Source organism: Wolffia australiana, chromosome 1 (genome assembly GCF_029677425.1).
Source record: "Wolffia australiana isolate 7733 chromosome 1, ASM2967742v1".
Taxonomy (NCBI): domain Eukaryota; kingdom Viridiplantae; phylum Streptophyta; class Magnoliopsida; order Alismatales; family Araceae; genus Wolffia; species Wolffia australiana.
The window spans coordinates 2,343,135-2,486,787 of NC_135835.1; the positions used below are offsets into that span (position 1 = coordinate 2,343,135).

At 41.9% G+C, this 143,653-nt stretch overlaps 8 protein-coding genes and 1 long non-coding RNA gene across 14 annotated transcripts in view; 5 read left to right on the forward strand and 4 right to left on the reverse strand.

Moving 5' to 3' along the window:
- Positions 1–1,899, reverse strand: part of LOC144701230 (ubiquitin-ribosomal protein eS31 fusion protein-like) — a 3,475-nt gene extending 1,576 nt beyond the window's left edge. The window contains exon 1 of the mRNA XM_078572978.1: positions 1–1,899. This exon is cut by the window's left edge and continues 670 nt beyond it. Within this exon, the coding sequence (XP_078429104.1) occupies positions 1–38 (38 nt within the window). The 5' untranslated portion in view covers positions 39–1,899.
- A 1,366-nt stretch (positions 1,900–3,265) lies between these two features.
- On the reverse strand, positions 3,266–6,820 carry LOC144701241 (uncharacterized). The gene is made up of 2 exons (XR_013580959.1): positions 6,425–6,820; positions 3,266–4,099 (listed from the first exon to the last, which is right to left on the reverse strand). It is a non-coding gene; the product is annotated as an uncharacterized LOC144701241 (long non-coding RNA).
- A 3,384-nt stretch (positions 6,821–10,204) lies between these two features.
- LOC144701249 (uncharacterized) lies at positions 10,205–18,411 on the forward strand. The gene is made up of 18 exons (XM_078573006.1): positions 10,205–10,794; positions 11,416–11,495; positions 11,791–11,841; positions 11,936–12,436; positions 12,517–12,717; positions 13,061–13,126; positions 13,479–13,658; positions 14,032–14,083; positions 14,184–14,465; positions 14,709–14,819; positions 15,279–15,446; positions 15,580–15,855; positions 16,093–16,707; positions 16,861–17,303; positions 17,380–17,440; positions 17,509–17,577; positions 17,648–18,045; positions 18,123–18,411. The coding sequence occupies exons 1-17, from the start codon at positions 10,555–10,557 to the stop codon at positions 17,732–17,734; spliced, it is 3,483 nt and encodes a 1,160-aa protein (XP_078429132.1). The 5' UTR covers positions 10,205–10,554; the 3' UTR covers positions 17,735–18,045; positions 18,123–18,411.
- A 10,875-nt stretch (positions 18,412–29,286) lies between these two features.
- On the forward strand, positions 29,287–32,838 carry LOC144701286 (K-stimulated pyrophosphate-energized sodium pump protein). Of its 2 annotated transcripts, none has more exons than XM_078573067.1 (11): positions 29,287–29,557; positions 30,096–30,180; positions 30,500–30,678; positions 30,761–30,843; positions 30,959–31,004; positions 31,075–31,131; positions 31,213–31,267; positions 31,348–31,448; positions 31,523–31,586; positions 32,231–32,376; positions 32,491–32,838. In XM_078573067.1, exons 1-11 carry the CDS (start codon positions 29,480–29,482, stop codon positions 32,668–32,670), a joined length of 1,074 nt encoding a protein of 357 aa, XP_078429193.1. In that variant the 5' UTR covers positions 29,287–29,479; the 3' UTR covers positions 32,671–32,838. The 2 variants fall into 2 exon arrangements, with proteins under 2 accessions (XP_078429193.1, XP_078429201.1); XM_078573075.1 differs by having other exon boundaries at positions 29,291–29,557; positions 32,243–32,376.
- A 754-nt stretch (positions 32,839–33,592) lies between these two features.
- LOC144701301 (RNA-binding (RRM/RBD/RNP motifs) family protein) lies at positions 33,593–35,472 on the reverse strand. Its single transcript, XM_078573089.1, has 5 exons — positions 35,184–35,472; positions 34,921–35,079; positions 34,547–34,615; positions 34,269–34,456; positions 33,593–33,935 (listed from the first exon to the last, which is right to left on the reverse strand). The coding sequence occupies exons 1-5, from the start codon at positions 35,349–35,351 to the stop codon at positions 33,770–33,772; spliced, it is 750 nt and encodes a 249-aa protein (XP_078429215.1). The 5' UTR covers positions 35,352–35,472; the 3' UTR covers positions 33,593–33,769.
- Positions 35,473–35,718: 246 nt separating this feature from the next.
- On the forward strand, positions 35,719–58,884 carry LOC144701254 (zinc finger C3H1 domain protein). 5 transcript variants are annotated; one of them, XM_078573023.1, is made up of 10 exons: positions 35,719–35,964; positions 36,752–36,851; positions 37,771–38,567; positions 45,737–46,087; positions 46,255–46,555; positions 47,533–47,958; positions 48,050–48,336; positions 48,991–49,089; positions 50,020–50,145; positions 57,003–58,884. In XM_078573023.1, exons 1-10 carry the CDS (start codon positions 35,884–35,886, stop codon positions 58,722–58,724), a joined length of 4,290 nt encoding a protein of 1,429 aa, XP_078429149.1. In that variant the 5' UTR covers positions 35,719–35,883; the 3' UTR covers positions 58,725–58,884. The 5 variants fall into 5 exon arrangements, with proteins under 5 accessions (XP_078429149.1, XP_078429163.1, XP_078429144.1 ...); XM_078573018.1 differs by having other exon boundaries at positions 35,720–35,964; positions 47,527–47,958; XM_078573030.1 differs by having other exon boundaries at positions 35,720–35,964; positions 47,527–47,958; positions 57,018–58,884.
- Positions 58,885–58,920: 36 nt separating this feature from the next.
- On the reverse strand, positions 58,921–61,527 carry LOC144701278 (putative ADP-ribosylation factor GTPase-activating protein AGD6). Its single transcript, XM_078573055.1, has 3 exons — positions 60,043–61,527; positions 59,643–59,732; positions 58,921–59,476 (listed from the first exon to the last, which is right to left on the reverse strand). The coding sequence occupies exons 1-3, from the start codon at positions 60,754–60,756 to the stop codon at positions 59,060–59,062; spliced, it is 1,221 nt and encodes a 406-aa protein (XP_078429181.1). The 5' UTR covers positions 60,757–61,527; the 3' UTR covers positions 58,921–59,059.
- Positions 61,528–66,291: 4,764 nt separating this feature from the next.
- ABO1 (IKI3 family protein) lies at positions 66,292–71,746 on the forward strand. Its single transcript, XM_078573100.1, has 5 exons — positions 66,292–66,578; positions 67,528–67,854; positions 67,925–70,836; positions 70,995–71,093; positions 71,211–71,746. Exons 1-5 carry the CDS (start codon positions 66,420–66,422, stop codon positions 71,527–71,529), a joined length of 3,816 nt encoding a protein of 1,271 aa, XP_078429226.1. The 5' UTR covers positions 66,292–66,419; the 3' UTR covers positions 71,530–71,746.
- Positions 71,747–71,986: 240 nt separating this feature from the next.
- LOC144701315 (short-chain dehydrogenase TIC 32 B, chloroplastic-like) lies at positions 71,987–75,336 on the forward strand. Its single transcript, XM_078573110.1, has 8 exons — positions 71,987–72,355; positions 73,485–73,716; positions 73,828–73,907; positions 74,138–74,297; positions 74,563–74,641; positions 74,708–74,792; positions 74,868–74,914; positions 74,984–75,336. The coding sequence occupies exons 1-8, from the start codon at positions 72,229–72,231 to the stop codon at positions 75,149–75,151; spliced, it is 978 nt and encodes a 325-aa protein (XP_078429236.1). The 5' UTR covers positions 71,987–72,228; the 3' UTR covers positions 75,152–75,336.
- Positions 75,337–143,653: the final 68,317 nt, after the last annotated feature.

Here is a 143,653-nt window from a genome sequence, read left to right on the forward strand (position 1 = left end):
AGATACTCCAGCCTGGACGAGACAAGATCGGGAGCCATCGGATAAGGATCCTTCGGCTCTGATACCGATTTGATGCAGGGTGGCTCACAAACGTGGCTCGGAGAGAGAGATTTAAAAGGGAGAGAAAGAGAGGGGGATTCAAAGGGAGAGAAGTAGTGCAACTGTGAGAGGAAGAAAGAAGGTGTTTATGAGAGAGGGAGAAATAACGGGAAAGAGAGAGAGAGAGAGGGAGAGAGAGAGCTGGTTATAATGATCGTGGCTGAGAGAGATAACGGGAGAAAGAGAATGGGAACGAGAGAAAATAAAGTGAGGAGGAAATAGAGAATGAGAGAGCGTGAATGATAGAGCGTGTGAATGAGAGAAGGATTAGGCGACGGAAGGAAAGGGAGCAGGCAGCAGAGAGAGAGAGAGACAGGGTGCGCGATAGAGAGATAATGTCAGAGAGGGAGCACGAGAGAGACAGAGAGAGAGAGAGAGATCTAAAGAGAACTAGAAAGAGAGTTGATTGAGAGAAAGAACTGGAGAGAGATACGATTAAGAGAGAGGGTCCGATAGAGAGAAAGAATGATGGATAGAGGGAGAGAGACAGCGCGATACAGCAACTGTGAGAGGAAGAAAGAAGGTGTTTATGAGAGAGGGAGAAATAACGGGAAAGAGAGAGAGAGAGAGAGAGAGAGAGAGAGAGCTGGTTATAATGATCGTGGCTGAGAGAGATAACGGGAGAAAGAGAATGGGAACGAGAGAAAATAAAGTGAGGAGGAAATAGAGAATGAGAGAGCGTGAATGATAGAGCGTGTGAATGAGAGAAGGATTAGGCGACGGAAGGAAAGGGAGCAGGCAGCAGAGAGAGAGAGAGACAGGGTGCGCGATAGAGAGATAATGTCAGAGAGGGAGCACGAGAGAGACAGAGAGAGAGAGAGAGATCTAAAGAGAACTAGAAAGAGAGTTGATTGAGAGAAAGAACTGGAGAGAGATACGATTAAGAGAGAGGGTCCGATAGAGAGAAAGAATGATGGATAGAGGGAGAGAGACAGCGCGATACAGAAAGAAGAGAGAATCCAAGTGCGATTGAGAGAGTAGTACGGGCGAGAGGGAGAGAGAGCGTTAGAAAGAAAGAGATAGAGAGAAACAGAGATAGGGCGGGGGAGAACGCAGAAGAAATAGAGAGAGATACAGTGAGAGTGAGCGCAGCAGGGAGAAAGAGAGATAGACGAGTTACTTAGAGACAGAAAGCATGAGAGAAACAGCGATAGAAAAGAGGGAGAACGCCAAACAGAGTGTGACGGAGAGAGGGGTAGTACGAGAGAAAGAGAGAGAGAGATTTGAGATAAAGAACGTTAAAGAGAGATGATTGAGAGAGAAGGGGAAGAGCGAGGGTGAATGAGAGGAAGATCTAAAAAGGGAGACGATTGAGAGAGATAACGAGGAAAGAGAGAGCGATTGAGAAATAGCGAGAAGGAGACATGTTTGAGAGAGAGAACAGGAAGAGAGAGGGCGAATGAGAGGGAGATCTAGAAAGAGAGACGATTGAGAGAGAGAGCGGTCCGTCGAAAGATAAAGAACGGCCCGATAAAGAGAAGGAACGATGGAGACGGCAGCAGGAGGGCCCCCCCTCAGCGGCGGCTGCGGCGGCAACTTCCGGCGATGGCGGCGGCTGAGGAAAACCTAATGGGCAAAATCTTCTCGAAGGAAATCTTTCTTCAAATCAAATTCACCATCTAAACAATGAAAGTTTTGGGATCTTATAGATCCATAGAGGGGAAGAAGAAAGTGGGAAGCCTGGAGAGAAAGAGGATGGCGGCAATTGCTACTCCAATGGCATCGATCATCCACGAACGTGGGATCGTTCGTCGTGCAGTCTTCACCACATACATATTTTTGGGCGTTGAGAACTGTGTCGAGTCGTTTAGATGTGTGTATGCCATATTTTTGGAGAATATTTTCAATAAAGCTCTTGTGTAAAATATGTAAGATAAAATTGAGAACTATAAAAATGACTGAATGCCTAATACATTAGAGGCTTCAAAGAGATAAACTCAATTTTACTTAAAAATAAATTACTGGTGTTTAAAGTAGGATTATAATATTGGTGGCAAGTGGTATGCTATCCACATACGACGCAATACACATGCTTTTTATCTCATTTGACTTATCATATATTCATAATGAAATTCACCACAAATGAAATGCGGTTAAGTTTTAATGAAATTTGTGATATCATTAATGAGAAGCTTGTTTGAACCCACAAGGAAATTTAATTTGGATACCATTCATGTGTGTCCCGAGTCATAAAGTTTTCTAGTTGCACATTATAAATGGTCTTGTCAATGACTTCATTTATAAATGCGGTGTGCACCTATATCTCAAATTCCAAATGTGATATTATTAAGATTATACCTTGTAGGAGTATTTCCATTAAACTAAAAATAAAGTGATATAACTGATATATTCTCATTGAGTAAATCCATTTGTGAAAAATAACATTTTTATATCTTTACATATTACCCTTTGAATCCTTTCTTTTTTATCATGTATATATGACCGTCAGGCTTCACACCTTCAGCTAATATCACGAGAATCAATAAGTTATTTTATGTCATGGATTCAATCTCTTTCTTCATGTCAATTATCCACTTTAGAGAATTGGAACTCCAAATTGGTTGTTTTAAGTTTTGAAGGTCATATGTTTGAGTCAAAATCATCCTAAGAGAATGAAATACAATCCTCTAGAATTCCATTTCCATTTCTCCAATGGATATTCTTAGTGGAACTTAAATCTGAGGTTGTTGAATTTATCTACAAGTAGTAGGGCTTACAAGAGCATTATCTTGACTTGGATTTTCTTTTGGATGAAAATATCTGAATATTAAAGTGTATTTCACCTTATCTCCCCCAGTAGTGTCAACATTTTTCAAAATGAGCCAGTAAATAGAGGTTACCATCAATTATAAACAATATAATCAGTTATTAATGTTCAATCATCTCCCCTAGTATATAGAGGTTACAATAAATTCTAAAAAATATAACTCTAAGAAACTGTGCCAAATTAGTTGGAAAAAAATATATTATTTTTAAAAAAATGTTGTACAATTCCATGTCTTCTTCAATATTCATATTTAGTGTTAACTACGATAACTTATGTCCCAAATATGAAGCCCTCTTAGTAGGCTGGACCAACAAGAAGAACAATGTTCCCCATCTATTTCATAAGAATAATAGGATGCATCATGTTGGGGAAATTCTATGACAAAAGGACAAGCAATAGTTACTTTAACTATGGTTTAAAAGATAACTATAAAGGAAAAACAATAGAACATGAATGTGATATCACAAGGAAAGTAAAAACATTCACTTATTTCACTTCCTTGAGAGGATTGTTAGTTTAAGTGGCCAAAGAATAACCTAAGTAGGGGGGGGGGGCTGACCTGCACGCCATCATCCTGCTGCTCGTCGGCAGATCTTGGATCAGAGTGTCACCCTTTCAAGAAACTAATTCTTGAGGAAAAAACCGCCCAAGAACACCCATTTCTTGGACACTATCTCCATCGCAGCCCAACACGTCCTGGCGCCACCGCCCGAGCAGCGCGCCATCCGACCGATCCCCCCCCCCCCGTCAGCCAACGCCCCCGTCACGCACGTCCACACCGACCCGCCTGCCTGCCACGCGTGCTCGAGCGCAGCCGCTCCTGCCCGTGTGCGCCAGAGTGTGCTTGCACCATCCGCATATCCGAACACATCACCCACCTGGATCCTTGCGTGCACCCGCGCGCCCGCGTGCGCCGTGCGCGGTTGCGTGCTAATGCCCGCGTGCGTCGCCTGCTCACGAACCTGCGGTGCACAGTCAGCGCACCAATTCGCTAGACGCTGGCGACCTGTTTCTTGAGCAACTCAACCCTGCTGAATGAGACGTGCTCGCCAATTCATCTGCATCTCGGACTTCGCTGCCACCGATCTGAAGAAGTCAACTCCGAGACTACGCTTTAAGACCATTTCCCCATTGCCATGGATGACGGACCTTGCCCATACAGATTCTATCGTTCCGCTTCGTTCGCAGCTAAACATTACTTCTTTCAGTGATGTTGAAGTGTGTTCCCATTGCCTTAAAATGTATCGCATCATGATAGGATTAGCCCTCAAATATTGAAAGACAGGTTATCTCCTTGCAATACTGCTCGACCTTGTCGATTGGGGTTTGGACACTACAGGGTATTCATAATACCTAGAGATGGACGTGCGGTGCGGTGCGAAAATTCACACCCAGTGTGCGAATTTTGGCACGCACAAAACGGCCTGTGCGGTGTGCGGTGCGCTTTTGTGCGGAAAAGCGCACCGCACAACGCACTAAATTCACACATTTTTAAGGATTTTTTAAAAAAATTAAATACGATTTGGAAAATAAAATAACTATATTTAATTCTTAATATAAGTGGTATAATTACTATGTTTAATTATTAATATAATTAAAAATTAAAAATTAAAATTAATATGATGCGGCGGCAGCGTCAGACGATGGGCCAGGGCGGCGCCGCCGTGTCGCCCAGATGGCGTCGCCGGAGAAGACGGTGCCGGCAAACACGGCGGTGGTTGGACGGGAGGCCGCGGGCGGAGGAGGGTGGAGAGAAGGCGGGGGGGGATGGCGGGGAGGGCCGGAAGGGGGGCGGGGACGACGGGGGCAGTGGGGGGGGGGGAGGGGGGGCGGCGAGGCGGGGAGGAGGCGGAGCGGCGGGGCAGGGGAGGGAGGCGGAACGGCGGGGCAGGGGGGCGGGACGGCCAGAGCTGGGCTAGAGGGGGAACCCGGAGGGGGAGGCAGGGGGCCGCCCGGAGGGGGCGGGGGCTAGAGGGGGCCAAGCGGCGGGGACAACCAGTAGATAGGGAACGGCACGTCCGGGACGTGACGCCCCAGACGTGACGGGACGGTGACGGGTTGTGACGAACGGTGACGTGATGAAATGTTCGTCACGTCACCGTCATGTCACTCGTCCGAGGATTTTCAAAAAATCCATCACCGTCACGTCACTCGTCCTCCCCTTCTCGTTTCGTCACGTCACCGTCACGGTGACGGCATCACCGTCACTAGTGACGGAAAATTCCCGTAATAGAGATAGAGAGAGGGGATTGCAAGAGAGGGACTGAGAGAGAGAGATCAGGAGAGAGAGAGAGAGAGAGCGAGAGAGAGAGATCAGGAGAGAGAGAGAGAGAGAGCGAGAGAGAGAGAGATCGGGAGAGAGAGAGATCGGGAGAGAGAGAGAGAGAGATCGGGAAAGAAAGAGAGAGCGAGAGAGAGAGAGAGAGAGAACGAAAGAGAGAGAGAGAGAGAGAGAGAGACAACGAAAGAGAGAGTGAGAGAGAAAGAGAGAGCGAGAGATGGAGAGAATGAAAGAGAGAGAGAGAGAGAACAAAAGAGAGAACGAAAGAGAGAGAGCGAGAGAGAAAGAGAGAACGAGAGAGGGAGAGAACGAAAGAGAGAGAGAAAGAGAGAGAGAGAGAGAGAGACTTATTAAAACTCCGTCACAGACGTCATCCATGACGGGTTATTCATTGATAAGCTCAAAAATTATGTTTATATGTCGTTATTTAGGGAGTTTTTTTTTAACTTAATCACTAAATTTATATATCCCTTAATACTTGAGTAAGGGGTCGATCCTAGGGAGGCGATGGTGAATTCAGTTTTTCTCTACTTAGGGATTTTTTTTTTCTCTAATAAGTTTTAATAGCTATGATTTTCTAACCTGTTTTAATAAATTTTATCATTAGCTAGTGCTCCTTCATAAGAATTACTAACTAATCTTCTACGAAGTTGTTTAAGTATCCTCAGCTTAGCAAAAATCTAGATCGATTCTCTTAATGAAAGTTTTACTTGTTTACTTTACTTTAATAGTTTTTTTATTTATTTATATTCCTCCTTTTTTATTTTGTATTTCACTCAGTAATTATTTAGAGACGAGAGTTTATCCAAATCATTATCACCAACATTTTTATAAGGGCTGATCTTATTTTCTTATGACTAGAGACCCTAAGGTAATTTTTTCTAACGTTTTAGATTTTCTTTTATTATTTCACGGATTTAAGACTGTAAAACGTATTTTTATTATATTTTTATTTTATCCAAATTCGTTTGAAATTGCAAAAATATCCCAAATTAGCAAATCGTGAATACGATTCCCGATTTGCTAATTCAAGATTTTAGAGATGAAATTGGATGATTTATTGAATGAATATGGTAAGAAATTGTTAAATCCCACTCCAGGAAGACTAAATGAAATAAAAACTAGCTATGATTTACGAACGACGCTGATTAGATTGAAAATGAAAGAACAACGGCGAGCAAAAATGAAAAGACGAATTTGGGAAAATCATGAACAAAATACGGTGTAAAAATCAAACAGAAATAACCTAGATGATCCAAGAAGAATTTTGACTCAACTGGAACAAATCCCGCGCGACGAACGACGAATTTCCCGTGATTTTGTGCTTCGCTTTGAGGGATGAATACGGCGACGGATCTGCGAAATTTCAGTCCAAATCGAGCTCCAATTCACTCCAGGTGATTCTTGAGTCTTCAAGGAGGCTAGGGCTTCCTTCCTTGAGCTTAACAAATCAAGAACGAGCTCTAATCTTCCGATTTTCTTCCTTTTTATCGCCGCGGGATCGGAAGAAAGTGTTCTTCGCATTCAGTTATTTTTCTAGTGTTCACTGCTTTGTATGCAGGGTGCACGAAAGCTTTGGATTCGGCCACGTGGCGACGTGAAGCTCCGTTCGTCATGTGCACAGCGGGTCGTGCGTTTGAAACGCACAGAAGAGAGAAGACACTCCGTTTAGATCTCTCTCTTCCGATCGGTCCACGACGCCCCGCACTGAAACATGTTAAGTGGACGGCGCGTGCAGTGCGCTTCGTACCGGACGTGATGAGCGACACGCGTGATGCACATGCGTGCGTGTCACGCATCGAAAGCTGAATGCAGCTTTCTGATTGGTTCGGGCTCTCCTCGGTGTGTGTCCCTGCGCACTAAACATCCGATTAACGATTAAACTGGCCCAATAAGGGCCAGTTTTTATTAAAGAAAGTTTTTTAACCTAAAAACGGTTCAAATAAATTCTAAAAATTGTTTATTAATGCCTAAAATGATTTTATTAATTTCTAAAATTCGTTTTATTTATTTATTTTCTTTTTATTTATAGAAATAGGTCAATTAAATCATTTCAATTGTTCTAATCATCATTTTAAATCATTTAAATGTGTAAATTGACCTAAATATTGATTCAAGGTATTATTTAACTTGAAATTCAAGAAATTTATTATTCTAACCTAAAATCATGATAACATGCGCTAAACATAAATGTTTTATGCATTAAAAGCCCACAAATGTGATGAAATTAGCTCTTTATCAGCTTCTATTTGCATGTTATCATTCGTCACGGCACTCGTCCGGACCACCCCGTCACCGTCACGTCACCGTCATGGGCGATCCGTCACCGTCACCGTCATGGGCCCTATGATTCATAACCATCACGTCATCCGTCACGCGACCGTCATGGTGACGCGTGACGTGACGGATGACGATTGCCAATCCCTACCGGCAAAGGGGGGGGGGAGGTGGAGGACGGACTTCGCACAACTACGAATTTTTGCACTGCACCGACCCCTGTGCAGTGTGCGAAAATCCTGTGCGATTTACCGCACAATCGCACCGCACATGCGCGCAACCGCACGAGCGGGATTCGCTCGCACGGTTTGGACCATGTCTAATAATACCCCGCTCTGCTTGAGTGTCTAGTTGGTCCAAAGATACATTGAAGAGTCTGATTTCAAGTAATTGAACTCCGCTACCTTAATTCAATGTATGAATCTATCAGCACTGTTGCATTTTAGTTCATTGATTTTACATGTTCGTTTAATTGTCATTTTTGCATATTTGATCACTTCACGCCCCCCCCCCCTTTGTGTTGTAACACGTGTCGATCGATCTAGCTGTAACGTGTTACATCATGATGCTTAAAACTCAAATATCTTTTTCAATCCTGCACCAAATGCAATGATTCCACCAGGAATGATTTTTAACACAATTTCACACAAAATTTATCTCACACAAAGTTCTCAAAAACAAATCGGATAAATATCTAGAGATCAATCTTTCCACGTCCTTAGTTTACCGCCTGATCCCTCTATGTATGACTTTAAACCCCTGTAACTCTTTCCAAACTCAACCAAATGATGCACTTCTAAGTTTTTTGGTTTTGTATGGGTATTAGAAACAATTTATATGTTGAACAAAAGCTCAAAATTAGTAAGAAAGTTATTCTAAATATTGTAAACTTATCACAAGGTAGAGGATGTGCAAGGTTTCCTTTGAATCTTGAAATATCCTGCACCAAAAAACATGATTCCTAGTTCTCTGGACTTGGATTGATTTTATAAACAAATGATATCTTCAAAGATTACTCAAATACTGCTTGAAAATTGCTCCATAAATTGAGATCTCTCTCTAGCTTTTGGACTGCAATTTTCAAAAGGCAAGGAGAAGGGGTTCTTGAAGTTAGGGCTCAAAACTGTATATATAGACTGTATATATATATATTTTTGAACTTAGAAATTCGAAGGGGCACAAAGGTAATCTGTTAAAAGTCCAACATTCACATGCATTGATTATGATTAAGCAATATAAAACAATAATCATTTTAACTTTGATTTTTTTATGAAAAATTTTTCCATCAGGTCAAAATACCGTTCAAGAGATAAGAGCAAAAATAGCCATTATGCCAGTGATTTGAACTTTAAAATAATCTTAAACTTTTAGGTATGTTCACCACATCATTTAAATAAAGATATCACCATTGGACAATAATATCTTCTTGTAATCCATTTTCATTACATCATTAGTAAATTCAGCCATAAATACCTGAGAGTAGTAAATAAGATTTTGAATAAGCCATTCAACCAATCAAATAAAGACAAATTCACACAAATACCTGAAAAGTGTTAAAAACTGTGTTTATCTTCATGTCATAAAAAATACAAGTCCTAACTACATGATTTGACTTGTTCAGTGCATTGTCAAACTAAGTAGCCTTTTAATATATCTAAGGCTCATACTTTATCTTTGCATACAATCAGTCGACTACTTAACTGAGGGCCTATTGTGCTTTGATCACAACCCTTATTAAGACATGTATCACTTTGAACATTCATCAAAACACACATTAAAGCGTTGTGCTAAAAATGCCCTTAAATCTTAATCTTCAAGGATACCAGATTTATCAAAAAGATATGTTGCATTTGAGTAACCAAAGGATAACATATCATTTTTTTCTATTGATGTGAAGGACATGCACAAGTTCTTCTAAATCCCCTTCAGTTTATAAATGTTCCTTTGATGTCATCACTTTAGCTGATATCACCATAGAAATGATATCAGTTGGGCTAAAACACACATTGACATCCCTGAAAATGAATCTACCCTTCGATGATAAAAAGATATAAATTTGTAACAGTTTACATCTCGATCGAAACTTCACTTACACTTGCATACAGATACAATACTTGAAGGTAGTAAGTGATATACACCATAGGGGAGGCTCAATCAAAAATTCAGAGAACATTAGGTAACATACTTCCGTAGTGTTAGTATTTTAACATTCAACATATAAATTAAAGTTTAAGAAGAATATAAAACTTCTGATGAGGGAGGGAAACCTAATGTATCACTAATGATATTAAAACTTAGCTTTTAAACATAAGAACCACAAGGGAGATACATGGTTGTGTTTTTGGACTTGACAATAGTTGTTGTGAGCTAGTCTAAGTATTATTGACACCTCAAATACACATATCTTAGTTCACTAAAGTACGCGGCATGAGGCTTTGCTTGGATAATTAAATTGGACTATCTTTTGTCAACTGAAAAGGAAGAGTATCTCATTCAAAAATACATTTCTAAGCCCTCATAATTAAAATACACTAGAGGAAATACTCCTTAACGCAACTCAATAAAAAGCCATCCAACAGGAACATCCCCAAATGTTACAGTAAGCTGTTCAGGCTGGTATATATTTTTGAAACATTCTGGTCGCTTAGAAAAGCCGAACGGAAAAAATCTACAGAACTACCATTCCAGCCTTCATGAGAGGATGGTTGTCTATTAGTTTCTAATCAGACTGTCATAAATAGTTCAGCTGCAAGCGAATATTAAACCAGAAAAGTAGGTTCCTTTGTCTCCTCCACTACCTGATTTGCTTCTTTCGATTTTTCCATTGGAAGCTATCCCCTGTGAAGATCTGCCTGCAATGACCGCCGGCTGGGTCTGATTGGGAAAGCTCAAGAGAGCATGCCAGCTGTCAATGCGCATCTCTCCACAAGAACACTGAAAACAAGAACAGCGGGAAGCTCCAACGGAGTTCTGCCACTAACCCTTGTTACTGGATCCTCTATTCGCTCGCTGGGAGAGATGGGTTTCATTCTTCTTGCTGGTTTGTTCGTGGGTTGTTGCGCAAATTGGGTTCTTTGAAATGTAGGGCACGAAGAGTTCTTCCAAGGGAGGTAAGAGGCGAGAAGGGTTAATGTCGAGGGAGGAGCAGCTGCAGGGATCGAAGAGTGGTTTAGCGGGCAGCCCAGTAAGATCGAGGCTATACGGATTTGTGGGTTCTTCTCCAAGGCAGGAGCTTCATGGATCTGGGCAGTACGCCAAGAAACCTCCCGAGCCATTGCGACGAGCTGTGGCTGAGTGCTTATCTTCTTCGGCTACCAACGTTCATGGAAGCGCGTCTTCCTTCAACTCGGAGGCCACTCGAACTCTCCGGGTCAGTGCGCTTTTCTTGTGATTTCTTCTTTTTTTGTCGTCCTCTTGGAGATGATTCTGGTCTTCTTGAAATATGGTGTGTTGTTGCGAGATCCTATCGCAATGGGTTTCCCAAGATTTTATCAAGTTGGCCGATTAAGAAACTCATGAACTATATGAGGATTAGCGTTTATGAGGATTAGCGAATTAAAACCCATATACTCTACCCCGGGTTCTTGCAATCATTCATGAGCCAATTAAACAGTCGAACTGGTGACGCGTCTTGTGAATTGTTGGAAGTGAATTCTGCGGTTTAATATTGCTTTTTGCTTACACGAATTCTACACAACGATGATGAGAGACTCGTTTATTATATTTTGATGTGCCAGTTTGTGTTCAGGAACTGTACACCCCTCCTTTCTTACATTTTTCTGACCGATTTGTCGATTCTTGGATGGACGTTCATCGGTATAGATATATTTTCAGGTTTCTTGTTCGTGGTATGTTCTTCGTATAAGCAAAAGTTGTTGGCAATTATCTGGAGATCATGTTCTTACTTTCTTTCCGTCCATGAAATATTTTAGTTGCTCTTGGCTGTATTCTCTTTATATCAAGCATATGACTAACTAAACTTGGTTTGCAGGATTACATGTCATCCCCTTCAACCACTGATCTAGCGTATTATGTACTGTTAGAGCACGCCGTTTCTGAGAAGGAACGGAGGTGAGATTTGTGATTATATGTTACGTTTAAAACATTACTTGTTTAATAGTCTCAGAACTTTTTCCCTGTTCCCGAAAAATGATCTGTTCTTACATGGTGAAATTATGTCTTCGCTTGACAAACTATAGATGTTTTAAGTTTCTCTGACTTTGTCAAATTCTCTTTGTGACTTAAAGTTTTCTGGACTCTCACGTTAATTTATCAGAGCGCAGAAGACTCATCAAAATGTTTTCTTTTAGGAATAGTTTTGGGAGATTTGCTTGATAGTGACATCGTTTTTTGTAATTTTTCTCAGCCCGGCAGTAATATCTCGATGTATCGTCATATTAAAACGTTACCTCCTCCGGTATATTCTGAGTCTCCGTTCTTTTAATCTAAAAATGTATTTTTTTCTGTATATTTTTTCTTTTTGCATTCCTCACATGTTTCCTCAATGATAGGTACGTGCCCAAAGTAGAGACCTTAAGGAAAATCGATACATTTTGTTCAAATTTAATAGCAGAGTGTGATTCTTCATCAAGAAGTCAAAATACGGTGGCAAAGCTATCAAACCCCCAAACTTTGTTCCTGTCTTCAGCTCAGAATTTTGTTTCACCCGCGCTTCTAAAATCATTACACTATGTCCAGTCCCTTGTTGCTCGTCATATCCCTCGGCTATCGTTCCCACAAGTAACTCCCTCTCAGTTGTCAAATGCCGGGACTCAATCCCTTCAAACATTATCCTCTCTTCTAAGTAGGTCGTTTAATACCAATTTAAGCCCTGAGACTGTTCTCCACCATGAAATCCCTGAAATCGAGGAGATTCCACTGCTACCTACACAAGATCACTCCAGTCAGCAGGCTAAACACCATATAAGTGACCAGTACATTTTCTGTGATCTTCTAAAATGGAGATGGAGCCTGGCTCGGGAACAGCAATCAGGGGCAGTAGTGACACAAAGGTCGTTGTCTAGTTTCTTTTTTTTCATAAATATACGTTCGATTGAAAACTAGTAGATTTAACTTGAGATTTATTTTGCAGTGAAAATATGCTGAGACCTCAAGGCTCTCAGATTCACTTGTTTCTGGAAGCTGGTGCGGCTGCCCTTCTTGGGATTCCAGATGTTGAAGAGCTGTTTCAGCCGTCGGATGTGACCATTGCTGAGGAAGTCACCCCCTCTAATCAACATTTAAGGGCGATAACAGCCTCTAAACGACTGAGGCCAAGTCCACAGCAGTTCTGGCATGTACCTTATTCCTCATTCTCGATATACATATATGTGTGTGTTTTTGTCTTTTTTTAACCTTTGATATTAGTGCCAATTTTAAGCTCTTCGAAGGTGGCCATCTGCCTCAGTTGACTTCCATAATGATTTTTTCATTAAGTTTATCCGCATGGTTTAAAATTTCCAATCTACCTGAAGAGTCATGCAGTTTCAAAAGGGAAAATTAACTGGAATCCGTGATTACACTCTGCTTGATGAACATTCGATTCACCCATAGATATCTTACTTCATTTTCTTGCCTGAATTGATTACCTGTTAATACTCATTTTAGCTGAGACGCATGCCATTTTTTCTGTCCAGGGTGAATGTTCCTGTCAGCACTTTTAGTCCCCGAGCTCGTGCACTCTTTCAGTACCGGCATTACAGGTATAGTTGCATATTTATTGGTTGCACTTTGAGCTGTGACTTTCATCTGGTGTCCTCAGTTCGGTGAAATTTCCATCCGTCTCTATTGAGTTCCTACTTATTTATGTCCTTTTGTTTATTCTGCTAACAAGGGCGGTCTCCTTCATTCCTGAATGGAGAACTTCATTTGAGTGTGCTATTGTAAAGTTTGGGAAGTGTCTTTGTCCCATTCGTTGGTTTTTTTACTGGTTTACCCACAGAGACTTCTCTACCTTAACGTTATTTTGGTCTCTGATAGGATTTACGACCTTTTATCAGTTTAGTTGTGGCGTCCTATAATCGCTGATTATTTGTTTTTGGAAATTTACACCAGTGAACAACAGCCTTTGAGACTGGATCCAACTGAAATTTCTGATGTTATGGCGGCTGTTTGCTTGGACACTTCATCGCCAAGTACCAATCTCATGACGACAACGCCGCGATTAAATACACACTGTGAAAGGCCATATACCGATGTTGCAGTTAGCGTTCTGGTTAAGCTTGTAATGGACATGTATGTATGCTAATCATTTAAATGTTCTGCCAGAGCCTAAAACTTTTTCGTGTTTGGGTTATGATCCACTTTTTTTTGCTTATGTATCATGATTTCCTAGTTTTTCTCCCTGCTACTATTATTTGCTGATAAGCTCGTTTAAGGGTTGAATTAAGGTTTGAGGCAGATATCAATTTCTCTGTGTAAATAAAAAAAAAAGACTGATGAAACCTAGTTAATAATATGCTAGTGGTCTCTTTATACTTACCATAATACTTTAATTGGCAATGAACTCGCTTAGGAATCTTCGTCCATAGTATTTCTAGGTCTTTTATTTTATAATGTTTGATCAATTTAATTTTAACGGCCATGGTAAACTCTATCCTCTTTGTAGGTACTTGATGGATTTTGGGATTGCGACTCCTCTGACGCTTACGATGCTGGAGGTTATTTATTTTATATCAAGTTGAAACTTCTTATAGCGTAAAATTAGTATATTATCGATTCAAGGGAGAATTCCCTGATTGAGTTATTATCTTTTTCCAGGATATGCTCATCTCTCGAAGAGTTTTACCTAGGGTTCGGGCATTCGATATTATTCTGAATCTTGGCATTCATGCCCATTTGCTGGAACCTGTGTTCGTCGAAAATCCGTCCTTTGTCGGAGAAAGTGAAACTTCCATAGGATTTCAGCTCAGCAAAGAAAAGCCACTGACATTTAAAATGACGGAGCAAGGATGTGAGATAGATCAAGGCTCATCAGCCATCAATGACTTTGAATCTTGGCTCTTGATCATCTTATTTGAGAATCTTCTTCTTCTTGTTCAGGTACTTCATGTTTTCAATTTAGGTTTTAATAACCACTGACATTTAATTATTATTCCCCCAGACCCACAGTGCCCGTTACTTAGTAAGTTACATGTTGGCTGAGTATTGTTAATAGGTTGTACGTAATAGCATTTTGAAGAACTTCTATTTCGCTTCATTTCCATTTGTCTCAGCAAACGTTTCTGGAATATTTCTGAAGTTTTCATCCGAGCTATTATATCAGACTCACAAAAGCATTTGCAGATGGAAGAGAAGGAAGAGATCGTTTGGGCATCTGCTCTAAGTTGTTTATTTTATTTTGTCTGCGATGGGGGCAAGATTCGAAGGAACAGACTTGAGGGTCTTGACATAAGGGTAAACTAAATCTTTTCCCGTTCCAAGTTTCTTTTCAATTTATTGAGGTTATGTGTACACCGTTTACTATATGATATGTTCTCTGATTAACATAGGGTTCATGGCTGACTTAACTGATATGGATTAGTTTGAAAGCGTTCTTTTGATCAACTTTTAGAATTTTCAGCATACTTTTTGCCACCTTTCTGTTCAATGAAATGGTGCTGATAACAGATGGTAGATCTGTAAGAAGCTAAAAATAAGTAGAAGATCAACAGATATCATTATAATGCTGTAGAATCTTGTAACCAATTACACTCAGACTGGTCGAGGATATTAAGAGAGGGTTTTCTAGAATATACCTCAGGTGTGTGTTGCACTTCCCGGGGCTTCATTTTCTCCTCATTTAATGTAGGATTTTTAGTTGTTTAGAATGTTTAAATACTTCTGTATGAACCTCATGTGATTAACATTTGGCAGGTTGTCAAAAATCTTTTGGAGATCGGCAGAATGCACTCCTGGACTCAGATAATCCGTTCTGAGCTCATCTGCATGTTCGCAAATATGTTTTACTGCTTCTCTGACAGTCCAAAGTTCCTCATAGAGCAAGTAGATCTGATCGGGGGAATTGATTTCATCTGTCTCGAGGTTTGTGTTTTTGCCAGAAGACGTCAAAGTTTTTGATGTAATGTTTATTTTCCCTTGGATAATAATATTTGAATTTTAATTATAACAGTTTTTTCGATGAAACATTTATTTTTCTTATGACTTTCCTTTGCAGTATTCGCATGCAACCTCGCGTGAAGAGAGGCGGGATCTTTTTTCTCTATTATTTGATTACGTTTTGTGCGAAATAAATGACAGTTGTTTGGCAACTGGATCTCCTTCCTACAATTTTGAAGATGTTCAGTACCTCGCAACTATGCTTTCGGCTGCCGAAGCTCCTGAGGCTTTCTATATATCGATTAAGCATGGCCTAGGAGGGATTGGTGGAATTTTGAAAGGATCAATCGCCTCTGCTTTGACCAGATCTCCAAATTTCGTGCATCTGAACCTGGTGAGTTCTGAGATAAAGGATCAGATTTATCAGATTTCGTGCTTCATCAGATTTAATAATTGTCGCTTTTCTTGTAGTTCAGATATATATATATATATATTGAAAAAGATAATTTTTCTATTTCCTTTCTTTCCGTTGGTATTTTTTTGCGGTGGTCCAGTTCCATTTCGAGCTTAATGATGATGATTATTAATTGTCTTTTTCCTATTCTTTGGTTTTTACCTTTCTGGACGGCAGCTCTTGGAGAAGATCGCTTCCAAACTTGGTGGGATCATCAGTTCGTTCACCCATCTAGATCCTGAGTTCTCTTGTATAGATCCCGAATTCTCTTGTATGATAAGAGTGACCAGATCTTGCAAGTTCATGGACAGTTTTGACCTTGGAGATATTCAGTCTGACGTCAGCATGCAGGCTAAACTGTCCTGGGCTAACTTGCACGCGCTTATTCATTCAGAAAGGCCATCTTGTCGGCAAAAAGGTTATGTCTGGCTGGTTGACCTCCTTTTTTCAGAAATTAGTGAAGGCAAAGCGAGCATCTTGTCAAATATAAAAAGAATTCGGAGTCAGATTGGTTATTGCAGCGGTCAAGAATCATCTCTTTCATCTGTCCCTCTGTGTATTTGCATTTTTTGCGGGTTGCTGAACTCCAAAGTCAACGAGATAAGATGGGGCTTTCTTTTTGTGTTGGAGAAATTTCTCATGCGCTGCAAGCTATTGTTGGACGAGGAAGCTTCTGATCATGAGAAGTCTGTCACCCACTTGGAGAAGGCAAGTGCTGTCATAGACCTCATGAGCTCTGCGTTGACTCTGGTTTTCCAGAAAAATGAGACTGACCGGATTAATATCCTGAAGGTTTGGCATCTGTCTGCCCAAATCTCGACTTTTTTTGTAGTTTCCTAATGATAATTGTGTTCTGCTCTAACCAGCCTCTTCATCTGGTCTTGAAATGTGTACAGTACTCCCCATAATCCCAACATTTTCTGAAAATATTTTTTTTAAATGCAGATGTGCGAGATCCTATTTTCGCAATTATGCCTGCAGGTTCTTCCTGCTGATTGGCATTCTTTCGGTGATCTGAAAGGCAGCACAGGTGGTAAAATCGTTTATGATGGTCAATTTTCAGAGGCTGAATCAACCATTGGACTTGAACAAGGCCAATGGCAGTGTGACACGTCATCCATCGCTGCTCTGCTGCTACAAGGATTGGCAGCTGTTCCAATTCAGTTGATTGCAAGGGTGCCTACGTCATTATTCTACTGGCCTTTGATACAACTTGCAGGAGCAGCAGGGGATGATATTGCTTTAGGTCTTGCCGTTGGCAGCAAAGGTAGAGGGAATTTTACAGGATCTGCATCTGACATCAGAGCGGCTCTTCTTCTTCTTCTAATCGGAAAATGCTCCGGAGATCCCGCCGCATTCTTGGAAGTTGGAGGTGAAGAGTTCTTCAGGTCTGTCTCGATTTTGGGTTTTCTCTATATTATTGCTTGGTTGAAGGTCCGATGATGTTTTCTCTGACAACTGCAGGGAGCTTCTTGATGATACAGACTCGAGGGTTGCTTATTATGCGGCAGCGTTTCTTCTTAAGGTATGTTACATAAGCATGAACTATATTTTTTATCTTGTGTGGTCATGATTTGGGATCTTTTTCTGCAGAGGATGATGATGAAAGAGCCTGATAAATATCAGAGGATGCTTCAGAATCTTATAATCAAAGCCCAGCAGGTTTGGTTTGACACAGAGATCTCTGGAAATGCCTACTCATTAATTGACTCCATTTTTTCTTTTTGAGCAGTGCAATAATGAAAAGCTGCTGGAAAATCCTTATCTTCAACTGTGTGGAATTCTCCAGCTGTCGAATGACCTCGGAAATTTGAATTGATTGTGGTTGGGAAATATTAGATCTCCTGAAATTGATACCAAAGAGGATGACTCTTTGTTGGGAACTAACTGCAATGATGGAGTTCACGAGAATATATTTCTGCTAATATTTTTGCTGAGATGATTGGATCATGTCGAAGCTATATTCCATAAACAGTTTCTCATTGATTCATGATCCATCAAAGCAACAATGCTGCAGTTAAAGCTTAGTCTGTACAGGAAGCTTGTGAGTATTTCTAGTTTCGCAGCTGATTGGATTTCTTTCCCGCAACAACCCTGATTGAGCAAATTTTTTGCTGTTCAATCTTGCAGGTAACAATGATGAGATCCATTTCATTTGAATTCTTAGAAAGGGATCTATAAGGCTAATTTTTCTGCATGTTTCGCAGGGTGCCGTCTACCATTGGAGTGATAGATTGGGTTAAGAGATTCACATGATGCGTTCTCAAGATTTTTGTAATCTTGATTTTCTCTTTGACCGAGGTCATGCAGAAATTTTGTGAGGCGTCCTCGGAAAAGAAATAAACCTCCTTTTTCATCTCGTTTGATTTCTTGTGGTACTAGTTGATTAGATCCCAAACAAAACGCCTGGATTGTCCAGGTCGATTGTACATGTTATCATCAATCCAGTAACAATTGATTCAATGTCGTTTCTTCTGATGAGTTCAATTCTTTCTAGTTGGCCTCTTTCTGTTTTTAGAGAGGAAGATTGGCATAGATATTACCAGTGATATAAGTGGTGTAAAATATAAAACCAAATTTTTGTGATATCAGTGGAGCCAACGCTTTTGCAAAGAAGGATACGAGTACTTGATGGGGAATATCAAAGTCTCAAAGAATTGGTTGTAACTGTAAAATATTAGCAGTGGCATTTGTAATGGTTTTATACTTGGAGAGTGTCATATTGGCACGTTTGAGAATGGTAGTGTTATATTTTGATTGTGAAAGACTCATCCCATGAGGAATGTTTGTGGTTTCAAGGCCTATGTAGTATTTAACATTTTTTAGGTCTCAGACTACAAATTTGGTTTTCAGTGACTGAATAAGGAGAAACAAATAAATTTGATGGGTGTTTTAAAAAATAAACGGTGGCATCAGTGTGAGAACCATAAAAACCATGGTTGGTAATAAACTATGTGAGTTTTCTTTAACAAGATATGGAGAGCTTTTTATATCATGTGTAGTCATTTTTTGAATAACGCACGCGAGATTGAGATAAGTTGCTGAATGATTCAGTTATGGGATACAGAGAAAGAATAACAATGGTCTTAATTTTGTTAGACTAAATTGGTCATGAAAGTGAATAATTGTTTATTGACTGAATCCTTGGGAATAAAATTGAATTTGGGAGACTAAATGTCACATCACCCTGATATTTTATTACCACATCTCCAAAAAGTCACATCACCCTGATATTTTATTACCACATCTCCAAAAAGTCACATCACCTGATATTTATTATTCAATCCCCATTTGGATCCAATCATAAAATGGCTAGTGCGTATTTGTCATCCATGGCATGTCTCTAATCAGGATGATGCAATACTCATGAAGGTTTACCAAATGAAGATGAGCAGTAGATGTAACATGATGTCAGGGTAGAAAATTTTGATGATGATAATCATGATGAGTAATTAAGGTAGAGGAATGAGGGGGTACATGGCTGTACGGAGAGTTGGAGGGACATTTTGGATGTGAGAAACAAGATGAGTGTGGAGGGTGTAGTTAGAGGATAAGCTAAGATAGAAGTATACTTTACTTGAATGGGTGAATATGGGATAGAGGGATTGTTTGTAGAAGGTGGTATATGCAAATGTGACCATGATAGGAAAGCAAGGTTCATGTCATGAAATTATATTGAATGAATGAACATAGTGGTGCTACTTGAATTCTGGGGTCTCATGGTATTTTTAGTGTTGGATAGGGAAGCATGATTCTTCAATAGCCACTTCTTGATAAAGGTCAACGTGTCTAGTATTTAGAGAGACATTATTATCCTAAATGGACTGGTCTGTAACCTATAAAAATGCATCTTTCAGAACATAGCAAGATTTTTTTTACATAGTGATGTATGTTTGGAAATTATAAGCACCCAAAGGCCTTAATAAAATAATTATTTTTTACTTTTGAATAGAAAATTTCATTAGGATATTAATATGTGATGCTGACGATAGCATCAATTTTGGACTTTAAACTATATAACCGGGTAATTTTTACCAGAGTCATAAAATTACGTAGAAAGTAAAGCCAAGATGTAATTTAACAGGGATAGGTCCCCATAATCTGAGGGTACCAGCTCAAGGGGACGTTCAGTTATTTCAAAAGTAAAAAAATATTAAAAAATCAGGCTTTTGAAAGTAACAAAATATGCACAAAAACTTATCTTGCCATCTGAGTTTTTGCTAAACAAAAATAATATTTTCTTGTTTTTAAAAATGTAAAAAGATGGGCACCTAATTTGTGATTCTAGGTGGTTGCTGAAGCTTATTCTCCTTTATAGGCATGCAACTACTAATATTTATGACGTACAACCCTCTTGATCATTCCCCAAGTAGCGGTTGTTCGATCACTTGTTCTTTAATAAAAAAGGATAAAATTCAATAGGGGAGAAATTATCAATGGTTAGTTTATGCACTAATCATAAGCTCTTTAGAATGTGAGGAATATGTCAAAGATAATTGATATTTGAAGTAAGATGATGATTAAGAAGATGCGATGTGCCTTAAGATTCTTCTCTGTATCGTTCCAATTTTATTGGATGTCCCCGAAAGGACAGATTATTGACATCTACCATCGTGTGGTGTGCGCTCCCACTATCGAGTACCATGTATGTTTACGTATCATAGGCTTGCGAAGAAGTGTGTCTATGGCTTATATGCAAAATACATATCATTGGTGTTTTGTGTTATGCATTATAGACTTGTGAAGAAGTATGTGTATGGTTTTCTTGAGGTCGAGATGATAATCCTTCATTCTCTGAACTTTTTGGGTTGGTCCATTTTTTAGATCCATTATATTTATGCTCACCATGTCCCACTTTGAGGCAGAGTTTATAGTGAGGCAGAAAACTGAGTGTACCCTCCACTTTTCATGCATCCAAACCACCCCTAAGTCATCAATATATATGCTCCACTTTGAGGCATAGTTGACAGTGGGACATAAATCGATGCATCCAAACCACCCCCAAATTCCTGAATGGCCCACCAAAATTTTGGCATTGGCATAGCTTGATTGGTTGTTTGGACTTTATAGATCTAGGTGAAAATATGTGGAGGTTATCATCATTAACATAGCTATCCACTTCTTCTATAGAGTGCAATTGAGAAGCTGTCTTTTGACAGGAGAGATCTTCAGAGTGTGTGTAATTCCAATATACACATTTTAAAGGTGAAATACATTTAAAATAAATTGGTTCATGAATTATGTTGATGTAATAAGCTCTATAATTATAAGTACAAGAATTTGAATTATCATCTAGAGGCATTGGCCCTTTGTTCTAATTTTGAAGTTTTGAGGGAAGCTCCATGATTCATGACTCACATGAAAATCAGATTTCATCCATCATATATCTAACTTATTTCTCCATAGCACATTCAACTAAAAAATCTATAAATATTCAGATAACGATAAAAAGTTGCTATTAAAACATGTTGAGCTTTTTTCCTCTGTGGGGGTTCTTCATTGTCTTTTACAATCTTATCATACAGTAAAAGTTGGGAGATACATCATGATAGTCTTTGTTCATTGATGATGGGAATCAGATGTGTTCTCTAGAAAATATAGTTATATTGACTTACATTGATAAACATTGTGATTGTTTCATACATTGTAGGGGAATATGTGTCCTACAAGCCAACTGCAAATTTACTCATATATTTTGATATAAAAATAAAAGTTTATTATAATGCACATGTGATGCTTGTAATTGAAGTCCAAGAATACATGCCATGACTTTGTGAATTATGATGATAGGATAATATGGTGGTCATTAGTATTTAAACATCATTTTTAAATACTCTTATTAAAATGATACTAGAGAAGGGTATTGAGATATCTAGACAGAATAACATTATGTAGTCCCAGTCATATTATAAGAAGGGAGGATCATATAGCCATAGGCTAGAGATATTATGGACCGATATTGTGTGCTCTTTCGGGAAAGAGTTCAAAAAACTGATCCGTATGAATCCCTGAATGGTATTCTACCTAGCATTAATCAGATATTCATACCCTCATTGTGTAAGTGGTCCTTAGATCTGAGGTACCAAAGACACCTTGTGAATGGACGGTTGTTGTGTTTTGACTATGAACCATGAGCCTCTAATCAAAGGATTCAAAATAATCTTATCTCTGATGCAGAAAAAAGTCAACGAAAGTAATTGTGTGATCAAGATGGGATCATCCATACATGATATTTAAGGATATTGACTCAAGGAAAATGATGTAGTTAAATCCCTCGTTAGGGTAGTGGAAATATTAGATAAGGTGTTCTCCAATCATTCTCCATGCTTCAGTAATAGCTAGAATGACCGATTACAGTTTGACAGTTAACCATTGCCTAAGACATTGAAGAGTCCTGCATGGATGAGGATTATTCACACATTGTGACAGATGATGGTTAAGGTTCCATTAGAGAGTTGAAATACTCCTTTGTATCTTCTAGGGCATGAGGTGTAGCTTGGCACCCTATGGGCTGCCAACTTAACCAATTGGTTAGTTTAAGTTGATTATTAATTAATCTATTTCTGATGTAGTTAATTAATAAGGTTGACCTTATAAAGGTTACTAGGGCATTAATATTGTTCACTAGACAGATACATGGCTCTAGAGGATGGCATGCTTAATGTTTTTGGATGTTGGTGGATATACTCTCAGTTTGAGGACTTTTATTAAATATTCTGAAAGATGGGGACTTATATGAAAATTTTGTAAAGACAGGACCCTTCTGAAAATTTCTCAGGATTTTTATGAAAATTTCTTTTTATAGTACTAATAAAAGGGGGAATTCTGTTTTGATACCCATGCGAGACAGTTTGAGTCCCCCCCCTCTTTCTTCTCTTGGTCATACCCATGTGTTGCTTCTAATTAAAACTGAATGGAGAAGAAACCAGATTCATCTTTCCTAGTTTTCAGAAATAAGAGTGAATCTGGTGCTATAAAGATCATGTAAATGCATCTAGAAACCAAACTTCTGATCAACTTGAAGATGCTCACTTGAGGAACCAATAGATGATGGATTTTATGTTTTTAGTTTTCAGATACATCGTCGATTTGATATTGTTCTGTGCGATTGAGTTTGGATTGTTGATGGAGGCCCAAATTTTCAACATACATACTCTTGATTATTTGTGATATGGTGGGATGACTTAATGTTATGAACAAAATTATATTTGGATTTATCTTAGATAGCTGACTGGTAACAGAGTTAATGGGCAAGGCCTACATACCAAGTTAGAAGGTGAGAGAGAGAGAGAGAGTAGAGAGAGACAAGGTGAATGTATGATTTAGAAAGGAGTGATATTTTTTGTGCATTTAAACCGTGGATTGATTTCAGACATATAAAATTAATTAAAATTAATTGATGACTCTTTTTGTTCCATGATTTAGAAGATTTCATGGTATCTGGAATTGAAACATGGAACGATGGGCCATTCACTATAGTATCAACATCTGATTAGTCGACACTTTCTCCCATATTCTTTGTCATTATTATGACTGTTATTGTCATTATCAACATCGTCATTGTTGCGTACTGGCTGATCCGACCTCCCAATCAAGGTTATTACTCCAATCTCTACAGCTCTGTAAAAACCATGAAAAAGAAAAGGGAATGATAATATACAAATAATAAGTTTTGGAAATGCATATTTGGAGATAATAACCATCATGTTCTCCCATCAATTGATAGAATGAGTGGGGGAGTGATGAACTCATACCCAAACAGCTCTACATTGTTGCCTAAGAGAGAGAGAGAGAAGAAATAAGTAGGGCATTTATGTTGCATAAGGCCACAGATTCATCAAATCCAAATTTCAAAGTAATAAAAAATTATAATTGAAGTATAGGGATGAAAAAGATGAACACTCCATCACATTAATGGATTATGATGATGAATTTTGGACAAAAATTCATTCTTCAAAAAAATTGATGAATCAAGTACTCCTCCAAAATAGCTGGTAATACAACTTAAGGGTGGATAGACTGTCCACCCAATTCTGATATCCACTTCTACCAAGGCCAGGCTTAATAGGAATAAGACACTTGGTGGCTACAACCAGAATTATATATTATTAATTGTGGAAATGCCATGTCACATGCACCTATGAGAATCGGAACAGACCAATTACCAAATCCACCTATCATTGCTGGCATAACCATAAAAAAAGGATCATTAAAAAGCATGAGTCCTTATTGAGACATCATAAATTTGATGATTCCCACCAATAAATTTTTTACCAGGTTGTGGTAAATCCATACAAATCTTTACTAATACACATATGCCCATCACTCTAGCAACGACACCGAAGATGAAATATAGAGTACCTATATCATTGTGGTTAGTGGAGAACAACCATCAGAACAGAGTTGTCATTGAAGTTTTATTTCAGAACTTTATCTTAAAGTATTCACCTATCTTAGATCTGAAAAACAGAAAATGATGAAGGGAGGGGGAGTCAAACCCAGCCACAAACGAACCAATGACAACTGTTTCAAAAAACTTGCATAGGTGCGTACGATAATTGACTGAACAAAATGAAGTCGATATGGCTACTGCTTAAGTGACCCCCAATGTAGTTGGAATGTGAGGTTACCTTCGAAACACTCGCCATTGGGAAACTCCAGGCACAAAGGTTCTTCAAAAAAGTAGTACATGTGATCACTTTGAGCTGCCTTTCATGCAATAGAGGTTGTAAGTTTCATACTCCAACCTCAGGTACTCCATTTCTGTCCAACCTCACCTTACACATCAAAATTCTGAGTTATGCCTTCTTTGTTGATTCACTTAAACCAATGATGTGTGCACATCTATGATTGAAAAACTAAAAATTAGTGTAAAATTTTATGTCATGGTGAAATTGAGTTTAATTAATAATATTTGTAAACCTATATTTTTACAATAATTTAGTTAACTAGTGATGAGTAAGGATTCTCTCCACAGTGAACAGATATAACGGAAGAAACTCTCTTGATCAGGTGAACTTGAGGAGATGAGAAGAGTTACATGTAGTTTACGAGCTAATGAATGGGTAAAGATAGTGATTATGATACACATAAGAGGAAATTAAGAAGATGGACAAGGATCTTGTTAGTACTAGTAGTGGATGGTAGAGTAGGACAAGATGGGGAATGGTGACGTGAGACAAGACCAGAACGAATGAATGATTGGGGGGGGATAATTAGGGTTTCATAACCTAGGGATTATAATATTTGAGGATGGAGAGATGAGAGGGAACGAGGAAGAAGGTGTAAGGTGTAGTGATATGGACAATGAGAATGAGATAGAATGATGAATAAAATGGGAGAGACTGAGGTGTATGTCTTTCTAAATAAAAGGGGAGAGATAGGCGACGAGATCATAACAGTGTAGGGGGGAATGTGAAGTGGACGATAGGAGATGCTAGATAGGGATGATAATGGATGGTCATGGAGGTTGATGAGTGAGGGTGACAGATAGAGGTGATGAATGATGACAAATGAACTACCTAAGTGTGTTCAAGAAGAGTCAATGTAAGGCAAGGTGCTAACCTTGGACCCTGAATCAAGGCATCTTCCTGAAACAGATATCCCTTTCCACATATCTATTGAACCTCTCTGAGCACTAGAGATACTAAGACACCCTTGATGGACCTTCAAAACTTCACTTTCTTTCAATCAGCCTTTATAGGAGGAATTGAGCTTAAAGATATTTTTTACAAGTATCAGGAGCTTAATTTATAGATCCAACCGTAAGGATGGATAGAGGACATAAAGATGAAGCTACCCTTTAAATTTCAGCTCAATCCAAATTACAGATTGTCAAATATCAAGCCTGGAATTTGGACGAGTCCTGACCGTTGATTTGATCCAAAGATTTCTTTCTCCTCATCCTGGTTAGTGTCGTCCTGTTATCCGGTTAAGGTTTTGTGTTTTCCTAGCATTTAATGTGATAACTGTTGAGATTATTCTTCGTCATCCGCAGCAAATGCTCTCGCTGCGTCAATTGTCACATTATACTGAATAAATATCTTATTAACTAATTGTTGTCACAGCTGACGTGTGGCACGTCAGCGCTTGCCACGTTAGCATTTTTCCCTTTAAATCCAAGAAAGATCTCACGCATGCTCACCATGTGTACATGTGTGCACCATGTGTAGACTAATCACGATGCCATAACGGTTTAGTTGAATGATTAGTTGTTGCCACTCATTATCCTTAATTGTAGTTAATCGACATTCAAACGAATTGAACGAGGACACGTGGCGTTGCAGAATAAAAGGGTTAAAAGTATTCTAAAATTTATATTTATTTATAATAAATGCCCAAAAATTATAAATATATATGTTTTTAAACTTTGAAAAATAAGATCTTTATGAATTTAATGTCTAAAAACTCCACAAAAATTATTTCTGACTCAAAAATTATATTATTTTAGAATTTGATGCCAGAAAAATCCCAAAAAATACTTAAAATGCAGAAAATTCAGAATATCATTTAACCATTTTAAGCGTGATATTATGCATATATAAATAACTTAATGCAGATAAACATGTAAATATGGTCAGATTGTGCTAGTAAAAATGCATGTTATCAATGGTCAACAAATTTAAAAAGTGTACACATAAATGGTTTTTACATCATGTATACTTAACCTTGACAGAAACCTTGACTTATAACGTTGATTTATATTCATATGTGAAGTTCCAAAACGATAAAACAAAGTGCTTCTCATTTCAGCCATTAGTCTTCTACATTTATCAACCAATATGTTGTAAAATATCCGCATTAAAAATATCTGAGATATGGAATGGTATGACATCAAGTAGGGAAAGAAGATCTTGTGCTCGTGTAGATAAAAAAACTAATACCTATGTGTATACCACTAGAAGATGGATGAGTGACTGTTTCATCCTGACCCACCATCCTTCGCGCTGGAAGGTGGATGATTACATAAATCATTTCTGTCATTTGACATCAGTTATATGTCTGAGATGATGGATGCCACTGACAGAAAATGATGGAAAGAGGAGTAAGATGAAGGATGATGGAAGAAGAACATAATATTGGAGAATAGAGCAAGGTCGTTGGAGAGTGAGAGGCTGAGTGAGAGAGAGAGATGAAGAACGGGAAAGATTAGGATAATTTGTTTTAGAAACGGGAGAATGTCTCTAGGAGTGAGAGAGAATTTGAAAAGGGGACAATCATAAGAAAATAGAGGAGAGATAGAGGGGGGGAAGCTAGAGAGAGAATGTATAGAGGGAGAGAGTGACAGTAAGAGTGAAAGGGATATTGGTGTGCAAAGGGAAGAAGTGATAGAGAGAAAATTGGGAGAGGGAGAAGCTGAGAGGGAAATAAAGATAAGTGGTTGAGGGACGGAGTGAGAAGGAGAGAGGGAGACAGAAAGATTACAGAAATATATGAGACAAGCCATTCAGATAGTCCACATCTCATTCAAAATTAACTGATATAATGAAATCCATGAATACATGTGATGACTAAGTGGATTATACTGCAAACATACTATGGAAATCATTAGTATTTAAACATGTGTTTTAAATATCACATTTCAAATGATATTATAGAAGGATATCGAATATCATTTGAAATAAGAAAATATTTTATTGAACTAATCAGTATGAATCCCCAGATATTATTACATATATAAGTCTCAATTAGGTTGATTGATGCCATATTTGTGTAAATGGTCCTTAGACATAAGAAAACAAAGATATCATGTGGATGGACAGTTATGTTTTATTATTAGCTGAGTTTCTATTCATACAATTCCAAACTGTCTTTGCTCCAATGCAGTAAGAAGTTGATGAAGGTTATTGAGTGTTCAAGATGGCCTTGTTTGTCTGCTGATATTTCACTGCCTCAGACATATACATACTGATTATGGTTTCCATTTTATGGTTTAATAGTTGATCAGACCCTAAGTAATCCCGTGGGCTTGGCACCCCATGGCTTGGCACACAACCAATCAATTAACTAAGTAACAAGGTTGGCCAATAAAGGTTAATGGGCCATTAGATTCATTAATTATATTGATACATAGTCCTGGAGGGCCACAAGTAAGTAATTTATTGAATATAAAAATATATACATAAATTTCAGAGACTTAAATGGAAAAATAAAGTTGAGAACTCCCTGCATAAAATTCACCTAGGTCAGAGTTCTTTAGGCAACCACCCTTCTTCTCCCTAAGTTCCCTTCCCGCCCCATGCAGTAAGAACAATGAAATAATGATAGGATATCAATAACGAGGCTCATTGAGGTGAAGGAAGATATTAGATGGATTGAGTATCAAGTGAATATATAAGAAGAAAGAACAAGTGTGAGAGAGAGTGAGCGAGAGACAGAGATTTATCAAGATCAACTCGTTGGATTTTGTCTCATGGTATGGACAATATAAATAACAATAAAAAATAAAAAAAACAAGGGATCCTTGAGGGAAAGACTGTGAAATTGTGTGAGACAGACTATTCAAAAAGTGAAAGAAGGAATGAGGAAGGTGGACAAGTGGATACCTGAGGCAGTGAGGGAGCGGCGACCTCACCGCAGTGACAGCGGCAACAGCCAATAAGTCCCTGGATAGAGGGGGGAGAGTTTAAGAGAGAAAGAGTGTGAACAAGTTTGAGAGAGGGAGTAAAAGTGAGTGGAAGGGTGATCAAGTGGATACCTGAGGCGAAGGTGGGCTGGCGGCGTAATGGCACAGGTGGCATTGAGGGCAATTGTGGATGGCAAGTGGCGGCAACGAGTGAAGTAAGTTAATTTCCATCATCCAGATTCGGTTCTGTTCCAATCTTCCTCAAATATGGACAACCAAGCCGGACTGATGACATAATGTGGTTGGATGACTCAACAGACAGCAATTCCGTCCCGTCCTGTCCCTTCGTGTGTAACCATCATTCGTCATCGTCCTCCATGCTTAATTTGCTGATGGTTAGAGAAAGTGAACTCTTCTGACAAAGTCAACTCTTGGTAGTCAATCCTGTGGTAAAAATATTTGCACTGCTATCTACAATGAGTTTTATGCTATTTAGTTTTACCATGCTAGTTTGGAGATGATCATAGACCAAGTTATTAAAATTGGCTGAGGGAACAAATATTTTTAAGAAAACCTTTCCTTTGATGTGTTTGAAAAAACAGTTCCCAAAGGCTCATTTATTATACACAATGATATTTGTGGGCTTGTTTGAATATTATTTATATATAAGCTGAATCCCAACTTAGGATGATGGATAGAGGGATGAAGAAATCTCTGCACGTGTCGCCTACGATTCATGATCGTATGACAAGTGGAGATAAAGATTGATTAAGAAAGGATTTTTAACCTAATTATGAGAACAATCAGTTGGTATTTCCGCGAGGAATTTCAACAGCGGGGCGATAAATCGGTCTTGGCATCTAGGTAAAATTCCAATCCTTCACCCTTTTTCAGCGGCAATTAGGGGGGACCCATCTGGTCGGTACTTCTGCCGCCGTTGCCGGAAGATTGAACAAGGAATCGTCTTCTTTCAATGCGATTCTCGCCGATTTCAGAAAGATGCATACTGATTCGTCATCTCCGAGAGCCGATTATCTCGCCGCTCTCTCTCTGGAGATCGAGAAGAAGCTCCAACGGGTTAGTTGCCCTCTAAAACTCTTGATTTTGTGTTCTTCATCTTCCATTTTGCCCGAAATCGCGCAGCGGATTAGATAACAGAATCGGCGAAGGATTATGTGGTCTTTTGAATTCGATTCGTTTCTTTTGTTTGGTTGTCTCATGTCGAAATAATTGTCAATTTCTCGAGGTCAAATTCCCCTAATTTTTGGTTCCTTTTTGCCGTGGAAAATCAGAAAAAAAGAGATTTTGTGACTCATTCTCTGTCTCTAGTATATTCTATGTTAATGATCCATTATTTCTTTTGGAAGAAGTTACTGATCCGTTAGCGATCTATGCTTGTAATGTTCTCTCACCCCCAGTTGTATACATTAATCGTTTTCCCTATTTACAAGTCGAACTAGTCGAGAACCATCATCAACATCATCATTTTCTATAATTGCCAAAGTGGGCACTGAATTTGATCAAATTGTATTAGATCATATTAAACGAATCTGCGGATTTCTTACATCATTTTACTTCTCATTCATTCTTCTTAATTTGTATTGCTTTTGAACAGGCACTGAGCCATCCCTCACAGAGATCGGGCATTCTTCAGGAACTATTTGCCGATGCAGCCTTGGAAATTGATGCGCGAGCAAGAGGTGAAAATTTCTTTGTTCGTAATCTCACTTATTCTCTCAGCCTGCAATTTGAAACGGTTCTTCACTTTTTTATATAATGAGTCAAATGAAACCAAAAGGATAGAAGGGATTGGAAAAAAATTTATATTCTCAAGACGAGAAATTCATGAAACCAGATTTTATAGTTCAAAAAAAAAAATGAAACCAGATTTTCAAGCTTTGTGATTGACTAATATCTCCCTTTATCATATATGCTAAATGATAAAGTCTTTTCCCTATTCTTTTGTCAATTTGAAATAACTAGCATCAAGAAGCTTAATCTGAATGTCAATTTTTTCAGAGATGATTCAGAGTAGCAACGGATTGGCTCATGGAGATGCAGGGCAGTGTTTCTATGATGTTCTTGCAGATCATTACATCAGAGAGCCAGCAAATGGGAAGCGGATAGTTGACTTGATCGTCAAGCTGTGGAGTCAATCGTTTTCTTCTCATATTTTTGCTCTAATTTTCCACCGATGGGTAACACCCACGAGCTTTCTCCCTTCTTAATTCCTTAAAATTGATTTTTTATTCACTAATTACTTTTTTAATTATGCCCCAGTTGTTTGAGACTCCCCTTCATGATGCACAATCTCTACTGCGTTTTGCTTCTGCTCTTGTTCAGGGCGCTGGCAATGTCTTCTGGTAACATCATCGTCATCATCATCATCTTTATTTTTTATTATTATTCGTGAATGTAGTTATTTCCGATTATGTAAAATACAAGAAAAATATACTGATTGTTATCGTTCATGGGCAGGATTGACATACAGACAAACACCCGGCGGTTTTTTTCTCTATTCCGGGTACGTGTCCTTCGCCCACGCCGTCCGATCGATCTATAGACTTATCTTGTCCGTCTGTTCATCAAGACAGTATCTCCTCGAGGATGTGGCTCTGGTTCCCAGTAGGGTGGAGATCATTTCCCTGCAGGTAATTTCAGAGTCAAGAAAAAGCCAATTATAAAGTTCAAAACCCAAGTCAATGTTTTCATAAATTAAAATAAACTTCCAGGCCCGACGAGATCTCTTCCTCTTGCTTTCGAGATTTGTTCTATTTTACGACCTTGGTAAGCCTAGAAAATCTGAACTGGATTTGAATTTAGTATCTGAACTTAATACTTGCACTGAATTATCATCCCTGACACAGAGGACAAGCTAAAGCACTTCCTGGATAGTTTCCCAGAGTACCCAACCGCCATACTCGTTGGCGGGCCGGAGGACGTCTTCGTCATAGAGTTGACGGACCAGGTAATGATGTAATTCTTGAGGTGTAAGGGTAAGATGGGTATTCACAATTTCTCTTCTCCTCTCAAATTTCTCAGCTTCAGAAGCTGAAAGTGGAACCGGTGCTCCTGCACTATCTCTCGCAAGTCAAGGTCCTTCAAGGTCAGATCTATCTCTCTAAATAAGAAATATACCGTCGAATATCTGATCACCACTATAGTCCCTGTAATTGTGTGGTGTTCCATATCAAAGTTGAAGCACACCAATCCATGTATGTCACCTAGATTTCACTTCGTGGTGATATAGGGGCCTTACATATTTAGTTTGGGATAAAATGTATCCCTGTGCAAACGAAACCAAAAAAATTGTGTTAGGCAATGAATAGAAAGACTGATTGAAGAGATTGAATGCCCTTTGTATGATAAACATAAATTAGTCTGAAAAATACTTTAAATCTGCGTGCTTGAAAGTTGTTAAAAATTTATCATATAAGAATTTCATAATCTCACATATAAGCTTTGGAAAGCATGTGCTGTCATGGAGGTTTTGAATATAAATGGTTCTGGATTTAGAAACAAATACTTCAAGACATTCGGAGTCAGCATAGAATATCTATCAGTTTCGAAGCAACTTACAATACTTGTGATTTAGGGGGTGCGAGAACATGTGATTTTATGAGCATTATCTTTGTATAACTGAGAACATCCATTATTAAAAAAATTCAAACTTCACCTTCAATGAATGAAGATGCGTCCAGTACTATCTCTTTCTACAACATTTAACAAGCACCTGTTCATGACACAAAGCTCATGGCGCAGGGCTTGAGCTGAGGATGACGACGAGCACGAGACTGAAGGCGTGTCTCTACAGCTTCACGTCACCGGGCGGGCCGGCATACCCCACCAGAGCTGTCCGGCATGCAGCTTGGGATGCCTTGAATTTTCTCTACCCGGTGAGCTCTCTCCCATCACTAAAACAGAAATTTCAGATTTATGCTGTGTATTTTTTATGAAATAATAAAGCCTGACCAATGTTACGGTATTATGTTACCTTTGTTGATTGATAGGTTGGCAGATATCCGAGACATGTTATAAGCTTGCTTTTCCGGCTCCTCTATCCGTGGTACTGGCCGTTCTCCTTCTGGAACTTCGTCGTGTCCGTGGTCAGAGCTGTTTTTTATTCTGTATTTGGAACGTTTCTCACCGCTTGGGAAAAAGTCAGGAGGGGCCGACCAAGAGATCTCTAAGTTATCTTTCTCATCTTTTTTTCCCAAGCGGCGGTTCAAATTCACACGAATCCCCTTTTCCTTGTACATGTTATCCAGATAAGAACACTTCTGGATTCTGCTTTCCTCTTGTATGCGCGATCATATTGCACCAATGATGGCTCAAAGAAAACTAAAGTGGAAACAAAAGAGAGCAAGGATATATGCGTCTGCTTGTGAAACAAAAATACATTAGATGAGCATGCATTGAAGTCTCCGGACCCTGAAAAGTGGACTGACGCATTTACATCGCGCTCGTAATCAAATGGTCATAGGTGAAAATGAGGTCATCAATATGTCACTAATCGCTCCCAGAAATCACTAGGTAGAGAGCTTACACATGATTTTCAATAACGAAAATTCACAAAAATCGTAGATACATTGGGAGCAAGTTTTAAATATTCCACATGGTCCCTACAAATGTTTCCATTGAGAGCAAGCGCTATTCACTGAAGAGGATATCCAATGAAAACTCAGATGTACGAGGTTTAGTGTAAAGGGCAGAGCAGCAGCAGGTATATTATCTGGGAAGACGGCTCTGGAACACAAAAAGCTTGTACCTTTGGTGGAGAGAGTGATGTACTTTCTAGATGGTATACTATGACGATAACTCGATCAAGGCAACATTCAGTGGGGCAGCTGCCCAGGCACCAGATAGCAGACAGTGCATCAAGATGCTTTCGAGGAATGCCAAAAATGATGCAGGTTAGATACATTCGAAGGAAGACGTTTCCACCCACCTGAAATTCATCACCAAAATTAACTTAATCCAAGTACAGTAAACGTGAAAACAGTAAAAATATTTCAAAAAATCAATCCAGACTGAAATACCTTCATTCATGAAGATCCGAGGGCAAGATTCCGGTGAAGACCCCTCGACGATAATTGAAATCGACTAAACAACGACAAGGAAAGAGATTCCACAAACCCAAGGTCCAGAACCCAGCAAAATCCCAAACGTGACGTTCTCTCTTCCCTACAGCGGTAGCACGACCCGCAAAATACAATAAGTTAAAAGATAAAATCAAGAAAAGTCCTTCACTCTGTAGCACAATCATAGCTCCAAATAGGCGATCGGGTTTTAGTTGGTCTGCATTGCTTCTGTGTGGTATTTGTCCAATTCAGCATCAAGATCTGCAGCAGAGACTGGGGCACTCGAGCCCCTCCCCGGCCTGCGACCACCTCGCCCACGTCCGCGTCCACCACCACCTCTACTCCATCCAGGAGGTCCCACTCTTGGAGGTGCGCTGTCAATGGAATGTCAGCTCATAAGTGAATCTTTCTTTGAATTCAAGGAAATAAAATTGGACTGATTCCTTTTCTTTTGGCGCAAAAAGGAAATTTGAGGACATAAAGTAAAGAGAGTAATTCTTTAAATTTGAGGACATGAAGTTGGAATTACTGTGGCTCTTTTGGTTCAAAATGATAAATTACATACTTCTGAAGATAAATTTTACAACCCATATGTAGGATGCAAAAAAAGGGTTAACTGAATCCAAAACCCAGAAAAAAAATAGTGATATCAAATCAACAAATGATCCTACATAAAATTTAAATTCAGCGACAGAATATAAACTAACCTCCTAAGAATACCATTTGAATTTCCGTTGAAGGCGATTGGAATTTGTGGAATGGGTACAACGGGGGTCGCAAGATTGGTTCCGACTATATCAATCTTCATAGGCTTCCCATCGAGTTGCACATTGTTGTATCTTTTGATGGCCGTCAAGGCATCAGCTCTTCGTGTAAAAACTACTTCCGCTGTTCCCTGTACGAAATTTAAGATGACTAAATTGACTAAATAGGAGTGCTAAAGATGGGGAATTTTTTTTAAACCGAAGGATCAAGCCGACCATACCTTAGATCTTCCACTCCTATCATAGTGGATTGTGTACCGTTTCAAGTCGCCGACTTCTGAGAAAAGTTCCTGAAGATGGAAATAAATTATGAGCACCCACATATACATAAATGTCGGACCATCTGACAGAACTTCTGATAACCTAATTGAGTGATAAAACAGAACCAGTTACGCGTTAATCGCAGCATCAAACTAAAGCACCAACAATAAACAACGAGCCGATCAAGATAGAATATCATGACGAAAATACAAGAGATTTAGGTGAATTCTCTATTTCGCTAAAAGAGTATTTTATAACTAGAAGAAGCCCATTTTTCTAATCACAAGAATACACCGTACAATAACATTAGAGAAATTGAAAGCTTGCCATTCACCTTGATATCGTCGTTAGAAACGCCGAAATCCAAATTCGAAATATAAAGCTTCGTGCCCGTTTCCAAAGCTGTAACTCTTGCTGCTTCAGGAACAGGACGGGCAACCGTCGAATCAGAGAACACGTCGCGCTGCCACGCTGAGCTTGGAGCCTGAACTGGCTGTTGAGATGGGCACAAAGAATAAACTTTCAGCGAACAGAAATCCCAAAAAAAACTCAAACCAAAACTACGTAGTCGCTGCCGATGACTCCCCGATTACTCACATTTCCTACTGAATAAGGACTCCCCCGAACGGCAGTGCGATTAGGAATTCGTCGAGCAGGCCCAGGCCCAGACCCTCTGCCACCTCCTCTGCCCCGGAAGCTCCCATCGCCTGGTTTCTTGTTCTTCTTGATAATATCGTCCAAAGACATGTCCAGAGATCCCGCCATCTTCAAGAGACGATCCCGCAGACAAGGAATCAAGCTGACTGATGAGAAAGGGATGATCCGCGACAAAGAAATTACACTCTAGGGTTTGAGCCCGCGTCGATCGTCGAGAAGAAATAAGAAAAAAAGAGGGGTTTCGGTTTTTAAATCGGAAAACTGTTCCCTTCAATTTTACCCCTGAAACTCTAGATTATCTTTTCATACCCTCCAAAATAAACTTCCTACATTTTATGTATCTATTTAATAAATGATTAGAATGGGTGATATTCTCGAATTTAAAATTATACCTTAAACTATTGATTATGTTCTTCGATCCTTGAAAACTTAATTTTATACATCTTCTTTCCCTTTATAAGCGAGATATTGTCATAGACTTGGCTCTCGTTTGTTCAGATTCAAGTTTTCGAGGGAAGATCGTCTTTGGGTAGAAGCGGGCGGATGATTGAAATTGTGTTGAGTCGGGAATTGGATTTGAGTAGGGTTGAATTGGTTTCGATTTTGATTGTATGAGGGAACGGCGAATGCTATAACTTCCATGAACGATGATGGAGGTATATCGAAGCAGGAGGGAAACGTCGACAAGTCCGGAAGGGAAGGCGTGGTCTCCTCCGTTGAGGTTTTTCTTAGTTGTCTCTTGATTTCATCGTTTTTTTTTTTTTTTTTTTTTTTTTTTTAAATTTTGTTTCCTCGTTTTCATTCCGCTCTTATATGTTCATGTGCCTCATCGCTTAACCTTAGAATCTTCTCCGCATCGGTCCACTGTTCATTGTTGAAGTTCTCTCGAAGATGATCTTGTTGAATGTTGAATATGTAGTTTTGGATTTCTTTTTATTCACTCCTCATACATGGAAATTGGCTTGAAAGACAAATAGCCCGATAGCTTCTAGGAATCTCTTGGCTCTATTAGAGGTTTGGGGAACTAATTCGTCAGTTTTTTGGCGTGCCTAATCGGACTCGAGGGAAACTTGTCCTTGCCTGTGGGCTATGCACGATATTTTTTCCGAAGCCATTGGGTGGAACTAAGAGAATTCCCTGGCCATTGGCTTTAGTCTAAAGAAATAATCGAAGACCCGTATCCGTCGTCATAATCCATGAGGGAACGTCAAATTTGGTTTCCTTCATTTTTGTAGAAAAGTATTTTGAAAATCCATGATGTACAAGGTCAAAAGTTCCAGTACTAGTTTGAGTAAAGCCCAAGTTCTTAGTACATCTTCCCTTCTAAACCCCAAGTGTGGTGGTGTTAAGAATCTGATTGCTCTATATAAGTGCTTTTTGTTTCTTTTGCGACAATTTTTTGATATATATATGAGTGTTTTTTTGTTTCTATATAAGTGTTTTTTTGTTTTTGATTGGTATCATTCTGGTTTTTTATCATTTGACAAATGCTTTTCTTTCTCTGTCAGAACGTGCCGTGCAGCTTTGGTGCTTCCTCAACAATTAAGGCATTGGTAAAGGCTACATATCCCAGCTTTAAATACAATCAGAGGAAAAGGTTTCGGTCTGGTATGCATTTGTATCTTGTGGGCAACCCTCCTTCCCCTAACATACTGCATTATGTGATGGACTTGGGGACATTAGGTTATTTCGTGCAAGGCTAGGATAAAATAACTATCATCTACCTAATTAATTTCTCTGTATAATCGCTTGATTTGAGCTAAGGGTATTTTGTTAATTTATTTTGACCAATGGTCGGCAGTGGTTGATTAGAATTTATATGGGTTGAAAGTAGTTAACGTGAGGGAAAATGATGATGTATGTAATCATTACTACTTTCTTCCTATCTTAGTTGTTATGACTATGTGTCGTTCCATACCTTATCTTTGACGTATGACTTAGTGAATGACTATATGCTCTTGCACTGGGTTGTATATTTTAACACCCATACTCCCTTAACGCGTGAAAATAGTGCATTAAGGAACATCTAATCATTAATTTTAAGGCATTATATCGCTTCCAACTTGTTTAAAGCTGGTTCGAGCCCACAAATCTGTAACTTGTTCTAGATTATGATGCACCCTTTTGTTGGAAACTTTGGTTCTAGTCGACATCTGACAGTGCTGAGCCCTCGAATCCATAGAGTGCTTCTGGATTGTGATGTATCGTTTTGTGGAAAACTCTTTTTTTTCCTAGGCCCCACTTTTGTAAATTTTTATAGTGCAGCTAATAGCAACGTTACATTATGAAATATCTCGATTTGTCGTTTTTTCTTCAAGAGACCTGCCAATGATGCTAGTTCAATCTATCACTCATTTCTAATCATATGAGGACCTTGTTTTAATTATCCTAAAAGATATATTTCTTCAAAAAAAATCCGAAAAGATGTACATATGTTCGTTATTTTTTATTAACAACTCATTCGATGTTATTGCATTAGATTGATTAGTTTACTTTTCAAATTCTTCTAAACTTTGGATGTTTCTAGGTAATCATCTTCACTGGAATTCATCTCGGTCTCCCTTGGCTGGAAGTCGGATTGGAACAGCGTTGAGGAAGAACTGCGTTAAGAAGAGTCGGTTGCAAAACAAGACACCTAGTTCTTGGAACGGCCATTCAGGCTCCAACGACAACCTGATCATAAGTTTTTCTGATGGTGAAGATGTTGACTCTGAATTTGAAAATGCAAACTTACAAATAATGAGCTCAGTCAAAGTCAACGAAGGGGAAATTGATAAATCCAGACGACCAATGAATTCATCAAATTTAGAAAGTAAGATTCTGCAGCGTAAGATAAACCATCAGAAGATGGCAACAATAGGAAAGAAAACTATTGACCATCCATTAGAACCCTTACGCACTGGAACTCTTGGATCATCTGTTGGCACTGCATTTGAGAAGCCATGTCCAGTCCATCAGGAAAACCCTGCCGCCAAATCTATAAGAAACAAAGAAGGGAGGGTAGCTGATGTAAATGTTACAGAGGACAGTCTGAAAAGCTTACGAGAACAAATTGCAAAGCGTGAAAGTGTCATAAGGCTTCAGAGAAAGTCCTATGATGGGAAAAAAGATGAAATACCTTTACTTCAGGGATCATATGTGAGCAAAGAAAACCAATACTTAAAACCCACTGTCAATTCATCAGAAACAAGTTCACTTCTGAGGTCTGGAAATATGGTCGCACGACATTCATCTTCTAAACATGCTTCAGAGAGAAGTAACGCAGCTGACGAGCCATCTGCTGAAGCCTTTGGTCAATCACAAGTGAAAGAAAAAGAGGCTTTGGTAGTTCTCTAACATTAACCTGCCCTCATGATATGGATAGTCAACTACTGTGGGCTGGCTTTATTTTTTTATGTCTGTAGTTTTCTTAAAAATATCATCCCATTGTCACTTGCTTCTTAATGATGTGATTGATTTTTTGGCTGCTTGCTTCTAAAATACCTGGTTATCTTTGTAATTAGCATATGTGCTCTTTTCATGTAGAAATTGTATTTGATTCAGTCATTTTAAAACTTTTTTCTATTAGTTATTTGGCTACGTTTTGTTGGATGACACTGGTCGAATGCATTGAAGTTTTTTAATCATGAGGAATGTTCCGTTGAACCTATGAAATCCTTAGTTTGATTGTCTTTATTGTTGGCTTATGTCCAAACAGTAGACATTCATAACGTTTTTATTGAATCCCTATTAATAAGACTTTCTGCACGAAGTTGGTTTAATTTTTTACCTTAATTCTGTTCTCTGTTTCGTTTCCTCTATATCTGAATCTACTTGTTTAGTTTCAAAGTCTGTATCAAGTGTATGGCCATCCAAGTACGAGCCCTATAAGCTTCCTTATTGAAGATAACAACTTTTTCACGAGCCGTGACCCGTGTTAATTTTTGTTGTCTGCCGAAAGTAATAGACATTACGAATCTGCTTCATGACATGCCCAGCAAATATATCTATTTTCCAGCTTTTCTAGTCGATACAAATCTATTATCTATGGTAGAGATGGAACATATGGTACGATGCCTTTTTTTGGCCTGTTTGCCATCTGTCACATGTGTATTCTGTGTGCTTGTTGCAAGAAGACGTGGTCTGTCTTTTTCTCAAGCGTTCTGGCTTGTGTCTGCCAGGGTTTGAGTGCGACAAAAAAATGCTTCTATTAAGTTGCGGTCAGTTTAAATGCTGGCCCCACTACATGACTTATTTCCCATGCGGGGGTAAGTCACTTAACATTTGGATGACGTGAACACAGACTTGTGTGATTCAAACTCACCTGGGAATAAATCACATTAACTTCCTTTAAAGAAAAAAATAGTACGTGGCCCACTCACACAAATAGAAGGAAGGGAAAGTAAATATGTGGGCCACATAGTATGCAGCCCACTTACAGATTTGAGAGAAAGGAAGGGCAGAGAGAGTGTCTGACTAACAAAGACCGTGGTCTCTTTATTTAAATTTAAAAACGTAAGAATTCTTGTTCACCTATTTGTGGTTATCATTGAGTGTTCATTTTCTCTCCTTTTAATTTCTGTTGAGCTGAACAACATTTGAGGCTTAATCTAGCCCTATAATGTAAGGCTTTGTGCATTCTCAATGGATGAAGTATGTACCCTTCTGATGGATTAAATCTGTGTCCTTCAAAAGGATTAAATACATAAGGTGTTGATACAATCCTATGCCTCCCGGGGTGTCTCTAGCACTTTTGCCCATTAGATGCATTTTGATAATCTGTTGATAAAAACCTTGTTGTAGGTTTGTATCAAGGAAGGTGGATAGTGGAGAGGGGTTGACATTCCCTTGGTTGGAGATTAAACAGGAATGGTCAGAAGAGAGGTCAAACGGAGGAGGCGGGTATGAACCAGGGACGAGCTGCATGAAGAGATGACGAGGTAGAAACAAGCATGAGGGAAGGGTGTCAGCGAGGGGGAGAGGGGACCTATACATCTAGAAGAGAGACAATGGACTTCAACTTCACTGTCTACGCAGTAGCCAAATGACCAAAACGCCCTTGGTGGGCTAGTATGACGAAACTAACCTTAGATAGGATGAGGATCCTAACATTTGGTCGTCTGGTTAGTTTTTCCTTCAACTTTAACCAGATTTACCTTTCCCCTCAGGATAGTCGAGAAGTTGTTTGGAATAGTTGTAGCCCTTCCTACGGATAGTGGAGAGGGGTTGACATTCCCTTGGTTGGAGAATAAACAGGAATGGTCAGAAGAGAGGTCAAACGGAGGAGGCGGGTATGAACCAGGGACGAGCTGCATGAAGAGATGACGAGGTAGAAACAAGCATGAGGGAAGGGTGTCAGCGAGGGGGAGAGGGGACCTATACATCTAGAAGAGAGACAATGGACTTCAACTTCACTGTCTACGCAGTAGCCAAATGACCAAAACGCCCTTGGTGGGCTAGTATGACGAAACTAACCTTAGATAGGATGAGGATCCTAACATTTGGTCGTCTGGTTAGTTTTTCCTTCAACTTTAACCAGATTTACCTTTCCCCTCAGGATAGTCGAGAAGTTGTTTGGAATAGTTGTAGCCCTTCCTACGGATAGTGGAGAGGGGTTGACATTCCCTTGGTTGGAGAATAAACAGGAATGGTCAGAAGAGAGGTCAAACGGAGGAGGCGGGTATGAACCAGGGACGAGCTGCATGAAGAGATGACGAGGTAGAAACAAGCATGAGGGAAGGGTGTCAGCGAGGGGGAGAGGGGACCTATACATCTAGAAGAGAGACAATGGACTTCAACTTCACTGTCTACGCAGTAGCCAAATGACCAAAACGCCCTTGGTGGGCTAGTATGTGAAACTAACCTTAGATAGGATGAGGATCCTAACATTTGGTCGTCTGGTTAGTTTTCCTTCAACTTTAACCAGATTTTTTTCCCTCAGGATAGTCGAGAAGTTGTTTGAATAGTTGTAGCCCTTCCTACGGATAGTGGAGAGGTGACATTCCCTTGGTTGGAGAATAAACAGGAACGGTCAGAAGAGAGGTCAAACGGAGGAGGCGGGCGGTATGAACCAGGCACGAGAGATGAAGAGATGACAAGTGAAACAAGCATGAGGGGAAGGTGTCAAAGGGGAGAGGGGACCTATACATCTAGGCGATCTAGAAGAGAGACAATGGACTTCAACTTCACTGTCTACAATGAGCTTTCAATGAAAAAGCAGCCCTTGGTGGGCTGGTATGTGAAACTAACCTTAGATAGGATGAGGATCCTAACATTTGTCGTCTGGTTAGTTTTCCTTCAACTTAACCAGATTTACCTTTCCCAGAAGTTGTTTGGAATAGTTGTAGCCCTTCCTACGGATAGTGGAGGGGACATTCCCTTGGTTGGAGAAAACAGGAATGCATGAAGAGATGACGAGGTAGAAACAAGCATGAGGGGAGAGGGGAGGGTGAGGGAGATCTAGAAGAAGAGAGACAATGGACTTTGAACTTCAACTTCCACCCAGTAATATGACCAAAAACGCCCTTGGTGGAGTATGAACTAACTAACCTTAGGATGAGGATCCTAACATTTTATTTTCGTCTAGTTTAGTTTCCCCTTCCTTTAACAGTTTTTACCCCCCCAGGATGAGTGAGAGAAGTTGTTTGGAATAGATGAAGAGATGGGTGAGAAACAAGCATGAGGAAGGGTGTCAGCGAGGGGAGAGGGGACCTATACATCTAGAAGAGAGACAATGGACTTCAACTTCACTGTCTACGCAGTAGCCAAATGACCAAAACGCCCTTGGTGGGCTAGTATGACGAAACTAACCTTAGATAGGATGAGGATCCTAACATTTCTGGTTTTTTTCCTTCAACTTTAACCAGATTTACCTTTCCCCTCAGGATAGTAAGTTGTTTGGAATAGTTGTGGCCCTTCCTACGGATAGTGTAGAGGGGTTGACATTCCCTTGGCTGGAGATTAAACAGGAATGGTCAGAAGAGAGGTCAAGCGGAGGAGGCGGTATGAACCAGGGACGAGCTGCATGAAGAGATGACGAGGTAGAAACAAGCATGAGGAAGGGGGGAGGGGACCTATACATCTAGAAGAGAGACAATGGACTTCAACTTCACTAATGACCAAAAGCCCTTGGTGGGCTAGTATGTGAAAACTAACCTTAGATAGGATGAGGATCCTAACATTTGGTCGTCTGGTTTTTTTTCTTCAACTTTAACCAGATTTACCTTTCCCCTCAGGATAGTCGAGAAGTTGTTTGGAATTGTTGCCCTTCCTCACAGGATAGTGGAGAGGGGTTGACATTCCCTTGGTTGGAGAATAAACAGGAATGGTCAGAAGAGAGGTCAAGCGGAGGCGGGTATGAACCAGGGACGAGCATGAAGAGAGTAGAAGAGAGACAATGGACTTCAACTTCACTGTCGCAGTAAACCAAAACGCCCTTGGTGGGCTTAGTATGTAAACTAACCTTAGATAGGATGAGGATCCTAACATTTGCTGGTTAGTTTTCCTTCAACTTTAACCAGATTTACCTTTCCCCTCAGGATAGTCGAGAAGTTGTTTGGAATAGTTGTAGCCCTTCCTACGGATAGTGGAGAGGGGTTGACATTCCCTTGGTTGGAGAAGAACAGCCAGAAGAGAGCTTAAACCGGAGATAGTGGGTATGAACCAGGGACGAGCAATAAAAGAGATGAGGAGAACAGAAGTGAGGAAGGAAGTCAAACAGAGAGGTAAGAGAGACAATCTATAAGAGAGACACTGGACTTCAACTTCTCAACTGTTCACGAGTAGCCAAATGACGAAACGCCTTGAATAGCAATGATTGAACCAATCTTATAGATGATAGAGATCCAACATGTGGCTCCTAGTTTTAGCTCAACTTTTTACCAGATTTATATTTTCCTCAGGATCAGTTTATGTTTGTTTGGATAGTTTGTAGCCCTTCCACTGATAGTGAGAGGTTGACATTCCCTTGGCTGAGATTAAAATAGAAATGTCAGAAAGAGGAAGCGGAGGAGGGAGGCGGGTATGACCAGGGGCGAGCTGCATGAAGAGAGATGACGAGGGTAGAAACAAGCATGAGGAAGGAGTGTCAGGGAGGGGGAGGGGACCTATACAAGAAGAGAGAGACAATGGACTCAACACTTCACTGTCTGGGTAAATGACCAAAAAAACCCTTGGTGGGCTAGTATGACGAAACTAACCTTAGATAGGATGAGGAGCCTAACATTTGGTCTGGTTAGTTTTCCTTCAACTTTAACCAGATTTACCTTTCCCCTCAGGATAGTTGTTTGGAATAGTTAGCCCTTGAGAGGTTGACATTCCCTTGGTTGGAGAATAAACAGGAATGGTGAGAAGAGAGGGCAAGCGGTGGAGGCGGGTAGGAACCAGGGGCGTGCTGCATGAAGAGATGACGAGGGAGAAGCAAGCATGAGTGAAGGGTGTCAGCGAGGGAGAGAGTGGAGCTATACATCTAGAAGAGAGACAATGGACTTCAACTTCACTGTCTACGCAGTAGCCAAATGACCAAAACGCCCTTGGTGGGCTAGTATGTGAAACTAACCTTAGATAGGATGAGGATCCTAACAATTGGTTGTCTGGTTAGCTTTTCATTCAACTTTAACCAGATTTACCTTTCCTCTCAGGATAGTCGAGAAGTTGTTTGGAATAGTTGTAGCCCTTCCTACGGATAGTGGAGGGGGGTTGACATTCCCTTGGTTGGAGAATAAACAGGAATGGTCAGAAGAGAGGTCAAGCGGAGGCGGGTATGAACCAGGGACGAGCTGCATGAAGAGATGACGAGGTAGAAACAAGCATGAGGAAGGGTGTCAGCGGGAGAGGGGACCTATACATCTAGAAGAGAGACAATGGACTTCAACTTCACTGTCTACGCCAAATGACAAAACGCCCTTGGTGGGCTAGTATGTGAAACTAACCTTAGATAGGATGAGGATCCTAACATTTCTGGTTTCCTTTTTTACTTTAAGACTTTCCTCCCCCCTTTTAGAAGTCTAGGAGTGTTTGGAATGGTTTGTGGCCCTCCCTTACGGATAGTGGAGAGAGAGTGACATTCCCTTGGTTGGAGAATAAACAGGAATGGTCAGAAGAGAGGTCAAGCGGAGGAGGGAATGAACCAGGCAGGCTGCACAGGTGAAGAGAAGAGATGGTAGAAACAGCATGAGGGGAAGGGTGTCAGCGGGGGACCTATACATCTAGGGTAAAATGACCAAAAACGCCCTTGGTGGGCTAGTATGACGAAACTAACCTTAGATAGGATGAGGATCCTAACATTTGGTCGTCTGGTTAGTTTTTCCTTCAACTTTAACCAGATTTACCTTTCCCCTCAGGATAGTCGAGAAGTTGTTTGGAATAGTTGTAGCCCTTCCTACGGATAGTGGAGAGGGTTGACATTCCCTTGGTTGGAGAATAAACAGGAATGGTCAGAAGAGAGGTCAAGCGGAGGAGGCGTATGAACCAGGGACGAGCTGCATGAAGAGATGACGAGGTAGAAACAAGCATGAGGAAGGGTGTCAGCGAGGGGAGAGGGGACCTATACATCTAGAAGAGAGACAATGGACTTCAACTTCACTGTCTACGCAGTAGCCAACCAAACGCCCTTGGTGGGCTAGTATGACGAAACTAACCTTAGATAGGATGAGGATCCTAACATTTGGTCGTCTGGTTAGTTTTTCCTTCAACTTTAACCAGATTTACCTTTCCCCTCAGGATAGTCGAGAAGTTGTTTGGAATAGTTGTAGCCCTTCCTACTGATTGATTTTTATATCCCCCGTTGCTATTCCTCCATCTTCAATAATATTGAAAGCAGTCCTTTTTCCATGTTGAATCATGTTGTTGGTCCATTTTCTTGTTCAGTGATTGGTTGGTCCCATTTAAGATTTTACATTATATGGTAAAGTATCTTTCTAAGGTTTTTCTGAGGGCCATGCTACCTTTTAATTTCTTTTGTTTATTAGAGACATTACTGTGTGTTTTTAATTATTATTTGTATCTTCAGTCCTGTAAATGGGCCTCATGATATAAGTGACCAGTATCGTTATGTTTTAATTTTAAGTGTCCCATCTCACCATGTATCTTGTGACTTATTCCAGGAATAAGTCACGTGGGTAATTGGAGTCCACCAGCCACTTTTATTGGCTGGTATGTAAACCAGTGTCGAGGGAATAGGTTTTTTTTGGCTTATTCAAACTTAGCCATCAGAGTTTTTTCTGCTGTCAGAAGAGAGGGGCATGAACAAGAGAAGAAGAGATCCAGCTATTTTCTTACATCTTTAATTCTACCAAGTCATTAATTTGTTGCGTAATATACGCTTCTTTTGAATCTTCTCTGCTAAGTACATAAATAATGTCTGGGTATCTCTTTCAAATATTATTCTGGAAGCCATGTTTCTCATCAGTTTCTTAAATTTGGCCTTGTGATGCATCTTATTATTTTATCAAGGCATTCCTTTTTACACAGTACACATTTTTTTTCGAATATGATCTGCTATCTCATCTCTGCAGATTACGTACTTTGCTGATCCAAATGAACCAGAGCATCAACAGCAGTCTGGATTAGATAGGGATGATGTACTCCGTCTTGAAGAATTGTATGACAACGAACTTGAGGAGGCCCAGGAGTATCGACATAAATGTGAGCTTGAGGAGATGCGAGCCTTGAAGGCCTACCGAAAAGCACGAGAAGAACTTATTGCAGCAAATAATAGATGCTTTTACTTATACCGACAAAGAGAAGTTCTTTCTCTTATGGCCCCCAAATGGCCGAACGCTGCAGAAAATATTTTTAACAGTTCTAGTGGTCTTTTAGCTGAAGTTGATCGCTTGGTGGTCCCTGAACATCACGAATATGTTCAGGTGAGTGCAGAATCATCTTTTGTTCCTTTCAAAACCTCTCTAGTTGATACAAAATGATTTTCCTGTAAGATAATTAGATTTTGATGGAGTAATATAAAGAGTTGATGATGTACTGATGGCCTGATGGCTTTTACCTCTAACATATCTTTCGTTGTTTAACTGTGTAGGGAAGTGATGAGCTTTGTATTGATGTTGGAGCAGCAATTGATTCTGACTCCCAAAGAGGCTCTGTAGAATGTGGTCGTGACTTTGAGCTTGAGGCTTCTCTGAGAACAAAACTTGTATCGAAGTTAGGCACCAGGTCCTCTTTAAGGAGCCCTTCCAAAGGATACGATCAAGATAATACAACTGTGAACCCTATTGAAATTTCTGGTGAAGGTTATAAAACCTCCCCTCTTGAGCTCTTGTCGGTGACAAGACATCCCGCCCCGAGCTTGAGATTGCCAGAATCTCAGTATGCTAATGACGGTATGTTTGTTATTTTGAGTTATTGCTCATTCAATCTGAGTATGGCTTGTCTGTTTATTTAACTAAAGACATCGGGAAATCAATGGACCCCAATCATAGTATTGCCCATCTAACTAAACAACTGCACTGAGTAGCACAACAGGGTTGTATTTGTGATCATGCTGGGGAATGTGGAAGGTTTTGATTTAAATGATGAATATGGATTTTACTGGTTTGAGTTAGAACATCTGTTTAACAGGAAACAAAAAATGCATGAATCTCAATTTAGATGGATGCTTCTGATAGAAACGCATCTATTTTATCGGTATATAGGAAGTGAGATCAATTATCGACCTAGAGGGGCAAAGGAAGGAATCAATCAAGGTGAGTGCCAGCTGGTGATCCTGTGAAGGAGATAGAAATTGCAGGTTAGAGAGCAACCGCAAGGTCTGAGGCGACAATTTACCAGGAGATGCAAAGGCAGGAATCACGTTTGAACTTTGATATACTGGTTTTCTTCAAAAAAACTTTGCTATTCTGGTTTGGCCTCCTAAGGGGAGGGTGAACACAGACGTAGTGGGATAAATATATCAATGCAGTTACCGTTGATAATATTTTTTTGTTTTGTCGATTATTCCACAGAAAGCATTAAAAAAATGTCTTTTTTTTTCCAAAGACCAACACAAAGATGGTGTTTTAGAAAATCTTCATGAATCTCAATAGTCCCATTGGTACTATTGAAGTCTAGAAATCAGGGGGGAACAAAGAAGGTGAGGCAATAGTCTCATTGGGTTGTATGTCCACCATCTACAGGAAAAGAAATCCTGATTCAATTATAAGAAAAAAATTATTTAAATTTAGATAACTTGTTTCCCCATTTCTCCCACAAGCAATTTTTGTGGTATCTATGTGGTCAATGTAAAGGAGAATCTTTGTGAAGTTATATGATACCTGCTAGTGAAAATCTCGTCTTATTTCTTCAATAATTTTAGGTTCAGAAATTTCCAGGAGAAACCGCATTCATGTTGGAGACCAGTCAGCGCAAGCTTGTGCTGGTGATATCTGCATCGATGGTTCTCCCTCAATTATACAACCAGAAGCTGAGATTTCACACACTTACTGTGGTTCTGTTGTAGCTGCCCCTATTTCTGTACATTCTTTATTATGGATCGTAGGTTCTCACTTGAAACTTTTTCCTCCCAAGTTAAAAATCTGCCGCACAAACCTATTTGAAGTCGGATTGGAGGATAATAGGTTGATATCTCATTTGCCAGCGGGGGGCCCTGGGAATGTCGAGTTTTCACTTGATCCCTATTGGCCTCTTTGCATGTTTGAGCTTCGTGGCAAATGTAACGATGATGAGTGCCAGTGGCAACATTTCAAGACTCAGAAAAGACAGAAGACAAAGTTATCTGCATCTGATGGTTTGTCTTCAGGCTTTTTTATGTTTCCCGTTTACTTGAAGCAAGAGGCCCTAACTTGAGCTGAAGACTTTTACACTTTTGATTTATGCAGAAACTCATGTTGATCCTCATGCCAATGATATTAGGGTTTATGGATTTCAACATCAACTTCACCAATACACTGTCTCTGTGCCAATTTATAACGTCGGATTGCAAATAATGGAAGCTGATCCACTGCTAGATCAATCAGTACTCGCGTGCCTTGCGCAACAATACTGGGACGTTGCGTTTTGTGCATCCCAAGTTGTACCTTTATGCATCCGAAGGGAGGTTCCTTCATATGAGAATGATCAGTGGAATAGGCCGCCATTACATTTCGTTTGTGAAGCTGACAGAACGGTTTGTCTTTGTTACAAAATCTTTCTCCTAAAGAATATCAAACGATTAGACAGTTAATTATTAGTCTGAATGGATGTTGTGTTCGAAACTTGAATGTAGACACTTTGATGTTAATCAGTAAGATGAATGCTGGGCATCAGATAGATGTCACGAGCATTGTAGAACCCTGGTTCTTCTGTGATATTTACCTTGTTGTTCTCTAAGTTGTGAAGAGTTTTTTCCGTCATGTCTGCCGTTCAGATTATCTTGTTCAAATTTTATTTTCTTGGTAGTTAGTTGGACTCTTCAAACTTAGATTTTATTTATGGCATCATGTTTCTTTGTTTATATCCATGAAAAAGTATCTTGGTTACTAGCCAAGGAGTGGAAACATTCATGTTCTTTTTATTGAGTCACTCATTTATTTTCTGATTTTCTAAATTCTAATTTCATACTAGGATGAAATCCTACTGAAATTTTGCGCTGTAGACAATTAATTTACTTTAGTGCATCACACGAAAATCTTGCATTTCTGTTCGTCGATGAGGGAAATCAATTTCTTTAATGGTGGCTCGATTTTTAAAATAATAGATTCTCCTACTCAGATATATATTTCTGAGCATCTGTCATAATTTAATCTTGGATAATTCCTTCTTATGTAAAAAAATTCCCTAGAAAAACTTGAAAGATGGGTTGAACGAACCTGAGCAGACACTGGAGATAGCAATTGACCTTTTGAACGGGAAGATGAGTAACAAGGTTCTGAGAAAGGAGGTACCGGTTTTTCATCTCTTTTTCTCTCGTTTAAAGCCATGCGTTGTTTCAGATTTGATGACATTAACCAAACCAAAGTCTTGATTTGCATAGATTGTATAACAATCGGAGGGACAAAAGGAAACTAAGAAGTTTTTATTCGTATTTTTTAATTGTTAGCACGAGATTATTTCTTTTTTACATTCTAGTCCTTGTTTGCATCATTTTTATCAAACTATCATTTTCTGTCAGTCTATCGCAAGGATTCCAAAGAAAATGATTAATATATGATTTGAAGCTCTTTACAGTCAATATCAGAAGTGTGGATATTGCACCGGCCTTCTGTGACACCTAGAGTTGGTGATGACACAATCATTTGTCATCTTTGTCATCTACACATATTTTCGTTTTCATTGTCATCCGAGCTGCTCACAATTGACGAGTATGAGAGAGAGAACCATATCTAGGGGAAGAAATTATACTTGTGAATTGTCAGCTAGCTCCATGGCTGGTCGGCTGTTGACCTAGCCGCCAGTCAGAACGAGAGAAGAGAACAAAAACATTCATACTTCATTACTAGGGTATCTCTGGTTTAAAACCCAGAGGCTTACACGTAAATGGGCCGGGCCCATATAAATGCGCTAGCGGATTAGTGGGCCCACATTTACAGATAAATAGAAAAACAATAAACTAAACATAAATGTAGGGACAATAGGGCTTCTGCTGACATGAATTGTCCTTCATCGTCCATCTTCATTCATCAGTGGCTACGATGATGAATTATCTTTCGTAATTGTAATCCAATCAATGGATGGACAACAAGGATGATGTAGGCCCATCATCGTCATCTTTACCATGAACCCTCAATGCCTTGTCTTGGGTTTCATGTTTCTTTTGATTGATTTGGTCTGTCATTAAAAATATGTCTTAGTTGTTGCGTTCCTTTTACAGGTGTTACCTCTCTTATCCCATGCACTTGAGACTAATCCTGATTCAGTTACACTCTGGTTCGTGTATCTCCATATTTACTACCGGAGAGAAAAATCCATCGGCAAGGATGACATGTTTTCTTTTGCGGTATCTTTAGATTTTATTTTTTTACCTTGGCTTTTTGATAATCCCTTTTATTCGTTAATTAAAGTTTCCTTGAAAAGCATCGTTTGATGGCTTCAACAAATTTCTGATTACTCATGCTGTTCATATCTCGTACTTCTTTGAATAGGTTAATCTCCAATACCATTTTCGTCGCCGCATTATTGTTAATCTTCTCATATTTAAGAGTTGTCTTTATTTTTTTCGTAAAAAACAGTTGTCTATTCTTTCTTAAAAGCATTTTGACTAATTTTTTTTCACTATGGACTCCTTTTTTGTTGAAAATTGTTTGGGGAGGTGTTATAAAAAGAATTCTGGTATATTTTTTCCGCATGTAAAGATACAAATAAGTCACTTGTCCGATTAATAGTGCACAAACACTTGATGAAAAATTGTGCCTTTCAATATCATACAAAGTTATTCAATAATAAAATGTTTAAGGCGATTGACATTTTAAAAAGCCTACTTCATCCCAGCTGTTAATGTTGGCTTGATCTTATTTTTTATGGGATGAGAAAGGTGTTAGGTTGGATAATAGTTGGTAAGCAGTCAAGATTAACTAATCGATGGGAAAACGACGCCACCGAGAGAGCTCAGCTAGCTGTTAACTTGTTCTTTTTTGATAGATTTGGTGGTCCATCTTCTATGTTACTGAGGACGCACATGTGCAAATTCTGTTAGTGATAGACTATCCCTCATGGGCTAACGGGCCCTATTCTATAAGCCCATTAGCCCTATTATCCTCTCTCCCTCTTAGGGTACATATACCCTTACATGTACTCTGCTCAAGTTATGTCATTATCTTCTCCTTCTCTTCCCAACATGGTATCAGAGCTCTAGAGCTCCTTCCCTAGGGTTTGACATCGCCCACCTACAGCCGCCGCGCACGCACAGCAGCCGCAGCCCGCAGCCGCCGCGCACGCACAGCAGCCGCAGCCCGCAGCCGCCGCGCACGCACAGCAGCCGCAGCCCGCAGCCGCCGCGCGCACAGCAGCCGCAGCCCGCAGCCGCCGCGCGACAGCAGCCGCAGCCCGCAGCCGCCGTGCCACGCACCGCAGCCGCAGCCCAGCCGCCGCGACGCACAGCAGCCGCAGCCGTAGCCGCCGTGCCGCGCACAGCAGCCGCAGCCGCGGTCGCCAGCGCCACAGCAGCAGCCGCAGCCCGCGGCCGCCGCGCACAGCAGCCGCAGTCCGCAGCCGCCGCGACGCGCACAGCAGCCGCAGCCCGCAGCCGCCGCGTGCACGCACAGCAGCCGCAGCGCAGCCGCCGCGCGCGCGCCACAGCAGCCACAGCCCGCAGCCGCCGCGCACGCACATCAGCCGCAGCCCACCGCCGCCGCGCGCGCACAGCAGCCGCAGCCCGCAGCCGCCGCGCACGCACAGCAGCCGCAGCCCGCAGCCGCCGCGCACGCACAGCAGCCGCAGCCCGCAGCCGCCGCGCACGCACAGCAGCCGCAGCCCGCAGCCGCAGCGCACGCACAGCAGCCGTAGCCGCAGCACTACCGTAGCAGCGCCGTAACAGCACCATGCCGTTCACCGAGACCGGCTTCCTGGAGAAGCCACTGTCCTACAAGGTGGCTCATCCAGGAAGTCGTTGGTCCCCGAGACGACACTCTTACGGGGCCCGAATCTACTCCCGTGGATGCGCTTCGTCGAGACCACCTTGAAGGCGCGCCAGCTCTTCAAGCATTGCACTGAAGACCCCCTTACCATCGACCACCCACATTATGCAGCGTGGGACGTTGAGGACCAGTTCATCCTCGGCTGGATGTATGCGTACACCCTGGCTCCAGATTTCCGCGACCGTCTTCCGCATCAGAAAACGGTGAAAGGTTTCTGGGATCAGGTGCGCTCTTTCTGTGGCCGGGAAAGCGACTGGTGGCGTCTTTATTCCCTTGCAAGTCAGGCCAGCAATCTCCGTCAGGGGTCGTTGACGATCTCTGAATATGCATTTGCCCACAAGAAGATGTGGGATGAAGTGGATTACTACCTACCGCCCGACGATCCGACGTCCAAGACGTTCCAGAATGTGCTTCTTCTGCGGATCATGGGCTTCCTCAATGGCCTGAACCGCGAGTATGATGACGTACGTCGTCGTGCCTTGCACCGCAAGGAAGGTCCTCCTGCCCTTGAGGAGTTGGTGAAGGAGCTTCAAGAAGAGGAAAGCCACTTCCTCCTCCATGGGACTCCCTCCTCCGGCCCCCCGGGTGAGTGGACCGCACTACTTTCTGCCCTCCCTTCAGGCGGCAAGGCACCGTCGATCCTCCCTGCGCCCACCTCCGCTGCTCCTCCAGCTGGGACGACGATTTGCTCGTATTGCGGCAAACCGGGCCACGGGAAGAACAAGTGCAAGAAGCACCTGAATGACTGGCGAAAGAAGAAAGAGGCCGCAGAAGGCAAGGCCATGGTGGCCCATTCTGATTCCTCCTCCGCCAGCCCCTCCGCAGTGACTATGGACCAGCTTCAGGCAGATTTGGCCCGCCTCCGTGACCAGATGGCTGCCCTGCAGAATCCGTCCACGGCCTACTTCGGCGGCTTTGGTGCGTCTTCCCTTCCTTCATCTTCAGATGCATGGTACTGTGGCCATACGGCCTTCCACTCACCTGTCGTCTCCGATACGACGTGGGTCCTTGATTCGGGGCTACGAACACATGACCCGAGCAATGCCGGTTTGTATCATATGAGCGGCATCGTGGTGGCCGCACTGTCCTCACGGCCGGGGGTGGACGTCTCCGTGTGGCCGGAATCGGGGCAGTCTATGTGGATGGCCTCGGTGTGGTCCACAACGTTCTCCATGTCCTTGACCTGCGGGCCGTGCTTATGTCTCCGCAGCGCTTAGTTGATGCTATCTCCTGCTCCTTCCACCTACAACCTGACGGCATGTTTCTGTCTGACAAGGTGGGCCGGACTTCACCGATTAGGCGGGAGAACGGACTACTGATGCTGGACGATGGAGGCCGCTCCCAGTGCTTCATGGTGCACCGGACTCTTCTCTCGGTGGCTGAGCAGCGTCGGGGACGCCTTCTGATGGAGCATCAGCGACTTGGACACCCACCTTTCTCCACTTTACAGCGTCTTTTTCCCGCGTTGTGTTCGGGCGTGGACCTTAAGACTATGCTTTGTGAACCTTGTCAGTTAGCCAAGCACCGCAGATCCTCCTTTGCTTCATCCTCGTCTCACACATCGACCCCGCTATTCCGAGTCCACAGTGATGTTTGGGGGCCGGCACCGCAGATCAGTCTGAAAGGGCACCGCTACTTTCTACTCTTTGTGGACGAAGCTACCCGCTATCGTGGTCTACCTCCTGACTGCGAAGTCGGAGGTTGCGCAGAATGTTCGACACTTTTGCGCCATGGTACAGACACAGTTTGGTCGAGGCATCCAGCGTTTTCGTTCCGACAATGCTCGGGACTTCTTCAACGCTGACCTCGCCTCCTTCTTTGCCGACCGGGGCATCCTCCACGAGTCCTCTTGTGTGGCCACGCCCGAGCAGAATGGCATGGCTGAACGTCGCATCGGCTATGTTACCTCGACGGCGCGGACATTGCTGTTGGACTCCAAGGCGCCAGGGCGTTATTGGGGAGAGGCGGTTTTGACGAGTACTCACCTCGTTAACCGTATCCCCACCCCACTCCTGGAGTTCTCCAGCCCCTTGGACCGGATGATTGTGGCATTCCCGAATGCTTCTTTGCGGACGGGACTCTTGCCTCGTATCTTCGGCTGCACCACCTACGTCCATGATACTTCTCCCACACGCACGAAGTTTGATGCACGCGCACTCCGGTGTGTGTTTGTGGGTTACTCTTCCCTCCAAAAAGGGTACCGGTGCTATCATCCGCCTTCTCGGCGGTTCTTCATCTCGGCAAACGTCACCTTTGCCAAGCATGAACCCTATTTTGGGGACTACTCTACCTCATCACGCCTTCCACTGGATGAGGCTCCCTCGGCCCCCCTCTTGGGGCCAAGTCCGATCGTGGAGTCCACCACTCCCACTCCACCCTCCTCACTTTCGGATCTTTCTCCCCTTGATTCCTCTTCCTCACTTCCTCCTGCGGGGTCCTTGGACGTGTCCTCTACCTCTTCTTCGTTACCTGCGCTTCCCCTTTCGGCAGCTCTCCCTCTCCCATTGGTCTCCATTCCTCCTTCCGGCCCCCCATCCTTGTCAAACCTCGGTGACCAACCCTCGTCACTCCCCCCTCCCGGTCTACCCTCGCCCTCCGGTGAGTCTCCTACGACTCCCGGTGTGTCGTCTACTGCTCCTCCCGGGGAGTCCCCCATTGCTTCCGCTCCTTCTCCTGTCGATGGTGACGATCAGTTGGGGTGGCCTATTGCTCTACGGAAAGGGGTCCGTCAGTGCACTAAGGTCCCCCTCTACCCTCTCTCTCATTACCTCTCCTTTGACCGGCTGAGTCCTCCCTACTGGTTGTTCCTCACCCGCATCGAGTCGGATCCCGTTCCTCGACGCTTAGCCGATGCTATCGCTTCTCCCCATTGGAAAGCGGCGATGGACGAGGAGATGCAGTCTCTCCTCAAGAACTACACGTGGGACGTCGTTCCACTACCTCCGGGCAAGAGGGTAGTGGACTGCAAGTGGATTCATGCCAAGAAGCATCATGCGGACGGTACTCTCAAACGCCTCAAGTCTCGGCTTGTGGCTCGGGGGTTCACTCAGTCCTATGGCGTGGACTACTTCGAGACGTTCTCTCCCGTGGCGAAGATGGAGACTGTCCGGCTTCTTCTGGCGCTTGCAGCACACTTCCACTGGGCCATCCGCCAGTTCGACGTCAAGAACGCCTTCTTGCACGGCGACTTGACGGAGGAGGTGTACATGCAGCAACCCCCGGGCTACTCACTCGGCCCCCCTGGTCACGTGTGCCGACTGCGGAAGTCCCTCTATGGACTCAAGCAGTCCCCGCGCATGTGGTTTGGGAGGTTCTCCTTTGTTCTGAAGACCGAAGGGTACACTCAGAGCAATGGAGATGCCTCTCTCTTCTTCCGTCACCGCCCGAATGGTGTCTCCATTCTTGCCGTGTACGTCGACGACATCCTTATCACGGGATCTGATGCTGCCGAAGCTGTCCGCCTCAGCACTGCCTTGGCTAAAGAGTTTGAGATCAAGGCCCTAGGCCTTCTTCGCTACTTCCTTGGTCTTGAGGTAGCCTACTCCCCCCGTGGGATCTTCGTCTCGCAGCAGAAATACGCTGTCGACTTACTGGCACTGACAGGGATGACCGATTGTGCGCCGGTGAGCACTCCCATTGATCCCAACGTGAAGTTGGGCAAAGGGGAGGATTCGCCGCTGACGAATTCCCACCGGTATCAGCAGCTGGTGGGGAAGCTCCTCTACTTGACGCACACTCGGCCCGAGATCGCCTTCGCCGTCAACCTGCTCAGTCAGTTTATGCACTCCCCACGGGAGATTCACCATCAGGCCGCCCACCGGGTCCTTGCGTACCTGAAGGGCTGCCCCGGAAAGGGCCTGCTCTTCCCTCGCAGCACTGACCAGACAGTGAAAGTCTACACTGATGCTGACTTTGCCGGCTCCGTTGTGGATCATCGGTCTACCACGGGCTACTGCACGTTTGTTTTTGGCAGTCTCGTCAGCTGGAAAAGTAGCAAGCAGGACAAAGTCTCCCACTTTAGCGCCGAAGCTGAGTACCGCGCACTCGCCGATGGGGCCTCTGAGGGCCAGTGGATTCACGGCATCCTTCACGATCTTCGCGTGGAGTATGCTGGCCCGATTCACTTCTTCTGCGACAACAAGTCGACGATCGCGTTGGCCAAGAACCCTGGACAACAGGGCCGCATCAAGCACATGGAGCGCAACCGCTACTTCTTCAAGGAGCAAGTTGACGAAGGGATCTTTGACCTGGACTTTGTTGCATCCGCCGACCTGGCAGCGGACGTCCTTACCAAGGGACTCTCCCGCCCTCTTCTTCAACGTGCCGTCTCCAAGCTCGGTATGGAAGATATCCATACTTCGCTTGCGGGGGGGTGTTAGTGATAGACTATCCCTCATGGGCTAATGGGCCCTATTCTATAAGCCCATTACCCTATTATCCTCTCTCCCTCTTAGGGTACATATACCCTTACATGTACTCTGCTCAAGTTATGTCATTATCTTCTCCTTCTCTTCCCCAACAAATTCTCTCCATAGTTCTGTAAAAATTAATGCTAATTAATGTGTTTCTCCCAGATTTTTAGTGGACATTTGGTTGGATCTTATGCCATAGTTTGAATAGGTTCATGGCAAATCTACCTTTGAGTTTCATTTCCTATTACGCTGATTTATTTATAGTAGCTGAGGTGAAGAGCTCTGACCTTAATTCTCGTTTGTGTTGTTGCATCAATAACCAGTAATTCTCCGTATTTTTGTTGATTAATATAGCGGATTATTGCTGAATCTGGTGTAAAATATGGGAATGAAGATTTAGTGCCTCGGAAGCTTTTTTTTTGAAGAAAACAGGGCAGACCACCCGAGATCGGTGGCCTACCTGCTACCATTAAAAATGAAAATTATGTACATTTTGCATTAAAAGTGCCTCCGAAGCATTACCCTTGTCGCCTTTGTGCTTGTTTTCTGTTATGTATCCTATGCAACTTAATCTGTTGTTTAATAATTTAGTGATATGTGGTATAAGTATCTTTTTTGAACGTATATTTGTTTTCATGATTATGTGGACCGCTTAGAGCAACGTCTGCTGACTGACTTGAACCTTTTTTAAAATGTAAATTATTGGAAATTTCTAACTGGCCCAGTGAACACTGAAATTAGGAGTTAAGATTGAGCAGAAAGTGATGCGGACCAAGTATTGAGAACTTTATCGGATTAAAGTTGTGTAGTTTTCCCTTTTCCAGGTGAAGTTTAATCCAGAATCGTACGAGCTATGGCATTTATACATCTGCAGTAGGTTGACTTTTGACGACCGGATGGCTGCCTATGACGAGGCCTTGTCCGCTCTATGCCAGAAGACCCAAGCCCTTGCAGTCAAAGAAGAACACATAACTTCTTGCATCCTTGACCTCTCTCTCCAGATGATCAATACCCTCTGCATGCATGGCGATATCAACAAGGCGATATCCCGGGTCTCTGCCCTCGTTCATCCTACTGCAGATAAGAAAGACTCCTCAGACGACCTGCCTTTCAGAGATATTCTTTCATGCTTGTCTACTTCAGATACATGCGTACTCTGGATCTGTTGCCTGCATTTAATCATCTATGGGAGGCTTCCAGAAGCTGTTATTCAGCGATTAGAGCTGCCCAAAGACCTGCCCTTTGCAATCGACTGGCTGCCGGTCTCTGCTGCCTTGCCTAGCGAGCGTAAGCTTCTCGCTGTTGAATTTCTTGAGAAGATTGCCGGAACGGTTCAAGCCTTGGAACATTCAGCCGTTGGGGACAAGACTTCGGCACAGTTTCTCGCAGTCAACCACGTCAAATGTCTCTCTGCCCTTTGCGGTGGCCTGGACGGGTCGTCTGATATTCTGACCCAGTACCTGAGAAAGTTCCCGACTTGCGTCGACCTTCTTCTTATCTCATTCCATCGACAGATGACGGGTTCAGCTGTTGACTTCTGCGTGTTTGGAGAAGCTGTGGCCAGCTGGCCGAAAGAAGTCCCCGGATGTCAACGTCTGTGGAACCGGTGGGTGGAGTTATGTCTGGGCCATGGAATGTTCAAGGTTTCGGAGAAGGTGATGCAGGACTGGTTCCAATCCATCTGCGTGGGCCTTGGTTTTGACCAGAAGGCGTTGACTTCCCAGTTCGGCAACCAGCAGGATGCTGTGTACGGGCTGCTCAACCTGAGCCTGTACAAGTTGATGCACAGAGACACGGAAGAGTCCCGGGCTGCCGTTGACCGGGCTTTGGCTATTGCCACAGACGAGGAATACTCGGTCTGTGCGAGAGAGCACGCGGCTCTGTCTGCCGGTTGTCTCGAGCAGCCAGGAGGAGACGCTGTACTGAGACTCCTCTCGGGCTATATCGCCGACTCCCGGTCTCGCTCCTGGCCGGAGCCCCTGACCATGAAATCCTTGACAACTCTCAAGAGGCCGAGGCTGAGGCAGCTGGTAACCTGCTTTCTGGGCCGGGTTTCGGCAGATTCGTCCCTGTTGAATTCAGCCCTGGAAGCACTCTTTGGGCCCGGTCTCTTGCCGGAGGCCTTTGATGAAGCCAAGGATCTGGTTGATTTTGTGGAGGGTCTGATGGAGATCTCACCGTCCAATCACCGGTTGGCGGCAGCCGCGTGTGATTCTCTCTCAGGGTGTGGTCGGCACGCTGGCTTCGCCTCCCACGGTCTGAGGTTCTGGGCAGGTACTCTTCTGGTTAATGCTGTCTTCCAGTGCTCCCCGGTGGCGCCGGAGTCCGTCTGGCTGACAGTAGTCAACGTTTTGACTCAGCTCCAGAGTCAATCCCTCTTAGATGCTTTTCATAAGAGGGCGGTCGCTGTGCACCCGTTCTCGTTGAAACTCTGGCAGTCGTACTTCAGGCTATCGGAGACGAGGGGAAACGGAGCAGCGGTGGAAGAATTTGCCAGGAAAAGAGGAATTTCCCAAGACCTAAAATGTTGAATTTTTGGTGGCAGGAGAGGTGAGTAGGGTTTTGTCTTGAATTTTTCATGCATATTCTCTTGTGCAATTCTTTTTCTTTCCTTTTTTGCCAAACCATACGAGATTTATACGAGAAAAAAATGTTATCTTACTGTAATTCTAGTTGACTGCCAGCGGTTCTCATGGTTTACTTTGCTTACTATAACAAACAAAGAGAGGTTTCGACAGAGGGATGTTACTCACTAAATTAATTTAAGCCATAGTCATGTCAAGATTTTGGACCAGTAAGGGCTTGCTGTTGGTTGACTACGGCTGAATATAAGTTGACGACGGAATGAAGAAAAAACTTGAACAATTTACCTGAATCCCCCCTCCGACCATGTGGGAGCCGATCTTGCACTCTGATGGAAACTAGGCTTCTGGTTATAAACATCATCATCATCATCATCATCATCATCAGTGTCATCATCCCATCCACCCCATCCATCTGCAGCCTTATCTTCTCTAGTCTTTGGAGGGTCTTTCTTCTTGGGCTCGCCACGGGCTACCGAGCCGTCCCTCGAGCTCTCAGAATTACTGTATTGCCATTGAGAAGAAGTGTTTTTGCCAGGGTAGATTCCTGTTTTTTCATTGCTGGGTTGCTGCCAGCTGATTGTGCCATCCTTGGCGAGCTCCTCTGCCTTCTGCGAGGTGATGGCCATCACTCCCTTCATCAGCCCCCACGTCATCAGCCCGAACATGTTGACCTTTAGATCATATCCCCTCTCCATCGCCTGTAACCAAAAAACAGAGTTTCCGGTGATTAAAGATAGAGAGCCAGAGGCCGTGGTTCTTATTCCACTTTACAGTTTTTCTAATTTTTCAACATGCCCGGAGAAAAACAATTGAATTATGTCATGGTTTCGATTCTTTTGTCAGCAATTAGTTTTAAGGGATTACCATGGAAGTCAGATCCTTTGATCCTGCTTGGACAGCGTTGACAGCAGATTGGGCGGCAGAAGCTGTAACGAAAGACAATCGACCCAGTCCCTGACAAAACAACAGTTGATGATGTTATTCCTCAGACAACCATATTTTAATCAGCGTGCAAAACACCCATATTTTTTATGCCCCATCCTAGCTTTACTTTAATTTTTTTGGCCTGATGAATGGAGTAAGAAAAAAAAACAATTCAAGATCCAAAACTCTTTTTTTACCTACACAGAGAGAGTTCATAGCAAAAGAATCTATTTCAACTGCACGGGTGCTTTTGGGCAGAAATTATGAGCAGATACTGAGACCGTAACCCAAGAAAGTTCCCTAATTTTTCAAAGTTAATTGACCAACAGTGAATCAATACCTGAGAAACAACGGAGACTGTATCTTTCAAGATATCTCCCTGTGCGTTGTCCTTCTGCGATGACACTGATGGAGAAGATCCAAAACCCACATACTTCCCCCCTTTCGAAGGTGGAATGCCATCCGGCCTAGCTTGATTGTCGACCAACTTCTTCGCAAAGAAATCATCCTTCTTCGCTGCCGACGCTTCCAGCGTCGCCCTCGAGTAGACCTCCACCGTAGATTTCGATCTCGGCGGCTGCAAATCACTTCTCAATCCAACAACGTCCCTGAAATCAACGCTTGATCGAACATCCTGCTCTTGCCAGTCGTCCCATCCACTGTTCTTCTGCCCGATCGGATCCTTCCATGGTCGTTCCTCGGCCTGAGCTTGGATCCGATCGCGGTAGATACCGGCAGCTCGCGTGTTATACTTGACCGCGATCTCCGTCTCCTTCGTCACTCCGTGCTGTGCCAAGAACGCGTTGAGCCGTTCGTTTCCGCCGACCTCCATCTTCTTCAGCTGGATCTCGGACCACGCGTCCATGGTGACGGACCGGACGAAGCTAACGTGGACGCCGAGGCCTCGGTGCTTTCCAGAGCAGTCGAGGCACATGAACATGCCGTACGAGACGGACGCCCACTGCGGATTCTTCTGCGAGCAATCTACGCAGGTTTTGTTCCCCTGCCGAGCTTGAATCTCTCTCAGGCGCCTCGACGCCGCGGCCGTCGCCATTCCCGATCTCGATCGATCGATGGATTGATTAAGCAAGATACCGCTACGGATTGTTGAGGAGTAATTATGTCGATCTAGCAAGATCCGACTACAGATCCTACAACGATGAAGCGAGATCCAACGACGGATTGTTGACGAAGAATTCTATCGATCGAGCAAAGATCCAACTACGGATTTCTGAGGAAGAATTTTATCGGCCGAGCAAAGTTCTTACTGCGGATTGTTGAGGAAGAATTCTATCGATCAAACCAGATCCTACTACGGATGCTTGCAGAAGAATTCTATCGATCAAGCAAAGGTCCAACGACGGATTGTTGAGGAAGAATTCTGGCTATCAAGCAAAGGTGCAACTTCGGAATGTCGAGGAAGAATTCTGTCAGTCATGCAAGATCTTACGACGGGTTGTTACTGAAGAATTATATCGATCAAGCAAAGATCGAACTACGGATTGTTGATGAAGAATTCTAGCGATCAAGCAAAATCCAACCACGGATTGTTGAGGAAGAAATCTATCAATCAAGCAAGATCTTACGACGGATTTTTGCTGAAGAATTATATCGATCAAGCAAAGATCCAAACGCCCAGTTTTGCTGAAGAATTCTCTCGATCGAGCAAAGATCCAGCCACGGATTGTTAAGGACGAATTGAAACGATCAAGCAAAGATCAAACGACGGATTGTTGATGAAGAATCCTATCGATCGAACAGAGATCCAACCACGAATTGTTGAGGAAGAATTCTATCGATCTCCCGCCACCTTCGCCGGCCACGAAGCGAGGCAGACGCGTTCTGTTCTTTTTCAAATTCCGCTTTTTATAGTGATGACCAAAAACGCGGTTATTGCGAAATTACGATAATGCCCTTGCTGTTTAATGGGCTGTTGACCGCGATTTATTGGGCCGCGTTGACTTAGTATTTTTACGAGTTAAACGTTTGACTAGGTTCTCACTCTACGACGCGGTAAGAAAAATAAAACCCACAAACGCGGGAAGCTCGTCACACCTTTCTATCAAGTATTTAGCTTATAACACGAAGAAACTAATTTTAATAATTAATGATCAAAATTCACATAAATTTTTTCTATATCTGGTGACACTCAACTGAAAAAATACCTCACTATCATGTAAGATTCTGAAAAATAAAAGTATGGATGCATGTATGAAACATTCATTGGGAATGATTAAAGGGTTAAGCGATAGTTGAATTACCAAATTTACTTCCCATTTCGAATACTGATCCAGATTGAAGCCGTTCAATCATTTTAATGTATGCTAATATAAGATTTTTAATGAGTTTATGGTAACCAGCCTTACTCCTATATTATGAATTCTCCTCTGAACGCCAAGAACGTGACATGGGGCATGAAACAAAGATTGTTTTTTTTAACCCACAAAGACAATTCCTCTTCTTGATGGTAGTTGGAGGAGATTTAACACAAACCAGAATCCTTCTTGTTGGTCGGGGGGAACGAAAATAAAGATGGTAAGTAAAGATAATAGATGAGATCAAGAAGCATGACATTAGCCTCCCACCAATGACTAAAGTCATTGAGTGATTCATTCATCAAGTCATCTACAGCTCGTATAGTTCAATGTTAGGCCCCTAACTAGGCAGCATTCCCTGCCCAGAGGCCTGCGTGCTTATTGGGAGGGCGTGTCCGTTGTATTTTGGCTCACGACATTTTTAAGGACTGAGTCATAATGGGTAGCGATGCCCAATACATGATCTTTCAGGCCATTGCCACTGTCGATGGTGATTCACGGCAGACTGTGCACGTGCTTGTCCGCGCCCAAGGCGGGACGGATCAGGTACGGTCCGCACGTGCTGGGCGCGCAGGCTGAACGGTGTGTGCGCGCGTGCACCAAGCGCTGCGCGCCAATGCCAAGCGCCAATGCCAAGCGCCACGCGCGGGCGCCAACGCTACCCGCCAACGCCGAGCGCTGCGCGCGGGAGTGGGAAGCACTGCGCGCGGGTGCAAGACGCGCAGGCGGGGCGGCGTGCCGCGGTTGTAGTGCGCGGAGTTGTGCGGGGTGCCGCACAGCGGTCGCACGGGCAGCGCACGCATTGCGTGTGCGGGGCGCGCGGTGGGGAGACATCCCGCCAGTAGACTAAGGCATGTGGGGCACAGAGAGCGCCGAGACGGCACAGTGGGCGCACAGCGCTCCTGTGATTGGTGTTGGGCTCACAACGCCCAGCTGGGGGGCGTCGAATGTGGCGGCATCGCGCAAACTGCGCGCTAGCGTGTAGACATGGGTGCTGGTGGCGTGTGTGATCGTCAAGGTAGGGGTGGCGTGTGTGATCGCCACGCCCGCGGGCGCGTGGTGCCCGGCCCGACGCATGTGTGTAGCGGCAGAGCGGGCGCGCGCGCGCGGAGCTGCAGCCCTGAGGCGGTGTGGCGACATTACCTCGGCGCATGGCGCCTCGTCTCGTTCGTTGTATCACCCCTCGTCTTCCCCCATGTAATCATGATGCACCCTTTAAGATATCAATGCAATAACCCTATTCACTGACGGTGCCTAGCACCAACATCTTCTCCAACCCCTTATAAGCGATCTTAAGCAATTGCATAAGCTTCCGGTGCAAGAGATCAAGGCTGCTCAGTGTTCTGCTCCAAGCACTGAGGCCGACACGCGCCAATTCCAAGCAAGAAACCTTGCTCGAGATTTGACCGTGTGACATTCGGGGACACGGACGGGATGATTTTTTCGTCCGGAATAAAAAAATCATCCCGTCCAAGGGTATGGACGAAATTCGGGACGAAAATTTGTCCCGGGAACCACCGGTCGGGACAGCTTTCGTCCCGTGGGACAAAAAAACTGGCCGTCCGGAGGTCTCAGATGATGGACGGACGAATGTAGACTAAAAACCGCCGGATTCACGTCCAATGGTTGAGATATAGCCACCTGGCTTCACTATGACAATTTGCACCAAAGCCCCTGTATTTTTTCGCGCATGCAAACTGATGCCGCTCAGAGATAATTCTACATATGTCCATTTGGATTCTCTATCCTTCATATTTCCCTAAAGAACTTAGAAAAATATATATTAATATATTTAAAATATCAAACGGGATGAGGGATGGGACGGTTTTTTCCCCGGACGGGACGAAAATTCATCCCGGGAGGACTGGACGGGACAGTTTTTGTACTGTCAGACAAAAATTCGTCTCGTCCTTCATCCCTACGCTGTATCCGGATGTTAGACGGGACAAAATTCATCCTGTCCCGTCCACCGTCCACGTCCGGGACGATCTGGAACTATAGGTGGAGGATCTCAACTGGAGTAGACAAGGGTGACCTGACATTGCACCCACAGGACGATCATGGGTGAGAAATGGTAGTGACTCCAATAGTTATGATCATTCAACAAGTTGAAAGTCGTAATGTATTTGACTTGGATGTGGGCCTCGGTCATGGGAGTGGTCAGAGCAAAGTGAATGTTGACAATGAATTGCCTAGAACAGATCATTGTGATTTGTTCCAATGAGACCAAAAACACTTTGTTCCATGGCGGTAACAATTCCCATCCTCGGATCCATGGAAGCATTCAATTTGATAGCATCCACATACTGTTGCTGTTGTTTGGCATTGTGGCTGGCCTTCCATTGTTATTTTCATCAAATTCAGAATTTGAGCTGATGATGAGAACATTGGATTCTTGGGGTTGCTTGCCCAAGAGTTGTAGGACACAATTCCTTTTACAGTAATGCACTATCCTTTTATAGATTAGTTTGCAATGCACTGTTCCTTTACAGTAAGCTCATGATAAAAAACATTTTTCTCTTATTTGACTTTGACATTTGCAAGACAACATGACTTGAGGGGGACCGGACAAGACTGGACGAGAATTGGACCACACTTCAGATAAGGTATCGGTCTTTGCTAAAACTGGAACTGGATTGGGTCCATCAAACCCTACATGTCTAATAATCATTTAGGGCACGACCATTCTCCATCCTGCACATATCTCATGTGGCCAATACCCATGCAACATCAATTAGAATCACCTGATTTCTATCTTCATATTGTCAAATAACTTCATAATTCTCTCACGCTGCTGCTGCCATTGCATTAAAATCTTAATGTAGTTGGTTGTTCAAAAAATTGTATGTCTCAATATATTTTATATGTCAATATACATAATAAAATATTCACCATTTAGAAATTTATTGAGAGATAAAAAATTTTATATCCATAAATATACAAAATATATTACATAAGCAAATTTATGAAAAGAGAGTAACCAATTTCATATCCAATATCCGTTTTCCTAAATAAAAAATAGAACATGACAATCAATAAAAATGATTGACACTCAGACTAACTATTCCAATAATGGATACTGAACTAAAATTCTCCAGTATCGCAATTTGTTATGCGCTCTATGAAGGATTCCCTGATACCAAACAAAATTTGAATGAAATCCTTATTGATACAACCAACCGATATCCATTTTTGGATCTGAATGGTAGCAGCCTACTAGCTGGTGGGACGATGGCCGAGATTTAATGGGCTGGTTGACTCCATGTTTTAATGCTTCATTTTCATCGCTGTCGGCATCAATGATCATAGAAGGATGGTGACATGTCATCCATTCTGTTGCGTACCATCATCAGTTATCTGTCAGGACCAAAGAACTAAATGGACGGTAACAAAATTCTTCATGCCATTCATCGAATTATACCGGCCAAGTTTATAACTGCAAACTCCACAACGGATGGCTGACTGAAGTGTCGTTACGTCCCGTTCCATCTGGCCCAGCTAGTTATCACCATCCACAGGCTAAACCCTCAACCCTCAACCCAAAACCCTATTTGATAAGGGTGACTCACCATGTATCGTCATCCGAGGGAGCTTTACAAGTAGAGATGATGACGATCTTGTATCATCATCGATGTTAAACCTAGGACGCAAGGAGACGAATGTTTCATCCTCCGTGATGGCAAGTACTACAAGTCTACTGCTAAGTAAAGTTTCGGATCGTCCAAGATATGGACAATAGACGGGACGGGACGAAGATCGTCCTATCCGACAGCCGGATATTTCAACTTCGTCCAAACCGTCCCGTCCAGGGATTCGTCCATTGAAGAAAAAAATTGTCCGCGTCCTGACTTTGCCGGTTTCATCCTGTCTGGAGAAAAACCGTCACTCGTCCCAGACGAAAAAAATTCACGTTTTAAAATTTTAGTATACTTTTCTAAGTTTTTTAGGGAAATATAGAGTAAAGAGAAAGCAAAGGGACATATGTACAATTACTTTTGGGCGATGGCAGTTTGAGCGCACCAAAAAAAGCAGTGACTTTGATGCAAAATGTCAAGGAATTGATTAAGATTCCACGTGGCAAGATCTCAACTGTCAGATTTTCATCCATCCCTTACTCGTTTGAGACGACAGGAAAACCGTCCCGTCCGTTCGTCCCGGATGACTTTCCGTCCCTTTTTCGTCCAATCTCGCGGACGGGACGATTTTTTCGTTCAGGGACGAAAAATTCGTACCGTCCGCTTCGCTGCACTATTCAGGTGCTAAGTTCTTAATCTCAGAAAATGTATAAACCCCAGCGACGAGGAAGGAAGATCGCCGGCGAAGGCGAGAAGGAGCTGCTGGATTGGATCGTCGAAGTCGTTTTCCGCTGCTTTGTTGTTGATCGCAGGCCGTATTTGAGAACATGAAGAACTTGAATCTCTTGCTGGAGCTCTGCTCGGAGCTCGAGCTTCAGATGGAGGGGGAAACTCTTCTTCTATCCGCTTTCGATGTCCAGCAGAGACGCGTGTTCTTTGCCTCGTCGGCTAACTTTATCTACAATCTCTCCATGAATTCCTCTCATGTAAGTGCCCCGTACGTCCTTTGCCGTTGGTTTTGAATTGTTTGGCGAGGTTCGGGCTGTAAATCGAAGCGTATCGAACTCGTGGGCTGTGCGGAATCGAGTAGCACGACAATAAGACGTTATTATCTTTCTGTTTTTTGTGATTCTGCTCTCCGATGTGTTTCATTCTTCATCGGGATTTTTTTGCGAAATGTGGCCATAATGCAGTTCTGCGCCAATCTGAGTTTCGACATCCACGTTCTATCATTGTTCGGGGCTATTCCGTGTATGAAGACTTAAGTTCTGTCCACATGTTTGATCATCCATATTTCCGGCAATATAGTTGTTCTCTGAGGAATTTTTTGTATTTAGAGGAATCGTTTGGCTGACTTTATGATTTCAAAATGCGAGTTTTAGAGGATATTATTTTGTAAAAAATGTTGGGTTTTGTAATTGTGCTGTGGAGTTATGATTATTGTCGTAATTTCTTTCTCTTATATGTTTATCTCTATTGTTTATCTTATAAAACCTCTGTTTTTTTATTGCGGTAGATTTTCAAAAACTCTTAGTACTTTATAGAGAAGATGCAGTTCATCTAGGACATGTCAGGCACGGCTACTTAGATCACCCAAATTGATGTCTTTTTAAAATTTGGTATATCCTCGTCAAAATTCGGTTTGTCTTTTTAAAATTTGGATACTTGGTATGTGGTACCGTGACATTCATTTCTGGAAATTCCTCGAAATATTTAGTCTTTTGCCTAGGGAGCTATGTCTTTATCTTCTTATTTCATTCCTGATTATTTCTGGCATGTATCCATGAGAGTCTTTGCTTTTGGCGATGGAGAATTTGAACTTTGTTACTGATTCTTGCTCCCAGAATATGTCTTTCCAATACGTTTTGCAGGCTTGATAATTTTCGTATTTTATTTGGAAATTGGTTACCTTTATTTTCCATTTTGCTTCTGTAGGAAGAGAGGACTTCAATGGGTCATTCCTTGCTTTCATCACAAGGTGAGCCTCTCCCCTTGGGATATGGAGATATTATAACTGCTCTTTACTACCAAACGGAGAAGGAAGCATTAATTGTCGGAACATCCAGCGGCGACCTGATTTTATATAGTGTGGATTATAATACCACTGAAATTGTTGGAAAGGTCGATGGTGGCGTTCAGTTCTTGGTTTCTAGCCCAGATGGAGCTCTTCTGGCTGTCTCCACTGGTTTAGGGAGATTACTGGTCATGACTTATGATTGGGAAGTGCTCTATGAAACTGAAATTGTTCCTCAACTCACTTCTGTACGTATAACCCAACTTTCCTTTTAAGATATCCTTGGAAATGCAGTAAATATCCGTTATTTTTCTTCAGGACATGCATCCCGAAAATCTCGATGTCATAAACAGTTGCATTTGTTGGCGTGGTGATGGCAAGTATCTTGCTACATTAAGTAGGCTCCAAAAGACAACATCATCTGCAAAGCTTAAAATCTGGGAAAGAGATTCGGGGAACTTACATGCAGCCACTGAAACCATACCTTCCACGTGTTCATCTCTTGATTGGATGCCCAGTGGAGCAAAATTGGCTTGTGCTTATAGAAGAAAAAACGAGGACAAGTCTCCTTCTATCGTATTCTATGAGAAAAATGGGCTTGAAAGGGGTTCATTCAATATCAACGAAGTTGTGGAGACTAAGGTTGAAACTTTGGGATGGGACTGCAGCTCAACGCTTCTTGCCACGTTGGTCACGTGCCATGAATTTGACGCAATCAAAATCTGGTCATTCAGCAACAATCACTGGTATTTAAAACAAGAAATGAGATACCTGAAAGCTGACGGTGTCAAATTTGCTTGGGATCCCATAAAACCTCTGCAGTTGTTATGTTGGACGCTGGGTGGTAAAATCAAAACCTTCACCTTTTTTTGGTCAACGGCTGTGATAGATTCCTCTGTGGCATTTGTTATTGATGGCTCTAACGTTCTTGTTTCTCCTCTTGATCTTGCTCTCATCCCCCCTCCCATGTCTTTATTCAAACTGAAATTTCCCTGTTCGGTTTCTGAAATCACTTGTCAGTCAGACAATGATGAAATTCTAGTGGCTGCTCTACTCTGTGATGGAAGTCTGTGCGTTATGGAACTCCCTTCTGCACAAAAATGGGAGCAGTTTGAAAGCAAAACCTTGATATCTGAGGCGTCTGTATGCGACCTAACTCTGCAATCACTTCGGCTCCTCACATGGTTGGACTCTTATCGACTTCTTGGATCAGTTACTTCTGGTGGCTACTGCTTGCAAGAAATCGAGCTCATTCGCGGTGAAGATCAATGGCAAGTAAGAAACTCAAAAACGTTGCCTTTGGATGGCCCAGCTATTTCAGTTGTCAAGAATCCCAACCAGGATGATTCTGCATTTATTCAGTTGGATGGAGGACACATATATGAATATTGTTCGAATAGTCTATCTGGAAATCCAGCTCTCATTAGTCAACATTCTGATGATTGCTTCCCATCATCGTGTCCATGGATGAAGGTTGTTCTTCTTTCTGACAAGAGAACTGGGATCATCGGGCTTAATGACAGGGGCAGGCTTCATCTTGGAAAAAAAATTATCTATGACAATTGCACAGGTTTCTGCTTGTACTCAGACTCTGAGAGTCTTAAGCGGCCACAAGGTATCAGTCATTTGATTCTTACCACCAGGCAGGATTCAATGTTCATCCTGAGCATGGATCAATCTTTAGAGCAGACACCCGAAACCATAGTCAATAACACCAATAAGGTCGCAGTTTGGGAACGAGGAGCAAAGCTTGTTGGTGTTGTTCATGGAGATGAAGCTGCTGTTGTTCTTCAGGCCATGCGAGGCAATCTGGAATGCATTTACCCTAGAAAATTGGTCCTTTTAGCGATTATGAATGCTCTCACACAGAGACGCTATGCAGATGCCATGTTCATGGTGAGACGCCACAGGATTGATTTCAATTTCATCGTGGATTATCTTGGCCTGAGTGATTTTGTCGAGTCAGCCGGAGACTTTGTCTCGCAGGTTAAGAATCTAAGCTACATTACTGACTTTGTTTGCGCTGTGAAAGAAGAAAATGTGACGGAAACAGTTTACAAACAACAAAGTAAAGGAATCTCACCATCAGATTCAAACAACAAGGTGTCCACTGTTCTATCTGCCGTGAGAAAGGCTCTCGAGGAGAGAATTGAAGGAAGCCCAGAGAGGGAGCTCTGCGTGTTGACCACCCTGGCCCGTAGTCAACCCCCAGCCTTGGAGGAAGCGCTTGGTAGAATTAGAAAAATACGAGAGACGGAATTGACGGATGTGGATATATCTACTCAGAAACTCAGCCATCCTTCCGCCGAAGACGCAGTCAAACATCTGCTCTGGTTATCTGATGCCGAGGCCGTCTTCGAGGCGGCCCTTGGGCTTTATGATCTCAATCTAGCGGCCATCGTTGCACTGAATTCTGACAAGGATCCCAAGGAGTTTCTCCCTTATCTGGAGTCCCTTGAGCGGCTTCCCACCATGATCATGAAGTACAAGATCGATCTAAGGCTGGGAAAGCACGAGACTGCCCTCCGCCACATTGTCAAAGCCGGAGAGGACTGCCATGAAGAAGCCATGAGGCTGATGCAGGCAAACCCAAATCTGTACCCACTAGGCCTGGAACTGGTCAACGGCCCGTTGAAGAGGAAGCAGGTTCTAGAAGCGTGGGGTGGACATCTCCAAGAAGTGAAGTCCTATGATGCTGCCGCCACGGTCTTTCTCTGCTGCTCCTCGCACGAGAAGGTCCTCAAGGCGTACCGAGCCAGCGGGGACTGGAAGGGCGTTATGACCGTGGCCGGGCTTCTGAATTATAACCAGGCTCGGACGGCCAGACTAGCTGCTGAGCTCTGTGAGGAGCTCCACGCCGTCGGTAAATCAGCAGCAGCGGCCCAGATTGCGCGTGACTACTGCGGTGATATTGCCGGGTGTGTTGGGTACTTGGTGGCGGCGAGGGAGTGGGAAGAGGCGCTGAGAATTGGCCATCTCCACGAGACGAAAGATCTGATTGCTGAGGTGGCGACAGCAGCGGCAGAGTGTTGTGGCATGCTCGTGGGCGAGTATGACGAAGGAAATGAGAAGGTTGGCAAGTACGTGGCCCGATATCTGGCCGTTCGTCAGAGACGCTTGCTCTTGGCCGCCAAGCTGAGATCTGAAGCTAGGACGGCGGAGCATTATGACGATGATACTGTTTCAGAGGCCAGCAGCGCATTCAGCGGCATGAGCGCGTACACCGCAAGGTTAGTCACTCTCTTTCTCTCTCTTTCTCTCATTTTCTCTATCGAGATTTGCCTCTCTCTCTCTCCAATTCAGTCTTTTACTGTTTTCTCTCTGTTATATTCCATTCTCTCTCTGACACTTTCTCTCTCTAGAACTCACTCTTTCTTTCTTTAATCAGCACCGTCCAAGGGTCGGCAGCGTCGGCCACGCCGAGCTCAATTATCAGGCAAAGAGGATCAAGACGGCAGAAGTCGGGGGGCAAGATCCGGCCCGGCAGGTCCTCTCTCTCTCTCTCTCTATCTCTATCACTTTTACTTTCTCTCTCTACACTAATATCAGATATATTTATGTATACCCTTCTGTAACGACTAAGTTGACTGTAATTATGGCGCAGCCCTGGAGAGGAGATGGCCCTCGTAGATCACTTGAAAGGGATGGCGTTGACCACGACCGCCGAGCGCGAAGTCAACTCTCTGACTCTCTCTCTAATTGTGCTGGGCAACACGAGGGCCGCCGGTCAACTCCAAAGCGCCGTGGTCAACTTCATCCGGGCCCACCAAGCGGCGGTCAAACTCTGCGAAGACGCTAGCTGTACCGAAACCCTAGACCCAGTCACTCAAACCCTAGATTACTATAAGGGGAGAGTCGAGCTGTCAGCCACGTCATCTTTCCGAAGCTCCTTGCTGGGTCCTCTCCGGGAAACCCTAATTTGACTGACCGCCATCGCCGCCTCTGCATTCATTTCTCAAGAGAGAGAAAGATGGGAAGGAGAGAAGAGAGAGAGATGGGATTTATTCTAGTTGAACAGGCGGTCATGCTTGTTCGCCATCCGATCTACCCCCCCTGTTGAAATATTCAATGCCAATTAGGTCAAGTTTTAATGGTTAAACGGTATTATATTGTTTGCCCCATTTCACCGATTTCTCTCTCTATCTCTTGTCTGCCCAATTTTACCCATCTCTCTCTCTTCCAACGATGAAGATAGTGAAAGGTTGACCTGCAGGTGTGTCGTAGTTATCATCATCTCTCTCTCTCTATCTCTTCACGTCACGATCCATGGCCACCACATTCTCACCTACCATGAGCGCACAATTAATCGGTCAAAATGAAGTTCATCTCTTTGCAGTCGGTTTACTCGATAATGCTACGTTTCATTAAAACTTTCATCGACAGTGCCTCGACGTGCAGTGACGAAAGAAACGACTGAGCCCTGTCGTTTCGGGATCTTCTCTCTCTTTCTCTCTCACACTTTCAACTGTCTTCGGATCTTGATCGTTCACCGGACCAACTTGCGCGCAGTCGGCGTGATCTGACGGAATAGAATAGAAAGAGGAGAGGCTCGCCAACAGCAGCAGTAGCACAAGAAGAAGAAGAAGAAGAAGAGGAGGAAGAAGAAGAAGAAGAAGAAGAAGATGAACCCAATAACGTTTTTTAGGGAATTAACTGGGCGGCCCGGGCGGAGTGGGTTTGGCTCGGCCTCCACCGCGGAGCACGTCACAGCCGGGATAGACGCCTCCAAGCTCATCGCCATAGTCACTGGTCAATTCTCCTGATAATCTTGCACCTCTTCTTTGCCATCATATTCCTAGTCTTCTTCTTCCTTCTTCCTCTTCCACCTTCTTCTTTCTTCTTTCTTCTTCTTCTCCTGCGGCCTCCTCCTCCCTCTTATTGTTGTTTCTTCTTATTCATTCTTGTTTCTTCTTCTTCTTCATTCTTGTTTCTTCTTATTATTCATTCTTGTTTCTTCTTCTTCTTCTTCTTCTTCTTCATTCTTGTTTCTTCTTCTTCTTCGTTATCATCATCATCATCTTCTTCTTCTTCTTCTTTATCTTCTTCTTCTTCGTTATCATCATCATCTTCTTCTTCTTCATCTTCTTCTTCTTCATCCTCATCATCATCATCATCATTATCATCGTCTTCTTTATCTTCTTCTTCTTCGTTATCATCATCATCTTCTTCTTCTTCATCCTCATCATCATCATCATCATTATCATCGTCTTCTTTATCTTCTTCTTCTTCGTTATCATCATCATCTTCTTCTTCTTCATCCTCATCATCATCATCATCATTATCATCGTCTTCTTTATCTTCTTCTTCTTCGTTATCATCATCATCTTCTTCTTCTTCATCTTCTTCTTCTTCATCCTCATCATCATCATCATCATTATCATCGTCTTCTTTATCTTCTTCTTCTTCGTTATCATCATCATCTTCTTCTTCTTCATCTTCTTCTTCTTCATCCTCATCATCATCATCATCATTATCATCGTCTTCTTTATCTTCTTCTTCATCATCGTCATCATCATCGTCTCTTTATCTTCTTCATCGTCATCGTCGTCATCATCATCATCATCGTCGTCGTCGTCGTCTTCTTTATCTTGTTCTTCATCATCGTCATCATAATCCTCTCTTTAAATTATTCTTCTTCATCGTCGTCATCATCATCATCATCATCATCGTCTTCTTTATCTTCATCATCATCATCGTCGTCGTCGTCGTCTTCTTTATCTTCTTCTTCATCATCGTCATCATCATCATCATCTTCTTCTTCTTCCGCCACCGTCTGTTTCTTCTTCCACCGCTAATTCTCATCAATATCTTCCTCCTGATCATCATCATAACTATCATCATCCTTTGTCGGTCATCTTTTTTTCTTGTTCTTGATCAGGCGGCGCAAGCGGTATCGGCGAAGAGACGGCCAGAGTCCTCGTTCTGCGAGGAGCACACGTCATCATCGCCGCCAGAAACATCGACGCCGCCAACGCCTCCAGAACAAAAATCATCGATTCCAACCCCGCCGCCCGCGTTGATGTCATCAAGCTCGATCTCGCCTCTCTCAAGTCCGTCCGATCTTTCGCCGAGAAATTCCTCGCCATGAATCTCCCCCTCAACCTCCTCATGTACTTCCAAACTCCTTCCCTTATCCTGCCTAGAAAGGGATATTTAACAGAGTTTGACATGTTCTTTTACCCTCTCTGGTTATAATCGCGTGAATTAACTTTGTTACTCAGCAACAACGCCGGCGTGATGTTCTGCCCGTACCAGCTCTCCGAGGATGGAATCGAGATGCAGTTCGCCACCAACCACATCGGTTCGGATTTCTTCCCCAAAACCCAGATTTTTACGTTTCCGAGCAAATTTCTTAGAACGATAGTTGATTCACCACACCAGTTTATAAGAACGGTTGATTCACATAGCCATTTTTTTACAATCCTTTTAACCATATTTCTAAGAACGTTTGTAGATTACTTGGCCAGTGTATGAAATTCTTATAAGTAGTTAAAAATCCGAGTCAAGTTGTATAATTTTTCGATTCACCAGGCCATTTCCTGCTGACGAACCTGCTCCTGGAGAAGATGAAGGTCACGGCGAAAGAGAGTGGCATCGAGGGCAAGATCATCAATCTCTCTTCTGTAACCCACATCTCCCCCTACCCCGGAACAGGAGGCATCAGATTTGACCACATCAACGATGAATCCAGGTGACTATTCATGATCTACCCTTAACCCATTTTATAAATCTCGTTTCATAATGATAAATTACATGAAAACACTAATTAGCGTGAATTTTCATAAAGGGAACTGTTACTTTACAGGCAAGAAAATGGTTTTTATAGGGTCAGATCAGGTTCAAACAATGTGTTTTGCATAAAAAGGTTTTCTTCATAAAAGTCAAGAACTTTTGACCTATACTTTGATCATGAAAAAATTTAAACCTTTCGAAGATCTCATCATATTTAAATGCAGATATTTCGACAAATTCGCATACGGTCAGTCGAAGCTCGCTAATCTCCTGCATTCCAACGAGCTTTCCAGGCGTCTGAAGGTAGTTTAAAATAAACCTAACGTTATTTGCTTTGAGGGACGATCCTAGTTTCTTGATATTTTACAGAAAGAGGGGGTAAACATTACCGCTAATTCCGTTCATCCCGGGTTGATCATGACGAACCTGATGCGACATTCTCCCTTCCTTATCAGTGAGAAACCTCCTCCTAATCTAACCAATAGAGAAGAAAAAACATAACAAATGAAGAAAAAAATGTACTTTTCAGGGTTGTTCCACGCTTTCACCTTTCTACTCTGGAAGACCGTTCCGCAGGTAAACCCATTAATTTTTTTTCGAAGTTTTTGTTTTCATAACTTGGAGATAACTACTATCGCCATGCAGGGCGCCGCCACGACGTGCTACGTGGCGCTTCATCCGGCCGTCCGTGGCGTGACGGGGAAGTATTTCCAGGACTGCAACGAGGCTAGTACAAGTGGGTATGCTAAGGACGTGGACCTGGCCAAGAAGCTCTGGGATTTCAGCGAGAAGCTCGTCAATTCCTGCCTTTGAGATCTCTCGGTTTGAGGGTGTTCTCCGTTATATCGGTTCGATCACGTATGATATTTCTTAAGCAGTTTTCATTGATTGATATGAAAATAAATAGTGGACTCATGATCTCCATGTACCTTATTCATTATGGGATGCCCCTCCATGAGGATGTCAATATATGAATCGTTTCAGTTGATCAATCAAAACTTCGATCGATAAACAGCGAAAGAGTTGGGATATTAGAAAACGCGCTCTCTCTCTCATAACTGAAAAATAAAATAAGTCATCGTTAGCCTGCTCTCGTTTTCTCTCACGATTGAAAAGTAAAAGAAAGCCTTCTCGCAACTCGCACGTTCTCTAACGCACACGACAATCGATTGATCGGAGAGATAAAATATTGGCCCGGGCTTCCTCATTCACAAAATCTGTCCTGCGACCGAAAATTAAATAAAGAACGCGCTCGCTTTCTCTCACCCTTGATCATGATCTGTCGGAACATTATAGAGAAAAAAAATGAAACGTGGGCTCTCCCTCTCATCTGCCAATTCACAAAAAATAAAAGCTCTCTGTCACACACGATGGATAATGATCTGCCAGAATAAATAAAAGAAGAACGCTCTTTTCCTCTCCCGCTCCCTCTCTCTCTCACTCACGCTCTATCATTTTCTTAGGTCGAGAGATTTCGCCTTCTTCCGTGCTGTTGTTTGCCAGCGCGCCCCTCTGAGCTGTTGGAAACTAGGCTCTCTCATTGATTCACAAATAGAACAGAAGAGACATGAGAGTGTTAAGAGATTGGAAAAAGGGAAGAACTGCATTATATTCATCAAACATATGCCATGCACATTTATAATGCAGTTGATGTAACTTTTCAAATCAAGTTTACAATGAGACATTTAGAAGAAATTCTTAGGTCATCGAAGGAACTTCAGGGATTATTGAATGGTTGCTTCTCTCCTTTATTCCATGTCAGGCCATAACAACTGCCGGTAACCTAAAAAAAGGATTTAACCCAGTAATTTCCACCGTAATACTGATGTCCTTTTGCACAAAGGAGTAAACGTTATTTCACAAACCTCACCTTCCTTGTGCCTTAGTAAACATATCCCCAGTCGATCCTCCAAGTTGATATATTGTATACCAAATTTCTTCTCTTCCAAATATGGCACGATGAAATGAAATCATGCGTCGATGGTATAATATCGGCCATAAAACACCAGGTTCTTGCACAAGGCTGTAGCAGATTTGCTATCCACCACAAGCTCATCTTCTTCACATCTTCATTCTCCAACTCATAGATTTGCTATCCACCACAATCGTGCCATAAATCTGATGTGGGACAAGAAAGTGGAATTTGTGAAATTGTTAAATTAGCACCAAAAAATATTAATAAAATATTCCTTGAGGGTGACCCGAATGGGTTTAAACATGTAGAAGGGGACTAAGTCTGTGGAGCAGGGATTTAACAAGGACAATTTCAAAATAACTATGATATCCCTAACTTGATGTAATTAGAAGATTCAAAATACCCAATCAAAGTTTAGTGCATGAATTCATAAGGTCAACTACCATTCAGAGCAAATCAACAATTATCATGAACGAACAATTATGTCAAGATTAAGGTGTCACAAGGTACCTCTGAGAAGGGATTCAATAGCTCGGTTCTAATGTTTAATGGCCTTGATTGACATTGATCTGAAACTCCACAAACAGGTGTGAATAAGAAGAGGAGAAGATGTGGGAAGTGGATATAATGGTAGTGAAATATTTGGTTGGCACGCGAAGATGTTGACATGTAGAGTGAAAGGGGTGGAGATGAAGTGGAGAAAATGAATTCACAAGGTAGATGGGATAAGGTGAGAGAATGACTGAAGATAAGAAGAAGGAAGAAAATGAGAGGCAAAATGGAAATTATGGGGGTGAGGTGAAGGTGTGTGTTCAATGAGGTCAAGGGTGAGATATTAGGAAGATGATGGACGAAGATAAGGTATAGAAGAAAGGAGGGAGGAACCCAAGAAGAGTTGATAGATGTTGAGGATAAGATGCCACAACAGACATTTATGTTGTCATTTCCACCAAAGAATCACTCTTCTCTCATAAACAAACTTCACAGTAATTCTTGAGCAAAAGTTTTCATATAGACAGGCTCATAACCCTTTTGAAGGAAAAGAAAACATGCAGTTCAAAAGCAAATAAACCGTGGATGATTTAAGAGGTGGGATCAGTGGTTTACGTTGAAGAAAGTCGTGGGAGAAAGGTACCGTAGAGGGGTTAATAGAAAAGTCAAATTTGGAAGCTATAGGGAAGAGAGAACGGAAGAAAATTTTTGAGAGAAGAGAGTAGTGCAATAGTCAATAAAAGTGGGAGGTTAAGAGGATGAGAGAGCGGATAGAAATAAAGAGCATAGATGGATAAGAAAATTCAAAGAAAGGGGCTGACTGAAGAGAGAGAGAGAGAGAGAGAGAGAGAGAGAGAGAGAGAGAGAGAGAGAGAGAGAGAGAGAGAGAGAGAGAGAGAGAAAGAAAGAAAGAAAGAATGTGTGAGAGAGAGGAGAAAAGAGAAGTCAAGGGGAAGAGAGAGAGAAAGAGAAAGGAAGAGACTGTGAGAGAGGGAAATTTAAAACATTTCCCATCAAAATCCCTTGTCAAGCTGCTCCTGTGATAACTACCTTCTCAGCTTTGCATCATGATAAACCCACAATTTTTGCATTTGCATGACTAAAATATGACACTTCCCTTGACGGAAATAAGCCATTGATGTTTTGCACTTCACCCACATTGGTTCTGCTCTCTTCTTTTAGATGCGTTCAAGATCCAAGGTGCCCTTTTTCTACCCAAGGATCCTCTACAATCTAACCATGTTGTCAGGAAGAGTTTCTCCATATAATTGTGCTAAATTCCTACAGGACACATAAAGTTAGGTCTGATATGCATCAGATACCTCACTCCCATGAAAGACAACTCAGTGGAGTTAATAGGTGGAGAAGATCTAGCCAAGTGGAACATATGCGCAGCATCAAGTGGGGTTTTTTGCTGAATTACTTTATGATTTAAAATTCTTAAGGCAAAGGTCTTCGTTCAGCTTTATCTGTTCATTTCCCTGATATACCTAAATAATAAGGTATGACATGATCAATCCAAGGTCTCTCATCTCAAACTTCTTCATCACCTCCTTGAACTACTTATTTTGATAATCATGTTTCTTTATCATCAACATAAACACCAACTAGAGGGAAAGAATCAGTGGAATATTTCTTATAAAAAACATGATCTTTAATCTTCTTATAAATACAAGTTATATAAAAATTTTATCTGATAAACTGAAAATTTTGGGGTTTAACTTGTCATTGATATTTTTGAGATTAATCAGCAAAAATATAAACATGTACTCACTGAAGTAAATTTAACTATTAAGAGTACGTATCATCTCCAGAAGGAATGATGATTAAGGATTTAATATTATTAAAATAATGATTAATGTGATTAGATGAGTTACATCTAAAATTCAGAGGTGAGTGATGAGAAAATGCTAGGCCAGACTGTGATGATCAGTACTATAATTAAGATGATGATAGCAGCTATTAGATAGAGTATAATCACGATTAGGATTTTACAAGATCAAACAAGAGCAAGGATGAAATGTTGATAAGAAGAGGAATGGATGGGAGTGGCATAAAGAGTAAAGGGAATGAGTAAGGTAAGGATGAGAGGGTGACATGAAAATGGTAACAGGTGATTAGTGGGTATATGAATGTGATTTGATGGTGGGATGTGATAGTAAAATTGATATCTGCTAACGATGATGTCAAGAAGAATTAATATAAGGCCAGGATACTTAGAATGGATCCTTACACTCCCTTAGTATTACATTCCCTTAGGATCACACCAATTTGTGAGTGCGGGTAACTCCCCCTCTTCTCTGTTGCCTCTTCCAACACACCCAAGACACCAAGAACAAGCTTGATGGATCTCAACATCTCACTAGCTTTCAATCAGCCCTCATGAGTAGGAAGCAATTTTAAGGATATTTTAGGCAAGGATTCATGCATTTATTTATGTATTGGAGTGCATGGATTAAAGGAGGGCTTTAAAATGAAGCATCCCTCAAAATTTTAGCTCAATCATCCTTTTCGTATCATTAGATATCAAGCTTGAAGTTGGAGCAACCTAGCCATCCATTTTTCTCTCTCCTCATCAACAGCGCAAAAGCGTCCTCATTTTTCATTGGTGCTTGAGATGTCCCATCATCATCCATTTAATGATTGGGACATGACAGAGTGCATTTTTGTTGCAAAATACATGAATAGATCATTACAAAATAAATGCTAAGTCACAAAAATAATATATATATATATATATATATATATATATATATATATATTAACCAAGAAAATTTTTATCTCCACTAATATAAGGTCAAAGAATTCATAAAAAAATATTAACAATCATAAAATGGATTTATTTAAGAATATAATGTCAGAAGAATCCTTAAAATAGCATTAAATCCAAAAAATAAGAATATCATTCTTAAAATATTAATAATCATTTAAATACTGGTAATCATGGTAATGCATAAAAATATGTAACTGTGACAGAAATAGCGTGTTATCATAATCCATATTAACATTACATACATTGTTTTTTTCAATCTTAAAGATAAATGCTATTTACCCTTTTTAATGAAGCAGCATCTAGTTGACTCAGAAAGATCTGTTCTCCTTTATCACCTTTCAAAAAACATATAGATGATGAATTCATTACACTTACGATGCTGCTAATACAACTAAAAAGCAAAATTTGTCCCTGTCCAAGCAACATGAGCACATAGTTCCTTCAAATCAACCCTAAAGTAGTTAACAAACCCCTTCATGACTAACTAGTATTTTTGCTTCAAGATATCTCCTTTAGTACTCCGCTTCACTTTATGGACCCACTTGTGAAGAAAAAATAGGTGTATTACCAGATGGTGGCAAAAATAAACTATCATGACAGCCATCTCTTTAAGGATGTCCTACCTCTATACACCTTTTTCGTGAGCTTCTCCAAAACTCTTTGGCTCACTCTCCACCAGCATTAATTCTTGTGGATCCATAGGCACCTCCTATGATACTTCATTAACCCTTTTCAAGCCCCTAAATCACATCAGAAAAGTGGCTGTTAATAGTAGAATGATTTATTATGTTTCTCTTTGATAGTGACTTCATTGACTTCTTCTTCTCGAGCACCTGGCTCGGACATGATTTTCTTTTCATGTCCAACATCATTGTCTTTTTCCATTTCATAGGAAATAATAATATCAAGCGTAACTTAATCATATGATTTTATAAAACATCTCATTAACCATGGTTCTGCAAAAATTACACCCCTGCTCACATAGACTGTTGCTCAACCTGATCGAAACATCTTAAAAATTTTACATAGCCCAAAAATATGGTAGGTCTACTTCTGGTATCTAGCTTAGAGATACCAGCAATTTTAACTGAAACTTTAACAGTATGGTCTTCCACTTGAGCATGAATCTCAGTATTCTCATAACATTCTGATTATTCCGCTCTTTAGAGACAGAAAGAGTCTACCCACACCTGCTCCCCCTTGTAAACTTGGGCCTCCAAGCCAATCTGTGTACACCGGTTAAGGGGATCACTTGTTGAAAGCCTATATCAGCCAGCTACCTCCAACCCAGGCCTAGAACAATTCTTTTTTCAACCAATAAAAAGGGCCCAAGTTAACAAGAGGGTTAAATTTATGAGCTATCATTCAATGCCATGCTACTCGCAAAACTGTTCAAACTATTTGGATAAGAACTCTCCTTCGTCTGCCCTCCGACAACCTATCTTCAAATCTTTCTTTGTTTCTACCGAGGCTTTAAGATTCACAAAGACACTAAACACATCTGTATTTTGCATAAGTATAGAGACCTAGGCTAGTCAAGAGAAATAATCAATGAATATCATAAAATACTGTCCTCCACTAATCGTATGTGGTAAGATAAGCCTACAGATGTGGGAGGCCAACAACAAAGGCTGATGGTGTTTTTTTCTAGCCAGTCTTTGAGAGACTATTGAGCTTATTTAGCATAGGAAAACCATTGAGCATCTAATGCCATTCTTTAGCATGGTGTTGCTAAAGAATGGCATTAGATGCTTCTTAACGGATAGTGATAAGTCCAAATTTAGGGGTTTTATGTCATTGTTTTGATTCAGACTTAGCCAAAAATATTTATGAAACTTTTCCACTTAAATACTCTATAATTAATATAGGGCAACTAAGGGGTCGATCCATACAGAGGCAGAAATTTGATTTCAGAATTTTTTCTCAAGCTTGGGATGAAGAAAATGATTTTAAACGTTGAAAAATACAATTTTTTGGGATTTTCCAAGATTTTTAGGTAATTTTCATAATTCCCTATGATTTAAGTTAAGCCAAAATACACGGAGGAACACAAAATCATATTTTTAAACTACATTTTCTATTTTCTCTTAGAAAATTAATCAGAAATAAATACTTTTAGAATTCTCTGGAATTAATTTACATAAAAAAAACAACTATAAATATTAAAAACGAGAGATAGAGATTTTTTTAGAATTTGTTTAGGTTTTAAAATGACTTTAAATAGATTATATGAATTTAATAGATTTTTCCTAATTTTTTTCGGATTTTTTCAATGCAGAAAATAATTTTTCTGATTTTTTCTGATTTCTTTCTATTTTTTTAATAATGTTTGAATACTCAAAATATGGTATTTACCTACTCCGGCGATCGCCAGAGCGGCGGTGGCGGAGCGGCGGCGGCAGCAAGCCAAATAGGCCAGCAGGGCTGGGTTGGCCCGTAGAGGGCTGGCCTTAGTGGGTCAGCCCACTAAGGTTAGCCCAATTTGGCTAAGTGAAGACTTAGCCAAATTGGGCTTAAGCCTTACTGGGCTTAACCCAATGGCCAGGACTTAGCCGATTTGGCTAAGTCCTGCACAGGGCTACCCTGTGCCCCGCGGTCGTGTGCGCGTTGGCTGCGTGCGGACTGGCGGCCAGAGGGCTGTCTCTGCCGCACGGGCACCGCATGGCACTGCGCGGTGGCGGCTAGAAGACCGAAACTTGTGTTTTGAAAAGATAAAAAATGATATTTTAATGCGATTTTTTTAGGGTTCGAAGTAGGGAATGCTTGAGGATCTAGAGAGACATAGGGATATCTTTTAGAGTGAGAAATAAATGTTTTTAGAGAGATACAATGTCGAAATGAGAGGATAGAGAGAGAAAAGGAAGAGATAGAGAGAGAAAATGAAGAGATAGTGTAGAGAGAGTTTGAGAGGGAATTTGAAGGTGTAGATGAAGGAGATTTTTCAAGGAATTTTTAGGGGGTGAACTATGGATATGGATTAAGGTCTAGAGAAATAAATAACAGATTCTAGAGAGAGAAAGGGCCGAAATGAGGAGATAGAGATAGAAAATGAAGAGAGAATGTAGAAGGAGTTTGAGATACAATTTGGATGTGCAAATGAAGAAGATTTTTTATGAAATTTCTAGGGGAGTAACTATGGATATAGATGAAGGTATATTGAGAGAAAAAACTTATTTTAGAGAGAGAAAGTAGAGAAAATGAGTGTTTAGAGTGGTAAAGTGATGGATTTTAAGGGTAAATGGATGGGAAGTGATGGAGAAAGTAGAAGTCTAATATCCTAAAGCGTCAATGCAAGTTTACTGAGCCCTCAATGCTTCCTCTCAAGTATGGATCCTTATATTTCGCCAGGGTCAGGTGTTTTTCAATGCAAACAAGAGACGAGATTAAGAGAAAACTTCAATAAACTCACATTAAGCAAGTTGAATAACCTGGATTCTGAAAAATGCCTTGTACTGCTGGCCAGCCACTTGCTAGAGCACGTCCAGAATAAGGGAAAATGAGGGAGAAAAGGTCTATTTATACATTGTGAGAATTACTAAAATACCCCTGTGGGCATTATCTATTCTCTTTTCTTGCCATTTTGCCTCTTTTTCTCCATTGGTTGAGAGCTTTGCCTTGTAATTTCCAGTTTGTTTCTTTTGTAATGTGTTTGCAGGCCCAATAGGTAGGTCAGGTCGTGGTCCAAGCCCCTATGATCTCTCCTTTAAAAGCCCACAATACCGTTTCATCATTTGCAGCCCATTTTGATAATAACTAATGGTGGCGACGACGTCAACACATGGACACCGGACGCGTCACCACTGTCATCTTAAGCCAACACGACCGCCGAAGACATGTCGCCATCATCACCGGATCAAGTCAATGAGCCTGCGTCACGCACGTCTCCACGCACGCACGCCCCGTCATGCATCATGACACGTCGCCAAAGGCAGATCAACAACTGCCCCTAGACGTGACACGAACCACTTCCCTCGTCTTTAATTTTAGTAACTTGTATTTTCTCTTTCCTCCAAGGCCTATATGTATAGGCCATTGTTTCAAACAACAGTTAGGCAGTCATTATTCAAGAATTGAGTTTGTTTTTAAGTCTTCTTGGAGGATTGCCCAGCCTCCCCTATCCTGTCTCCAACCTTACCACCGCTGCCTCGCGTCGCCGGCCGCCGCCTCGCGTCGCCGGCCGCCGCCCTCCCCTTCCTCTTTCCCCCTCTCCATCTCTCTCTTTCTCTCCTTCCCTTTTGTCTCTCTTCTCTCGTCCTCTCTCTTTCCTTTCCAGGGTCGCCCAAGGCAGCCCGCCCTAGGCCGCCCAAGGCTGCCGCCCCAAGCCGCCAAAGACAGCCTGCCCTAGGCCGCCAAGGCTGCCACCCAAGGCACTCCGCCCTAGGCCGCCCAAGGCTTCCACCCCAGGCTGCCCAAGGCTGCCGCCCAGGGCCGCCCAAGGCCGCCACCCCAGGCCGCCCAAGGCCGCCGCCCCAAGCCGCCCAAGGCTGCCGCCCAAGGTCGCCACCCAAGGCCGCCCAAGGTCGCCACCCAAGGCCGCCCAAGACTGCAGCCTCGAACCGCCCTAAGGTCGCCCTCCTAGGGCCGCCCCAAGGCACACCTTCCACTCTAGTGCCCATGCATGCCAGCCCTGTCCGTGTCCGTACTCATCCGTCACGTTTTCTGCGAGGGCCGTACAACGCCCGATACGTCCAGACTCTCTCGTCCAGTGGGCCATTCAACGCCCAGAATCGCCCAGTCTCATCACGACCAGAATTCCCCGCGACCTCTTCACGCACTACGGTGCCGAGGTATGCTCGAACTCTTTGGTGTCGACGTGTGCTTTGTCTAGTGTTCCGCGAGAATTATCCACCGTCGACAGATTTGATTTGATTTGGAATTCCCTAAAATTCTCTCTATCGTGAGTTTCCCTCGTGATGTGAATTCGAGTATTGGATTTGGTGCTTCAGCATCGTCGCGGTGGTTGAAGACAGTACTCCCGCCCTCGACGAGGTATGGGACTACTTCACCAGTATTTCATCGGTTTTATGTTCTGAATTCGATCGCGTGGAATTCTATGGTCTGTTTTATCCATCCATCCTAACCCGTCCAGTATCCTCCACCCGTCGTTGTCCTACCCATCCCCGCTGTCGTCCTTTTTCCTAGCTGTCCTGCATCAAATTGGTATCAGATCCTAACCTGTGTCAGCCTAATCATTTCTGCCATCGTAGACGTCTTCATTCATCAGTCCCATTGCATGCATCTGTGTTCAGGCAAACGAGTCTCCGCTCCAATGACAGACCATGCCCAAGATGGTTGTGAGGTGTCTGTCCCCGTCCACGAGTTGTCCTCATCTGTCCCACCAACCTCGTCACACGAGGACATCGATCGCATGTTAGACGCTATCCAGAAAGGTTTTCGTGATGTGAATACACAAATTACCAACATGGACAACCGTTTAACTGGTTCGATCGATGCGGTTAGTGAACGGACTTATCAACTCGAGAATCGAGGTCGTGATCAAAATCATCGTGACCGCGAGCACCACTACCCGCCGGAACCCAGACCTCGAGATCGTGATAGGAATCATCATGACTTCAATGATCCTATACGACCCGAGATTAGATCCGGGAGTCGAAATCAGAATCGTCCCGAGCGAGACGATCTGATTCCTCCGAAGGTTCGAACTCCAGTTCGTGATAGGAATCGTCGAGATGATTACTATCTGACGTAGGACGACTAAGGAATGGATGACGAAGGAATGGATGACGAAGGAATGGACGATTGGTTGATGGGACAGACTACGGGTAGATGGACAACAAGGGATGGATCGGATATTGGAGGGATAAAACAGCCACAGAAATCACACGGTCGAATTCGGACTTTAAAACCGATGAAAATCAGGTGGAGTAGCTCCGACCCTTATCGAGGGCGGGAGTACTATCTTTCCCCACCGCGAAGATGCCTAAGCACCGAAATCAATATCCGAATTTGCGTCGCAAAGAAACATTCAAGAAAGAGAGAGAAGAAATGGGAATCCAAACCAAATCTAATTCTGACGGCGGTGGAAACTTCTCGAGAAAACACTGGACGGAGAACACTTTCGACACCAAAAAGTTCAGGCGTACCTCGGCACCATAGTGCGTGAAGAGGATGCGAGAAATTCCGATCGTGACGAGGCTGGGAGAATCCCGGTGTTGAGTGGCCCACTGGACGAGGAAGATTCTGGGCGTTCTGGGCGTTGAACGGCCCTGGTAGAGAGTAGATGTCATTGTCGCAGAGTCAAGCGTAGGCGAATACCCGTGCGCGCGAGTGCGCGTAGGGTGCGCGGAGCGCACGGAGCGCGCGGAGCAGAGCGCGCAGGTGCTAAGCTCGCAGAGCGCCGACGCGCGCGCGGCTTGAAGCGACGGACGGTGTCGACGACGACCGGCGCCGCCGGTGTCGAAGTCTTGCGGGGCGGCCTGGGCGGCCCTTGTTGGACCGGCCCCAAGCGGGCAGCCTGGGGGCGGCCTTGGCGGCCCTAGTAGGAGCGGCAGGCGGCTGGCGGCGGCGGCAGGGCGGCCTTGGCAGGGCCGGCCTGGGCGGCCTTGGCAGGGCCGGCCTGGGCGGCCCTGGTTGGGGGCGGCCTGGGCGGCCCTGGTTGGGGCGGCCTGGGCGGCCTTTGGGCGGCTCCAAGCGGGCGGCCTGGAAGGCGGCCTTGGCGGCTCTGGCAGGGGCGGCCTGGGCGGCCCTGGTTGGGACGGCCTGGGCGGCCTTTGGAAGGCGAGAGAGAGAGAGAGAGAGAGAGAGAGAGAGAGGATGAAAAGGGAGGATGGAAGGCCGACGTCGCGAGGCGGCGGCGGCGGCGGCGCTAGGGCTGGCGAGTAGGGAGGCTTGGGCAGTCCTCCAAGAAGAGTTAAACAAAACTCAATTCTTGAAATATGACTGCCTAAGTGTTTCTTGAAAACAATGGCCTTTATATACAGGCCTTGGAGGAAAGAGAAAATGACGAGAAATTAGAGACGAGAAATTAAAGACGTGCTTCATGTCATGCCAAAGGGCAGTTGTTGATCGGCCTCTGGCGACGTGTCATGGCAGCGTGGGGCGTCTTGTGGTAGAGACGTGTGTGATGATGGTTGCGGCGTGTTCGTGGCGGAGATGTTGACTTCGATTGACTTTGCCGTTGTGTCCGTAGCAGAGATGTTGGCCTTGGTTGATGGCGGCGGCGCGTCTGGTGTCAAAGCATTGGCGTCCACACCACCACTAACTGTCTGAGCCTCGAACCCCAAGCCAAGATAGGAACCGTCCCCCGCGGAAGTATCCCTATCCACCTGTGGATAGAAACCCAGTACATGATGGAAATTGCCTGCCACGAGACTATTACTATCTACCGGAGGAAAGGATCCCAGAGCGTGATAGGAATCATCCCCCTCAAAATGATCCCTATCCGCCTGATGATAGACACCGAGGTTGGAACAGGAATCATCCAGACCGAAATGATCCTTATCCACCCGGGATGTGGCACCCCCTCGCGATCACCGCCGTGCGGATCAAGACAATCAGTGGCAACAAATCCAACGCAGTTTCAAAGTCGATGTTCCGTACTATGAGGGATCTAGGGACCCTAAATAATATCTTGATTGGGAGTCTAAATTGAATAGTTATTTCAAATGGTATAATATGCTTGAGCGGCAAAAAGTCCAATACGCTGAGATGAGATTAGGAGGGCAAGCAAAAATCTTTTTGGAAAACCTTGAATGTTTTATTTACAACCGTCAAGTGGCACCCATAGATACTTGGCCACAAATGAAGGACAAACTGCGTGAAAAGTACATTCCCCTTGCTTACTTAGATAACCTTCTTGATCAGTGGCATAAACTACAGCAGGGTAGATGTCTCATTTCCGAATATATTACTCAATTCGAAAAATTCTATATGAGGTGCGGAGTTGAGGAGAACCCCAAGCCGTTATTTCCCAATTTAGAACCGGTCTTAATCCCTATTTGGAGACAGAGTTACTTGTCCGCAATGCCACTACCCTAGAGCAGGCTTATCAAATCGTAGAAGACCTAGAGCTCTGTCAAAACTTATACCATACTCCCGTCTACAATCGCCCTACTCTTACTGATCGATCTCACTCATCCAATTCTGCTTATCCCAACTGTGTGGCCCAGCGCAACCCCCCGTTAGCTCTCCCGACACCACCACTAGTCCCACTCCCACTCGCACTCCCACCGAACACCGTCCTCCAGCTCCAACACAGTTATCCACTACGCCAAACACCCGTACCACGTCTTCCCTCGATTCCACCGCTAGAGCCCCTCAATCCAATCCCGCACAAATCGACCCCTCTGGCTTGACTTGCTTTAAATGCCAAGGACGCAGTCATAGAGCTTCCCAATGCCCGTCACGAGCCTTCTACATAGGACAGGAGCCCTTCGATAGTGACCCCACCATAGATGAGCAACATATTGATGAGGAGGAGTATAGGAGCAGCCTATGGATGAATTTGTGCACGAGGAAGGATTAGTGAGTTTCATTGGCATCACTGATTGTCCATCGTCTCTTCCTCGTCACGACCCATCTACGTCGGTTAGGGGAATCATCCGTTGCAACCTTACCCAGCCTTCCACTGATAATTCCGCTTTGAGGACATCTATATTTTACACATATTTTAAGATTGATGATAAGATGTGTAAGACAATTGTAGACATCGGTAGTTGTATCAATGCCGTATCTGATGTCATGACGTCACGTTTGGGATTACCTTTGATTGATCATCCTCACCCATATTTTGTATCTTGGATTGATGCTACCTCGATCCCTGTGAAAAGTCAATGTCTTCTTCCTCTAAAGGTTCAATCATACGAGGAAGAGGTACTATGCGATGTGTTACCCATGAAGGTAGGAAGCATCACCCTAGGTCACCCATGGTTATATGACAACTATGTACATCTTTTCTGTAGGAGTAATACTTGCTCGTTTATCCATCAGGGGAAGAAAATTATGTGGCATCCTTATATTCAAACCCCGCAAAAGCCTTCACCAAAATCTCCATCCTTAGGTCTGTGTATTCTTAGCAGACGTCAATTTCAGAAGGAGATAGATAGTGAGATGTATATTTGTCTAGCCATGATTCCCAATCATTCCTCCGAGGATTCCACACCCCCACCACCGGAGGTTTCCAAATTACTTGCTGAATTCAATAGCGTCTTCCCCGAAGACATACCCAATGAATTACCTCCTATGCGCCAAATCCAGCATGCCACTGATTTCATTCCTGGATCCTCCTTGCTGAATCTTCCCCATTATCGTATGGATCCTATGCAGTACAAGGAACTTCAGCGCCAAGTCCAAGAACTCTTGGACAAGGGATTCATTCAGGAGAGCCTGAGCCCATGCGATGTCCCTACACTACTAGCTCCCAAAAAGGATGGAAGTTGGTGCATGTGCATTGATAGTAGAGCCATCAATAAGATCACTATGAAATATAGATTTCCTATTCCTTGCATTGATGATATGTTTGATATGATGGCTGGTTTGAGGATTTTCTCCAAAATCGATCTTAAGAGTGGTTATCACCAAGTCTGTATTCGTCCGGGAGATGAGTGGAAAACTGCGTTGAAAATCAAGGATGGATTGTATGAATGGAAAGTCATGCCCTTTGGTTTATCGAACGCACCCAGTACTTTCCAGCGGTTGATGAACCACATTCTTAGGCCATTCATAGGAAACTTTGTCATAGTTTATTTTGACGATATTCTTATTTACAGCAGGTCTAAACACGATCATATCCATCACCTACGTCTAGTGTGTGAGGTCCTGAAAAATGAACAGTTATATGCACATCCCAAAAAGTGTTCGTTTCTTGTCAATCATGTCTCTTTCCTAGGTTTTATCCTGTCAGCACGAGGAGTTCTGTCGATCCAACCAAAATAGATGCCATCACACAATGGCCGACTCCCAAAAATGCCCATGATATTCGTAGTTTTCACGGATTAGAAACCTTTTATAGGCGATATATATCCAACTTTAGCACCATCATGGCACCCCTGATTGAATGTCTAAAAGGAAATCATTTTGAATGGATTGCAACAGCAAAAAAGTCCTTTGATGAGATCAAACTTAGAATGACTCAGGCCCCTATTCTCCGTTTACCCGATTTCGATAAAGTGTTTGAGGTCGCCTGTGATGCATCGGGATTATGAATTGGCGGAGTCCTGAGTCAAAAGAATCATCCCATAGCTTTCTTTAGTGAAAAGTTGAACGACGCTAAGCTCGAATATTCCACCTATGACAAAGAGTTCTACGCAATTGTTCAATCCTTACATCATTGGCGTCACTACTTGCTGTCTAAGGAATTCGTTCTCTACTCCGATCATGAAGCTTTGAAGTATCTCCATTCTCAGCAGAAATTAAATTCTAGACATGTTAATGGGTCCAATTCATCCAATCATATACCTTTGTCCTTAAACATAAGAGGGCAATCGAGAACCGAGTGGCCGATGCCCTTAGTAGACGTGTCCGCCTCTTGAACGTAATGAAGGTAGAAGTTATCAGATTTGAACAGATGAAGGATCTATATCCCGATTTCCTAGACTTTGCTCCCGTTATCCAGACCTTAGGCAATTATCCGAATCCTAAAATCCAAGATTATATCTTAGAAAATGGATTTTAATTTTATGACCGCCGCCTATGCATTCCACAGTCCTGCCTTAGGGATTTCCTTGTATGGGAACACATGCCGAAGCCTTAGTGGTCATTTGGGAGAGATAAAACCACCACCATGGTCGAGCATAGGTTCTTTTGGCCATCCCTCAAGCGAGACGTAGCTAATATTGTCTCCCAATGTCGTGTATGTGCTCTCGCCAAGCAGGTTAAGCAGAACACCGGCCTATATACCCCTCTACCGGTCCCTCAGAAACCTTGGGATGACGTGAGCATCGATTTTGTGTTAGGGCTTCCGAGAATGATCAAACATTATGATTCTATCATGGTGGTCGTAGATCATTTTTCGAAGATGGCCCATTTCATTCCTTGCTTTAAAACTTCCGATGCTTCTCATGTTGCTCAGCTTTACTTCAATGAAGTTGTCCGTCTTCATGGGCTTCCCAAAAGTATAGTATCGGACAGAGATGTCAGGTTCACTAGCTACTTTTGGAAAACCCCATGGCATCTATTGCATCATGAGTAGCAACACTACATATAAAGAGACCGCCGATTTACACCGTCGTTTTCGCAAATTTAAAGAAGGTGACATGGTGATGGGGAGGGTTAGGCCGGAGAGATTCTCTTCCAAGTGGGCTACTAAGCTTCATGCTCGTAGTCTCGGGCCGTTCCCAATCCTCAAATGTGTAGTTGAGAATGCCTGTGCCGTCGACATACCCTCCGCACGGGGGATAAGCACTACTTTCAATATTTCAGATTTACTCGCGTTTAAAGCCCCACCTCTTTCAACTAATGGCCCTTTTCTACCCTCGGACTTCCCGGTGAGTGAGTTTGACTTGTCCACTCCCCCTTCACTACCTTCTGATTGGCAAGAGAACATCGAGGCTATATTGGACGAAGTAATCACCTTCACCAAGGGTGGGACGGTGCGGAAGTTTCTTGTTAGTTGGCACGCCAAATCGTCGACGGACGATACGTGGATCACCTGCGCCCCGACTTGGTGATCCTGCTGGAGTCTTCTGACGCCCACTTGACGGAGTCTAGTTCTTTGCACCCCGGGGGAATTGGTGGCGACGACGTCAACACATCGATACCGGACGCGTCACCAGCGTCATCTTAAGCCAACACGACCGCCGAAGACATGCCGCCATCATCACCGGATCAAGTCAATGAGCCTGCATCATGCACGTCTCCACGCACGCACGGCCCTTCATGCATCATGACATGTCGCCAAAGGCAGATCAACAACTGCCCCTTGATGTGACACGAACCACGTCCCTCGTCTTTAATTTTCCTCCAAGGCCTATATGTATAGGCCATTGTTTCAAACAACAGTTAGGCAGTCATTATTCAAGAATTGAGTTTGTTTTTAAGTCTTCTTGGAGGACTGCCCAGCCTTCCCTATCCTGTCTCCAACCCTACCGCCACCGCCTCCGTCGTCGTCGCCGCCTCACGTCGCCGGTCGCTGCCCTCCCCTTCCTCTTTCCCCCTCTCCATCTCTCTCTTTCTCTCCTTCCCTTTTGTCTCTCTTTTCTCGTCCTCTCTCTTCCCTTTCCAGGGTCGTCCAAGGCAGCCCGCCCTAGGCCGCCCAGGGCCGCCCAAGGCCGCCCAAGGCCGCCGCCATAGGCCGCCCAAGGCACTCCGCCCTAGGCCGCCCAAGGCTTCCACTCTAGGCCGCCCAAGGCCGCCGCCCTTGGCCGCCCAAGGCTGCCGCCCCAAGCCGCCCAAGACAGCCCGCCCTAGGCTGCCGCCCAGGGCCGCCCAAGGCCGCTGCCCCAGGCCGCCCAAGTTACTCCGCCCTAGGCCGCCCAAGGTACTCCGCCCTAGGCCGCCCAAGGCTTCCACCCCAGGCCGCCCAAGGCTGCAGCCCAGGGCCGCCCAAGGTCGCCGCCCCAGGCCGCCCAGGTCGCCTAAGGCCGTCACCCCGGGCCGCCCAGGGCTGCCACCCTAGGCCGCCCAAGACTGCAGCCCCCAATCGCCCCAAGGCCGCCCTCCTAAGGCCGCCCCAAGGCACACCTTCCACTCTAGTGCCCACACACGCCAGCCCTATCCATGTCCATACTCATCAGTCACGTTTTCTGCCAGGGCTGTACAACGCCCAGAACGCCCAAACTCTCTCATCCAGTGGGCCATTCAACGCCCAGAATCGCCCAGTCTCATCACGACCAGAATTCCCTACGACCTCTTCACGCACTACGGTGCTGAGGTATGCCTGAACTCTTTGGTGTCGACGTGTTCTTCGTCCAGTGTTCCGCGAGAATTCTCCACCGTCGACAGATTTGATTTGATTTGGAATTCCCTAAAATTCTCTCTATCGTGAGTTTCCCTCGTGACATGAATTCGAGTATTGGATTTGGTGCTTCGGCATCATCGCGGTGGTTGAAGACAGTACTCCCACCCTGGATGAGGAATGGGACTGCACCACCAGTATTTCATCAGTTTTAAGTTCTGAATTCGATTGCGTGGAATTCTGCGATCTGTTTTATCCATCCATCCTAACCCCTCCAATATCCTCCACCCGTCATTGTCCTGCCCATCCCCACTGTCGTCCTTTTTCCTAGCTGTCTTGTATCAACTAAGCTCCCAAAAATCCTCCAATTTTTCTCAGAATGATATCTTCTAATTCCTGTAAATTTCTGCACATTTGGAACTATAAAATACTCATCAGAAATCAAACTGATTGACTTCATAGAAGTCAATGAAGTTAGTGAAAAATAATCATAATGTGCAAAAGTTGGAATTTCTTGCTAATGCATAAATATTTGGTTAATTCAAATAATAACATGATAAATTATAAAATAATAAATCTAAAAACATCTAAAATGTGGACAAATATAGGTTCATTTATCATGTTCCCAATAGGCCCATTTTTCCTGCCTGAACTTCAGTAATTATTTTCTTCTACTTTTCTTCTTTTGGAAATATTTTCTTCTTCTACTTTTATGAGCATTGATAGTGAGTCTACCCTTCTACATCACTATTTTACTCATTTTCTCATCGAACAGATCAATAGAAAAGATCTAAGTCCATAGCTCTATATTTGTTAGGTGACATATGCCTCCTCCCTCACATATATTGACTGAGAGGCATCTCCAATTATGGTCAAGTCATAAGAACTTTCAGACTACTGAATACAGATTTATTACTAGCCATATGGTTTCTAGGTTTGGTGTTAAGAAACTAGATTATCTTACATTGCTCCATGATTTGCTTCTTGGAGAAAATCTTTAACATTATAGCCACACTTCTCACAAGGCTGTTTCTCCCCCCATCTGTATGATCATTCTTTCTCCTGATCCATCCTCTTTTACTGCCTATTCTTCCATTTTCTCATCCCTTTCAAATTTCTATCATGTTTGGTCTTTCCCGTGGCACATGCTAGTAGATTTAATAAACTCAAAATTAATATTTTAATTCATCCTTAATACTTTGAGTTAGCTCAAAATTGATCTTTTGTTTCTAGTGATTAGGAGTTTCTCTATAGGGAATGATAATTAGGGATTTAATGTTCTTTAAATAGTCATTAATAATATCAGGGAGATACATATAAAATACAAGACAATGAGACAAAGAAAATGTGAGCTAAGGAGGTCATAATTATTAATACTATTAAGATCATTTATAAAAATTATAAAATATGTGCGATAATGATGTGAATGAGATACTAAGAATTAACGAGACAGAGGACTAAATGATGACAATGAGGTTGGTAGATAGATGGATAAATAGGTATGGTGTGTTGACAGGTAGGTGTATGTAAGCGGGATGATGGTAAGATGATGAAGATAAGGTGATGTGATGGTGATGATTTGATTAATTTGATTGAATGATCCCTCTCCTCATTACTGACACTATTGTATCATCTTTTTCTGTTGATGTTTTAGAATCTTGTAATATTCTCTTTTAATGTGAAGATGACATTTTCCATGTCATTTGTGATCGATGAGTCAAGAGATTATGGATGGACAACAGAAGATGAGTATATTGCTGTAGTCAAAGCCGCCAAGGAAGCAATAGGATTGAATAAATACATCATTAAGCTTAGAATTTTTCTTTCGATCTCAGAGACAACTCCATTATTGTGTGATGAAAATCTTATAATAGCACAAACAAAAGAGTCACTGTCTCAGCTGAAGTCGAAGTGTATTTTGATGAACTTTCACTTCATTAAGGAGATCATTGCTTGAGGAAATAGTGTGATGTTAATGATTCCATCAACCAACAACATAGCAGACCCACTAATGAAGCCCCTATCTCACAATATTTTTTAGCACCACTACAAAAAGATGGGTATCTGGCATTAGTCATCCAAATAGAATAACAATATACATTCCTACTTATATAATAAGTATGTCTGATCTTGTTGCCACTATTGTGGAGTCATAGAGGACAAAAGGTGGCTGATCTTTAGAGAAAGAGGTCGCTGAAGTGATCCTTATTAATCCTTTAATGGTATTACGCCGTGGTTGCGTAAGTGGTATGTTGAACTGAGACACTAAGGATATCTTGTGTATTGGTGACCATGTTTTGACTGAGATGTACTAATCCTTGAAAATTTTATTCCAACATGTCTTATCTCAGACATAGTAATATTTACATGAAGACGATTAATTGGATCACCTGCCCTAAGTATAAGAGATTGACTTGAGGAAGAAGATGTACCAATCTCTTGTCCAATGTATTGAGGATATTGAGAAGGTGGTTCTTCAATGATCCCCATGACACATCAATACTAACTGAATGTTGGATTTGGGTTTGATAATTGACCATAACCTAAGTCTTCCTAGAGTCTCAAGTGGATGGAGGATTATACATATATGGAAATTGATGACGATAATCCATGAAAGAGTTCATTTGATACTATTTATCTTCTAGATTAAGAGGGATAGCTTGGCACCCAACAGGCTAGTTTGATCCTTACCTAACTTATCGATTGAGTTAATTTGGTCCTTAGTTAACTAATATTTATGTTGACAGAGAAATTAATAATGTAGTCTAATAATTGTTATTGGGCCATTAAAGTTTTTACCTTTAATGATATAGATGAATTATGGGCCTAAAAGTTCAGACGCATAAGATTAAAAGGGCATTGGTGGATACACTTGATTCAAGGAACTTTTATAAAAAAATTAAGTATATTATAAATAGAGGAGAGGCACCCATGTTAGGCGCCAAGCCAGCCAGAGATGGGTGTCTCCCTTTTTGTTCCTTCTCCCTTCTCCCCTACGCACTAGAGAGGTTTTATGGTCAAAAGATCAACAAGAGCTTCAATGAGAGTTGGTGTAGAAGTTAAGATCCAAGAGGACCTTAATCATGTGGATACTTCTAGAGGTCAAACAGGTGAATCTCTTTTAAATACTCTCCATGGAGCAAGTTAAGGGTAGAACAAATTCCCAACAATGTATATAAAGTGTGATATGTTGAGATATCAATTGAAAATTGATTTCAGCTTCTGCTTCTCATAAAAGTGTTTTCCGAGCCTCCTTTCATGGCCCAAAATGCGACATATGTCACAAAGCATGTATTTAAGACTGAAAATATTTACAATTTTGTATTTAATTAAAATTTAATAGAGAAATATATATATAATAAATATTCTGAATTATAATATTTATATATTCAAAATTAGAATGTGAAAAGTTTATAAAACTAATATTCCTACTCAAAATGTTTTATAAAAGTAATATGTAAAAAATCCTTAAAATAGCAATATATCGGCAAAAATAGGAATATCCATTAATGTATTTAATTATTCTAGGTTTGATAAGATGCATATACTTAAAATAGAAAACTTATACTATGGATATTATTAACTTAATAATTTTCCTATTATCAATATTTTTTCCTCATTAAACTGATGACAACAAATATTATGTTTGTAGAGATTCTATGAGAACCTCCATTGATTCAGCTCAGAATGTGTAGTTGGCCTTAGATATGATAGGGAGGACACATTGAAGATGAGTTTAAAAGCTAGGGGTATCCCTCCACAAGTGGAAACAACTCCTGCCTTCCCCAACATGATTATACTCTGAGGTGATGATAGAACCCAAACGTGGCATGTAATCGTACACATGTTAAAGTATTTTTGGGGTCATTTCATGTGTATTGTCTTTAATTTTATAATAATTTTACATTTCATGCACTAAATAGAGCAGGTGATATAAAATTCATTTTAATGTCATGTTTATGCATGTTTTACATACTCAAGAATTTCTTAGTAAAAATATGTTTAAGACATTTTTAATTGTCTAATGTTCTATTTAGTATGTTATCTATATTGCAGGGAAGAGAGAAAATAAATTTAAAATGTTGGTTATTTTGAATTAAATTGAAAGATTAGACGGATGAGATCATCCCCGTCTTTTAAAAATAGCCCAAAAAGACACAGGCTTTGAGCCGGATTGGCATGAATCTGGGTCTCAATTAATTCTTGTTTTCTTTAGATCGCGGCCCTTTTGGCTGTGATAACATTCTTGCCCATCGGTAGGCCGGCACGCTGAGAGAGTTAAAGAGAAGAGGGGATTTAAAATCCCATATCAGAAAATATAAAAACCTGCGGCATGTTTAAATTTTGGCATGTTTTCTGAATTGAATTCACACACCATACCTGTCCTTTGCACTGCAACTTGGTTCCTGTCTATGGGCCGGAACGAGCCTCTGTGTTCCTTGTGTGGCTAGCTAGGCTTTCCTGGGGGGGTGCCGCCCCATGGTGCCTGCGAGCGGGCTTGAGCAGTTGCACTTGCGCTCGCCTACCTGTGGCTGGCTTGGGCGTTGATGCACCTGGTCAGCCCTAGCTGGCCCACTAAATCTAACTTTTTTGTAGATATATAACTATATATATTAAATTTATTTTCTCTCTTCCCTACAATATAGGTAACATACTAAATAGAACATTATAAAATTAATAATGTCTTACATATATTTTTACTAAGAAATTCTTGAGTATGTAAAATATGCATGAAAATGACATTAAAATGTATTTTTTATCACTTGCTCTATTTAGCGCATGAAATGAAAAATTATTTAAAAAATTGAATAAAATACACATAAAATGATCCCAAAATGACTTTAAAATGTTTATGATTACATGCCACATTTGGGGTCCATCAGATGACACTACTCCTCTTCTCAACATGGCTCATCTAGGACAAGAAATGAACTTCTACGATAGAAAATGTTTGAAATAAGGCTCTCTCATGATTTATTCACACAAAAAACAGAACATGTAACATACAAGGATAGAGATATTTGGAAAAGAGAAGAACTTTATTACATTTATCAAACACATGCCATGCATATTTATATTGTAGCGGATGCAAGTTTTCAAAACACCTTTATGATGAGACTGTATGAAGAAATTATAAGATCATAGAAGGAACAACTTCTAGAACTTCTGGAACAGTTTTTTCTAGAGTGGTAAGTGATTTAGTGATAAACCTCAAGAAACTTGAAATTGGATTTAAGTCCTTATAATAACTCTCCTAGCCATTCCCTTTTCCTCATGTATTTGACCCTTATATGATAACTTTCCTAGAATTTTGAAATTTCATATATTATGTATTTCAATCCAAAGTTAATCTCTCATTACCTTCACCTAATGTAGTTGATCCTCACTTACTGTTGCTAAGTCACAAAAAATTATAAATTAGAGCCTTAAAACTGCCTCCTAGTTGCATCCAAAAATTTTGCTGAAATCCACTTGACTCATGAGTCAAGTGGGGTTCTCATGAATAAGAATAATAATAATTATATAATTACCTAAATAAATTATATTTTTCTCATTGTAACATTGAATTGTGAATAACTAAAGCTCAAACCTAAAAATAAGTGGTAAAAATAAATAATCGATGTATATTTAATAGGTCTAATTTGATTTTATGAACCACCTTCATTAATCCGTCCCCCCCCCCAGCTCCTTATTTGTGTAAATATTATTAAACTTTTTCCACGAACTCAACAATATTTTCTTCTCCTATAATGTGCACTCAAAATTTTTGCTTGATAAATTTAACCTTTTCCTTCTTCCCATGTTCCTCTACATATTTAGCTTTGAGTGCGTTCTACTGCTTCTAGATTGCACTATGGTCATCATGTGAGGCCAAAATGATATCCTCAAAACAGTCATTTTGGTGGTAAAATAACTTGGATGTAGAGGTATACCGTAATCCATCAAGTTAGATGGGTGGGGAGGGGACCTTCTCAACCTTCGGAATGGGGATATTAGATATCAGTTTTTACAATACCTATATTTGGTATTGTTACTTATCCAAAAAATGCATATGCCTGCATTTGGACTTTTGGACTCCAATATTGGGTAACTTACATGGATATTATTGTAGGATCAAGTTGATGCAGGACAACTAGGGGAGAGACGACAGGGGAGGCAGGTACGACAATGATGGTGGGAATGCTGGACGGGTTTGGGTAGAGGGATAAAAACAGACCGCAAAATTCACACGATCGAATTCGAAAACCTAAAGCTGATGAATTGATAGTGGTGCAGCCCCATTCCTCGTCGAGGGCGGGAGTATTGTCGTCAACCACCGCGACGATGCCCAAGCACCAAATCCAATACTCGAATTCACGTTCGCAAGAAATCTCACGAGAGGAAGAACTTTGAGGAAAAGAAAGAGATATTCAAATCAAATCCGACAGCGGTGGAAGAATACTCACGGAACACTGGACGAAGAACACTCAACACCAAAGAGTTCAGGTGTACCTCAGCACCGGAGTGCATGAAGAGGCTGTGGGAAATTCAGGCCGTGCTGTGACTGGATGATCCGGGCTTTGTATGGCCCACTGGATGAAATATCTGGGCGTTCCGGGCGTTGAGCGGCCCTGGCAAGAAATGTGACGGACGAGCGTTGAACGCAGACGGAGGGCGAACGAGCGGGTGCGGCTAAGGGCGGGCGCCTGAGGGCGCTGGCGTGTGTTTGGCGCCGGCAGGGCTGACGCGCGCGGGCGCAGGTGGGGCTGGCGCGCGCAAGCGTCAACAGGGCTGGCGCGTGTGGGGTGCCGGTGGGTGGCGCGCGCAGGATGCCGGCAGGGCTGGCACGCGCGGGCACCGGTTGGGCTCGCGCGCACGGGCGTTAGCTGGGCTGGTGCGTGCGAGCGCTGGCGGGGCTCCCGCGAGTGGGGCGCCGGTGGGCTGGCACACGCGGGACGCCGGCGGTACTGGCATGCGCGGGCACCGATGGGGCTGGCGCGTGCCGGTGCCAGCAGGGCTGGTGCACGCGGGCGCTAGCAGGGCTGGCGCACGTGGGGCGCTTGTGGGCTAGCTTGCACGGATGCAAGCAGGGCTGATGCACGCGGGCACCAGTAGGCGCTGGCATGCTCTGGTGCCGCCAAGCCTAGCGACGGTAGGAGGCGACTGCCGGTGAGACGTGGCGGTGTCGACGGCGACGGCGGTGGCGAACTAGAAATGGGAGGGAGAGGGAGGCTAGGGTAATTCCTCCAAGAAGAGTTAACAGAAAACTTAATTCTTGAATTATGACTTGCCTAATTGTTTCTGGAACATTGGCCTATACATATAGGCCTTGGAGGAAAGAGAAAATACAGTTAAATAAAGAAACATAAAAAAGATGAGCAACATGACGAGCGACGTGGTTTCGCGTCACGTCAGGGGGCAGTTCTGGATCTGCCTTTGGCAACATGTCAGGACGCGTAAAGGGGCGTGCGTGGGTGGAGACATGTCTGATGCTAGCGTGTGGACTTGGTGCGGTGACGATGGCGGCGCGTCCATAGCAGTGGCGTTGACTTCGGTTGATGGTGGCAACGCTTCTGGTGTCTATGCGTTGATGTTGTCGCCACCAATTCCCCCAGGGTGCAAAGAACTCGACTTCGTCGAGTTGGCATCAGAAAACTCTAGCGGGGTCACCAAGTCGGGGCACAGACGAGCCATGTCCTCCTCTGTGATCCATGTGTCATCCGTTGGAGTGCCTTGGGCGGCCTAGGGCGGGCTGTCTTGGGCAGCCTTGGGCGGCCAGGGGCGACGGCCTTGGGCGGCTTGGGTTGGAAGCCTTGGGCGGCCTAGGGCGGGCTGCCTTGGGCGACCTTGGGAAGGGAAGAGAGAGGACGAGAGAAGAGAGACAAAAGGGAAGGAGAGAAAGAGAGAGATGGAGAGGGGGAAAGAGGAAGGGAAGGGCAGCGGCCGGTGACGCGAGGCGGCAACGGCGACGGAGGCGGCAACGGTAGTGTTGGAGACAGGATAGGGGAGGCTGGGCAGTCCTCCAAGAAGAGTTAAAAATAAACTCAATTCTTGAATAATGACTGCCTAACTATTGCTTGAAACAATGGCCTATACATATAGGCCTTGGAGGAAAGAGAAAATACAAGTTACTAAAATTAAAGATGAGGGACGTGGTTCGTGGCACGTCAAGGGGCAGTTGTTGATCTGCCTTTGATGACGTGTCATGATGCGTGAAGGGGCGTGCGTGCGTGGAGACGTGCGTGACGCATGCTCATTGACTTGATCCGGTGATGATGGCAACATGTCTTCGACGGTCGTGTTGGCTTAAGATGACAGTGGTGACGCGTCCGATGTCGATGTGTTGACGTCGTCGCCACCAATTCGCCCGGGGTACAAAGAACTCGACTCCATCGAGTGGGCGTCAGAAGACTCCAGCATGATCACCAAGTCAGGGTGCAGGTGAGTCAAGTCCTCTTCCGTGGTCCACGTGTCGTCCGTCGACGATTTGCCCTGCCAACGAACAAGAAACTTCTGCACCATCCCACCCTTGGTGAAGGTGATTACTTCGTCCAGTACAGCCTCGATATTCTCTTGCCAATCAGAAGGTAATGAAGGGGGAGTGGACAAGTCAAACTCACTCACCGAGAAGTCTGATAAGCCTAAAAATGCACATAAAAATGTCGTTGATTTTGGATTTAGACTTATACAATAAAATTTCCCTTAATCATTAAATATAGAATACAGAGCAAGTAAAGGGTCGAACCACAGGGAGGCAACAAATGAGAATTTTTATCCAATTTAAAGAATTAATTCAAAAATGAATTAATTTTGCAATTAATAAATCTCAATTATCCTTGATAATGTTCTTTAATTAATCAAAATTAAGTAAAAGTTAATTCTGATTTTTAATATTTCGGTCGGAAAATTCAGGATAGGAATATTTTGATTTTAAGCTCAGATTAATTCAGATTATTAATTTACCAATTATTATAAAATTTAAAAAACAATTTTATGAATTAAAATTGGGAATTAAATAATCAAGAAAGGGATTTTTAAATTGGACTTCAAGATAGATGATTTTTCAATTCAAATTTTATTTTTAGTTTTTTTATATATTAAATTAAATTCCTAAACAATAAAAATCAAAATCTAGAGAGAGGATCTAAACAAATTAACCTAGAGAGAGAAAGTGGAGAAATTAGGGAAAAGATGAAATCCGACCCTAAATTAAAATTTTAATGAAGCAGAAATGTTTTAAGCAGAATTAAGGATAAAAAATCAAATCTTGAATCAGAATCAAAATGAAGTGCTAATTTAATTCAAAACAAACTTCTAGGGCATGTACATTTTGCCCATGCCTTGGCATTATAGAATCGTTTAAGAAGATGATTGAAATACAAATCAGAGACTTACAAATTTGAGTTCAGAACCATAGTCTGTCGACTTCAAGAATCCCTCCTGTGTCCTTCCTGGCCAATTGCTTGGGGAGAGCATCCAAAAGTGTTTTTCACCCTTTTCCAGACCTCCATTTAAAGATCCAACCGTTTGGATTGTAGAGGGGGAAAAGACAAACCTACTCTCAAAATTTCAGCCCAATCTGACATCTAGATCTCAAGATATCAAGGTTTTAATGAGGATAAATCTGGACCATTGGATCGTTTTATTTTCTAAAAAAATTGATTTTTTCCTGATTGGTTGAGCTTATTTCTCGTTTTCCGCCTTATGGGATCACGTGTCAGCCGTCGTTGTCCGCGTCGGCCGCCCGCAATGATTGGAGAACAATCATTGTCCATGTCGCCCTGAAATAATAAAAAAAACAAAAGTCTCTCTCTCTCTCTCTCTCTCTCTCTCTCTTATCTATTTTAAATCATAAGCCGCTTATTTTGAGTATTCTTCTCTCTCTCTTCTCTCTTTTATATATTTTAAATCATAAGCCTGTTATTTTGACTATTCTTCTCTCTCTCTTCTCTCTTTTATATATTTTAAATCATAAGCCGCTTATTTTGACTATTCTTCTCTCTCTCTTCTCTCTTTTTATTATATAATAATTATCCACTCATTCTCTCTCGGGCAAATTGTCCCATATATTCCAAGTTTTTAAAAATGTAGGCGATCTATCCCAGATTTTTAAAAATTTCCGCTATCTATCCCCTGTCCGCGATCTATCCCCAAGTTTTGTAAATCGTCCGCGATCTATCCCTGGGTTCTAAAAAAACCGCGATCTATCTCGCAGTTTTCCCGACGATGACGTGGCGTCCGACGCGGCATCCAAGTGGGCTGACTGTAATAGACGTGGCATCCAAGTCAGACGCCACGTCATCGTCAAGAAAAAACCCCAATCTCTCTCCTTCTGCGATCTCTCTCTCTCTCGCTCTCTCTCTCTCTCTCTTGCGCGATCAGTCTCTCTCTCTCTTGCGCGATCGGTCTCTCTCTCTCTTCCTCTCTCTTCCGTGATAGTCCATTATCCTTATCCAACTACAATACAATATTCAGCATTTTCACGCAGAAGGATAATCGATTATCCTTATCTAACTGCAACAACAATATTCAGCATTTTCTTGCAGAAGGATGATCGATTATCCTTATCCAACTACAACCATTCTCAGCATTTTCACGCAGAAGGATTATCGATTATCCTTATCCAACCACAACCATTCTCAGCATTTTCACGCAGAAGGATTATCGATTATCCTTATCCAGCTAAAACAACGGAATTTACAATTCTTAATAATTATGATTGTGGATTGAAAACCCCTTTCTTTTGAAACGATACAGCCATGCGATCAAGATGATGGCTGAGGAATCCGTTGCAGTCGAAGTACATGGCTGCCATGGAACAGGTTCTTGCGGAGGTTGCTGGGTTCGCTTTGGAAAGCCATAACGAGAACGACGGTTCTACATCATCCAGTTGTTCTAGCGAGAGATGGGATGGAAGGAGCTCTCTTGGCTTCGCCGAGAAGAAGAAGCTCATCGCCATGCTAGAGACAGTATTTTCTCATCTGGGTTCTTCCAAAAACATAATTTTTGCATCTGGGTTTTGGAAGAAAAAGCAGTTTTGCATCAGGCTTTTCTAAAGAAAATCATTTTTGCACCTGGGTTTGCGACAAAAAATAATTTTTGCATCTTGTTTTCGAGAAAATTAGTACCTCTTCTAGTTCCAACACAATAAAACTTTAGGATTTATTATGCACAAATATCTTTAGGATTTTCTGGAATAATTTTTTGCATCTGGTTTGCCATAAAATTATCACTGCATCTAGATTCTCCGAAACACAATGAACTATTATTGCATCTGGGAGCTCTTAAATAGTAAAAACTGTATAGGTTTTCAGAAAGAAAAAAATTTGCATCCGGGTCTTCAAAATGTCTTTCTTGCATCTCGATTTTTTCCAAAAAAAAAAACATTCTTCTTCTGGGTTTCCCAAAAATGTTGCATGCTCAAACACCTTTGGGCTAGTACCGACATCTTCATAATCTAAACAAGTTTGTCGCTCTTGTCCGTGGTTGAACTGCTCATGCCGGGGGAAATGATGAACTGTTCTTGCGACTCCCGCCCACCTCATTCAATAGTGACAAACTGGCCTCCGTAACTTCCCAAATAACTAGTTCTCCGCGGGACAGCCGATGTCTGTATAGAGAGATACGTACCCCAATTTACTTATTATTGCAAACAACGAATTTACATGCGAAAAAAAAATTAAATTTACGCAGGTGTACATTGGTCCACTAGCTCCAGTTAATGCCCCATAAACTGGCTGTTCTGGTGATTTTCCTCTTTGTACTTTAACATCAGTAATTTGTTCCACTTGCTTCTTTCGTCCCTACAAAGGACACAGAACTGATTAGGGTATGGCAACTTACGAACAAGTACACCGAATATATATATATATATGAATGACAATGAATCATACCAGTAACTTGCCGACACTTTTCCGCAAATTTTTAAATGCGGAAGATGAAGCCTCTCCCCTTTCATGCGTAATGGGTCTAGGATATTGTTGGAGTACCTGCTGGCTAATTTCAGGAAGTTGGTTGTCTCTATCATCCACCTCAAGCCGCGAGGTTTCTATGACTTCCTGTAAACCATGCATATTTGTTTAAAACATGTTCACTTATAACGGTTGAATAAAATTCTAAGAAGGTAAAGTTAGATTCGATTCATACAATGTCTGTAGCCTGATTACATCTTCGAGGGCATGTCTTCCGATTGTGACCAAATTCTTGGCAAAGAGAGCACTGCTTCTGCGCCCTTTATTTGTGAATCCTTGATGATTAGGATAAAATCTCTCAACCATGTCAACTCTTCTCTTCATCTTCGGCCTCCCAGGTTGTCGCTTGACAAGAGGAGGGAATACATAGTTCACTTCATCTTCATCCCACATGTTTCTCATATTCATTGGTGGTATACCCATATGATACGCCCTGTGGTACATATCTCTCTTGTACAGGTCAGAGACAAAATTTTCAGGGTCATCCTTGATCCAATGAATGCAAGCGATAGCATGGGGGCAAGGAATACCCCTTAATCCCCAATATCTGCAGCTACATTTCCGGGCCCGCAGGTCGACCACATATCCGTCTCCAAATATCATAACTTCGAATTGATAATGGACAGCATGTTTGAGTCTGCATTTCCTAGACTTCAATCTGTTCTCTTCGAGCAAGCCTCTTATCCGGGGGCATAATTGGTCGGAACTGTTAGAGAACAGATCCATTTTGCGAACTATCCTCTGCATGCATGCACTCCTGATATCTTCCAACATGTCTATGATACATTTTCCCCTGTATGGAAAGATGTAACTATTGAAGCATTCATAGATGTTGTTATCAATCGTCTCACATTCCAGCCATTCATTGATAAACGCCATGCAAAACTTATGCACACCTACGGCTTCAAAATCACGCGTGGCCTCAGGTTTAATTGACCTCATCTGTTGTAGGAGCTTCCGGAATTCTTCGGGATTTGTGCAATTCACAGTCCTCCAAAAAATATTCTTCAACAGCTCAGTGGAATGCCCCCGCTTCTTCTTATTTGCGAAGATATGCCTGGCACAATTTCTGTGCTCTGCATTCGGCAACAGTTTTGCCATTGCGTTACCTAAACCCTTCTGCTGATCACACATAAATGTCCAACTGATACCATCAGAAATCCCTAGGTCCTGCATTAGCAATTCAATAAACCAAGTCCAGGAATCTTCATTTTCTCCTTCGACCACAGCCGAAGCAATTGGAAACATTTGGTTGTTTCCATCCTTCCCAACTTCACTCAACAACTGCCCTTTCACCTCACTCTTCAGAAAAAACCCGTCCAGTCCAATGAATTTCCTACACCCTTCAAGAAAACCCCTAGCCAAAGACTCAAAGCATATATAGAGTCTCTTAAACCTAACTTGTGAAGCAGGGGTGTCCGTATCGAGCAATAACTTGAAGGTGCTATTCTCGTTTACCTTCCTCAATTCAGCTACATAGGACGGCAACAAGTGGTAATGGTCATCCCGGGATCCCTAAAGCATCTTGCGAGCAGTGGATCTTGCTTTGTAACACGTAGTCCTCCCCACCGTGATTCCAAATTTATGGTTGATCTCCAGCATCATATCGCCGACAGGCCAATAATTATTCATGCGAAAGTTCTCAATGAAATGATTCGCAATCCACTTATAATCAGCCTGTCTATTCCTTGCAGGCCGACTGCACGTATGTCTATCGTTTAATGTCTTCACGATGATAGCATCTTCCGTCCGGCACCAACTAGCATATACCCGCCACGGGCAATCGTTACTGCATATCACTTCAACCTTTGTCTCACAAGACTTCTTCAATCTAAAATTGAACCCACTCCATATGGCATGGTTCTTCATAGCCGCCATAAATTGAGCGGCCGACTCAAATTTCATGCCTACTTCAAAGCTAATCTCCTCAACGGGGCAACTGGTATCGTACCTTTTGCAACGTGGCATGAACCTAACATTTTCGAACTCCTCATCTGTATAAGTGGGAGTTAGTATCTCATCTTCAGAATTAGCGTACACACTATAATTCTCTTCTTCACTTAAATATCCTTCAAAATCACTTGTAGAAGCGTCACTGCCATGGGCGAGCTGACGATCGTAATTAAAGCGAAACACATTTCTCGCCTCATCGGCCCTATTCCACGGACATAATAAGAAACAATAACTAACGTATTGTAAAAATTCTAATTCCATATTCACCCATTTGGTGAGGAACTATAACATATCGAATAAAAATTTATTGTGTGTAATAAATGTGTGCTTACATTGTTTTTTACTTTTATGTATGCTTGAAGAAATGATGAAGATTCGTAAAGGACTCCTCAAATTCAGCTTTGTCTCCAGGAACAATGTCAAATTTGAGCTGTCAAGATATATGTCTAAAATCAGATTGAGAGTCACAATGATTGAGCCGTGTTGTGAAATCTTGAGATTAAGAAAAATATTTTTGAATGTTGATGATGGTATTGATATATCGATACAAATATCATTTATCGAATCCAATTAAAACCCATACTGATCATTATCCAATTGATTGGAAAATTTGGGGAGTTGTGATGATTTATACGAGAATTAGAGGCAGAAATTGGGAAAATATGATGCGATTTTAGCAGGAAGTGGGAGAACCGGCTTGATTTGGGTAATTGATTGGAGAAGAAATGAAAATTAGGAGAATATGACGAGGTTGGCGTGGTTTTTGGTGGTTGATTGATGAAGGTGAGGTGGAAAAAGATGATGCTATTCAACCAAATCTGAGCAAATTCAGGTAATTGGTTGAAGAACAAGGCGTGCGAAGTAAGGAATGATGATGCACTTGAACAAAAATCGTCACGATTTGAGTGATTCGTTGAAGAACGAGACACGGGGTGTAATAAAAGATGATGTGGTTGAACGAAGATCAGCTGGATTTTGGTGTTTAGTCGAAGAGAACGAAGCGGAAAGTAGGAAAATATGATGTTATTGAACGGAAATCAGCTCGAGAATCCGAACCAGAAAGTAGAAACATAAGATGCAACGGAAGGGAAATCACTCATCACGATTTGGTAAGTGAAGGAGATGATACGATCGACCAAAATTCAACAAGAAATTTGGCAGAATTCCAAATTTGAATCTGGAATCATCACGATTTTGACATATCGATTCAAGAAAATGATACGATTGAACGAAATTCAACAATAAATTTGTCAGAATTCTGCATCTGAATTCGGCATCCTCAAGATTTTCATGACGGATTGAAGAAGATTATACGATTGAACAAAATTCAATGAGCTGTTTTTCAGTATTCGACGTTTGGATTGAGAATTATCATGATTTCAATTATTGATTGGAGAAGACGATACGATTGAAGTAAACTTGAGAATTATCTGTAATTTAAAAAGATACGATAGAACATATTACCTTGAGTCAACTGAAGTAAACTTTTAATCTCACCATTTGGGGAAATGTCATTAGAGACGAAGAAGAATATCGAAAATCGAAAATCCAATTAGATGTAGATATCCCAATTGGATCATGATCAGTATCAGTTTTACTTGGATTCGATAATTGATATTTTTATCGATATGTGATATTGGGATCAATATTGGAAGAAAATCGCAGAACAAGAGGAAAATCATGGAAGAAGAATAAAATCGCAGAAGCAGAAGAAAATCGCGGAAGCAGAAGAAAATCGCAGAAGAAGAATAAAATTGCGAAAGAAGAATAAAATTGCGGAAGAAGAATAAAATCGCGGAAGAAGAGGAAAATCGCAGAAGAGAAATACCGGTATTGCAGAAACGCTTCTTCGGGAACGATCCTTTCCCTCTTGAATGGATCGCTCGTCGAAATCGCCGGAGAGATGAAAAGGTTTTTTTTCCCGGTGATTTCCGATCGAAGATGATCACTTATCCCAGGGTTTTTCGACGCAGACGTGACGTCCGACTTGGATGCCACGTCTATTACGGTCAGCCCAGCTGCCCATTTCGCCGTCCGCGTCGTACGCCACATCAGCATTGGGAAACACTGGGATCAATCACGGAAACTGGGATGGATTGCGGAAGTTTTAAAAACTTGGGGATAGATCGCGTGAAAAAACAACCCAGGATAGATCGCGTACATTTTTAAAAACCTGGGATATATGGGACAATTTGCCCTTCTCTCTCTCTCTATTCTTATTTAAATAAATATATCCATTTATTCGCCCGAATTTCAGGCGAATGACGTGGATACCCCTTAGTAAATATTTAAATATATTATAAATGCCAAATAAATTAAATATGTGTTATTTGAATATGTAAAAATCATTTCTTGGCTATATAATGGTCAAAAAATTATATAAAAATATGAAAACATTCCAGAAAAATTAGAATACCCTTTACCAACCTTTATCCAAATATTTAAGGCCCTGCAAAATATATTTCTTCACTGAAATGAGGTTAAATTCCATAAAAACATGAAAAAATTCAGAAATAATAGTAAAATGAAAGTGTAAGTTATTTATCTTAATTTTAATATGATAACATGCAAATATAATCATTAAAACACATAAATATAGTGTAAAATTCATTAATTAATCATATTAATTTGCAAGTTATCAAAGTCCGAGGGTAGAAAATGGCCATTAGTTGAAAGAGGTGGGGCTTTAAACGCGAGCAAATCTGAAATATTGAAAGTAGTGCTTATCCCCCACGTGGAGGGTATGTCAACGGCATAGGCATTTTCCCCTACACGTTTGAGGATTGGGAACGGCCCGACACTACGAGCATGAAGCTTAGTAGCCCGCTTGGAAGAGAATCTCTCCAGCCTAACCCTCACCATTATCATGTCACCTTCTTTAAATTCGCGAAAATGACGGTGTAAATCGGCGGTCTCTATATATGCAGTGTTGCTACTCATGATGCGTTTATGAATATCCTCATGCAGACTTCTAATATGAGTTGTGAATCCATGACCATCATCTGAGACTCTAGCATGTGGTAACATGCGTATGAGGTTGGTAGGCTTAACAGGTGGGTGACCATGCACAATTTCAAAGGGACTCATGCTAGTAGTATGATTGACCGACGCGTTATAGGCAAACTCGGCATGGGGAATGACGGAATCCCAAGACTTAAGGTTGTCCCCAACCAACAATCGTAATAGATTGCCAAGGCTTCTATTAATGACCTCAGTCTGCCCATCAGTCTGGGGATGAAAAGCCGTGGAGAATTTAAGCTTTGTTCCCAATAGATGCCATGGGGTTTTCCAAAAGTAGCTAGTGAACCTGACATCTTTTTCCGATACTATACTTTTGGGAAGCCCATGGAGATGGACAACTTCATTGAAGTAAAGCTGAGCAACATGAGAAGCATCGGAAGTTTTAAATCAAGGAATGAAATGGGCCATCTTCGAAAAATGATCTACAACCACCATGATAGAATCATAACGTTTGATCATTCTCGGAAGCCCTAACACAAAATCGATGCTCACGTCATCCCAAGGTTTCTGAGGGACCGGTAGAGGGGTATATAGGCCGGTGTTCTGCTTAACCTGCTTGGCGAGAGCACATACACGACATTGGGAGACAATATTAGCTACGTCTCGCTTGAGGGATGGCCAAAAGAACCTATGCTCGACCATGGTGGTGGTTTTATCTCTCCCAAATGACCACTAAGGCTTCGGCATGTGTTCCCATACAAGGAAATCCCTAAGGGAGGACTGTGGAATGCATAGGCGGCGGTCATAAAATTAAAATCCATTTTCTAAGATATAATCTTGGATTTTAGGATTCGGATAATTGCCTAAGGTCTGGATAACGGGAGCAAAGTCTAGGAAATCGGGATATAGATCCTTCATCTGTTCAAATCTGATAACTTCTACCTTCATTACGTTCAAGAGGCGGACACGTCTACTAAGGGCATCGGCCACTCGGTTCTCGATTGCCCTCTTATGTTTATGGACAAAGGTATATGATTGGATGAATTGGACCCATTAACATGTCTAGAATTTAATTTCTGCTGAGAATGGAGATACTTCAAAGCTTCATGATCGGAGTAGAGAACGAATTCCTTAGAGAACAAGTAGTGATGCCAATGATGTAAGGATTGAACTATTGCATAGAACTCTTTGTCATAGGTGGACTATTTGAGCTTAGTGTCATTCAACTTTTCACTAAAGAAAGTTATGGGATGATTCTCTTGACTCAGGACTCCGCAATTCCTAATCCCGATGCATCACAGTTGACCTCAAACACTTTATCAAAATCAGGTAAACGCAGGATGGAAGCTTGAGTCATCTTAAGCTTAATGTTTTCAAAAGACTTCTGCGCTAATACGGTCCACTCGAAATGGTTTCCTTTAAGACATTCGGTAACGGGTGCCATGATAGTACTAAAGTTGAAAATGAATCGTCTATAGAAGGTCGCTAGACTGTGGAAGCTACGAACGTCATGGGCATTTTTGGGAGTCGGCCATTGAGTTATGGCGTCAATTTTGGCCGGATCAACGGATACACCTTGGGCAGATAAGATAAAACCTAAGAACGAAACATGATCAACAAGTAAGGAGCATTTTTTTGGGTGAGCATATAATTTCTCTGTTTTTAAGACTTTGCAAACTAGACGTAGGTGATGGACATGGTCAGGTTTGGATTTGTTGTAGACGAGTATATCATCAAAATAAACAACGACAAAGTTACCTATGAATGGCCTAAGAATGTGTTTCATTAATCGTTGGAAGGTGCTAGGTGTGTTCAACAAGCCAAAGGGCATGACCTTCCATTCATATAATACATCCTTAATTCTAAAGGCAGTTTTCCACTCATCTCCGGGACGGATTCGGACTTGGTGATAGCCACTCTTAAGATTAACTTAGGAGAAAATCCTCGACCCTGCAATCATGTCAAACATATCGTGGATGCGAGGAATGGGAAACCTATATTTGGTGGTGATTTTGTTGATGGCTCTACTATCGATGTACATGCGCCAACTCCCATCCTTTTTGGGCGCTAGTAATGCTGGTACGGCACATGGACTAAGGCTCTCCTGAATGAAACCCTTGTCCAAAAGTTCTTGGACTTGACGTTGAAGTTCCTTGTACTGCGTGGGGTCCATTCGGTAATGAGGAAGATTTGGTAGGGACGATTCAGGAACAAGGTCGATGGCATGCTGAATCTCGCACATCGGGGGTAGGTCATTGGGTAAATCCTCAGGGAAGACACTCTCAAATTCAGTGAGTAATTGGGAAATTTCGAGTGGTGGGAGTGACGAGGTGTCAACGGAGTGATCGGGAATCAGGGCGAGGCAAGTGGACATCTCACTATCTACTTCCTGCTGAAATTGACTACCGCTAAGAATACATAGACCTAAGGATGGAGATTTTGGTGAGGACCTTTGTAGGGTATGAGTGTACGGATGCCATGTAGTCTTCTTGCCCTGATGGACGAACGAGCAGGTATTGCTCCTACCAAAAAGGTGCACATCATTATCATATATCCAAGGACGGCCAAGAATAATGCTGCCCACCTTCATGGGTAACACATCACACAATACCTCTTCTTCGTATGATTGAACCTTTAAAGGAAGGCAGCATTGGTTCTTCACGGGAATTGAAGTGGCATCGATCCAAGATACGTAATATGGATTAGGGTGATCAATTAAGGGCAATCCCAAACGAGAGGTCATGATATCAAACACGGCGTTCATGCAACTACCACTATCTACGATTGCCTTGCACATCTTATCGCCAATCTTGAGATATGTGTAAAATATGGATGTCCTCAATGCGGTATTATCGGTAGAAGGTTGGGTAAGAGTGCATCGAACAACTCCCCGAACAGATGTAGATGGGTCCTGACGAAGAAGGGATGGTGGGCAATCCGTTATACCAATGAAGCCCGCCAAATCTTCTTTGTGCACGAATTCATCTTCGACATAACTATGTACTCTATACTCTTCGTCGTCAATAGGCTGCTCATCTATGAAAGGGACGTTATCGGAAGGCTCCTGACCTATTTGTAGGGCTTGTGATGGGCATTGAGAAGCTCGGTGGCCACGTCCTTGGCACTTGAAGCAGGTCATGCCAGAAGGACTGAGCTGTACTGGAGTAGATTGGGGAAGAGCTCTCGCGGTGGAATCGAAGGACGACGCACGGGTGTTTGGAGTAGTGGAGGATGGCGTCGGAGCTGGAGGACGATGCTCGGTGGGAGTACGAGTGGGAACCGGTGGTGGTGCCAAGAGAGCTAACGGGGGGTTGCACGGTGCTAATCGGTTGGAGTAAGCTGGATTGGATGAATGGGCTCGGTCGGTGAGTGCAGGACGACTAACGACGGGAGTATGGTATAGATTTTGACAGAGCTCAAGGTCCTCTACGATTTGGTAAGCCTGCTCAAGTGTAGTGGCCTTGCGGACAAACAATTCGGTCTCTAAATACGGGTTAAGGCCGGTTCTAAATCGGGAGATAACAACTCAAGGGTTCTCTTCAACTCGACATCTCATGTAGAATTCATCGAATTGGGTAATGTATTCTGAGACGGGACATCTACCGTGCTGTAGTTTATGCCACTGATCAAGAAGATTATCTAAGTAAGCAAGGGGACATATTTCTCACACAGTTTGTCTGTCATTTGTGGCCAAGTATCTACGGGTGCCTCTCGACGGTTGTAAAACAAAAATTCAAGGTTTACCCAAAAGATTTTTGCTTGTCCTCCTAATCTCATCTCCGCGTATTGGACTTTCTGCCACTCAAGCATATTGTACCATTTGAAATAGCTATTCAACTTAGACTCCCAATCTAGATACTCTTTAGGATCCCTAGAGCCTTCGTAATACGGAACATCAACTTTGACACTTCTCTGAATTTGTTGCCACTGGTTGTCGTGATCTGCATGGGGTGATCGCGAGGGGGTGCCCCATCCTCGGGTGGATAAGGATCGTTCACTTCTGGACGATTTCCCTCCAACCTAAGTGTCTATCAACAGGCGGATAGGGATCATTTTGAGGGGGATGATCCTATCATGCTCTGGGATCCTCTCCTCCGGTAGATGGTAATCATCTCGTGGCGGATGATTTCCATCATGTACCGGGTCTCTATCCATAGGTGGATAGGGATTGTTCCGTGGGAAACGATTCCTATCTTGGCCTTGGGTTCTAGGCTCAGGCGGATAGTAATCATCTCGACGATTCCTATCACGGACTAGAGTTCGAGCCTCCGGGGGAATCAGATCGTCTCGCTCGGGACGATTCTGATTTTCACTCCCGGATCTATTCCCGGGTCGTGTAGGGTCATCGAAGTCATGACGATTCCTATCACGATCTCCAGGTCTAGGTTCAAGCGGGTAGTGGTCCTCGCGTTCACGACGATTTTGATCACGACCTCGATTCTCGAGTTGATACGTTCGTTCACTAACCGCATCGCTCGAACTGGTTTAACGGTTGTCCATGTTGGCAATTCGTGTATTCACATCACAAAAACCTTTCTGGACAGCGTCTAACACGCGATCGATGTCCCCGTGTGAGGAGGTTGGTGGGACAGATGAGGATAAGTCGTGGACGGGGAAGGACACCTCACAACCATCTTGGGTTTGGTCAGTCATTGGAGCGGAGACTCGTTTGCCTGAACGAAGATGTCTACGATGGGGAAGCGACTAGGCTGATACAGGCTAGGCTCTGATACTAATTTGATGAAGGACAACTAGGGGAGAGACGACAGGGGAGACGGGTACGACAATGATGGTGGGAATGCTGGATGGGTTTGGGTGGAGGGATAAAAACAGACCGCAAAATTCACACGACCGAATTCGAAAACCTAAAGCCGATGAAATGATAGTGGTGCAGCCCCGTTCCTCGTCGAGGGTGGGAGTACTATCTTCAACCACCGCGACGATGCCCAAGCACCAAATCCAATACTCGAATTCACGTTCGCCGAAAATCTCACGAGAGGAAGAACTTTGAGGAAAAGAAAGAGATATTCAAGTCAAATCTGACGGTGGTGGAAGAATACTCGCGGAACACTGGACGAAGAACATTCGACACCAAAGAGTTCAAGTGTACCTCAGCACCGGAGTGCATGAAGAGGCTGCGGGAAATTCAGGTCGTGTTGTGACTGGATGTTCCGGGCGTTGTATGGCCCACTGGACGAAATATCTGCGTGTTTCGAGCATTGAGCGGCCCTGGCGAGAAATGTGACGGACGAGCGTTGAATGCAGACAAAGGGCAAACGAGTGAGTGCGGCCGAGCGCGGGCGCCTAAGGGCACTGGCATATGCTGGCGTCGTCAGGGCTGACGCGCACAGGCGCCGGCAGGGCTGGAGCGCAGGGGATGCCGGCGAGGCTAGCGCCCGCGGCGTCAGCGAGGATGGCGCGGGCGCTGGCAGGGATGGCGCGTGCGGGCGCCGGCAGGGCTCCCACACATGGGGCGCCGGTGGGCTGGCGCACGCGGGACACCGGCGGGGCTGGCGCATGTGGGCACCAGAGGGCTGGCACGCGCGTGCGCTGGCAGGGCTGGCGCGCGTGGGGCACCGGTGGACTGGCGCGCACGGGTGCCGTGGGGGGATGGTGCGCGCGGGCGCCGATGGGGCTGATGCATGCAGACACTGGTAGGCGCTGGCGTGCTCTGGTGCCGCCAACCCTAGCGGCAGCGGGAGGCAGCTGTCGGCGAGACGTGGCGTTGTCGACGGCGGTGGCGGTGGCAAACTAGAAGCGGGGGGGAGAAGGAGGCTAGGGCAAGTCCTCCCAGAAGAGTTAAAAACAAACTCAATTCTTGAATAATGACTGCCTAACTATTGCTTGAAACAATGACCTATACATATAGGCCTTGGAGGAAAGAGAAGATACAGTTAAATAAAATAAAAATAAAGAAGAGCGGCGTGACGAGCGACGTGGTTTTGCGTCACGTTAGGGGGCAGTTCTGGATCTACCTTTGGCGACGTGTCAGGACGCATGAAGGGGCGTGCGTGGGTGTAGACGTGTCTGATGCTGGCATGTGGACTTGGTCCGGTGAAGATGGCGGCGCGTCCATAGCAGTGGCGTTGACTTTGGTTGATGGTGGCAGCACTTCTGGTGTCGATGCGTTGACGCTGTCGCCACCACAAATATTCCTTCATATAGTTAAAGCAAATAAATTTTACCAATGTTCATGATGGAAATATATGTGGCTGACAAGCCAACCACACATTCCATATCTTGTTCCATGTTCATTCATAGAATAGTTTCATTATAGTGCACGTCTAATGCATATAATTAAGTCCGTGAGTACATGATCGGGCTTAGTGAATTATGATGAGATTTTAATATGGATATCAATGGTCTTTGAGCATGTGTTCTAAATATTCATATTCGAAGGATACGCAAGAAGGCATCAAAGTATCTGGATAGAATAGCACTAACTTGCCTCACTCATATGATGAGTATGGCTGGTCATGTATCCATTAGTGTGGAGACAGTAAGGATACATAGTGGATGTGCTTTAGTGGAAAGAGATCACTGAATTGATCCGTACGAATCCATAAATGGTATTATACCAAACTGTGAATCAGGTTGATTTATGTCACTGTTGTGTAAGTGGTCCTTAGACCTGAGACACCAAAGACGTCTTGAGGATGGACAATTGTACTTTGACTATGACGCACATGTCCCTAATCATGGAATTCAAAATAGTCTTAGTTTGGGTACATCAAGAAGTTCATGAAGACAATTGAGTGGTGAAGATGGGATTGTCCATCCTCAAAATAAGAGGTGGCAACTCAAGGAATACGATGGGATGAAGTCCTTGGCTACAGTAGTGAAATATCAAAGAAAAGTTCTCTAATAATTTCCAAAAGCATCAATACTAACTCGGATGATTGATTAGGGTTTGACAGTTGACCATACCCTAAGTCATCCAAGGAGCATCAAGTGGATGAGGGATTATACATACACGATAACTAATGATTAACATGTTCCATGAGTGAGTAGATACACACTCCTTTGTATCTTCTAGAATATGTGGTGTAGCTTAGAACCCACATGTTAGAGACTCGACCTATCGATATGGTTAAATCAATTCGGCATTAATTAATTTATATGATTATATAGTTAATTAATTTATATGATTATATAGTTAATTAAATTTTAAGGCTATAAAGGATATTGGTAATTTATAAAAAACAATAATTTAAATTAAAATTTTCAAAATATTTGTGTATTTCCTCATTTTCTAATATTGATGAGACATATGACTTCTGAATCAAGTTCACACAACGGGTAAGCCACAAGCGAACACTAATGAGTGAGAATACAGCAAGCGTGGACCAATAAGGATGACAATACTGGAATTTTAATTCAATTTCATCTTAAAAGTGAGTGATAAATAAAAAATGCCTGCCATATAAATACTTATGATTTTCAGATTTAAGTACCAGTTCCTAGTAATGATTTTAATCTGTGCATAGGTACGTCATTTTAATGATTTTAATCATATTGTCTGATTCCGTTATGTGTCTTCCGCCGTGGAATCCTCGTTTTCATCCAGATCTAGGCCTCTAGAACCCAGCATTTCTAACTATCATACATTATTAATTGAGTGATGTTATGTTAAGATTAATGTGGTGTCTGGTAATTTATAAAAAACAATAATTTAAATTAAAATTTTCAAAATATTTGTGTATTTCCTCATTTTCTAATAGTGATGAGACATATGACTTCTGAATCAAGTTCACACAACGGGTAAGCCACAGCGAACACTAATGAGTGAGAATACAGCAAGCGTGGACCAATAAGGATGACAACACTGGAATTTTAATTCAATTTCATCTTAAAAGTGAGTGATAAATAAAAAATGCCTGCCATATAAATACTTATGATTTTCAGATTTAAGTACCAGTTCCTAGTAATGATTTTAATCTGTGCATAGGTACGTCATTTTAATGATTTTAATCATATTGTCTGATTCCGTTATGTGTCTTCCGCTTCGTGGAATCCTCGTTTTCATCCAGATCTAGGCCTCTAGAACCCAGCATTTCTAACTATCATACATTATTAATTGGTGATGTTATGTTAAGATTAATGTGGTGTCTGGTAATTTATAAAAAACAATAATTTAAATTAAAATTTTCAAAATATTTGTGTATTTCCTCATTTTCTAATATTGATGAGACATATGACTTCTGAATCAAGTTCACACAACGGGTAAGCCACAAGCGAACACTAATGAGTGAGAATACAGCAAGCGTGGACCAATAAGGATGACAATACTGGAATTTTAATTCAATTTCATCTTAAAAGTGAGTGATAAATAAAAAATGCCTGCCATATAAATACTTATGATTTTCAGATTTAAGTACCAGTTCCTAGTAATGATTTTAATCTGTGCATAGGTACATCATTTTAATGATTTTAATCATATTGTCTGATTCCGTTATGTGTCTTCCGCTTCGTGGAATCCTCGTTTTCATCCAGATCTAGGCCTCTAGAACCCAGCATTTCTAACTATCATACATTATTAATTGAGTGATGTTATGTTAAGATTAATGTGGTGTCTGGTAATTTATAAAAAACAATAATTTAAATTAAAATTTTCAAAATATTTGTGTATTTCCTCATTTTCTAATATTGATGAGACATATGACTTCTGAATCAAGTTCACACAACGGGTAAGCCACAAGCGAACACTAATGAGTGAGAATACAGCAAGCGTGGACCAATAAGGATGACAATACTGGAATTTTAATTCAATTTCATCTTAAAAGTGAGTGATAAATAAAAAATGCCTGCCATATAAATACTTATGATTTTCAGATTTAAGTACCAGTTCCTAGTAATGATTTTAATCTGTGCATAGGTACGTCATTTTAATGATTTTAATCATATTGTCTGATTCCGTTATGTGTCTTCCGCCATTGGAATCCTCATTTTCATCCAGATCTAGGCCTCTAGAACCCAGCATTTCTAACTATCATACATTATTAATTGAGTGATGTTATGTTAAGATTAATGTGGTGTCTGGTAATTTATAAAAAACAATAATTTAAATTAAAATTTTCAAAATATTTGTGTATTTCCTCATTTTCTAATATTGATGAGACATATGACTTCTGAATCAAGTTCACACAACGGGTAAGCCACAGCGAACACTAATGAGTGAGAATACAGCAAGCGTGGACCAATAAGGATGACAATACTGGAATTTTAATTCAATTTCATCTTAAAAGTGAGTGATAAATAAAAAATGCCTGCCATATAAATACTTATGATTTTCAGATTTAAGTACCAGTTCCTAGTAATGATTTTAATCTGTGCATAGGTACGTCATTTTAATGATTTTAATCATATTGTCTGATTCCGTTATGTGTCTTCCGCTTCGTGGAATCCTCGTTTTCATCCAGATCTAGGCCTCTAGAACCCAGCATTTCTAACTATCATACATTATTAATTGAGTGATGTTATGTTAAGATTAATGTGGTGTCTGGTAATTTATAAAAAACAATAATTTAAATTAAAATTTTCAAAATATTTGTGTATTTCCTCATTTTCTAATATTGATGAGACATATGACTTCTGAATCAAGTTCACACAACGGGTAAGCCACAAGCGAACACTAATGAGTGAGAATACAGCAAGCGTGGACCAATAAGGATGACAATACTGGAATTTTAATTCAATTTCATCTTAAAAGTGAGTGATAAATAAAAAATGCCTGCCATATAAATACTTATGATTTTCAGATTTAAGTACCAGTTCCTAGTAATGATTTTAATCTGTGCATAGGTACATCATTTTAATGATTTTAATCATATTGTCTGATTCCGTTATGTGTCTTCCGCTTCGTGGAATCCTCGTTTTCATCCAGATCTAGGCCTCTAGAACCCAGCATTTCTAACTATCATACATTATTAATTGAGTGATGTTATGTTAAGATTAATGTGGTGTCTGGTAATTTATAAAAAACAATAATTTAAATTAAAATTTTCAAAATATTTGTGTATTTCCTCATTTTCTAATATTGATGAGACATATGACTTCTGAATCAAGTTCACACAACGGGTAAGCCACAAGCGAACACTAATGAGTGAGAATACAGCAAGCGTGGACCAATAAGGATGACAATACTGGAATTTTAATTCAATTTCATCTTAAAAGTGAGTGATAAATAAAAAATGCCTGCCATATAAATACTTATGATTTTCAGATTTAAGTACCAGTTCCTAGTAATGATTTTAATCTGTGCATAGGTACGTCATTTTAATGATTTTAATCATATTGTCTGATTCCGTTATGTGTCTTCCGCTTCGTGGAATCCTCATTTTCATCCAGATCTAGGCCTCTAGAACCCAGCATTTCTAACTATCATACATTATTAATTGAGTGATGTTATGTTAAGATTAATGTGGTGTCTGGTAATTTATAAAAAACAATAATTTAAATTAAAATTTTCAAAATATTTGTGTATTTCCTCATTTTCTAATATTGATGAGACATATGACTTCTGAATCAAGTTCACACAACGGGTAAGCCACAAGCGAACACTAATGAGTGAGAATACAGCAAGCGTGGACCAATAAGGATGACAATACTGGAATTTTAATTCAATTTCATCTTAAAAGTGAGTGATAAATAAAAAATGCCTGCCATATAAATACTTATGATTTTCAGATTTAAGTACCAGTTCCTAGTAATGATTTTAATCTGTGCATAGGTACGTCATTTTAATGATTTTAATCATATTGTCTGATTCCGTTATGTGTCTTCCGCTTCGTGGAATCCTCGTTTTCATCCAGATCTAGGCCTCTAGAACCCAGCATTTCTAACTATCATACATTATTAATTGAGTGATGTTATGTTAAGATTAATGTGGTGTCTGGTAATTTATAAAAAACAATAATTTAAATTAAAATTTTCAAAATATTTGTGTATTTCCTCATTTTCTAATATTGATGAGACATATGACTTCTGAATCAAGTTCACACAACGGGTAAGCCACAAGCGAACACTAATGAGTGAGAATACAGCAAGCGTGGACCAATAAGGATGACAATACTGGAATTTTAATTCAATTTCATCTTAAAAGTGAGTGATAAATAAAAAATGCCTGCCATATAAATACTTATGATTTTCAGATTTAAGTACCAGTTCCTAGTAAAAATATTAAATACCATGACCAGGCCATGGATTTTGATATCTCTTATTGGCATTTTCCAGAGTCTACATGAGAGTGTCCTATTTTCCCTAATATTGTCATCTTAGACTATGCTTCTTTTCCAAAATCCAAGAAATTAGATTCTCTAATGACAGATAACGACATAAATATTGAATTGTAAATACTAATGAGATTTATTTCTCTATGTAGATGGAGGATTTAGATGGTGATATTCCTCCCAATATCTGGTATTTTCATTTGAGAATGTCCTCCTTTTTCTAAATCCCAGATCTTGAAGTTTCCTATGTTGGATGATGAGAGGAATACCAAATGGTGAAGACTAATGGAGATTTTTGGGTTTTGTGCTTGGGTTCAATTATGTAAAACATGGTTTCCATGGATGCAAGCGGAAGCATGTTAATCGATTCTCAATCAATCTTTAGAATCATACATCATATGTACATTATGGGGAACTTCTTTCAACCTTGACTTTCCCACTCTGAGGTTTTTCTAACGCCATTCACATGTCCTCCCACTAAAAGTATCTACGCGATCACGTTGCTCTTGGATATCCACTTCTTCTTAACTCTCCTTGAAAATCTTGAAGATCTTCTCACCATGAGGAGACTCTCCTTGGTTGATTAGAGAAGAAAGCACAGTGGAGACAGGGGGGCTCTAAATAATGGCTGGCTTGGGTGCTTGAAATGAGTGACACTTCCACATTTATATTTTACTTAGTTTTTTCTCAAAAACCCTTAGGTTTTAGCACCAATGACCCTATTATCTTATGTGTTGACCCTCTAGGCCCATGTATCATTCTGGTTAATAACTTTAGTGGCCCAATAATAATTATTGGCCAACTATATTCATTAACTATATCAACATATAGATTAATTAACTACGGATCAATTTAACCTACTCGATAAGTTAGGTTTCCATCCCATGGGGTGCCAAGCTACACCTCATACTCTAGAAGATACAGAGTAGTCTCCGAACTCTCTCATAGAATCTTTACCAACATCGGTTACAGTATATGTATAATCCACCATCCGTGCGAGACTCTAAAACGACTTAGGGTATGGTTGATTGTCAAACCCTAATCCATCATTTGATTAGTACCGATGTGTAATAGGGACCATTTGAGAATGCCTTCTCCAATATCCTCACTACCTTGTCCCGAGATTTGTTGCATCATCTTCCTTTAATTAATCTCCTCTTATACCAAGGGTGGATGATCCCGTATTGACCACTCAATTATCTTTTTGAGCTTGTTACTACATTCGAGCTATGAATCATTTTAATACCATAATTAAAGACTCAGAAGTCATAGTGTAGACATTTCTTGAACCCAAGAGCTGGAATAACTATGATTAATCCTTAGCCCTCAATATTAGTACACATGTTTGAATATTACCTTTATGTTGAAGGGTATCAATCATTGTTAAGGCCGCCCTGTCTCACTAATCTTAATGTGTGGTTCAGAAAATTTTCTTGTATGAACCCTACAAATAACATCTCAAAATTTTCACCAAGATTCTGCTACACTTCAAGCTGATCCATATCCACAAAAATTACATCCATACTCTCTGATCGAAAACAATTATCATTGAATTTTTGGAGTGAAAGCTATTTTTATGATGCATGAAATGAATTTTGAAAGTGAAAACAAAGATCAATTCAGATAAAATCAGAATTGACCTCTAAAATATATTACATACTGAGTACCTTTTGGGGAGTTTTTTCCTTCGTTGACTTACTTCCTGGGAGAGTTTCTTCAATCCATTTAATTTTTCAGCCTCTAATGGTATCCACGTGACTAGAAGGTTTCTATATCTCATCTCGTTCTTCACCACTTCTTATCCAAGATCTTGTAAATCTTGTCACCATCAAGGACTTGAGGAATGAGTGGAGAAGTTAGAGAAAGAAGAAAGGGGGGCGCCCCAATCTAGCTGTCATGGGCACCTAAAAAGGATGCCTTGTCGTATTTAGACTTATTCAAAAAATTTCATAATAATCATTAAAATAAAATATATCTCCCAATGTCCTTTAGGTCTTATTTGTGTGCCCCTATAGGACAATATATCATTCTATTCAATAACTCTAAATCTCTAATAACATGTGTTGACCAGCCTTACTGATAACATGATAAATACATGTGTATTTAAATACATTTTTGGTGTTTTGGCATTATTATTTTAGAATTTATCATGTTATCATTTTAATTAACTAAATATTTATGTACTTTATATAAACTCTAATTTTGCAAATTATGGTTATTTTTTAACTAACTTCATTGACTTGTTATAGGTCAAGCATTTTGATTACTGATAAGTATTTTGGAGCTCCAAATGCGCATAAATTTACAGGAATGAGAAGATACAATTCTTAGGGAGTGGGAGAATTTTTGGGAGCTTAGTGATTCTCAAAATGGGCTGAAATGATGAAATGGTGTTGTGGGCTTCTAAAAGAGAAATCAGAGGGGGTTGGACCATGACTTGACCTGTCTATTGGGCTTTAAAACACCTTAAAAAAGAAATAAGTTGGATATTACAAGGAAAAGGTATCAACCAATGGAGAAAAAGAGGCAAAATGACAAGAAAAGATAATAGAAAATGCCCAAAGAAGTAATTTAGTAATTCTTCCTATGTATAAATACTCTTTTTCTCCATCATTTTCCCTCATTCTAGATGTACTCTAAAAATTGGATTGCCAGGAGGACAAGGCATATTTCAGAATCTAGGCTGCTCAACTTGCTCGATGTAAGTTTATTGGAGTTTTCACTCAATCTCAACTCTTGTTAGCATTGAAAAATGTCTAACCCTGAAAAATATATAAGGATCCAGACTTGAGAGGAACCATTTAGGTCTCATTAGTCTTGTATTGAGGTTTTAGGAACTTAGATTTCTATTTTCTCATCATTATCCATCCATTTCCCCTTTAAAATCATCACTTTCTCACTCTAAACACTCATTTTCCCAAATTTCTCTCTCTAGAATTGAATTTTTCTCTCTAGTCGATCATACATATCCCTTTTCATCCCAAATAAAAATTTCATAAAAAATATCCTTCATTTTCATTTTCACCTTCAAGTTCATTCTCAAAGACCTTCTACACCCTTCTTCATTTTCTCTCTCTACCTCCTCATTTTGACATTTTATCTCTCTAGAGCAGTTTCTTTCTCTCTATAAAACCCATTTCTATTTTTCTTTAGATCCTCCATAATTCCACACTTCGAATCCCAAAAAAATGCATCTAAAAACCTTTTTTATCACTTCAAAACCCGAGATTTTCCCTTCATAGTTGTCGCCACGCGCTGTTGTGCAGTGTCGTGAGATACTTATGTGGTTCTTGTGCAGCAGAGGCACCCCTCCACCCACCGGTCTGCAAACAGGCAGCGTGCATGGCTGCTGGGCACTGGAATGCCCTATGTGAGACTCAGCCAAATCGGCTAAGTCATGATCCTATTGGGCCAAGCCCAATTGGGCTAACCCATTTGGCTAAGTCCAGACTAGTGCCCTTTGTAGGACTTAGCCAAATCGTCAAAGTCCTGACCCTATTGGACCAAACCCAATTGGGCTGACCCATTTGGCTAAGTCCTGACCCTATTGGGCCAAGCCCAATTGGGCTGACCCAATAGGCAGCCCACTAGGCCCGCTGACCTGAAAGGCCTAACCCGCTCCATCGTTACCACCGCCAGGGATTGCTAGAGAAGGTAATTTCATCCTTTTCTGCATATAAAAATTATAAAAAATAGTAAAAATCAGGAAATTTTAGGAAATTTTCATTTTCTGCTTTTAAAATTATCGAAAAAATTAGGAAAACACCTACAATTCATATAACCAATTTATAATTATGTTAGCATCTAAAAAAAATTAAAAAAATCTCTAACCCTTGTTTTTAATATTTCTAGGGGTTTTGGTGTAAAAAAAAAGTTCTAAAATATTTATTTATTATTTATGGTGTTAATTAAAATTAGGAAAATTAATGTAAAATATTTTTAGTGTTTTTCCTTGTATTTTTCTTTGATTTGAAGCATAGAAAATTATATAAATTAATTAGAAATCCATAAAATTGTGTCTCTCATTTTTAAACTCATTTCTGTTATTTTAAACATCATAAAAATTCCAAAATTAAATTTCTGACTGTCTATGGATCGACCCCTTACTTACCTTATATTCATTATAGAGTATTTAAGTGGAAAGATTCATAAATATTGTTGGTTAGGTCTGAATTAACAACGACATTTAAACCAGAAATTCAAACATATCAGTTATTAATGAACTATATCAACATATAGATGATTTATTTAAAAATCAATTTTAACCCAAGTGAAAAGTTAAGTTTCCAGCCCAAGGGTAATAAGCTACAGCTTGTGTTTATAAACATGTAGATTAGTTTTTCCGCTCTCTTATGGAACCTTGCATGTCATTGATCATCGTATATGTATAATCCTTCATATGGATGAGACTCTTGTAATCTATCATTTGGTTAGTGTTGATGTGTAACGGGGATCATTTGAGAATGCCTTCCACAATATCCTCACTGTCCTGGCCAAGGATTTATCTGTATTGTATTCCTTGACTTGATCTGCTCTTAAACCGACGGTAGACAATCCCGTTTTGACCACTCGATCGCCTCGCTGCACTAGTTACTACATCCCAGCTAATACTTGTTTGAATCGGTTAAGGACTCGTAAGTTATAGTCAAAACATAGTCACTCAACCACAATATGTCATCAAATATGAATATTTAACTAGGTCATTGCACATATTCATGGACTTGATCATAAACATTACAAGGGAATGACAATGAAGAATTATTTCATTGAATGAACTTAGAATTGGACACGGTGGTGTGATTGACTTGATGTCCACAACATGTCCATCAGTTTGTACTCAAATGATAAGGATTTCCCTTCCAAAATGTTTAAAGACAATAGCCAGACATAAAGATATTTTCTTTGAAGTAAAATGATCACTGGATTTTAAAATATCACTATATGAAGAGTAACGTCGTAAAATATTCAGATACTATATGTTGGATTTAAGTGATGAATCTTATCTTATCTGTCATTTTAAAATAGTACACGCATGAAAATAAAATGTCATGATGCAAAATTTCTGAACTTTTCATCTCTTTGTCAATGTTTATTGTCATGATTTTTATATCTATTATAATCTGATTGCGACCATCAAAGTCTCAATCAATATCAAAATTTTCATGGAGATATTATCCCTTACATCTATTTGAGATATTCATAATGGACACTGAAACTAAAGTGAAAATATTGACATTATGCTTTTTATCTGAAACTAAATTGTATATTCTTAAAAAATGGTAAATTATTATTTGGACCATCATGATATTATCATTGATTTGGTTACTGAAATATTTCATCATGATACTGAAAGTAATATATCCTCCTTTTATTTTGAGTTGCCATCGTGTAGTGGTATCACAATCATTGATCTACGCGTGAAGTGGAAGTGCACACTAACAACAAGAGATTATAAATCAAGAGAAATTTTGAATATTCATTTTTTAATTAAACCTAGGAACAGAGTTTCATTCAGGTTATAAAGTCAAGTCTACGGCAGCAGAGCAAGTACAAAATCCATAGTCTACTTAACAATAGAGGTACAGGTGATAATGATGATAAGAACTGAATATTTCAAAGATGGATCTAAAATCATTAATAATTGGTCATTATTTCATACCTGCGGATGTTATTTAGCTGAGATGGTGCACTGACCATCTAGTCAACCTTGTAGTATACAAAGCCTAACTTTACATCAAAGTGGCTATAGATGCCTGGATTGTAGTTAATGTTCTTGGAGCATGAATGTCAGAGAATATGAGTACTCAAACAGAATGTATGTGAGTTGAGTTGCTTCCTACATCTGTCCAAAAACACCCATGTCACATCAGTATCCTATGTATCCTTTCGTAGAGACAAAAATATGCGTATAATTATTTTAACAATATTAAAATAAAATTATATTTCATTTTTATCCTATCATACTTATTCCCTACATTTATTAAGTAAATAATAAATGATTAAAGAAACTCATCTTTAGTACATATTTCAATTTCTAGAGATGTTACATCAAAATGCACTAAAACTTGCCCAAAAGCACAATAAAACTATCCCATTTTGTAGAGTTTACATTTTTCTTCATGTATTATAGTTATGGTGATGTATTCAACCTCTAGATTATTTCTAGAGATGGTAAATCCATTCATATTATTTATAAATTTATAGTACATCATGGCATCTAAGAAAATCCATCATGGGTTCTTTTCAACCCATTTTTCTGTTGGCTTTGGAACTAGTTACATAACCTAGTCTTCAAAGGAGTTTTCATATCCTAGTGATTTTGATAGAGTTCGCCCGCCCGAGATCGCCACCGTGTCTTTGAAGCCTTTGTCATCAACTTCATCGACTCCAGCCAGCTCGCGTCCCTCCGACCGGCATGCAAAGGCGCAAACGAAGGCACCCGGGTTCTAGCAACCCATGGTGAAAAGCTCATCCATATCTTTCCCGTGTTTTGATTTCAGCTTCCTTTTGATGTTTTCGTCTTCGTCATCATCTTATCATTTTATCTCCGCCATCACCTTCATCATTTTCATCTTTGTCATCGCTTTCTATATGTCGTTTGAATCGTTCTTTCTTTAATGTTGTTCTAAAGAGAGTCCTTGTGTTAAAGGACTCTCCAAGTTGGACCCTTAGTGGGCCAATGGACCATCTTGTAAGGGCCCATCATGGCCCTATATAAGACCATGATGGGCACCACACATTATCAGATCTGGAAGTTTTCTTTGTGCAGTTATTCCCATTTTCATATCTCACCCAAGAGAAAGAGGGAAGAGGAAGAAGAAGAGGAGAGGGAGAGGACAGAGAAGGGGAAGAGCAAGGGGAAATCGAGGATGCCGTCGCACCCCTTTCCATGGTCATTCCTTTCCAGATTTGCCGTCACGCTGTTGATTCGCCTCGCTGAAGACTCCAAGTGCATTCCCACGGTCATTTGTGTGCCACGCCCCCGTGACGACGTCACCGCGTCTGGTCAGATGCCACAGTTCTTTCTCGTGATGTTGATAGGGAAACTACCGCCTTGTCCTCTATCAAGAAATCTCGCCATCCATCTGCGGCCTTCCCAGTAAATCAGTGGACCGCGCGCGCGTACAGTGACTGATCGTCCTTCCGCCCATATCCACGATGGGTCAACGAGCGCTCTCACTGCCCATGGTCTTGGCTTGTTCATCGAAGGACTTCACCGCCGCAGTTGCACCGACCATGGCTACCTGATATGCGTCATGATTTAAGCTGATCGTCGACATATGTCTACAATGCTTGCTTCCCACGCATGATGTCCCAGATCTCTGCAGTGGTGAGTCGAGTCTCTCCTGACCAACTGAACCATGTTTTCGCTTGGAACGGATCGGACCTGGAAGCTATCAGCTGAACCACTGCTAGTGGTCCCTCACTACTCGTGGATAGTCCTGCCCCGTCTCACTGTGTTATTCCATAATGCAACAGATCATCACTGTTCAATCGAGTGCATGAGGCCCCGTCGTGGCTGACATGCATCTGTCGTGCTTCTTTGTCACTCGCTGGCCTTCATGTAGACCCATACCTACTGTCGGTCATCTGTCACCGCTCGCACCTGCTGAACGACTCCGCCTGAGCCGACCCTTGTCAATTCGCTCCGCTGGACTCAGCAGGCTTGTTTGAGCCGATTCGCCTCTATTGAGAACTCCCGCCTTTGTCTCGACTCCTCGCTCCCAAGTTTCGCCAACCGCTCTTTTGCCTACCGCCAGCCGAGCTACCCCGACGCCTTTCCGTCTCCTCTCCACCCGTAATCCACACCGCCTGCTGCAACGGCGGAGATACTACACAGCAAGCTGCTCGCCGATGAGGTACGTCGTCCTCCCGCTCGCTAGGTACATTACCATTTACAATGCACAGACGATTTGACTCCATTGCGCTCGGGCTAGAGATAGGTGAGAGAAAAGTGAGGGGTGACTACGAGAATTTTGAGTGTCTTAACTTTACGGGTCAAACCCATCCATTACATGTGAGCCCCTGCGGATTGATTCCATTTGGCGCTGTAGACGACGTCGCCCGTCTGACGAGGTTCGAGAGGCCACCGTCGCCATCACCCTGCGACCCCTTCGGAACATGGAGTTTGGCACTCTCCATTGAGTCAGGGCCTCCAAGTACGACCACGTAGGACGCATCATCTCATCGTAGTTACATACCCGTTAGGGCCTTACCCGTCGGACGCTGTTGACGACGTCCGACTCCACTATCTAGGTATCCGAGCATCGACTTGGTACCGACCGGACGACGTCCTAGATGACGTCTGGCATCCAATTTTGAATTTAGTGTAAATGTTCTCACGATAAACTTTTGTTGTCTACTATTGCTATTCTTAATGTCAGATTCCTACCTAGGATACTCTGAGAAACATTGAAAATTTCTACTCTTATGAAGGCCATGCATCCCACATGCATATATGTGACTTCTGTTTCAATTGTGCTTTTGTCTGTTCAATGCCTTGGCCTCCAAGAAGCATCAGGGCACATGGAGATGAACTCCAACCTTATGATTCAGTCCTACTTGTAACGCAGCCCCAAGGGCAACATCAAGCCAGTCCTCTCTAGAGGCTGATAACTGTGTTATCTTCCTTATCTATCTCTCTCCTCTCAAATTTTATGAATCTAACTTCATTCAAAAAATAATATTATGTGCAGAGGCCAAAGGAACCTAATGGCTCAATTGGGAATATATGTCCCTATTTATCAGAATCTCTGTTGTCCATTATTACATAAAGGCATGAAATATCTCATTTCTAACTTATCCAATCTATTTTTGTCTCCTCTCACCTCTCTTCTCCCCCATTCTCCTTCTTGTGATAATATCCTCTTGCACACCGTCCTCCACTACATTCATTTGTGTGCTTCATATGTCATGCTTTTTATTGTGTTTTCACCTTATAATTTAAAACCCTTACCATGTACAAAATTTTGAGAGATGAAATTGTGATGAAAATTAATCTCTTTTTTGTCAACCAACCTTTGTCCTTTACTTTAAGGCTTATTTAGGAAATATTTTGACCAACTTCTGTACCTATGTCTACAAATTTTATTTTTAGAAACAAGTCAGACTCAATTCTCTATGATTAAGTTGGAGGATCTCAGTACAAAAAGGTCAAATTTTGACCAAATCAAAGTTTCCAGTTCGTAAATAAAATATTTTATGGTATGCTTCTTTTACTGAAAATATTTTCCTTACATTTTGTATAGGGTGTAATTTTGTTTAATATTGTTAACATTACATTTTTTCTTAAGATCTCTTGTGTGAGCTAGCGTATACCCCTATATTTTTTATATCCTTATCTATTTTCCTTCTAAAACTCTGAATTATTTTCTCTATGACTAATTGGCCTCACAGTTCTTTCTGGGACTCTTTTATCCATTGAGATTATGTCTCAATTTCCTAATTTGAATCTCGAAAGATCCATCAAAATTCAAGACCAGTTTCATCCTCAATGAGGGAACAACTTTGGTTTTGCATATACCTAATAAGCCTAAAAATGATGTGATTAAGTGCAAGTTTAATAGTACCATTGGATTTCAGATTATGCAATAAATTTTATGAAATTCCCTTATTCAAAATATAAAATGTATAGAATGAGAAAAAGGTGAATTCATAGGGAGGCTACTGTCCTCAAAATCTGAGTCTATTTTATGGTTCTAGGAAATATAAATTGCACAAAGAAATGGGATGCATAAAAAATAATGAAAGGATGCAAAAGCAGAGAAGGAGAACAAGCGATCTGAACCTTCTCCTGAAGACTCATATTACGTGAAAATTTGATAAGAATGGTTGTGGTGCTTGGGGCTTTAACCTCCTAAAAGGGTCAATACCTAATTGAAGAAATTGAGGGGAAGAAATGCTACCCCTTCTTGATCTTTATTCATCCTTACGGGAATCAAGATCCTGAAGGGAAACTGAATAGAAGTGCTTAATAGGATGTAGGTAACAATGGATCAATCTAAATGTGATCCTAGCAATGGTAGATTACCTATCTATTTTTTTTCCATTTTAGATTGCACTCTTGAACTTAGGTGTTTCTCTCCCCTCAATAACTCCAAGAGCATGAATATTACACTCATGCTTGGCATTTGGGTAATAAACAAGAAGATCAAGAGGGAAAGAAAAACTCACCAGATTAACTCAAGAACTGCTGAAAACTTTTACTTCAAAAGTTTGTTGTGTCCTTCCTAGCCAACTGTGATTGAGCAAGTTTGAAGTATATTTCCCCCTTTCTTGATGTTACTTTAAAAATCACATGGATGAATGGAAATAAGAGAAAAATAAAAAACTTCCATCAAAATTTCAGGTTAATCTGATGGTTCGATCTTAAAGATTTCAAATTTTGTGAATCATGGCCCTCCTATTTCTTTGTTTTTTCTCTCCAACTGTCACCAGCTCATCTTGCCTTCCACCTTAGGAAAGGAATCTCTCTGAAAATCTGGCGCAGGAAAATTTGATAAACTGTGAAAAACATCAAGAAAAATTACAAAACACCTTAAGTAATCCCAAATACTAATCTTTGCCTAGTGAAAGTAATTTGTTCATTAATCTAAAGTAGAAAAAATATGTAAAAGTCTACAAAATCTTGAAAAATGATAAATTCAAATTAAAGCAATTTTAGTCAGTTTAAAAGAACAATAACATGAAAATATAGATATTTAGATGCATATATTTATGATTATGTATGATATTTCTGCTGTCATTTTCATGTTATCAATACCTATTCAACTTTGAACTTCTGCATAAAATATTACCTTCCTTGATATCTAATGTCTAACTATAGTTTCCTTTATGTTTTCTAAAATTTTCTTGGGCAAGTAATGATTTTTCCAGCTAAAATATGGAAATATCACCAAATAAAATATCTGTACATATGAGTCTCCCTCAAATAAAAATATGATTTCTTCTCCATCCATCTAGTTTGCCTCTGTTTGTTGGCATTTCTTATTTTAATATGAAAACATCAACTTATGTTTGGAATAGGATCCTTCATACTTGAGATTTTATTCACACATGGTACTTCTAATTAAGCTCAATGATACATGCAATGATAAGTGAGTTATGATGAGATCATACTATGGGGTTATTTATCTTTAAACAGGTATCCTAGAATTGCTATTCATAGGAAATAAAATTTTACAAATAGAATAGCACTATATGCTCATGCACATGCAATGATAGTGTGCAGTCATTTGTGGAGAGTTCCCTAAATTAAATTGAATTAATCATGTCATAATTCTATATCAAATAGACCTATTTGACATTCTTAAGCAAATACAACTATTTTTTACCATGACATGAGTCGCCAATCATGGAATTCCAGAGAATCTTAGCTCAGAAGCAAAAACATGCCCACAAAGTTGTGTAAGATCATAAGGGGATCATTTAATCTCATTTTAAGATGAGACTAACTCAAAGAAGTGATGCAATGAAATCCATAACCAAGGTAGTAGAAATATTAGAAAATGATTCAGCAATACATTTTTAATCCATGACTCCTGAGAAGAATGACTAGATAGATTTTGAAATTTAATCATACCCTAAGTCATTCTCTGAGTAGAAAAAAAATAAGGGATTACATGTACCCAATAAGTGATGAGTAGAAAGTTCCAATGAAAGATTTGACGACCTCATTTGTACCTTCTTGATCACATGTGTAGCCTATGTAGGATTTTCAGGCTGTTATTAACATGAAAATGTAAAATGAATCACGAGAGGTCTTTCAAATCCAATTAACAAATCAGTGTTGCATAGATCAGATCCAAATTCTCGGTTCCTAAAGTGATTCATGTTGATATTTTCAATTTTACCACTAGATGTTGATAAACACATCAAATCTCTTCTATCTTAACGGGTACCTTTATTGATCCATCATCATTCTTTTGTCATTCCCATCACATCAGTATGCCATGGCATCTAAGGAGAGAATCACAAAGAAGGATGGGCCCATAAATAACTATAACCTGGGTGAATATTATTCAAGTCTTTATGTTATGTATAGTTATTGGTAACTTTAAGTACACCATTTGACTTCTAAGGAGCAATTCATGTGTGTGACCTCTAATTCCCTTTATTAGTCTCATTAATGTGTTTAATAAATCTAATGCCCTTATAATTTTTTTTTCTCCAATCTTATTAATTATATATAGGCATGTTGATTAATTAATCAAATATATATTTAACCCAATTGATTGCTTGAGTTTCCAACATGAGGGGTGTGAAGCTACAGTCATGCTATAGAAGATACAAAGGAGTATAACAGCTATCTTATGGAACCTTTACTGTGATCAGTTTCCGTGCATCTCCAATCCCTCATCTAATAAATTAATCTATGATGAGTTAAGGTATGGTCTACCTTTAAACCCCAATCTATCATTGGATTAGTAGGCAATACAATGAGAAATCATTGAACAAGAGTGACCACTATTTATCCTTTGGATCTCCACGCTAGTGGCCAGTTAACCTTGAGGAGAGGTGGATTTCTCTTTTAGTAATTTCAGGGAAAGAAAATGGATAATATCACCCAACTCACCTGGATTGAGTAAACATCTGAAGGTCAATGGTAAGACTAAGTTATAATAATATAATTTATATTTTACTTGAATGGACTGATAAAAATATTTATAGATATAATATTTCATATACATATATTACTCATAGCTATTCTTTTGTAACTATAAAGATTAATCAAAATATTAGGTTACCCAATTATGGAAATATATTACATGAGCCCTTGATTGAAATGTTTATCAAATGGAATGCTTTTAGGCTACAAAACTAGAAAACTATAGGTAGGGAATATTTTGAAAAGTTATGATTCAAGTAATAATATTTCTATACATCTCCAGAATTAATATGTATTCTATCTATTTTTAGTATGACATTTTATACATATATAAATTATCAATATTCATGCATGTATAAGGACACTCATAAATTTACATATAAATTTATTTATGTGCCTGATTATCTTCATGTAAGTCCATTTATGAGCATATAACTATTTATATCCCATATCACGTACATTAATTTTACCTACAAATGGAATGGTGATATTTATAATCAGAATATATTTTTAGAAATATCTAAATACGGAAATAAAATAGGAGGAATGAAAGGTAATAAAAATAAAGAAACCCCGGTTCTTTGGGTGCCACCTTCTCTCTCATCTTTCAGCTCAATAGGACTTCCAAGCTCCCATGAGAAGTGTTTCTATATCAAACTCTGCACAAGATCTTGAGTTCCAAAGAGGCTTCTCCCAAGGTCACCAAGCTCATTTCACCATTTTCTGTATCTCCCTTATTAGTTCTGATTCGAATAATACATTGTATTTTCATGGTTCTTAAAAGTATTCGCAGGTATATATCTCTCTCATTTTAATAGTCTACATAAGATCTCAAATTTATTCTCAAAATAGTTTTCAGATCCACCTATGTAACTCTCCTTTATTCAAACATTTGGATTTTTTTCTCTTGAAGAGTTTTCTGAGTGTATTGACATGTCTCTATTTCTTTTACTAAATGGGCAATCTTTTATAGCGAAGTTAATGATGTATTCATTTGTGAAACTCAAATCTTATTTTCATAATTGCATTGATCTATCTTTGTCTTCTGTGAGAAAGCAATCTGTGTTTCATGCAGATTAAAGAGGCATTTATTCAAGCTCCAATTTTTCAGGCTCCTAACTGGATTATCCCTTTTCGACTCATGTGTGATGCTTCTGACTTTGCAGTGGGAGTTGTTTTAGGTAAAAGGATATCTTAGAAGCCATTGGCCATCTACTATGCCAAAAAAAACTTGAATGAAACTCAGGTTCATTACTCTACAACTGAAAAGGAATTTTTGGCTATATTTTTTGCTTAAGAAAAATTTTGTTCATATTTATTAGGTAGTAAAGTAGTATTTTTTCTGATCATGCTGCTTGAAAATATTTTCTCACAAAAAAAGAGACATAATCAAGACTCATTAGGATGATATTACTCCTTCAAGAATTTGATATAGAAATCAGAAATATCAGAGAAGTGGAAAATGTTGTGGCATATCATCTTTCTAGATTATCTGTCGAAGCATCCACACCTATCCCTGATGAATTTCCACATGAAAAGATATTGGAAATTCAGAGAAAAAACCTCCCATGGTATACGCACATTGTGAATTATTTAATGATCAGTTTACTTCTAGAAAATTGGGATTACAATGACAGGAAAAAATTTTTAAAGACATTCATATTTATTTCTATGCGAACCTGAACTTTTTTATTCTGGGAGTTGATCATGTGTTTAGAAGATGTGTGGCTGAAGAAGAACAAACAAGCATCTTAGACGCTTGCCGTTCTTCTTTATGTGGAGGACACTATGCCACCAGAATTACATCATTTAAAGTTTTAAATTGTGGTTTCTTTTGGCCCAAGCTATTCTCAGATGCATTCAAGTTTTCTTCGAGTTGTCTCAAATGCCAGGCCGTAGTGAATGTGAACCGGAAGGTTAGAGTGCCACTTCAGCTGGTTATTGAGGTAGAGATCTTTGATGTGTGGAGAATTGACTTTATGGGTTCTTTGCCTAACTCTGATGGGCATAAGTACATCCTCATGTCTAGATGGGTTTAAGCTATTATCACCAGATCAAATGATCTTTTGCAGGTTTGGACGTCCGAAAGCCATTATACGTGATGGGGTAGTCATTTTAATCATTCTCACTTCCATTGAATGTTTAAGAGATATAGGGTGCAGCATTGTGTTACAACCCCATATCACCCTCAAGCTACTGGATAGATCGCGAATTCAAACAGAGAGATTAAGAAGATTATTAAAAAGATTATTAGGCCAGACTGAAAGAATTGGTCAAGCCAGTTATATGACACTCTATGGGCTTACCGCACATCTTATAAGACACCCTTAGGAATGTCTCCATACAGGATGGTTTTTGGAAAAGCTTGCCATCTTCCCATGGAAATTGAACAAAGAGCTTATTGGGCCATCAAGAAACTTAATCTCTCTTTAGATGCAAATGGAGAGAAACGTCTTTTACAGATGTATGAGCTCCAAGAGTTGAGGGAGGAGGCATATGGGAACTCAAGAATTTATAAATCCAATATGAAAAGATTTAATGACAAGCTTATAAACCGCCGGACCTTTCATCTAGGACAAAAGGTATGCCTTTATAATTCTCACCTGAAAATTTTTCCATGAAAACATTTTTTAAGGTGGGATGGCCCTTTCACCATCATTCAAGTTTTTGACAATGGAACCATCACCATTTGTGATCCAAAGATTAGGCAAGATTTTAAGGTGAATAGGCAACGATTAAAGCCTTATGTCAATGCGTAGCTCCCCTTACCGCCCTCCACCATCATCTTGAAGGAGCAGCAATCAGGCCCACAAATTTGAAGACTTTTATTCTTCTTTTTCTTTTATTTTGGGACTTATGTTTGATGGCGCGACGCAGCCCGAGCCCCTTGGAACATCTTCAGACGCACTGCCATCATCATCGGCATCACCGCCAGGTCGCATTGAACCTGCTCGGCAAGCCAAGGCGACCGCGCGCACACCCAGATTCAGATATCCTGGGTAAAGGGCGTATCGTCCATTTTTGTTTCATCATTTTCGTCCGTATCCTTGAGTCGTGTTTTAATCCGTGCCGTCTTGCATTTCCCGCCATCAGTTTTCGTTAGCAATGGGGAGAGAAGCATCAAGCTTAGCCATCGCTTTTTCGCCCCTCCGGTTTTCTCCACGCAATTCCCCTTCTTTCCCTTGACTTTCTTTCTTTTCTCTCTTTTTTTGTCTTGTTGTAGTGTGGGGGGGAAGTCCATTCTATAAGGACCTTTCCCCCCAATGGGCCTTAACCTTCATCTTCTTTTCTTTTCTTTTGACCACTAGGGACCCGTTCACGTCCTTCCCTATAAAAAGAAAGGATGGGTCCCTAGTTCAGTGGGACTTGTTTTTCTTTGAAAAATTATTGTGTTTAAGGAAGAAGAAGGTCCCTTCCAAAAGGAAAGGAAGGAGAGAAAGTGTGGAGTGAGCCCAGAGGGAAGAAGATCCAGAGGCAGTGGAGGAAGGGGAAACTCGAATGCCCCTGACCACCGTCGCATTCCACCCCCCGCCTGCACGGAGTTCTCCCGCCATCACCTGGTGCAACACACATCTTCATTCCCGGGTGCCACCTCGTCACCGTACGATGACTCGACGCACCCTGAACGCACTGAACCTATGATGCAGGACGGGAAGACGTCGTCTACGTCCTGCGGCGGAAGAGTCGTGAGGTCCATTCGTCCTTCTCGAGGACGTTCATCTTGGATGGCACGTCCCACTCTAGGTGGGTGTCCCGGAAAGGTCTTGCGCGGGTCCTCAATTCGTTGGGGCCGAAGGATGTCTCTATCCTCATGTGATCGGCGCTCCACGGATAGTCGTCGAGGCGCTGGTGGGCCCAACTACCGATGGGCGGGTCGGTTCAACTGGCCGAATGACGAGAATGGCAGCGAACAGTGCAGCGGCGGCGTCGTGCAGCGGCAGCATCAAGCAGCGGCGGCGAGCAACAACAGCGGCGACATCGAGCGGCGGCATCGATCAGCGGCGGCCGCGGCCGCGGTAGCGGCGGCAGCGGCAGCGGCGGCGGCGGCAGCGGCAGCGGCAGCGGCGGCGAGCAGCGGCGGCGGCAGCGGCGGCAGCGGCGGCAGCGGCGGCGAGCAGCGGCGGCGGCAGCGGCAGCAGCGGCGGCAGCGGCGGCAGGGGCGGCCAGCCGCGGCGGCAGCCGCGGCGGCCAGCAGCGGCGGCAGCAGCGGCGGCAGCAGCGGCGGCAGCAGCGGCGGCAGCAGCGGCGGCAGCAGCAGCGGCAGCAGCGGCGGCGGCGGCGGCGATCGGTGGCAGCGGCGGCGGTGGCCCAGTGATGGCGGCGGCGGGCGCGACGGCAGCGGCCAGAGGCGGAGGCCGGAGATGGCGGCAGCCGGTGTCGGCGGTGGCGGCTGGGGTGGGCCGCGGCTGGGCCAATGCTAGGGCCGCAGCTGGGCCGAGGCTAGGGCAGAGACTGGGCCGTGGCTTGGGCTGCGGTTGGGCCGTGGCTTGGGCCCAGGTCCGGGCCGCTGGCGGGATCGCGGTTTGGGCCGCGGTCTGGGCCGCGGTCTGGGCCGCGGTCTGGGCCGCGGTGATGGGCCAGAAGGCCTGATGGGCCGGTGGCGGCCCGATAACGAAGGCCCACAGGGGCTAGGGCTGACGTGGCCACCTCGGGAAGTGTGCCCGGCGGCTAAGGGTAAACGGTGCCTCGGGGCGCAGACTTGCAGCGCCTCGGGGCGTGGATTACCCTTAGCCACTGGGCACACTTCCTGAGGCGGCCACGTCAGCCCTAGCCCCTATGGGCCTTCGTTATCGGGCCACCACCGGCCCATCGGGCCTTCTGGCCCATCACCGCGGCCCAGACTGTGGCCCAAACCGCGGTCCCGCCAGCGGCTTGGACCTCGGCCCAAGCCACAGCCCAGCCGCGGCCCAAGCCACGGCCCTAGCCGCGGCCCAAGCCACGGCCCTAGCCGTGGTCCACCCCGGCCGCCACCGCTAACACCGGCCGCCGCCGCCACCTCCGGCCGCCGACGCCATCACCAGTCGTCGTCACCACCGCACGTCATTTGCCACCGCCGCCGCCGCCGTCACTGCTCGATGCCACCGCCGCTCTATGCCGCCACTGCCGCCGCCGCCGCTCGATGCCACCGCCTCCGCCGCTCGATGCCGCCGCTGCTGTTGCTTGCCGACGCCGCTGCCGCCGCCGCTGCCGCCGCCGCTGCTTGATGCTGCCGCAGCACGACGCCGCCGCTGCACTGTTCGTCGCCGTTCTCGTCATCCGGCCGGTTGAACCGACCTGCCCATCGATAGTCGGGCCCACCAGCGCCTCGACGACTATCCGTGGAGCGCCGATCACATGAAGATAGAGACATCCTTCGGCCCCAACGAATTGAGGACCCACGCAGGACCTTTCCAGGACACCCACCTAGAGCGGGACGTGCCGTCCAAGATGAACGTCCTCGAGAAGGACGAATGGACCTCACTACTCTTCCGCTGCAGGACGTAGACGACGTCTTCCCATCCTGCATCAACCTACTTCGTGTGCGGTTTCCTGGGTCAACAGAAACTGCAGGGACGTTCCCCCCCCCCCTTCCGCACGACCACCCTCGGAGCTGTTCTGACTCGTCGGTCCACCTAGCCGCCCGTGATTCTAGACCTTCTTCTGCTCGACCGGGCCCACGTTGACCGCCCCTGGCCGACCGATAGAGCAAGGTGCAGCCGCTTCGACTGTGTCTACCCACGTTGGGAAGCCCTGTTTGTCGACCGCTCTAGACGGTGCTCCATTGACTGCCATCGGCCGACCGATAGAGCGAGGTGCGGCCGTCTTGATGAGGTCTACCGCGTTGGGAAACCCTGTTTGGTGACCACTCCAGACGGTGCTCACGTCAGCCCGTTCTCGGCCGACCCAAGCGCCAGGCGTGATTCTCCATCCGGAGTATTGCATGTGCACCAACACGCAGACCAGCTGCTGCTGCCCCCTCCAACCCGATCCCATGTCCGCTCTCGCTCACGGTTGTCATACCCTGTCGGTTCCCTTCACCGGTGCCTCATCCATCAACATTGCTCACGTTTGATCTGGATGCAACAACGTAGACGACTCCGGCACTCAGACACCGGCAAGGTACGTCATCTCTCTCTGCCCGTCCGTCTCTTATTTTCTGTAGTACTCCTTTGATTGCCTCCACCACGCTCAAGTTAGATATAGATGAGAGGGACAGGTTGAGCATAAACTACAACTTGCTTGAGTGCCTGTTCTTGGTACGAGTCACGTGTGGCAACATCCGGCGGAGTAACTCTGTTCGACGTTGTAGTCATCCTCGTCCCTTCGAACGAGTCTCGAGAGGTCTACCCTTCCACTGTCGGGCGACTCCGTCGCTCCCGGGCGTCGGTATTCCTAGCTAGTCGGCACTTGCACGTACCAAATACCTCGCATCTTGCATTGCATCGTCGTAGTCCGGTACCATTATCATTCACCGGCATTGAACCGTCATATTCGGTGTCGACCGGACAACGTCTCTGATGACGTCTGACATCAATGTTGCTATGTTTTATTTTCTAACTCTATCTCAGTGAATTTTTTTTTCATAAAGTAATGTGAGCTAACATTCTTCCTTAGTTTCCTTGCTATTCTGATTTTGTTTTTTGTTTGTCTTTCTTCCTCTTGTCTTTAGGAATCAACAATAAGAAGATAAACTAAGTATATTGACTACTTACCCAGAACAGACCAGTCGCACATCAGTTAGATCCATCGATAAACTGACATATCAACCATAGTTTGCAATTCTGAACGTCTGAAATTATTTTGAACTTTATCTTTCAACATATGCATTGAGGACATTGCATATTTTAGTTGGGGGGCATTTCATATTTTCTAAAATTGTAGAAATTGCTGAATATTCATTTTTGAATCTAAGTAGGGTGGACTATGTCAAAAGAAGTTTATTTTAAAGCATAACCCTACTTTAGGAAACCCTGCTTCATCCTTTATCTCAAATGCATCTTTAGGGAGGTTAGGCTTTTCAAGCACATCATGATCATGCTTTGATGGCACAAATCATGATTTTGGGTAATGTGAGGGTCAATTTTGAAGTGGCTAGGGTACCTAGTGTGCTGTGTAGGGGATAGGACAATCAAAAGATTGAAGCACTATGACCCAAAAGGTAGAGTACTGAGTTCTCTGTGAGGATGCCCACTGCACCACCATCTCATTAAGTTGATCCTTCTTGGTGTCATACTCTCTCACTAGACGAGTTATATTATGAGGTGCAAAGCAGGCATTTCTCCAAGTCCTAAAGCACAAAATTCCCATATTTTTTTGTCCACCAAAAGTAAATTCCTTAGTTTCATCCACTACCTATCCAACCCCCCATCATTCTCTACTTCACATCTCATCATCTCACATATAGGAACCCTTCTCTAAGCCACCAGCATGTCATTGATGATAGCCATCTCCCAAGTTCTTCTATCTCCCTTTCCATGATATCAATATGATATGTCCTTCTCACCACTCTGTCTGCTTTCACTCTTCATCTTCTTAACTCCTTTCTTTATTCTCACATCGATAATTTCATTACTAAAATAACAAATCACTCTCCATTATCATCCCTTCTTAGTTAATTTAGAATTGAATATTGAGCATGCTTTATGTGTTGTTCCATACCCAAAAAAAAGTGAAAAAAATGGATGTCCTCGACATCAAATAAAATCAAAGGACCAAAAAAAGGGAATAAATGGAGTTTGTTTCTTTTATAAGAATCCTAGTTTATTTGCTCTTCCATTTCACATGCTTTATTTTTTTATAGAGTCTAGTGCGGACATCCATACAATTATCATCCTCTTTCACGCTATCTCCCTCATATTCGTCTGTCTTGGGAGTAGCTATCTGAAGTGATATTACCTTTTATTGTTCACATGTTCTCTACCCCACCACCTTTATTGCTGATCCCTTCCTTTTCTTCTCACCCTAAACCTTAGTAGCCTTACGTCATTCACTTTGATATTAAGTGCTAACCATGAGGAGGAAAATTCATTTCTTCTAGTTTGAGGTAGAAAGAAGGTTAGTGAGTGATACTAAGCATCAAGTAGTTCTTACCTGAGAGAAAATGACCTTAATATGAGAGATGTGAGGCCCACCACATGTAGAAAGAAGTGAGACACCTTAGGATCATAGTGTCATATCTAGAGAGAAGTACATGTTTCAACCTCATTTCATTGGCTCTGCCCAAACCATGAGGGGTGGCTCCAACATTTTTGAAAAGGTTAGAATCCAAAGGATCATGGTGAGTTCTCATTCTTAGCATGAAATTGATACTTCTACCACTTCATGCAAATATCTTTTAGATTCATGGATGAAAGGGTGACCTAAAGAGAACTAAAGATACATTGCTAAGGGACTAGCAATGATTTAAGTAGGAATGTATGATAACATGCAAACTATTATACAAATATCATGCATAGTAATAAATATTTATATCCAAATGTCCATATTTTCATGTTATCATGCTTTAAACTGATTTAAATTTCCTTTATTGTGAATTTATGATTTTTCAAGATTTTATGATATTTTACAGATTTATTTGACTTTAGATTCATGAATAAATTAATATAGACGGCAAAGACTACTTATTTATTATTACTAATGGTGTTTCCTAAATTTTCTGTACTTTTTTTCCATATTTTCTCACATTTTCCAACACCATATTGCAGAGATATTCCATCCTTCACGTGGAAGGCAAGATGAGTTAGTGACAGCTGGAGGAGAGAGAATGAAGAATTCGGAGGCCCAAGATTTAAGAAAATTGAAACTTTGATATCTCAATATCCGACTGTCAGATCGACCTGAACTTTTGAGGGTAGTGTTGTCTTTTCCTGATCTTTCAATCTAGTTGGAGGGATTTATAAATAATTCGAGAAGGGGGAAAAAACCCCTTCAAACTTGCCCCAGCCCCAGCTGGCCAGGAAGGGCATATCAACCTTTTGGAGTCAAAATTTTCTGCAGTTCTTGAGTTGATATGGTGGGTTTATTCTTCCCCTCTTATTCTTCTTCTTGTTTGTTGCCAAAACGCCAAGCATGGGCAAAATATGCATGCTCTAGAAGGAGTTATAGAGGGGAGAGCATCACCTTAGTTCAAGAGTGCAATCTAAAATAAAAAAACAAACTAGATAGGTCACCTACCATTTTATAGGATATCATTTAGATTAAATCTCTTAGTAACTACATCTTGTTAGCACCTATATTCAGTTTCCCTTCAAGATCTTGATTCCCTCAAGGGTGAATCAATATCAAGAAGGGGTAGGATTTCTTTACATCTATTTCTTTACTTAGGTATTGATCCCTTCAAGAGGATCAAGCCCTAAACACTACAATCATTCTCATCATTCATTCAGGTGATTTGAATCTTCAGGAGAAGGTTCAAATTGCTTGATCCCCTTTTCTCATTCAGCATCATCTACGTATTTATTGGGCATCACATTAGCTCATACAACTTCTAGCTCCTCGAGCCATAAAATGGATTCAGATTTTAAGGACAGTTACCTCCCTGTGGATTGACCCCTTTCTCATTCTATACTTTCTATATTTTTAAAAGGGAACTTTATAAAGTTATTGCATAAGCTTAAATCCAAACGACACAATTAAACTTGCATAAAATCACACCATTTTATGCATATCACTTACCCTATTTATATTTATGTGCAGTTTTATAAAACTCCATAAAATTGATGTATATTTTTCTAAATACAAGAGTTCATTACAATGTAACCCTCTAGGCCTATCTATCAATCTAGTTAACAACTTTAGTGGCCCAATAACCTTAATTAGAAAACCTAATTAATTATCTATATCAGCATATAGATTAATAAGGCACATATGTATTTAAACTAATCCGTAGGTTGAGTTTCCAACCCATAGGGTGCCAAGCTACACTCGTGTTATAGAAGAATTAAAGGAGTATAATGACTATCTCAAGTAATCACTGGAGTGTAATGACTCTATCATTAGTTATTGTGTATGTATATGCCTCCATATGTTTGACACTCCAAGGATGACTAAGGGTACGATCAAATATGAAATCCTAGTCAATCATTTGAGTAAATAAAGATGTTTTCATAAATTATTAGAGAAATATTCTCCAATATTCCACTGCCTTGGCCAAGCAGTTCATCGCATCATCTTCCTTGAGATTTATCCTCTTATATCAAGGGAAAAATCCTTTCTTATCGACTAAATCACCTTCATGAACTTCTTGCTGCACCTGAACTAAGATTTTTTATAACTTAGATGATTAGCAACTAGTAGGTCATACTGAAAGTAAAAGTCTCCATTTACTATAAGTCTTTGATGCCTCTTGTATAAGGAACAATTAGACAACCATAACACGAATAAACATAATTGATGGTTTGAGATAATACAATTCACTAATACACATGGATCAATTATGTGAACTATTTCTGTTAAATAGGATCCATTTTACGTCATTTGGGTCTCTACACTAATGAATATGGGATCAGCAAAACTCATCTTAGGGATGAGACTAGATAGTGTTATTTATATCTTGATATTTTGGTTTCCTTCTGGATTATCCGTTGAATGGTTATATTTAGTG

Excerpts from the sequence above, each read along its gene's own strand:
- LOC144701249 (XM_078573006.1), top strand. The coding sequence starts at position 10,555 with ATGTCGAGGGAGGAGCAGCTGCAGGGATCGAAGAGTGGTTTAGCGGGC. Across the intron at positions 11,842-11,935 it reads TTAAAACGTTACCTCCTCCG|GTACGTGCCCAAAGTAGAGA; the intron begins GTATATTCTGAG and ends CCTCAATGATAG. Across the intron at positions 12,437-12,516 it reads GGGGCAGTAGTGACACAAAG|TGAAAATATGCTGAGACCTC; the intron begins GTCGTTGTCTAG and ends TTTATTTTGCAG.
- LOC144701286 (XM_078573067.1), top strand. The coding sequence starts at position 29,480 with ATGCATACTGATTCGTCATCTCCGAGAGCCGATTATCTCGCCGCTCTC. Across the intron at positions 30,679-30,760 it reads CTCTAATTTTCCACCGATGG|TTGTTTGAGACTCCCCTTCA; the intron begins GTAACACCCACG and ends ATTATGCCCCAG. Across the intron at positions 30,844-30,958 it reads GGCGCTGGCAATGTCTTCTG|GATTGACATACAGACAAACA; the intron begins GTAACATCATCG and ends GTTCATGGGCAG.
- LOC144701301 (XM_078573089.1), bottom strand. The coding sequence starts at position 35,351 with ATGGCGGGATCTCTGGACATGTCTTTGGACGATATTATCAAGAAGAAC. Across the intron at positions 35,080-35,183 it reads GTCCTTATTCAGTAGGAAAT|CCAGTTCAGGCTCCAAGCTC; the intron begins GTGAGTAATCGG and ends CCATCTCAACAG. Across the intron at positions 34,616-34,920 it reads TTTCTAACGACGATATCAAG|GAACTTTTCTCAGAAGTCGG; the intron begins GTGAATGGCAAG and ends TTCCATCTTCAG.
- LOC144701254 (XM_078573018.1), top strand. The coding sequence starts at position 35,884 with ATGAACGATGATGGAGGTATATCGAAGCAGGAGGGAAACGTCGACAAG. Across the intron at positions 38,568-45,736 it reads TGAAAGAAAAAGAGGCTTTG|ATTACGTACTTTGCTGATCC; the intron begins GTAGTTCTCTAA and ends TCATCTCTGCAG. Across the intron at positions 50,146-57,002 it reads ATGACATGTTTTCTTTTGCG|TTTTCCCTTTTCCAGGTGAA; the intron begins GTATCTTTAGAT and ends AAAGTTGTGTAG.
- LOC144701278 (XM_078573055.1), bottom strand. The coding sequence starts at position 60,756 with ATGGCGACGGCCGCGGCGTCGAGGCGCCTGAGAGAGATTCAAGCTCGG. Across the intron at positions 59,733-60,042 it reads CAGTCTCCGTTGTTTCTCAG|GGACTGGGTCGATTGTCTTT; the intron begins GTATTGATTCAC and ends TTGTTTTGTCAG. Across the intron at positions 59,477-59,642 it reads CAAAGGATCTGACTTCCATG|GCGATGGAGAGGGGATATGA; the intron begins GTAATCCCTTAA and ends TTTTGGTTACAG.
- ABO1 (XM_078573100.1), top strand. The coding sequence starts at position 66,420 with ATGAAGAACTTGAATCTCTTGCTGGAGCTCTGCTCGGAGCTCGAGCTT. Across the intron at positions 70,837-70,994 it reads ATGAGCGCGTACACCGCAAG|CACCGTCCAAGGGTCGGCAG; the intron begins GTTAGTCACTCT and ends TTCTTTAATCAG. Across the intron at positions 71,094-71,210 it reads GGCAAGATCCGGCCCGGCAG|CCCTGGAGAGGAGATGGCCC; the intron begins GTCCTCTCTCTC and ends ATTATGGCGCAG.
- LOC144701315 (XM_078573110.1), top strand. The coding sequence starts at position 72,229 with ATGAACCCAATAACGTTTTTTAGGGAATTAACTGGGCGGCCCGGGCGG. Across the intron at positions 73,717-73,827 it reads CTCCCCCTCAACCTCCTCAT|CAACAACGCCGGCGTGATGT; the intron begins GTACTTCCAAAC and ends TTTGTTACTCAG. Across the intron at positions 74,915-74,983 it reads TCTGGAAGACCGTTCCGCAG|GGCGCCGCCACGACGTGCTA; the intron begins GTAAACCCATTA and ends ATCGCCATGCAG.